At 40.9% G+C, this 106857-nt stretch overlaps 2 protein-coding genes across 5 annotated transcripts; both read right to left on the bottom strand.

Moving 5' to 3' along the window:
* Positions 1 to 9071: 9071 nt before the first annotated feature.
* Positions 9072 to 79176, bottom strand: agmo (alkylglycerol monooxygenase). 4 transcript variants are annotated; one of them, XM_078252168.1, is made up of 13 exons: positions 77142 to 79171; positions 72957 to 73087; positions 71844 to 71995; positions 52522 to 52625; positions 47227 to 47322; positions 44203 to 44269; positions 43785 to 43850; positions 40453 to 40532; positions 39904 to 40038; positions 36063 to 36179; positions 31124 to 31206; positions 27743 to 27848; positions 9072 to 10742 (listed from the first exon to the last, which is right to left on the bottom strand). In XM_078252168.1, exons 1-13 carry the CDS (start codon positions 77259 to 77261, stop codon positions 10662 to 10664), a joined length of 1338 nt encoding a protein of 445 aa, XP_078108294.1. In that variant the 5' UTR covers positions 77262 to 79171; the 3' UTR covers positions 9072 to 10661. The 4 variants fall into 4 exon arrangements, with proteins under 4 accessions (XP_078108294.1, XP_078108297.1, XP_078108296.1 ...); XM_078252171.1 differs by lacking the exon at positions 36063 to 36179 and having other exon boundaries at positions 77142 to 79174; XM_078252170.1 differs by lacking the exon at positions 27743 to 27848 and having other exon boundaries at positions 77142 to 79173.
* Positions 79177 to 81131: 1955 nt separating this feature from the next.
* meox2a (mesenchyme homeobox 2a) lies at positions 81132 to 91409 on the bottom strand. The gene is made up of 3 exons (XM_078252167.1): positions 90370 to 91409; positions 85620 to 85792; positions 81132 to 82791 (listed from the first exon to the last, which is right to left on the bottom strand). The coding sequence occupies exons 1-3, from the start codon at positions 90929 to 90931 to the stop codon at positions 82573 to 82575; spliced, it is 954 nt and encodes a 317-aa protein (XP_078108293.1). The 5' UTR covers positions 90932 to 91409; the 3' UTR covers positions 81132 to 82572.
* Positions 91410 to 106857: the final 15448 nt, after the last annotated feature.

Below are 106857 nucleotides of genomic sequence, written 5' to 3'. Positions count from 1 at the left end.
TATTTATGCTAAGCTAACCATCTCCTGGCTGTAGCTTTATAATTGTACAAACATGTGTGTGATATCAATCATGTCATTTAACTCTTGCTATTTTTGCATGGCCATAGATTCCAAACTTTGTTTTCAGTGAGGGAGAAAAGCCTTTTGTGGAAAAACCATCAGACCAGTATTAAACCAACTGTATCACCATGGATCAATATAAAACTTGTTTGCAAAAATACCTTATTTATTGTGGACATGTCAAAGTAAATATAATATGAAACGCAGATTTTAAAAAAGTGTGCCCCCCCTCCAACTCATCATGACTAATTCACATGAATGCCACGGCTTTTATGTCAAAGACACGTCACATCAAAATCTTGTCAAAGCGCTTGATAGCATGTTCACTAATGAGATGCACAATCATGCATTTACACTATTGTAGCAGGCGCGAGCACATGAAAAGGTGATATTGGCGGTTGTCTGGTTCATTCAGGCGTCCGCAGGTTTTCCTGACCACTGCTGATGTGATTTGTACTCGACCCAGTGAGCAGAACACATTCTTACGCTAGCGCAAGTGCTATGATGATATCAAGCTGGCATGCGAATATCTTCATTCACATCTCGTGGGGAGCAGCAGAGGCTCTGCATTCCTCGGTCTCTCTCAGTGTGAAGGAAAACAGAGGGGACTTTGAATATTTATGTTTTTGTTTCATTTCAATTTCCATCATCTTGACAGTGACACCATTCCATTCCTAATTTGAGTGTTGTGATTTTGTGTGGTGACATTCCACATTTGTTATCGTCAACAAATCTAATGAAAAGACCAAAAGTACTGCCTGTCTATCAAAAGCCTAGTAGTGTATTCCTCCTCTTCCTGTAATTTTCTAAAACATCCAGCGATTATCCAGTAAATAATCGGCTGTTGATCCAGACTAGCTACACGCTGAATAGTTGTCGAGACATTTCACTCAAAATCACAAAGGTGAAACTCAGTGGCGCTAAAGGGAAAGTCAGAAAAATCTAAGTCAGTAAGATATATTCTCTATATGAACGGAAAATATTTAGCTAATACATGTGTGTGATAATCACTAATGAATGTGATATTTCACAGGATATGTAAAGACTTTGACATACGGGCAGACCGACATTGCCACCATAGAGCACTGGCGCCTGCATGGCTATAACGCATTAATGTGCCACACTGTTGCACTGACTGACATCATTACCATGAACACATACACACACTGTAGTTTATTTTGACTCAATCCTACATACAGTACACCGCCATGCTGCCCCAAATACTCACTAGAGCATCAAATGTGTGTTAATCAATCACACACAGCCCCCCTGCAATGATTAGTTGTGTTAAACCCAAACGGCAACCTCCGCTGCTAAAAAAGAAGCCAATGCGGAAGTGCCAAAAACTGCAGGTCCTCGAGTGGCCACTTCAGGCTGGCTCCGAACGGGAGTCAATCCCCATAGACCCCACGTTAACATGCCCAATTTTCCAGCAGAAATAAACATGTTTACAGCCTGGTACAAAAAAAACAAAAACGGTTTTGGTCTTTATAGTAGGCCTGCACAATATATTGTTTTTTTATCGTTATCCCAATATCAACTTGCGCAATAAAACTTTGCGAAAGACTGCGACATATCGCAAAAGACACTTAGAGATTTTTGGAGTCAGATCAATTGAGTACCAATAGAAAACTAAACTTTTCATTCTTTTTTTAGTGGTGCATTTTATGTTAAATTCAATTTGTTCAATGAAATAATGTTGGAAATGATTTTCTTCAGTTTTATTTTTTAATTCAACAAGCAATTTCCCGTGTTTTAGCAGAATACGGAAAGCAGAAGAAAAGCAGAACTGAGTAAATTTTAATATCCGTTTATTTATTGCAAGTAATATCGTTATGGCAACATTCAACTACGTTTGCGCATATTTTCCTCATATTGTGCAGCTCTACTATATAGCTCCCAGCAAATGCAGTATTTACTCTAAAAAATACAGTGAACAGCTGTTTTAGGAAATGTAGCCTTCTAAAAAAAAATTAAAATGAAACTATATATTTGTGACCTGAAAATAATTCCGTCTTTGTTAAGAACCAATGGGCTTGGGTATGAGTGCCACTGACAGGTTAGAGAAGTCGGAAAGTATCGATAGACTAATAGAGAGAATACTGCCGTCCTTATCCTTTAAGTGACACAGTGTTAATTAGAGGAAATGTTTAGATGATTTTTTTTTTTTTTAAATACAATGGCATTTTTTTCAGATGATTCAGAGGTTGTTAAAAAGCTGCCCAGGATGAAATAACTGCTGGTTTGTTTTTGGCTCCCTTTCATATTACAGCGGGATTTAATTCTCATTGATTCTTTCTTGAGCGACATCTCCTCGTTCCATTAAGCGAGACCCTGGGCAGAATTCCCTCACTGCCTATTAGCAGGATTTCATGTAAAAGGTGAAAGCCATATCCTTCCACACTGAGATCAATACAGTATGTCAGCTTGTCAACCTTTCAGTGGATCACTTCAATAACCCAACAGATCATTAAAAAGCAGAAAATATGAGCAGAGCAGCACAGAAAAGTGCTGTTAATCTTTGCCAAAGAAGATTTAGAAAAACAGGTCACAGATAAAATTGTCATGGTATAATAAATGGACTGCAGATAATGAGTTTGAAAATATCAAGGAGTTAATACGGTTAGTCAGCTGAGCATCCAGTGTGAGAAACGGGCTCCACAGAGGGATGACTGTGGATTTTGTACCCCATCACTTACACTGGAAGTGTATTAGGAAAGGATATCTTAATGGTCAGTATGAACAGGAGAAATAATTACAACAACCAAAACATTTTGCAATATGCACATGTGAGAAGTGTATTAAGAGCACACCTTAGGTATTTTTAGACCCATCGTAATTTTTTTAAACAATTTTTGGTATCAAATGTGTAAAATACAATAGTATTATGTTGAAATATACAGTAATTAGTTCTAGAAGTAATTGGGTCCAGCACCTGCCTTCAATGGTATTTGGAAGTGCACGACAACTATGCAGTCTTAGAATTTGAACTACTGGACACAATACTTCACTAAGAATGGACACTGAAGGTTTCCACATCTCACTTGTAAGTTGCATATTGAACACCAAAAGTGCTCATATTATGCTCATTTTCAGGTTCATAATTGTATTTAGAGGTTATATCAAAATATAGGTTTACATGGTTTAATTTTCAAAAAACACCATATTTTTGTTCTGTACTGTACTGCACATTGCTGCAGCTCCTCTTTTCACCCTGTGTGTTGAGCTCTCTGTTTTAGCTACAGAGTGAGGCATCTCACTTCTGTTCCATCTTTGTTGGGAGTCGCACATGCGCAGTACCTAGGTAAGGACTACTAGCCAGTCAGAAGCAGAGTATGAGGGAGTGCCACGGTAGCAGCTAGGCGAGCATTATAACGTGCGTTACAAAGTGACCCACATTCGTCTCTGAAGTAAAGGCTGGACTACAATAGAGCTGTTTGGAGCAGTTTGTGAACAGTGTTTTCTGTTGGAGATGGTAAGTTCCTTTGGGGTGGACTTTGGGCTTTTTCACTTTGTAAACCTATAACGTGCATAAAAAAGATATATAACACAATAAAGGAAAGGGAAAAAGCCAAAAAGCATAAAGCAGTTGATCTCACAAATCCTGCTCATATGTGAACGTGTTCCACATGTGCCTATACCTTAAAACTAAGATTTGTGATGAGCACAAGCTTTTCCCCTTTAACAGATACAGGTGAAAACAGTGTCATCCTACATCTATCTTGCTTTGCCAGACCTTCCTCCAAAGCACTGTGGAGGAGGGTCTGGCTAGTCCACACAACATTCCACAGGGCTTAAAGTGAAAAAAAAAATCATGAGCCTGAAATGTTTTTTGGAACGGGGGGGGGGGGGTTTCAGTATGCACTCATTAAAGTTAATTTGACTGGCAAAACAGTTAAAGTCCTTCCTTCCATTACACAATAATAAAAGTCATAATTTTAAAGAAGTAAAAAGTTTTGAATCAATTTTGACTTCTTCCAACCATATGTTAAATTAACAGTCAATGGAGATTTACACATTGCAACAATATCATAATCCTACAATGAATCATTGTGAAAACAAAACTTTCTAGATGTGTTGTTACTTTGGCCTACTCATGATGGTAACAGGGTTTTCTCATCAAAATAATGTGTGTTTTGATTCACTAAACCTTGTTCAGTGGGAAGCAATAGGAAGACAAATTAGTCTATGTTCTGCTTGTGGACCTTGTGTCGCAGGTGGCATTGACTACATCAACTTCGCCCTTAACCCAATAGCAATAGCTCTTAGAGGGCGAAGCCTATACGAAATAGAACGATAGTTGCGTATTGTAATTCCAGATTCTATGAGTATGAGTATAGGCACAGCCCTCTAAGATTCGGGCCACCTGCTTCACCAACATTGGCTGAAGAAAAATGCTGATGTTGGGAGCAGATCTCTGGTCGCGCCACTGTAATATACAGTATCTGCGGACGTAAGAGAGGCCCGTACGGGGCACAGGGCGCGAAAGAAATCTTCACGACTGCGCATGGGCGAAGGGATAAACCCAATAGCAATAGCTCTTAGAGGGCTGTGCCTATACTCATAGAATCTGGAGTTACAATACGTAACTATCGGTCAGTGAAGGCGCAGTCACAGCGGTAGCCGTCGTTGCTGGTAACGTACTTGTATGACAGAGTGCACGGACCTAAGCTTTGTGACTAGCAAGCACTTTCTTACCGCTGCTGCCGTACAGTGTCTTCCTTGAACATGAGCTGCAGAAGCAAGCACCCGGCTCGTGAAGTGCTATGGCTTCCCGTCTCCACCCTTTCCCTCTTGTCCTCTATTCATGCCCAGCGCCATTTGTTTTAACTCCTTTCTCAACTAAAGCTGTATCTACATGCTCCAATTTTGATAAACTTTGCCTCCATTTTTTTTAGCCGCGTTACCACGGAGACCACACCGCACTCACTTTTCGGCAAAGGCCCGCCCTACCTTGCATCTGATTGGCTAGAACTTGTTTCATTGGTAGGTGGAAGTTCGATGATTGGTTAAACCCAGCGCATCAAAAACAAATCCCATGTGGATTTTTTAATGTATTTATTTTTCTAAAATAGTCATACGCCAGAAATCCGGCACCAGGCCCGAGTACCTTAAGCCCTGCGTTAGTTAGAGCTGCGTTCCTCTCATCATTGGTATGTGAAATCCGCATGCAAGTTGTTTTTTTGTTTTTTTCTCATGGCTGCACGCCGGAGATCCGGCACGGTGCCAGAATACTTTGAGCCCTGATTCCTGGATGGGAGAAAAACGTGCTCTGGTTTATTAGAATTTCTTTAAACCAATCACAATTGTCATGGGCGGCGCTAAGCGCCGGACAAAGCCATGGTGCCACTGCAAAATAGCCTCGGGAAGGAACTTGTTTTGGTGGAACATGTGTACGTTACATGTACAAAAGTTGTTTTGCCGTGCAACAGAAAACTCATAATAATTGGAGACGAACAGCCAATCAGAATTGACCTTTAATTCTCTGATTGGTTAAGTAAACTGCGTGAGAGGGGTTATTAGTATGCAAATAAATTTATTGAGCACGGAATAGGTTTTTGTTTGCTCAAACAAAATTATTTTTTGCGAGTGTTAATTTCTGTTTAAAATGTAACGTGCTTGCAAAATATAGTTCTCGGTGCTCAAAACATACAGTTACCCGCTCAGGAATGAGGCCCATATATAACGCCATAATTGGACAGATGGTCTAGCTAGCTGTCTGGATTTACCCTGCAGAGATCTGAGGAGCAGGTAACCATAAAATCTCATAAATCCACTGGAGTTTAAAATTCCAACACAAAGAAAAGCGCAAGGTAACAGACATGAAAAGAAGGACATCTGGTGGAATTTCCGGCAGCACTGGAGCAATCCCAAAAGTGGAACGTCCTGGATATAGACTAACCTACATCCAATTGTAGAAGCAATAAGCGAAATACTTTTGAGTAGAGGGGGACTTTGTAGTTCAACATGAGTAACAGGTCTCTAAAGACCAAACCTACGTGGGAATGTTTGGCATATGATAAACGTAAGCTTATTTTTGTGACTCTACCCATAACCCTGTTCAGGTTGACGTTTTGAACAGTTGACTATAAACTATTTGCTGCCAAACAGCCCCTGAGCAAGGCCCTAAACTCCATACCTGTATATCATACAAAAACTATTTAGTTACAGGTGATTATACACTAATGAAAACATAATTATGAATATCATAATATTACATTTCTGCCAATAAATCCCCCTAATTCCTACATACTGCTCCTTTAACTTGCTATTCGAAGAACTAATGTCTCCCCAAAGTTCCGGGTCTTTATGCCTTTAAGGGTGAATTCACTCTGAATCGCACTGAGCAGAAAGCTGCTACTGCATTTCTCTTTATGGTCTCTGAAACCATGAGGAGCATCAGACAGATGAGCTGGAAGTATCCCTTTGTGACCTGCAATTAAGTTTTATGTTTTGTTCATCAATTTAGAGTAGTGGTTTAATCATGCTTTTCTAAATTAACTTTTCTATTCAAAAGGCCCAATTTCCCCTACCAAATAATGAGTATGGGAAGGGCAAATCCACACTGAATCGGAGTTTTTCCTCGCCACTGTCGCACTAAATGCTTGCTCTTGGGAGAATTACTGAAATTGTTGGGTCTTTGTAAATTATAGAGTGTGGTCTAGACCTACTCTATCTATAAAGTGTCTCGAGATAACTCTTGTTATTATGATTTGATACTATAAATAACATTTAATTGAATCACAGTGAGCTCTTGCTCTTTATGATACTGAAACCATGAGGAGCATCACACAGATTCTACATTTTACTATCACCAGGCAAACACATAGTCAGCATCTGGTCTGTTTATTAGCATGTATAGCTAATGACATTAGCAAGTGCTGCTAGCTAAACACAAAGGAACAAACTTACCAGAAATGTAATTTCAGTCGTGATACTCACATCGTGATGCTGTTTAATGGTATTCTCTGTTGGTGAAATAGGCTGGGCGGGAGAAAACGCTTCCAACTTTTACTCCATTTTTCTTTGTTTACAGTGGAAGAAGGAAAGACTGACCTGCTATTAGCTGTTAGCGTTAGCTTGGACAGCAGAGACAGCAGAGACTAACCTCTGCTATTTTCTATGGGTTTAACTTGAGAGTTTCTCTAAAAAGCACAGGGTGGGTTACAGAAAATAATTTAAAGTCAAAAGCAGAAACAATAATGTGTCAAGTAAAAAAAAAGAGAAACATCCTCTGTGATCCCCTCATGGGTTCAAACATTTGAGCTCTGAGCATGTTGAATGTCTGTCTACACCCTAATCAGTGATGTCAGAGCAGGTGTTCGGTTAAACAGTTGCTGGATTTTAAAGGGATAATTCAGTTCTTTTAAAGTGGGGTTGTATGAGGTACTTGTGCATACTCAGTGTATTACTTACAGTAGATAACAGTCAGTATGCTTCCAGTTTGGAGAAGCAGGCACGTCCGACACCGAAGCTAAGCAATGTAGCTGCTGTTGACCGGGGCAGCAGCTAAATGGATTTTAGCCACCTAAAAAAAGGACCATTAAAAAAAATCAATATCTGTTTCAGTGTTAGGTATATTTAGAATTTTTTCACGCTTTACCTTGCCGTCAGAGCTGAAGCCTTTGTATACATCTATGCTCTCTTCAAAACCACCAGACTCTTTTGACAAAAAACAGTAATTTTACCTTGCAGAACAAGGGAGTTGCTGGTCAAATTGCCTCGATTAGTTAGTTTGTCTTATTGTGTGCCTTCTGTGTTTTAAAAGGGTTAGGAAATTACAAAACTAACAAACAAACTAACCGATCAAGGCATTTCATGTTCTGAGAGGTAAAATTACTGTTTTTTTGTCTATAGAGTGGTGGCTTTGAAAAGACTGATATAACAGCTTCAGTTCCACGTAGGAAAGGTGCACTCAAACAGATATTGTTGGAACTCCTGCCTGCTTTTCCAAACTGGGGCGCGCCGACCGCCATCTACCGTGGTTAATACACTGACTATGCATAAGTACCTCATACAACCACAGCTCAAAAGGTCTAAACTATCCCTTTAAGTGGCCCACGATGGTCTAATGATGTAACTGCATAGGTGTCTTGATCTATGAGCTTGCATGTTTTCAACACACAGGATCCTATTTTGTGGATGTGATATTTTTGTACTTACTTACACTATTTTTAAAAAAAAATGGTAAACACATACAAAATCTGTCAGGTGAACACATTTGATAAGGTGTCTGGTATTTCTGAAGCCACCATGAGCGTGCTGCACATATGTACAGTAGAGTGATGCCATCTGTTGACCTATTAATAAGTCACATCATGAATATTCATATATATTCTGCATAATTGTTTTCATAATGATTGCTACATGTCACACTGATATACATATTTTTACATTTGCATGTCACAATATAAAATTTAGCAAAGAAGTAAAAACATTTAAGCAGCTTTTCCATATTTCCACAAAATCATCTTATTTATATTTTTACTGTCACATCACCTCGCAGTTTTTTTCAATGTATTTAGGTGCATTTTGTAAGAAGCTGCGATGCTTTGTGTGGAGAGCGATCTCACACTCAATACTTTATAATAAAATATACATAAATTACATAGAATTGTATTTGTTGCTTTATACATACCACTTAAATCTTACCCTGCCATAAATCTGAAATTGTAATCAGTTAATTTGTCAGAACAGATTTTCTTACAGTTGTTTCCTTTGTTTTTGCTCAACCTCAGTACTTCAACATGCGTCCTAATGTCTCTCAAGTACGCTGATGTGTGAGTTTTATTTAACACAGGTGCCGCTTGTAAACAAGATGTTGATTTTAAAAGACTTTTTGGCAGTTGATAATAGCACCATCTGCTGTAGATTGAAGATCTGGAGGAAGAATCCATACGAACAATCTGCCGTTTCGACAGTAAAGACAACATTCAGGGTTTAATTCTGTCTTTATTTTCTGTCCGGCCTGTGTGCATTTTTAGAGAAATCATAAATGGAGACATTTAGAACAAAATTACAAATATTTTATTGCAAGAATGTACGATACAGGGTTGTGCAAGTCAAAAGTAAAATTGAAAGGCATCCGTATAAGCACCATTTGTTTTATAACAGGTATGTTTTTCATATAAATGCAAAGAAAAGAATAATTTACACAGTGGTTTAAGTGATAAACATTTTTAATTCATTAGGACTTTAATTAGCACTGCATCAGCTCTGTTATAGTATCGCATTGCCAGACCTTCCTCCACAGCGCTGTGTAGGAGGGTCTGGCTAGTCCACACAGCATTCCAGAATAGGAGAAAAACGTGCTCTGGTTTATTGGCATTTCTTTAAACCAATCACAATTGTCTTGGGCGGTGCTAAGCGCCGGAGAGAGCAATGGTGCCTCTGCAAAATAGCCTCTGGAATTAACTTGTTTTGGTGGAACATGTGCACGTTCAGAGGTTGTTTTATTCGTGCAACAGAAAACTCAGATTGGACAGATAGTCTAGCTAGCTGTCTGCATTTACCCTGCAGAGATCTGAAGAGCAGTTAACCATAGTCCTCATGAATCGACCGGAGTTTAAAACGCCAACACAAAGAAAGAGGAAGGTAACGGACATCCGGCCGAAAAGGACATCAGGCTAAATTTCCAGCGGCAACGGAACAATCCCGGAAGTGGAAGGTCGTGGATATAGACTCGCTCTGTTATAACAGCGAAGGCAAAAACACATTAAGAAAGAGTAAAATGGATCACTTGATGGAGCACCTGTTAAGCACCTTGCCATGTCCTTTGGCTGATTTACATGATTAAGCTTCGGCCATAAACAGACTTGCATTTCATTTAATTTATTATACAGGAAAGGTTATAAAAGTACAGTTTAAAACGGGCCTGACTCAGTTTGGTTTCCAGCAGGTTCCTGTTCTGCAGAAACATAGAACATAAAACACAGTTGCGGCACATGAAGACAAAAACACATGTACAGGACATTAGCATGGGCTAGACAGATACAGACAACTAAAAACAACAATACAGAGCAACAGTGCAAACAAGACTTGGACAATACATGCACAATCAATGAGTGCAAGTATAACAGTTGAGAAGGAAGAGTTTGTATGCCTTTTTGAAATACAGTATGTGATGGATGGTAGTGTTCTGATGTGATGGGGAATGTATGAAAAAGGGATTTTTGACCATAGTTGTTTGTGTATGGGGGGGGGGACTGGAATGAATGCCTGTGAAACTGACCTAGTGAGGCGTACTGGTCTCATGTTGTGTGTCGGGAGAAGTGCAGCAAGTGTTGGTGAAGTGCTATTTTGAATCTGAAAATAAAATGTAATAGCGTGGCTGTTTATATAATTCTGGTAAGTCAGAGCATTTGAGCGTGTGAGTGCAATGCAATGGTGAGACCACTTTGGAAGATTTATACATAAACAGTAAAAAAGTGAATCAAGCAGAAGCTAAAACAACGGCTTTGTCTTCAATAGAAAACAGCAGACGTTGATGGATGCCACACACAGATGCGTTTGTACACAATGTTTTAGGTGATTCAAATGTGTTACTATGGAATTATGTCAACAATTATGACTGTATGTGATGATTCTTTCTGTGTCTCGACTCAGTCGGCCTTCCTCTTGATGCTGAGCAGCTGAGAGAAGCCCTGCAGAGCCCAGTACAGCAGAGAGAGGGAGACAAAGGCCTGCACAACACCGAGAGAGAGAGAGAGAGAGAGAGAGAGAGAGAGAGAGAGAAGGGGTTAGGATCAGATACAGTATGTCCTTCATAATGATGGATGCGACAACATGTAGAGACTCAGAATAAAAGATATACAAGCTGAGGTGTTAGTGTAGTCACAGTAAGTGACAATAGCAGCTCTGTTCTCTGGGCGAGGCTGAAAATCTGATAAGAAGATGTTGAAAGTGTTAACGAGCAGACAGCTCGAGTACTATGAGTATGTAATAAAATGCTCTGTCAATATATTGAATAACCAATGTTTTGAGAATATATTTAGATTCAAATGCAATACCATTTAATCTGCCAATTAACCGATTAATCATTCTGTCTATAAAATATCAGAAAATAGTAAAAAGCCCATTACAATTTCTCAGAGCACAAGTTAACATATTGAAATTGCTTATTTTGTCCAGGGTAATAGCCCAAACTCAAAGATTTTCACTTTATGATCATATAAACCAGCAAATATTCATATTTGAGAAGCTTGAACCAGTGAAATTTGGGCATTTTTGCTTAAGAAAATAGCAATCAATTATGAAAAATGTTGATTACCTCTCTGACTAATCAACTAATTGTTTCAATTCTAAATATCTTTAAGTTGGACCATTTTTAACATAGATAAGTGACGTATTATACCTACAGAACAGTAGCTTTTTAAACATGAACTTTTTTTTTTCTTGCATTTGTGGAACCATTTGATTATATAGATTGTTTCCCAAAATAAGTATTTGATTAAAGGCCTGATTTATCCCAGAGAGAAGGCTCACCCTGACTTTAGGAGCTTCCTGACATTTCCTAAAATAAAATGAAATGTTTCCTTCACTTAGATTTATTACATTAGATATTCACTTTAATTTGAAAACCTCTAGATCTGATCTCTGTCATGTTCATATTGTATGATATGAATATTTTGGCACTATTGATCAGATACTCGTCCTCCTCAGTATCAGCTGCTTTTAATGTTGGGTCGACTACAGAAGAATGCACTTACTTAGTACGCTGCAAAATGTTACACTGAGCAAAAGTGAGATGGATTATCATAATCTTTAAAAAGAAAGGTGAAATGAATCCCTAATTGAAAGAAAACAGTGAGCGCCTTCAGTCTCAGGGTGATATAGATAGTGGGCTCAGGGGTTAATCAGCAGATCTTCTCCCATGATGCTCTCACGACGGGGTCAAAAGGGTCACTGTCATCGGGGGAGAGAGGGGGGAAAAGGGGGGGGGGGTGCTCTCGCCTCCACCCCTCCCTGTGTTCTGGCCCATAAACTGCATCCTACATTGCAGCCCAAGCCAAAAACAGACCGCTGTCCATCACAGGCAAAACAGCCTGATGGGAAAAAAAGCAACGTTTCCTCCTGGACATGGCAGCTGTTTTCCTCTGAGAGAGACACAAAGAGAGAGAGAGAGAGAGAGAGAGAGAGAGAGAGAGAGAGAGAGAGAGACACAAAGAGAGAGAGAGAGAGAGAGAGAGAGAGAGAGAGAGAGAGCATAGAACTTGCTCTGTATTTCTACCTCACACTACTTGACAACCGCCTCCCCAAAGAGACAAAGAAAACAACTTATCAAGGGTGTTTTTTAGTGGCCCTGATCCTTAAAGTACCTACATTTCTTTTTACTGTTGCCAGACATTGAATAGTATCCAGAGTATTCAGATCAGTAGTGGAATGTAACAAAGTACATTTACTCAAGTACTGCACATAAGTGACATTTTGTGGAACTTGTACTTTACTTGAGTGTTTCCATTTGATACTTTATACTGTACTTCTACTTCACTTTCATTTCAGAGAAAAATATTGCACCATTTACAACACTACTTCTGTGACAGCTTACTTAACAGATTGAGATTTTACATAAAAGAAATATGCGTTTACAGAATGTGTATTCTCTTCCAAACTACCCAACAGCATATAAAGCAGTTAAAACGAGCTCCACTACGCCAGCCGAGCTACAACATTAAAATGCTGCTTACACAATCGTTGATGATAATCCAATATTATAACAATGACATCCTCTTGTATCAAGGGTACTTTTAATACTTTAAATACACTTTACTGGTCAGTTTAATACACTTTAAATGCAGGACTTCTACTTGAAATTGAGAACGTTTCTGTGGTATTGATTACTTAACGAAAGGATCTGAATACTTTTTTCCACCATAGAAAAGATACAAAATAACAATGAACTCCGGTGTCCTTAATACTTTTAAAGAGGAGATTAACTGCTGATCCCATAACCATCCAGTAGTAATTACGTACAGTATTATTACTATATTTATTATTGTAAGTTTTTCCATCCCTCCTGACTCTCATTACTTTTAAATACAGTCAGAATGTTGAGGTACTTTAGTCTCTGTATTCCTTGCTTCTTTTCCACTACATTTTATAAGAAAATATTATACTTTCTATTCTACTATGTTTATCTGACAGCTATAGTTAATAGTTACTTTCCACATATATAAAAATATGATGAGCTTATGAAATATTAAGCAATGTAATAGAATAAACTACACAAATAGTTAGAATTACCTCAACCACAACATTGCAACAACCTAAACATTTTTTTACACATTGTTAATAATTCAATTATATTTCCATTTTTTTGTAATTTGACTTTGATAGATTAACTTTATTTTGCAAATGATACTGTACATACTTTTTATTAGCAGGACCTTTTGTCAATTTAATATTTTTACAGTCTGGTATTGCTACTTAAAGTTAAAGTAAAGCATCTGAATACTTCCTCCAATGCCAGAGAAAACACACACACACACACACACACACAGATAGTAATGTAATAAGGAAATTAAGCATCTTTTCTTAAACAAAACTACACTGGCGAAAGATTAGGACACAAAAGCAACAACAGAGCAACTTTTTTCAATATTCATCATGAATGTGACTTTCACTATCTCATAGTTCATAAAAAAGAGCATTTCAATTGAGATCCATTTTACAACTCCATGTGTTAATATACCTGACAAAGGTTGTTTAGACCAGGGGTCCTCAACTGGTCTCACCCTGTGACCCACATTTTCCCATGGTCTTTAAGTCACGACCCACTTTTATAGAATTCAAACCAAGCAAATTCATTTTTCAAAAAATATCTTTCGAAAACACGTGTACAACATCTTTAAAAAAACAAAACAAAGTGCAAAGTGCATTTCAGAGCACACTGATAAGAAACTGAGGAGGAACGTGACAACTGCATGGACAAAAGTGACTAAAATAAATGAAATATCAAAACTGCACAAAATAAATAAGACCACAAAATTAGACATTCATTTTATCCTCAATGTACAAAAATCCACATTTGAAATACTCCGGGTCATATTTGCGCTTCGCCATCTTGCCTCTGAACATCAACACAAACTTAAAGTGAACGTTGATCAAATGATGGTTACCATGGCTACGGCTCTAGACTGCAGCACATATCTGACGCATGTCCGTCAAAATGTTTATTCAAAATAAAATAAAAGTCCAAAATCAGATGCGTATTAAATATATATATTATATATATATATATATTTTTTTTTTTATTGACCAGTTGTCCGCGACCCACCCAGAAAGGGTCCACGTCCCACTTTTGGGTGCCGACCCACCAGTTGAGAATCTGGCTTAGACTGAAACCAGCAGAAAGTGAGGCGAAATTTCAATTCAATTTTATTCAATGTTTTTACAGTCTGGTAACATTAACCTTTCCAGCAGGTTTACTAGGGTTTGTGGGTAGTATAGTTTTTTAACAAGAAAATCAGGACTAAGACCCAAAGTAAACATCCCACTGACATTTGGCTTCTACTGGAACTTACTGGATAAAGTCGTTTCACAACCTGCTGCTCCTGGTAAATCCACTCAATGCAATTTAAACATGATGGCTAGAAGTCTTAATTCATTGGAGGAAAACCAGATGGAAGATTACTAGTCTATCTTGGAGATGGATTGGGATCGAGAGGCTTGGCAGGAACCTCGCCAATCACAATTCACTCAAACAGACCAAAACATGACAGAAGTTTCTATCAAAGCCGCATGTTGAGGTAAAAGAAGGGCACCTATTTTTCTCTGTTCCCATCTCTCCTCATTCAGTCCCACTGCACTGCATTTTAATGGACTCTGTAGGAAATCCATGTGGGACAGATTACATAGTGGAAGGAAGCGGGTTTGATCGTCTACAAATAAGCACTACGGCCAGACAGCAGCGGCTCCCAAAGTAGAGATCTCAGCAAATCGACTCACACTCACTTTGTTTTGGGTAGTAGGTACTTTGTTAAGAGTAGTAATACAAAAAGCCACGGACATGTGGCTTTTGTAGATTTTCTCTGACTCTTTGTTGAGCTTTATTCATTCAGGGGAGACAGCTCTTACACTTCTTCTAAATAACTTTAACATGGTAGCATGTGCGATTCAAATTAAGCTCAAAGTTTACTAAGGTCATTAAGATTTATGATAACACTATTTGCCACACAAAAACATCAATATAGTCTAATACTAACGTTCTTAATATTCTCACTTTCTACAATACCTGCGGATGGCAACTATTGTGTGGTTACGGTTAGGGGAAGGTCTTAGTTATGGCAAGTAAAAGATGTTTAGGACTCTACACTGGGTCGAAGTTAGGGAGTGATTGTGATTACGGGTAATAGGAAGGCAAATGTTAATTGCAGGTTTGTCAGGGGACGCACACTTTGGTTTCCCTTAAATGAAAGTACTTCACAGCCGTCCACACCCAGACCTCCACTTTCTGCCTCACTCCATAAACGGCACACTACTTTCTGCATGTTGGCATTGGATGGAAATCGTGAGGTTTCAGAATCGTCCAATATGGACATCATTCTTCAGGATACTGTAGACTGTAGGCTGTGCTTTTCGCAACATTTAGGCCAAACTTCTATGTTTTTTCATCCCACTAATGGTAAAGATCCACGTAAGACTGGATGTATCAAATTAATTCCATTAAGTGTAAGTGTAACATTTCTACATCGTAAAAAACTGAATAAAGCTGGCTATATTAGGTGACTGGAGACACAACAGTCCCGTTAACCTTAGACGAGAATAGATGCATTGTTTGCACACAGTTTACAGAACTGTTGTGACTGCGATGGTGAGCTAGCTCTGGCTATCTGCCATCTACGAGAGGGACAGACTCTCGCTTTGTAGTTGTTGATGGGGTATCATATCTTATACAAGACATAAAGCCGCTAGCTAGCTCTCTGACGATGTCAGGCTGATGTCAAGAAACCCAAACAGCAGAAGCAGATGAATTAGTGTGCGGACGTTTTTGTATCTGCTGAAACTGATTATTCAAGTGGATGCCTGTGCTCTACTCAGTTGAAGCATCTGGTACTAACAGTCCATTTTTCAAACATGTGAAACGATGACAGCCCTGCTCAACTGTCTTGTACAAAAAAACCTAAAACCTGATGTTTCAATCATGTTTTAATCTTGCTGCATTATGCAGAAAGAAAAACGATTAAAAAAGTGAATCACTCCAAAGCTTGAGAAAACTTGGGTTTTATTATATTGCCATATTGCCGTGCTCTAGATCTAAGAACAGCAAAGATGTTTCCACTTTACCAAAATGAACATTCAGATTAGACATTTAAAAGGCATTTCGAGCCTAATATACTGTAATATTCAGATATCCTTAATCCCAAATTAAATATGGTTGAATTGCCAATACAATAAATACTAGTTTATCTAAACAAAAATGTGTGTCCTCTTTTTAATGCAGAGTTTTAGGGTCCCAAGGTGGTGTCAACACCATTCTAAATCTTTTGCCTGACGAGTAAAATTCAGGCAAAAACCCCTAGAGTACTTTACGTAAGCGCTGAAAGGCAAGTGAAACTGTGCTAAAGGCACCTTCCATTATGTTTTACAATAGACATTTGTTGTTAACTAAGAAGGCAAAACCTTTTGTTTATGCTGCATTTGGCAGAACTTTCACTTTCATGCACTAAGAGATACAGTATCTCGTACATAGGAGTAGGCCTGCACGATTCAGGGAAAAATATGAATCACGATTTTTTAGCTTAGAATTGATATCACGATTCTCTGCCACGATTTTTTTCTCACGAAGTGGAACGTTTATTGCACACATGAACCATGACAAAACAAAACAAATTGGCAGTACCAAACATAGAGTTTTTTTGGCACCTATAGCAGATTGCGCATAACCACAAGCCTGTAAACACAGAGGCTTCAATGAATGAAGAAAATAAAGTACATACTGGCCATTTAAGTACAGTAGGCTACCAAAATATAGTGACATATAACACATTAAACTAAATATGGCCCTGATACAGGCTCTATCTGAACTCCTTGAACATGTCTTTACATAATTAAAACATGTTAATGTCAATGTCAAATGCTTTCAATAAATTAATTGAAGGAGAAAAAAAAACAAAAAACGAAGGCATTTAAAAGTTAAATCGTGAACAGGGGTGAATCCAGATCGCGATTTTATAACGATTTATCGTGCAGGCCTACATAGGAGAGGCCAACAATGCCTGAAAACACTTTTTTAACCTTGGCTTTCAGGGAATCCACAGTAATTTAAAACATGTTCAAATATAAAAATATTAAATAACGGCCATCTGCATCTCCAACATAAAAATATATGTAATGACCTTTAGAACATAACAGGTCAACTCTACACTGAACTGAGTCATTGTGTGTGCTGTTGATGGATAAAAAGCATCAAGCAGAAACATTCAACACCCAGAGTGCATTGTGGTCCCCCTGGCGACTTCTACAGTATCTTCCAGCCTTCAGTGGGTTAACATGGCAGAGCCTCGCTGCTCTGAAGCTGCAGCTGCACTCGTGATTGAAATGAAAACAAGGCAGAATGGCTGCTGTCAGACGTGTGATATATGACCTGTAATAGGATGTTTCCAGAGCTCCCTCTCCATATGGCTGCCTACAGTCCACCAGACCTGGACTGAACTGTGATGGAAAATAACTTTTTGTTTTAACCTGGCTGCAGAGCCACAGTGGGTTGAGTTCACTGCATCAGGACTAAATTGGTGAAAATAAACCATACAAAATATCTGTTATGCTGTTTGATCCAAAGATACAACGTGGAGCTACTTTAAGTGAGACAGTGACAGAATATTAAACTGCTCACTTACTGTATCTGTACACCAGCACTGTGACAACCCTCTACTGTAAAAGATAAAGGAAACTAGTTTTTTGTACAGTAGTTACCAACAAGTTTGGGGGAAAAAAATCAGTTTAACTTATTTACTCCTTTAAAAAAAAAAAGTTAGCCTCATTTAAATAAATAAAGAAGTACAGGTAAAAGGATACAAGAACACACACACACACACACACACACACACACACACACTCAGCCACAGATAGTTGACACTGTAATGTGCATTAAGCGCACACAGGTGCACCAGCACACACATCATACACACTCACAACACTTGACACACAATCCTACACAAGTACACTTGCACACATGCACAGGAACATATGTATGTTAATACCACACACACACACACACACACACAAAGAGGACTTCCTGTCTGTTCATTATGAGCAGATATTCAGTCTCTGTGCGCGGGTTGTTTGAGCAGACTCAGGAAGGATACGCTGAGCAGGTTAATGTCCCACCAGAGAGTCAGCGTAGTGCCAGCTCTGTAGCACAGCCATGTGAAATATCGACGTCTCACACACACACACACACACACACACACAAAACACATGTGAAACAGCAGTTGCTGCACGGTGAAAGTGTAGCAAAACACAAAGCGGTCTGATGATACGCCAATTTAGAATGATAGTTGTTTAGAGGTTTTCCTTTTGACATCTGGTGTTTGTTCTCTTTTAGCATGTGTCTGCTGGAAGGTCAACAACGACTCTTTCAGACCATTATGCCTCACTGAAAACACAAGACAAATCCCTAACAGTAACCATTTACTTCACTTCAGACCCCAGCAGACGCCCAATTCCCTGGGTGGCCATGGTGGACCGATTGGTGAAGAGCGCACTAATTGGCAGAAACATGGAAGGCAGAGGAGTGGGCACATGTCCAGGAACGGGGGGGATGAAAGAAAAACACAAAATAGGGTGTAGTGGGCAGGAGGATGCAATTGCTTTTGCAATATCAAGCCCCTGTTTGTATTTACATGGAGCAAAGAGAAGATGGGTGAATAAGTTCAATGGAATTCCTTAGAGAAGAAGTACAGAGGAATGAGTCTTAGAAGGCCTGTAAGAGGTGCATCTTTACCCTGACTCCTATCATCCACCTACTGATGATTATATATAACCACCTCTGTTTTGCACACCTACTGTGGAGTCTGGAGCCAACTGTTCTGACAAGTCCAGAGAGGCAGTAATCAACGAGTAATGCAGCACAGGTGGTATGGCTGTAATCAGCTCAGCAATGAGAAAGAAAATTGCCATATTTGCCAGCTTGTTCCAAGGTGTTAGCACAACAACAAACATGCTAAATGTACCAATTTACGTTTATTTGACCACGACAATAAAATGCAAAGTGTGAAACGGGATCAGATGAACCCATTAATGAACAAAATGTTGCTCCAAAGATAATAATTCAACCCACTGGCTGGTTGACAAGTGCAGGGCTGAGGAGGGCGGCCATAAGGCAGCAATCAGATTCTGTGCAGAGATAAAAAATGAGCAATCTTGGTGCTTATAAAAGAAAAGGATGTCTGTTCTGTGAGGCAGGTCAGGAAAGAAGAGGCTTGAGGTGGTTTTGTGAGGGACAATAAGGTCTTGAGCATTCAGGTAGAATATATGGTTTACAGGATATGACCCACAAGAGCAAAGTAGAGAGGACATGAGGCAGTGTGAGTAAGTTTCCTCAGGAGTCCATATTATTGTTATATATTGTGCCCAGGAGCCCAAGACCTCTGAGAGGGAACGAAATATGTATAAAAGAGAGGTTCCTATGACAGATCACTGAGCTTTCAGATGCCTGTGCACCTAAACTCAAAGCCTCTTGAGCAGTCAGGTAGAGCATCTTAAGGACTCAGCATGGTCACCGCGCTAACCCACGTGCCATCTCCTTTGTGGCTGTGTGTTCCTGTCTGTAACAGTTATTCTGTACTTGTCCATGCAGGAGTGCAATTTCTCTCTGACACTTTAGTGGGAGCTTTAGACAAATTAACAGTGAGCACACTTAAAGAACAGCTTCACAGGTTCTTTGTTAAAACTTTTGCAGGGGATGCGTGTCGCCGTTGTGCAGCATGTGTGTTGTTTTCTTGCCACCTGCCTCCTTGTTCATCTGATTGCTGATGTGTTTCTGGGCTGGGGTTAAAGCAGGTGATTGGGTCAAGGGCATTATGGACCAACAAAGCAATCTAGGTTGTAGACTGTGAAGTTTCAAATGTTGAGCCAGCCAAAAATACGTAATTGTAGAGTTTTGAGCGTACTCAAGCAAGTTTGCAGTGACCACCGCGAAAACCATGCACTACAATGGGCCTTAAAATTTACTTTGAGGATATGTTTAAAAGGAGCAGTGTGTAGGATTTAGAGGGATCGATTGGCAGAAATGGAATATAATATTCATTTTAATGTTTTCATTAGTGTATAATCACCTGAAACTATGAATAGCTGTGTCTTAGCTAGCTTAGAATGAGCCCTCCATATCTACATAGGGAGCGGGTCCTCTTCCACATAGTGCGCCATGTTTCTACAGTAGCCCAGAACAGAAAAACACTGGCTCTAGAGAGGACCTTTCATGTTTTGAGTACTTTCTCCCACATGCTTGGAAAGGAAGGGGTAAGCGGAGAAATATTCAGTTGGTTGCAATCTGCAACCGCACCGCTAGGATGCCACTAAATCCTACACTCTGCTCCTTTGAAAGGCAGAGAAGGCCAAACAAAACTGGAGCTCAACATTAAGCTCCACCAAGAAAATAATGTCTGTGTCCGGGAGCAGCTGAAGGTCTCTGAAAGGCTACAAATGCACCGATCGATACACTGGATCAGTATCAGACACTAAGCTTAGTTAGGGTTGGATGATGTGATTGATCCAGTTTAAAGGAACACACCGACTTATTGGGACTTTGTCTTATTCACCGTATCCCCCAGAGTTAGATAAGTCCATACATACCCTTCTCATCTCTGTGTGTGTTGTAACTCTGTCAGAGGCACCCACCACTAGCCTCGCTTAGCACAAATCCTGGAGGTAACCGGCTCCAACTAGCCTAATGCTCCCAATAAGTGACAAAATAACGCCAACATTTTCCTATTTACATGTTGTGATTTGTATAGTCACAGCGTGTATACTGTGTACTATATTCTCAGAAGGCGAAGCACTGCTACTTCTGCTACTTGGGCTGAGTGATTTGCTCGCAGCACCTGAGAAGCGCCGTGGTGAACAAGATAAAGTCCCAATAAGTCGGCGTGTTCCTTTAAACTGGAAGCCACTGGCCCAACCATCGGGAGCAACTGGGTTCAGTGTCTTGCTCAAGGATACCCCGACATGTGGAGAGGAGGTGGACGACCACCAGGCTTGGGGCTCGGACAGAAAAACTCCTTATTGGCCCTACGATTAGGTATTGGAACAGGATCATAAGTCCTCCCAAGAAATATGTGATTTGGACCTTCTCATTAGGACTTGTCAATCGATTCTTTATCAATGTAAAAAAAAAAAAAACCTGTAATGTAATAGTGGCCATATCCAATTTTGTAACCATAGATCTGCAGTCTGTCCAAACCCCCTACTGTTCACAAATCCTGGCAGTTAGAGACATTTTCCAGCTCACTTCAGGCGAGATACTGTAGCTCGAAATATTGTGAAAAAGGGCCACGAGGAATTTCATTTAACTACAATATCAGACGTGTGATTGTTAGCCAGTAAGCCAATGAGCGTGGCGGAGGGAGAGATTAATAAACTGAGTGGAGAGTGATGAAAGCTTGCACTGCAATAAAGATAGCTAAATGAATACGGTGAGCCTTCATTCAGAACTACTCCGATAGATTTTACTGTTACAATCTTTGACTTATTTATATATGAACTTTATGAAAGTCTTTTATCAATCGTTATGTTTTGGATTTTGAAAATTGGCGTTACAGTTCTGTGAAATGAATGTAATGTGCATTTCAGACGAGGGAGAAATAATAGTGTAAGAAAAAAACACCATCGTCAGGTTCAATCAGGTTCACATGTTGGCTCTGAGGCTGCATCATAAACTGGATGACTGTTGTGTTTCACCCATGAATTAAAGCACAAATAGGAAGACAAATTCAAAAGAAAGTCAACGTTGGCCACATAGACTCAGCCCACAAAAGCCAAACTAAACACTGCTAGAGAACCCCCAGAGGGCCAATTGCTGTTAGATTTCCATAGCTTTACCTGGCAAGTGGTTTGACAACATTAACCAAGCAGTTACTCTTTGACGGGCACGATCCCCTGCACATAGAGTGATAATATTTCACACTGTGTACAGTCGACCACCCCGCTGTTTACTCCAACGGAACAGTCCTACCCAGCATTTCTCTTTCAAATCCCTCCATTTTCTCCCTGGGAGGAGATTTCCTTTCCTTTCCATTCCTGCGAGCTCTCAGATGATGTCATGCTCACAGAGTTTCCATTGCTCCAAACAATCCTGTTAACCTCAGCGCGGCTTCTTGCTACCACACATTCCTGCTTCAAATAAAAGGCAGCTGAACTCTCGCACCTGAGATTTGGCGGCTGGAAACGACACTCAGATAATGCAGACCTCTCACCCTTTGCTGTCTTATCTACCGGCTCATGGCTGCAATAGCGGGAAACTGGGTGGATTTGCAATGTTTGCAGACAAATCAGGTTATGTGTTCAAGATAAAGCCACTTTGTGCCTTTGTATGTGAACTTCATAATATTGTTCTGCCCTCTTCTTTTGGGCATGCAGCATTTATCTTTCCATTGAACCTCTGACAGAAAAGGGCTCTTTTCAGATTGAAAAACACTATCAGCACAGGGATGAAAAGATGGAAAATCCAGTGGGGTGTGAAAACAAATGTTTTTTTTATTTATATTTTGGATTCGAGTGGATTACGCAGATTTAGATTTGCTTCTTAAGTGTCAAACTTGCATGAGCCAATGTACCACTTCTTGAACTCATTTATTACAAGGACACATTCCAGTCATATTGTAAACTAAAAGCAAAGTAGACAATGTACTCAGGCTTTTTATTATTCTGTATATATATATAGTTCTTATAACTATAAAAACATAAAACTGACAGAAAGAATTAGAAAAAACAAAAGGATAGCATGTATACTTTTCTTTATGTGGATTTTAACCCAAAAAGTTAAAGCTAAAATGGTTTCTACTCCAGCCAACAGGAAGCTCTCTCTCTCTCTCTCTCTCTCTCTCTGACAGGTGTATTTTTATGAGCTCTCCTCTAAAATTACTGACTTCACCAGCAGTTAGTGGCCGTTTTGAGAGAAGAGCTGCTTAATTACTCTGGGATATACAGTTCTGCTCCGAAGCATGTTTCCCTGTGCCTTCAGGCAAACAGGGGGCCCACACAGTAATTCAACCATGTGTTACATCATTACAGTCCAAACTGCACCAGCGCCCCCCTGATACTCAACACACAGAAATACACACACACACACACACACACACACACACACACACAAAGACAGCGGGTAAACCAACAGACATTATAATTATGCAATCAGGGACAACAGCCCTGCAATAAAAACTGTGTTACGGATGTCAAAGTGTTGTTGACACATTGTCAGAAAGGTGCTGATTTAAGTAACTGCTGAGCTTGTAGTTCCTGTTATGTTGTAAACCCCACATACACACTGGTTAACATCTAGGTGGGCTTAAAGGTGACATAATTCATCTTCTGTCAGCCATATTGAAGAGCCTCATACAAGGTCATCTTTATTCAACCTGATCTCACAGAATTCCGTGAAATGAACACGGCCCCTTAACTCAAAATCTGAGACCAGGCTGCTTTATTACTCGATCAACAGAAAATTAACCAACAACTATTGTAATAATCAATTAATCAATCAAGTAATTTTTTAAAGAAAAAAGTGAAAATCATTTGTAGATATGTGCTACAGTCCTTGGTCTCAGAGAACAGAGGCACTCTGTGTGTGAAATTAAATTGATGTCGAGGTCTAAAACGTTGTTAAATGTAGTGAGTCACAAGCTGGTAACTGTATCACTACGACTATAAATAACCAAGATGTCTTTGTAGTAGGGCTGTAACGATATGCGATCTGAAACCGAAACACTCAGCTCCACGAACCTGTGTCGCGGAGTGAGAAGGCAGAATCGCGACACACCCCTTTCCAACTCCCAGAGTTATCCTTCCCGTCCAGATCCAATGCTAACACATCTTTAAATTACTATTAGTATTAGTCGTTTTGGTGCCTTATCCCCCTTTTGTCGGGTAAATTTAGCTAACTGTAAAGATGGCTAAAAGCGGTAATGCTAACGGAGGTGTAACGTTACGCTGTTCTGACTCGGGTGCCTGGGTCTGTTTCCCGACGGTTCAGTAAACTGCCGTTAGCGTCCTTAGCACCGGAGTTAAGTGCTGACCGGGTTTGGATAGCTGTATTGATGGTGGTTGGCTGCTAGCTGGCTGACTGTGGATGTGTCCCCGGGCCGGGGCTGTTGTCAGCTCTCATCCCGACTGAAGCCTTGCAGCGCCGGGAGAGTGAGGCAGACAGACAGGGGTGTGCTAGCTGGCTAAATTACCATTAGATTAGACGTCTATCTGTACAGTTAACGTTTCTGATGAATTCGTGGGTTAGCCCAGAGTAACCGTGGTCAAAACAATCATACTAAAAATAACTGAGCATGTAATAACTTTAAAAGACCCTCAAAATAAAACCTGAAAATAACCGTTAAAATATATAACAGCTGTTTCGTCAGCTGTAGCCTGCTTTACCCAGTGTTTAGTTTGAGTTAACGTTATTTTAGACTGAATCAAGCAGTCAGCTAGCGGTTAGCCGAATTAGCTGTTAGCTAAACTAACATTAGCTTCCCGGTGGAGGCTAACGGCAGAAGCGTGATCGTGTTTCGTGCAGTGTCGTCAATCCTCGTAAAACATGATTATCATTTTGGGCACGCGCATGACGGATTGTGCAGGCAGCTCCCCCTCCTCACCCTCCTCACCAGCATGAGTTCCACCAATCAGAGGCATCACTGTGGGATTGTTCAGGATTGTGGGTAATGGAGTACTTATCCAAGACATCGCGAATAAAAGACATTTATCTCAAAACAAGGTTGGTGTCCCATGAGCATATACAATCGCTTAGTCATGTCGTAGCTGGTTTTAAGTCTACCATCGACGGTTACAATTGTATGGCTTATACTCCAATTTGTCAATGGAGAAATTGCATTGTATTTTTACTTCCGGAACCTGCTGTGGGCGGGACTGTTGAGCTCTATAGACCAAGCATTAGCATTAGCTGCTTGTCAACCATAGATATATCTATGCTTGTCAACAGCACCTTTACAGTAGGCACCAAAGCACTTTTCCTCTTCGGTCCCCCTACAGGTTGGAAGCGGAATTGTCCATTACTGTTACCATTACCATTATTCTTATGTCTCATTCAAACGAGTTAATGAACCACTGAAACGATTTTGGAAACATTATTTTAAGGTACAAAAGAATCTTTGGTGTTGGATTGATCAATATTGAAATCAATCAATATCAATAAATAAGGTCTCTGTTGTAATACTGTGTTGCAAAGTGGCATTAAGCTAATCAATGACAAAACAATGCCATGTGGCAGAAAAAAAGTTCTATTACGTTTACTGGGTATAACTCATTTTCTAACTTTTAAATATCAATCTCAGTATCTGCACCAAAAAGCCAATATCGGTTGTCTTGTGTGCATTCAATTCTCCATAACGACACAAGCAGAGGTTGGTAGTATCGTTAACACATACAGATGCTCACACACGCACGCACGCACACGCTTTCTTTCACACACGTTTACCGGTCTCGTCTCGTCTGAACCAGCGAGGACTTCATGCGAGCTGCACAGACAGGGGGTTTGGGGGCGGGCGAGTGGGCGGCTGGGAGCGAGAGGCAGCCCTGGTTTACAGGTCAAGCCTGCAGCTTTACAAGGGAAATCTCCAGAGCCACTATAAATACCACTGAGAGCTTTAAGGGTGCAGTATATCACACACCACTGGGTTTGAAGGACCACAAACCGACCTAGTTTCTGTATTTTTTTTTTGTAGTCTCCCCCCCCTCCTCTTATCCCAACTGTACAGTCGCATGAGCCTGAATACAATTAAATGTGAATTTCCCCTCCTCCATTTCCAGTGACTGTTAATTGATTGGCCCAACTTCAAAACACCCCCCCTCCCCCCACCTGCAACAAAGAGCTGGCCGTTCACCTCCCGCGTCAGACCCATATATCATTAAAGTACCTTAAAAGTTTGGGGGTGGTTTCACGTTTTTTTTTTCCCTTTGCTGAAGATCTGAGCAAAGGGCACAAATATGTCAGGAACCAATTCAAGTACATTTGAAGGATTTTCAATGAGCCACACCTGCAAGCGAGACATTTATTTAGCTCAACCTGATGTACTGCGGCTTGAAATGAGGCCTAATGATTCACTTAAAGAAACGGCTGCATTAAACTCAGTGTTGTCAAAATGACACAGCCGCGCAGCACATGCAGCATAAATCAAGACAGTCTTTTGGTCTGAAGCTCACTGGATATGCACCTCACTTTAGACATAGCTTCAAGAAATATATAATTCATTCAGTTTTATTCCAATTCATGGTGGGAAAAAAAGAAAAAGGTGGGAAAGCCTCGAGTTGTCTTTTGAACACCTGAGCAGCACAGATGTGGAGTCCGAGGACAATAAAAGCAGCGATTCAGCGCTCACGTGCAAATCTCATCAGCCTGCTATAGTTAGCGGCAGACGGCACTAATTGGTTCCAGAAGTGTTGCTCTCGTTCACACTGGCTGGGATGGCAAGCGGCGAGGGCGGGCAGAAAAAAAAGGAGGCAGTTGAAGGGAGGGAGGGCAAGTAATGAGAGGTCAGCCGTCATCTACAGTTGGGCTGCCAGAGCCAAAAAGGCACGCCAATTTTATGGTCAATTGGGCGACGCATCTGGACTCATAGATCACAGGGCTGCAGGGCTGGACTTAGCACCCAACTCACACACATTTCACACCAACAAAACAGACCACACAACACACACGATCACAGGCTATATACACACACATACACCGGGGAAACATGAGCTGTCATATAAAGATTTTCATATACACGTTTCCGACACAGTTTTAATGTCGGAATTCCACACTTTTGCCAAACAATGATTACTGGCATCACTGAGTTATCTTATTACCACCATATACATATCATCATCATATGATTGAGTTCTGTTTCCAGAACTTATCTAATTAACCTTCCACAGTTACCAAGATGTGAAATGTTTTTTTCAATGTTTTTACAAAAAGGCATACATTCAGCAATATTCAACGTACATGCTGTATTCAATCTACACTCTTGGGCTACTAGCAGGCTAATTAGTTCCTCGGTTTTTAAACTGTTACCAAATACAAAGGCAGTTTCAATGTTGCACACGTTATATTTTAGACACATATTGGTTGTCTGGTTCACGCTCAACAATATTTTAATGAAGTGTGGAAGGGCAGAGGCCACACTCAGTGTTGACACAAATGAACAAACGATTTCCAAAATTGGTCATTATGTGACACATTACATAAAAAAATTATTTGGAACTGGTTTTAAATGGTCATTTAAGGGTGTTTAGGTTCTTATGTCACTTTCTAATGTTGAACCCCCAATGTTGAACCCAAAGTTACGCCCTCGACTTCAGGGCTATATTTAGAAAGATTATCAGGCTGTCAAATTGACTGTTAGATAGTATATGATAGTTTGAATCTTAAAATTAAGATATATATATATATATATATAGGTCTATTTGTCAATGGATGAACTAGACCGTCAATCACAACACTTTAAACTGCGTTGTAACTCGCTACAGGCCTTCTTACCTCTGTGGGCACGGCCAGGGAAGGAAGCAGGGGCTTCATGAAGCCGTACCTCTGCATTGTCACCGTGACGACGCAACGTAGCATCTCCAAGACAGCTGCCATTGGCCTGAACATGAGGACGACACAACACAGAGGCTTAACAACATCTCAGCTGGATACCTCTACCTTTATCGCCCTCCTGGACTTCTCCTCTAGGGCCCATTTTTGCTGTGATGACGTTACAGGAATAATAATTTAATAGGGGAACGTTCAATTTCCAGAGCTGATTGAGATCAAATAGATTTGAGCCCTGGCATTGATTATGCCAGTGCTACATGGTAAATACATAACAACAGCAAGAGATGTTGAAGCCCCATGCAGACGGGTGAATGTGGTTTTAATATTACATGCCTCTTTTGTTCATTTACCTGTTTTATTACATGCTTCTTCTTTTTATCAAGTGTATATTTTTCAGGTTTGAGTTTCATCAGCTCAGCACACAGGAGGAGTTCTATGTGACAACTGAAGAAAAAGAACATCCAGTCCTATTTGGGAACACATGGAAAATACAGATCCTGCGAGCTTGTCAATGTCCTGTTATAATGTCAGATATTCTGTCTTCCTTCTTGTTAAATACAAAATTTTTTTAACACACAGACATTTCAGTTGACTGTCCAAATCATGACTCTGACCTTACGTTGATCAGTGGTTCCCAACCTTTTCTTCCTTGTGACCCTTTAAAGAAAAGCAATGTCTACTCATGACTTTTCATAGATTTGTGAGCAGTTCAACCAAAGAGTGACTTGCCTTCTTAGATTGCGGCGTAATCTTTAAAGTGGCCATATTATGCTCATTTTCAGGTTCATAATTGTATTTTGAGGTTGTACCATAATAGGTTTACATGGTTTAATTTTCAAAAAACACCATATTTTTGTTGTACTGCACATTGCTGCAGCTCCTCTTTTCACCCTGTGTTCAGGTCTCTGTTTTAGCTACAGAGTGAGACCTCTCACTGCTGTAACATCTTTGTTGGCAGTCGCACATGCGCAGTAGCTAGGTAAGATCACATCATCTAGCTGTTTGTTTCTACAACTTCAGTAGTATAAGGCAGGATTAGCCGGGAGACTTCCTTTAAACGAGGGCACACTTCCAACTTTGTGTGAATACCTGCAGAAAAGGGACATGTAAGTAGTTCTTTAGTAGATTATGGTGAACTAGTGTGTGTTGTAGCAGTGTTTTGCCATTCAGAACGAGCTAGCATGCTAGCACTAGCATGCTACGGTTAGCAACTTCGTTTCGGCTAGTGATGTAAAAAGCCCTGCCGATTTTGAACAGCTCACCCGGAGACTGAAGGCAGGACACAGAAACCCGTATCTCACTCAAAAAAGCATGGATGTTTTTTTTTTCCAAGTTTGTATGCGTGTGGAAGCACCAGAGACACAAAATAACACCCCAAATCCCAGAAAAAGTGATTTTTTTTTCATAATATGGGCACTTTAAAAGCCTAAAGAGATGGATCCATACTGTATCTCTCAAAAATTGTTTATGTGTGTGCAACTAACATTTCTTCTCTCTATATATAATATCTATCAATCATGTAATATATAAAATGTAAGAAAATAGTGAGAAATGTTGTGTAGGCCTTTATAGTTTCAGGCTACAGTTCAGAAACAAAAGCAGGGCTGTCACTTAAAAAGAAAATCTGATTTGAACTAACATGTAATTTGTTAATTCAAACACAACCCATATAGCTGTATCCTAAAGTACACTTTGGCTGCCGTCACATCAGATGTCACTGCCCATTCATTTCTATGAGGAGGGGTGCGAGGAGTATTTGCCAACATTTTGTTTCCTTTGCGCAGATTTAACTCACATCTGATACTTGAAATTGGGTGGCTCTCCAATGTTCAGCCAGTTTCATTTTCAACTTGTAGGGTACTGTTGTGAGCATGCTAGCCACACTACCTCAGGTAGTTTAAGATTACCTCCCTTCCTGCGCTTTTACGTGTTCTGGCTGCTTTTTGTCTCAGCGTGCCAGTAAATCTGGATTCTGAGGGTTCATTTGGTGGAACATGAGCATGTTTGAAAGTTTTTGTTGTTGTGAAACAGAAAACTCAGATTGGACAGATAGTCTAGCTAGCTGTCTGGATTTACCCTGCAGAGATCTGAGGAGCAGTTAACCATAGTCCTCATAAATCCACCGGAGTTTAGGTGAGGGACATCCGGACAAAAATTAGGGACATCTGGCGAAATTTTCTGCAGCCCTGGAACAATCCTGGAAATGAAACGTCGTAGCACAGCTAGATTGACATACCTTGTAACCAATCAAAAAGCCAGAATAAGCAGCTACGCTGTAAAGAACTAAGTGAGTGAGCAAAGCTGGTTGACTGTACTCCGTGTGCTGCTCATATAACCATGTTGTTGTGGTAATAAACTGCTTGTTCTGAGTACAAATGAGCTGCATCTGCATACTTTCGGTGTGCCAGTGCGAGAATGTTGCCACAGATACCAGACCCCACAACTGTGCTGAAAAACACAGAGAGCTTTCCTTGGCGGTGATAGGCTAATTCAGCATTATGTGAATTCGTCCCCCCCCCCCCGGTGACTCCGAAGCTCAACGCCAGGCCAATACAAAACGTCAAATAAACGTATAGTTAACCCTTATGTTGTCCTCCGGGTCCCGGTGACCCGAAGGACAAGACAAGGGTTAAGACCGACGCAGTTGTCAATTTCCCATCCAGCGCCCACGTCGTTTAAATAGCAAATGCACCTGCGCCATCTTTGCGCCCATGGGTGTGCTGGTCTTACAGGGAGGTGTGTTCAGGTGCATTCTTGGCGTATTGCTATCTTGAGGCAACGGGAAGTGATTGTGCCATTGACCAACAAAAACCTGATCTAAAGCCAATAGCGCAGCATTTCATTGTTATTTCAACAGCGCATTAGTAAAATGCGCCTAGGCTCGTGCACAGCGCGCGCACACTATGCTTGTTACACACACACAGGGTTACGCAGCAGCACACACACATGCAAAAGAGAATAATAAAAATACAAATATTAAGCAGCAAATCCGCCATCATAATAGCAATGTGCCAAGGTACAAACACGTCTGGCTTTTAAAGGGAATGGGAGATGACACTCTGATTGGTTTATTGCATGTTATGCCCAAAACACACCTTTGAATTAATTAAGACACTAAGTAGAACCCTTTTAAGCCATGCACCTGGCGCACAGACCCTTTTTTCCGCAGTTAAACTAGCAAAAGTGGGTTCATACACGCCCTAAACGCACCGGCGCCAGGCACTTAAAGACAGTTAAAATAGGGCCCTTAGTCTTAGTCTGTCTAATTACATATCCAAAATATTTGCATAATAACCAATACATGAGCAAATGTCAGTACTGTACCTCTGATCAATGAGGAAGCCCAGGGAGGTAAGAGTGAGCAGAATGTAGCCGGCCATCCCCAAAATGGTTAACTGTGACAGCATCTAGGAATCAAGATACGTACGCATGCCATGAGAAATCTGTTCAGGGAAAAAATACATTAGAATCCAAATCTTAAATTAATATCATGGCTGGTTGAGTTATGATCACAGGAGACCTTACTGGGAGAGCAGTCATAAACCGCATGGCTGTTGGACTGTTTACTTGGCAATGCCAACCAAAACATGTCTGGCCTTCAGAATAAGTGTACTGGCACATTACAGTATCCTGCACCAGATCTAATTTGCCTCTTACTTTACACTGACATGCCTAGTTTACGTAGATGCTCGAATCATCCCAGATGGGTCTTGAAGGCAGACTTGACCACAGTAGAAGAGACTGCAGTTTGAATCCTGATAGCCCCTAAACGGAGCCAAAACAACCAACATCGGAGCAGAAATCTCATGCAGACTCTCACTGACCTTTTCAGAGCTATTTGGGATGCACACAAAAAAAACAGACCCGTACAGAACATTACAGAACGTGATGTACGGTCTAATTCGTGTTCTCTAACCTACGGACTTGGCTGATGGCAGCAACTGGAAGCCCTGTGTCTCCTGAGGATGCTGTGGGCTGTCAGCTTAGGTTTATATTTCTCCGACACTCAATACAGAGCCTAACAGTCAAATCTCACTAACTGCTCCCATACTGTATCGACCCAGAAGGCCATATATAGTAAACATCAAATCAACCCATCAACAGGATGCAATAAAAACGTATGTCTTTATGTTTATCCAAGAGTTGGAATCCATAAGCCCCCCTGCCCTCCCATAAGAACTATATTATCTGAGCCCTCACATGGGAACATAGAGGGATGATACGATTATGTTTTCCGTGAATCAAACAGGGGAGGGGGGAAATTCTGGCCTCTATCCATCTATCAGAGTGAAGGAACAAGACTGTCAGAGTGTATTAAAACTGTATGATCGCTGCATTAGAGTTCAAAGGCTACAGATACAGTTATTTTTAGTCAGAGGTGTAACGAGCGCAGAATTATTTGGGTATCAAAGGTTATGTGAACTTATCTGTGTTCAATAACCCAGGGGCCTCAGCAGACCAGACGCACACGGTCACGGGATCATTATTTTGTTTTGACTATCAGAGACGCTACGCTCCAGAGAAAATCCTCCACAAATCCCTCCGAGTCGTCAGGTGGAGTCACATTTACGGAACGTTGTTTAAAACAAAAGGGGGAAGGGGGAAAGGGGAAATGTTCCGTGCTTCTTTCATCGTGCTATTTTTTAACGTGATCAAGTGTCAAACTGCAGCAATAACAGCGTAGGACAGAAATAAAAGTTAACATCTGGTGGCAGCACACTGATTGTGTTATTCTGTTGTCCCTGGAGACGAAGCAGATTAACTCATTATTGCAGCCGGTATTATGATGAAGTTCATGAGGGCTCATTGGACAGTTACAGTTACTGCTGGGGAAAATACACCAGTGGTGAAATGTTACAGTAAGTTACAAAGATAATACACACCCTATACTATTCATAATTTGTTAAGTAAATCTGTTTCGAAAAACTATACATGTGTATTCATCTGCACAGAAAGTTAGGCATTATTTCAGATTATTTCATAATTCAATCACATATCTGTGCAATTTTTGCTGCGTCTGTCCCCGACTGCTCAGGGTAGTACCAGAACTACTTAAAAGTAGCAATACCACAATGTAAAAATACTGCTCTTACTATCTGTGAAAGTCCTGCATGAGGCGCCTGGGTAGCTCACCTGGTTGAGCATGCGCCTTATGTACAAAGGCTCAGTCCTTATAGCAGAGGCCGCGGGTTCGATTCCGACCTGCAGCCCTTTGCTACGTGTCATTCCCCCTCTCTCCCCCCTTCCCTGTCTTCAGCTGTCCTGTCAAATAAAGGCTTAAAAATTATCTTTAAAAAGACATGCATTAAAGATTGTACTTAAATAAAAGTACACAAGTATTTGCATTAAATACTGAAAGTAAAAATACTTATTATGCTGAATGGCCCATTTCAGAGTGATGTATATTAGATTAGCCTACTAGATTAGGGTCTACATACGGACCAAGCAAAAAATGTGGACTGGTTGCAAGGAGAGGTGCCAGTTCACCTGTCCGTGGGCAGCCCCCCCGCTCTGACATCTCTCCCTTTAATTCATCTGTATAGGTCCTGTTTGCATGTGTGTGTGTTCTGGGCCTGTGTGTGTGTGTGTGTGTGTGTAATCCGTATAATAACAGAGTTAAACATTTTTATTCACCCTCAGGGATTAATAAACTGTCTTCTTCTCTTCTTCTTTTCCTCTTCTTCTCCTTCTTCTAATTATTGATGCAATAATGTGAGCATCAATTTAATGTTGCATTAACGTTTTGTCTCACCTGTAATAATACATCATAATTTGTTTAGTGATTTATATTTTTATTTTATAATTGATCTGAATCTGCAAAGTAACTAATAACTATAGTTTACAAACTGAATGTAGCAGAGATACAAGTACAATATTTTCCTATGAAGTATAGTGGAGTAGAATAAGGAAATGTACTTAGTTACTTATTCCAGCACTATAAATGCTGTTGTCAACACTAATGTAACCCATTAGTGTTGACAACTTAAACAAAGGCCAATAAAAATGCTCTAATTGCACATAATTTAGCTAATCTAAGTTGCTATATTATGTAAGATGTTTGGTCTTTTGTTGCTCTTACATCATAACACGTACTAAAGTCTAAGGGCCCTATTTTAACGATCTGAAACGCAAGTATCAAACGCCAAACGCAAGTAGCTTTGTGGGCGGATCTTGGGCGCCGTTGCTATTATACCGGCGGGATAAATGACTCTTGCGCCCGACGCAAATCTAAAATGGGTTGGTCTGAAGTAGCTACAATACTCATAGGTGTGGTTTGGGCGTAACGTACAATAAACCAATCAGAGCGTTATCACACATTCCCTTAAAAAGCAGGCGCGCTTGTTCCGTGGCGGATTGCTATTATAATGGCGGATTTGCTAGGCGCACGCTCTTAATACATCCATGGGCGCACGCCAGGAGCGGTTCACAGCCGAGGAGACCGACGTTTGCTATTGATTTTTCTTTTTGACAAAATGTAAATAAAGAAATGTCACAAAAACATACTTTCCGATGTTTTGGGCTCACTCTCACTGAATCACGAGGTTATGAATACATGGTGATATCTTTGCGATGTAGTCTAACATTAGACCGAGATTACCTCACTATAGACGATGCAGCTCTTCTGTCTCTCCTCTCCCGTGCTGCTGCTGGGACATTTGGGTTAAGTGGCATCGGCACATGCAGTTCAACATCACATCTCCTTAAGTCTTCTAATATTTCTTCATTTATGTCATCAACACATCCATGATTCATGGAAATGTTGTGTAAAACAAGGTCATATTTTTCCTTGTATTTATGTATGGTTTGCAAAAATGGGAACTGCTGGGTCCGTGAGATGAGAGAAGCAAAGTGTATGCGCTGTGTGCACACTCTACATTACGGCCAAGCATGCGCCCTTAAAATAGCATCTGAATAATGCGCCACTGACTTTAGACTAGGTTTTTCCTGGTCTGTGGCAGAATTGTTTTCTGAAACTGCAAAATAGCACTAGGGAACGTTTGCGCCAGAACACGCCTCCTCTTTTTGCTGAACCGCCCCCGGGAGTGCAAGTTCATTCCCCAATTTACCGACGTGAGTCTGTGGAGGGAAAAGTCAGCTGTGCGTCGGGTGCAAAATAGGAATGATACATGCGTCGGTGTACAAAGTCAATTGCGCTGGGTGCAAGATAGGGCCCTAAATGTTGCAATCATGAACACACTCATGGAAAGTTGTTCTGAGATAAGACTTAAGGACTCTGTCCACTCTCTGCCTCTAATAGTAACCATAACTGCAAACCTATAATAAGACGTACACACGTTGGCCTGCTGATGATGTAATTGAAGAGTAGCTTCACTTTATGTTTTCATGGCTTCGAAATTAACGCAGAGCCCATAAATTGCCCGGCAGTGTATCATCAATTGTCAAGCCAAATAAGCGCCTAGCGAACATGTGGGTATAAATACATAACAGTGACATGATATATTGTTGGGTCAGAGAGCTCACTTTGTTATTTTCCCTCCAAGTCCTGATTGCTGCATCCTGAAGGCTATTTAGGTTGGGAAATGGTTGACTCGACAATTAAGGCGTTTGTGTTCACTGCTGGACCACCAGCTGGTGTTTCATTCGTCGAGAGGGAGAAACCCTCGACCCTGGTGGGGAGGTGTGTGTGTGTGTGTGTGTGTGTGTGTGTGTGTGTGTGAGGGGGGGGGGGACCACAACTGAAGGAGCACCACGGAGGTAGCAATCAGAAAAAGACAGGCCATTTTATTTGGGAGTTTGAAGGGGCTGGGCGTGACAGCACTTTTTTGGCTAACCAAAACTATGCGTGGGGAAAAAAGGCTTCCAAAGATAACTGCTGAGGAGACCTGTTTCTCTTTTTTTCTGACGGAGGAAGGGGGTCTTTTGGCTCGTGGAGTGGAAAATAATAGACAAAGGTTGTTCTAAAGGGGAATGCCGATCAGTCATTCTGTCATGATGTTAGACAGAGCTAGTCTTTTCCTGCTGGCTAAGTAGAGGACTCTGCTCGACCATGGACCAGCCACAACAAACTGCATAATTGGGTGAAATAATGTTGGCAAACAAACACGCAGCACTCAGTCTTAAATTAAGAGCCCTGGACCACCTTGTCGTACATTATATGAGCGATTACGGTAGCCTAAACATAACAGTAGGCAGCGTGTGACCTTCAAAATTGAACAGCTTCAACCCTAAAGGAATGTAAAATGCTCTTCGCTCCTTTACGTAAGTAAAAAATACAGTTTTTACTTACGTAACCCATACATACCATCTTGTTTTGAAACAGATCATGGTAAGTCCCCAGCGCCAACAGGAAATGTATGAACACATAAACTTGTAAAGGCGGCGACCAGCTGGGATCATGAGGCACTTCCTGTCCAGTAACCTGCACGTGGAAAATAAAACATGTTTAATTCCCCGATCCCCATTTTTTTTTGTTGTTGTAAGGAGAGTAAGTTTCTGGACAGATTCTCACACCAGACAGCGTGCCTGCATAACGAGAGTTTAACCTCATGTTTATTATAATAATAGAAGTTTGACAGTATGGTTGATCAGAAGATTGGGTCGTCTGACGACTTTCGAGTGAAGATAATGACCTCTTCTGAAGAGTCCATCATGTTTTTTTTAATCCACCGTGTCCTCCTTGGCAACTGCGCGGAGGAGGGGTGGGGGCGGTGCGCAATCACGGAAGGCTTATATCATGTAGACGTGCCGACAGTTTTGTTGTCATTACTTACTCCGATTCTCCACGGTGCTGCATTGCGGCTGCGCCGCTGTTGTGTTCCGTCATCCGCCACGCTCCATTTCACACCGGGAGCGCCTCAGAAGCGGAGCGTCTTGCTGCCCAACTTGCAGATTTTATTGTCTCTACAAGCATTTTACAAAACAATTGCATGTTTATTTAGCGAGTATCTAGCTTCTACTCCAAGCACTCCTGCTATTAAACTCCATGCCTTCTCTTTTCTGGTGTTGTCTTAAAAAAAAGATCTGTGATGTGGTATTATGTTTTTCCACCTCCAAGCGTTGTCCGCGGTGTTGTAAAGGAGACATACGTATGTCATGTTGGGGGGGGTGTTTTGGTAAACTGACTGGGTAGTCTCGCTGTTTCACTTCCTGCCCAGCTGTCCAAGCTCCCCGTGTCTCGCGTGAAAATAGACCTGGCGCGTATCTTTAGCAGAGCGGAGAGACGCTTCACGCACGCTTCTGGGACGCGCCGTGGCTGGTTCTGGTGGATTATTAAACATTGACTTGAATGACCGTGATTGCTCGCGGGGCACGCGACGTGCCCGGAACGCAGCGCAGACGCGCCTGGTGGAAATTGGGGGTTAGAATTCCTCATGGGGGTGACAGAAACTACGCACTATAGCTTTAATGACCATTAATGCATATAAATACATAGTATAGTATTTCAACTTCTCTGCATATTAACTAGTTTTTTCTACACACTATCAACGCAGCAGATGGCCTTTTGGTTTTACAGCTGACTCAGGTTGGAGTCGTGCCGTTACACTTAATAAACAAAAAATCAGCCTCACACCAATTTGTAATCTCATTCGTTTACTTTCCTCCTAAAACAAAAATATGTCGATATGTGGCGTTTCAATATCCCATTTAGCACATCAACTCTTTTTCGACAAAAGCAAAAACCACCTCAAGCGAGCATGAAAACCTTTTTGCGCTTTTGCAATTAAGGAAGTTTTATGCAATTTTGCCATTTCAATTCAACGTATCTAATGCAATACTTCAAAATTAAATATACATATCAAAATATGTGAATGGAAACATGGCTAATGATTGCTTTTTGCTCGCAGCTTTCTCTATAGAGCTACAGCTTCAGAATAGATATTTGGCAGCTCCGATGTTTACTCGTGTCTGACTCCTCGCTCGGTCAGTCTGCCGTTTCCTCTTTCTCTGTTCCTCCGACAAAGCCATGACGATAGTGTGAAAAACTCCATCGCTACCTTGTTAGCCGGTTCCTGAATGGGCGTATGCGTGCAGTGCCCTGAAGCAATTCGTTACATCGCGAGACCTGATATCACGCAATACTTCCTGATGCAACTTTCGGCCCAAGGGTGGGTTTTCCACTCACAGGCGCAAGGGGGAAGCGAGACGACCACCATTCAACTCGAAAAAAGTCATATAACCATTCCAGTGACTCCGAAGCTGTTCAGTTAAGGTAAGTTAAGCTAGAAAAAACTACTAAGATTTTAGCCCTGGTTGACGGCATGTTCATTTTAATAACGCACGAGCTTTGTTTGAAAGGACACATGTATCGACCGCTGTGGGCAGCAAACACACCTGAAGTGTCCTCTCTGTCAGAAATGCAACAGAAGAAGAGCAACAGGTGTATATGTTTACAACGCAGCCACATAAACTGTGAGCTGAGAGAATTCATCATGTCACGCTGTTTTAATAAAGAGGAATAAAGAAGCAAAAACTACACTTCCTCTTCCAAATCACTTTCAGTATGTGCATGCATGCCACCCTGTGAATCTCCTGTGCTTGGACACACAACTTGTGTGACAATAAAAAACTTCTATACAGAGAGGCAATTACAAAATGCAACTACGCTGAATGCACCTTTTTCACAGCAGACATTTTGACTTGTCATAGTAGGAAAAGCACAGTGTAAACTGATAACCTTAACGATGGCTCAATTCCATCAAGTGTCCCAGTAAGCTATTTCAGTGAGTCAGCATGAACAATACCAGGGCCTCTCCTAAGTGGAATGCAGCCATCATTAATGGGTTTGAATACACCTGTGCTTTTCCTACTATGACATGTCAACATGTCTGCCGTGAAAAAGGTCTATTGCCATTGCTGAACAAAATGTCATAAATAGTATCGAAGAATGGACTTTGATATTATGAAAGATTATATGACAGAACAACAATGTTAGGGGAGAAGTTAGAGAAAGGAAGTAATGGAAATGAAAAAAACATCTGAAAACAAAAGTGAGTCAGTGAGAATGTTTTGGGTCTTTAAAAATTAAAAAAAATGCCATAATTGAACTCATAAAAGTCATGTTCAAACTTCTCTGGTGAACTTTCTTCTCAAATCCTTTCTACTTCTTGTGTGTTAATTTGCTTCGTAACAAAACGGCCTTTTGTTACTTCAGTCGGGAAGTTAGTTTGTTGGGTTCCATCTAAAAAGTCATCCAGTATTTATTGGGTGTAGCATTTTCCCCCAAACACACAGTAATATATGAGTCATTTCGTAAGAAAACCCTGAGTCATTTGACCTGTTTTTGTCTGCTTCTAAACGATAAGGCCTTGTGTTGGAAACTGCATCATTTTTGGGAATGAAGTACAAAAAAACAGGCCAATCGTAGATGCCTGTCTCTCATTTAAGGGGGTTTCCCAGGATCCTGAGGAACCAAACCACCACATGTGGGTTGCCCCCGCATCCCATCCCCAGCCCTGTAGGTATTCCAGCACGCTGCTCTGCTTATTCTCAAAGAGCTGAAACACTTTCAACCTTCTGTCCTCGCTCACTCCCCTCTCTTTCCTTTCTTTCCCTCACCGGCAGATATCAACGAGCAGCCGTCTACACCAGGCCTTTTAAGATATTTCGGTTCAATTCCAGCTCTGTCCGTGTTTAGAATCGCCCTGCTGTGTTTAAGGGGCCAATTTAATTACAAAGGCAAAGGGGAGTTTTTTTTTTTTTTTTTTTAAAGTGTGAAGCATGAGGGAACTAAATATGTGACACCATCAGCGCTATTTCAAAGCTAACCGCCGGGGCCTTCAACTGGAGCCTGTATTTCTTTCTGAGCGCACACACGCACGCACACACGCACACACACACACACACACACACACACACACACACACACAACTGCATGCGGTTTTAATCCCGCAGACTGCGTTTAAAGACGACGGTGAAAATGAACTTATTGTGTTCCCTCTACAAAGGCTTTGCAGATTTTATTTGATGTGGCAGTTCCTTGTAAAACTTGTAGAATATGTGAATCCTTCAATAAGGAATGCTCTGAATCATTTAGGCCTGTGTTTTCCGTGTGTCAAAATGATGGATAATGAAGCCTGAGGGCCTTGCTCTGAAAATATGCCTCCTATAAAATTATGAAAACAACAGATTTTCTTTTTACTAACCTTGGGGTTGTCGACATGGTCACCTAGCCGAGGTTTACCAGGTTTCCAACTCGGACCTTTGAAGAAAGTTGACAATTTGTCGCTGACATCATTGAAAGTGTTGGACTTTCTCCACAAATGCAAATAGTAGTGTAACTTTAAGAGAAAAAAAAAAAGACAGAAAAAAAGTTAAACATCAATACACAATCAAACGCTACAGTACATTTAACTGATCAATGTTAATGAAGCTGCAATAACTAATCCTGAGTATAGAAATGTTTCTGCTTTCATTGGACAGGACGTTGCTCACGCTGTGCTCTGCCAACAGCGGGGTCAGCAAAAATAATCGTAACATCCACCTCCTGGCATTTCACTTCGTTGGCCTCCTTCACCTCAGCTGGGCAGTTTGTTTAGAGTAGAGTAATAATGTTATGGTTACCAAATGGCCACTCAGCCAGCAAAAGGGAAACATGAGCTCACGCCTCATCTACTAAAAAGGTGTTTATACTCCGATGGATGGAGGTGAGACTTATGGCGGTGGCCACACCATCGATGGAAGATGGGACCAACCTGAACGTTGAGGATTTCAAAGGTTTCGATAGGGAACACCAGGCCGTACACCACTTTGTCTGTCTCTGGAGCAAAGGTACCTGAGAAGGAGATGTACAGTTTTTATTTGCAAAACTAAATAATATGAATAAATACCTTAAACTTGGACACTTGGGTCCAGCATTACAAGCTGTAAACACAACATATTTACACATCCAGCCGACACTCTGAAACATTATCATTCACCTGAAGTCTTGTTTGTGTCCACCTGCCAATTATAAGTCAAATATTCACTCTACTTTTAGCTCTGCTTTGGTCTCCAAATATCTGGCTGTAGCTAATCAAAGCATATACATTTACAACAACGTTTGGTGACATAAAACCTCCAAAAAGAATATTCTGAGGAGTAAAACATAAAACCTGCTACAAAAGAACATTGATAAAGTTGGGATCACAGCTTCTGGGATCAACCTCTTAAAACGGTCTGCAGCCACACACAGAGAGAGAGAGAGAGAGAGAGAGGGAGGGAGGGAGAGAGAGAGAGAGAGAGAGAGAGAGAGAGAGAGAGAGAGAGAGAGAGAGAGAGAGAGAGAGAGAGAGAGAGAGAGAGAGAGAGAGAGAGAGAGAGAGAGAGAGAGAGAGAGAGAGAGAGAGAGAGAGAGAGAGAGAGAGAGAGAGAGAGAGAGAGAGAGAGAGAGAGAGAGAGAGAGAGAGAGAGAGAGAGAGAGAGGGAGGGAGAGGGAGAGAGAGAGAGAGAAAACAACCCAAGGGATTTCTGGGTAATGTAAACCTCAAAATTTAATCAGTTACCTCTCGCTGACGTTTGGTGCAAAATCGCTGAGTCGAGTAAAAAGACTAAAGGCAAACCTACAGTTTATAGAGTTACGTTTCCCTTCGTTCTGTTGTTATAATGGGCAATACTGTACCACAACTTTGGGGTTTCCATTCAATATCAAGTAATAAGAGGGCAGGCATCACAGACACCAGTACAGATAAAAACAGCAAAACAGTTAACTAAGATCATCTTTCAATACTTTGATTGTAAACAGGAGACTGTTAAATAAATTTGGAGTGAGACTTGTACCAGTAAAATTAAGGAGCCCTTTGATATCACAGGCTGCTAATATCTCTTTGAGTCATCAATGTTTTGCGCACTGAACACTCTATGCAAAAGTTAATATAAAGGTGATTCAAAACATCAATAATAACAAAAAAATATACATTTTTAAACTGCATAACTTAAAGTGGCTATATGTAACTTTTTGTGTTGATTCTAGCGGCCCCTTTGGACAAAAGCGGTAATGTTTTTTCAACACCTGTCGCTGTAAATGTCTTTCCTTTACTGAGGCCCTGTTTACACGACAACGCTTGCGGGTGAAAACAACAAAATATTTTAGCAAATGTGCCTTTCGTTTAGACGGCAACAGCGTTTTTAGGGCTTAAAAACACAAAAAAGTGAAACCACCCTCCAGAGTGGAAATCTTAAAAACGCTGCACCGTCGCGTTCCCGTCTAAAACGGTAAAACGCAAAAGTCTGTTCCGATCTGCTCAGGGTGGCACCCCATATTTCATTACATAAATCAAAATTTAGAGCGATTACTTGCCCATGGCCACTCTGCTGTTGGGTAGCATATAAACAGCCTGCCTATACTTGATGGCTTTCAGCTTTGATGATATCTGACTTTTACAGATAGCGTCTTTCTCGTGTGGATATGACATCCCTCCAGGTACAGGATACTGCTGAAGAAATTTGGTCCATATGTCTATATATTTTGACTGGCAGGACTCCCAGTCCACGCCCTCTTGTGCCACCTCTGTCCAGACAAAATTGTCAGCTTTTGTTGTTTGCTTGGCCATGTTTTGGTTTCGCGCTACTAGGGAGAGAAGTAGAATGAAGGTTTTACGCAGGCGTGTGGACTTGGTGGTGTTGCGTCGCAGTGCTTCACGCTACCACCTAGCCGCCTGGTGTGCATATATCGAATTTCACACACTTTTGCGTCACCATATGCGTGCAGATTTCCCCCCCAAAACGCTCGTCTAAATGCGGAATAAAAACGCCACTTCTGCGTTTAGATCGTTTCCGTCTAAACATAGCCTGAGTTAGTGCTACCGGGAGGTCATATAGTTGCGATGAATATTTTGCTCAGACAGAAAATCATTAATTTACAATAACAGAATACGTTACAGATACATCGGTCACCTGGATGTATCGTGAGCTAAAGCGGGTAAAGTTATCACTGTCACTGTGTCAGGAGCCGAAGCAATAAGAGTTTGTTGTAGCAACCAACGTAATAATAAATGATTAATATAGCACATTTCAAGAAACCCAAGGACGCTTTGCACAAGTACAGGGGGACAAGGGAAAGACAATAGTAAGCCAACACAAACACGGACTAAAAGGATTAACACGTCCGCGCTAAATGGAAGGGGGACGTAATTTAATGTCGGCTACCGACGTACAGCCACGTTGCGCAATTTAAAAGTTATTTTATGAATGAAATAGACATATTACCTACCTGAGGGCTAATTCAGGGTTGGTTTTGAATCATTTACAATCCCGCAATTGTCTCCATCTGTTGAAAGCCCGACTGAGTGTGACTCGGGTTTTGACCGTCGTCTTTCACTTTCCCTTTTAGCTTTTAGTTGTTCTTCATTAATTTCCTTCTTTCCTGTGATGGTCCTGCCCCAGTATCAGCCATAACTACAACAACAATAACTTCTAAAATAACATTAAAATACAATAGGCCTAAATGAAGAAATCTCCTAATCATCAGAATGTGTGACTGTAGCCCCGTCTATCTGCCGTAAATACTTTTGTGACTTCACGGGAAAAATCGGACCTGGGCAAAGGCATTAATAAAAACTATATAAAAATAGCGTTCTTTTCACTGTTAAGACTCATTTGCTGTTACAGGTCATATATGATCATCAGATGAAAAATTACACAGTTTCAGAAACATTTCAAAGTTACATATAGTCCCTTTTAATACATAACTTTGGCGTTCTGTGTGGCTACATGTGAGCACAGTTCAAAGTGTTTAGTACTTCTACTATGACAGTAGTAAATGGTACTACTAGATTAGTTAATTCAATTAAAGGAGAAGTTCTTTTATGCAAAACAAAGAAGAGGGAGGCAGCGTATGTTTTTACAAAATAGTAATATTCATACAGTAAAGAGTCAGATCAATAGTAGCAGCAGCAGCAGCAGCAGCGATACTATTGGTATTGATCTGGCCAGCGCTAACTCACTGATCTAATGCCATGTAAAGAACATTGTCATACACCAATATAAGCACAGATCTTTAGCTATAGCTAGCAGTGACTAAAAGGAGGCATTGAAACTTTTAGCTTACCGAATAATCGGTCCCATATGATGAGAATTCCTCCGTAATTCTTGTCAATGCAGTAAATATTCCTCCCTGTTGGGATAATATTTTGTGAGATGACCGTAGAAATTATTATTTCTCTTTAAAAAAAAAAAAAGAAAAAAAAAACATCTCTGACCCCGGATGCCCTTTTCATTGCATTATCTCTAACTTATCTGCACATAAATAACCTGAGCAGACAAAATTAAACTTAAATATAATCAGACATGACCGTTTATCACATGTTTGATTTTGCTCTTGCTGGACAGTGTGACAGATTGGAAGACAAACTGTCACAACATGTTGATGTAAAGTTTCATGCATGGCAAAAACAAATATCCGTAAAACTTAATAAAATAAGAACATTAGATTGTCAGTCTTCTTTATACAATAAAGCTTGTTTTACCGTGATGAACTCTGTGATGTTTTGGGGTGTTAAAGACCCACTCCAAAGGTCCAAGGTCTCTGATCAGCTGAAATAGAATAATAAAATGCAATACACTGACATTTATACTTCATATAGAGAATGTGTTCAGTAAATCTTATCACAACCTGATTTATAGATTATGAGATATAATGTGTGCAGAATTGACATTTTGGCCTGGTGGTGGTACAAGATGAAAGGCCATGTGTCCAAAATGGAAAAGATTCATCCTCTGGGAGGTGTAAATGTGTTATTAATTTTTTTTTTTTCTTGGAAAAAATGTTGGAGAAGGGAACATTTCTGACTTGATGGTCGTACCATACAAAAAGTCAGGGGATCTTGGCCAGGCACCATGAATGTCTGCATAAAATCATCATTTATTCATCCAATAGTTGTTGAGATATTTCTAGCTGGAACAAAGTGGTGGAGCGACCGACTGACATGGCTCAAAATTCCTATCACAATTTCTAGACTCCAAGATAATTTCTTCAAATTACTTTATTTGTATGACCAATACCCCAAAGCCCAAATGCAATTAGTTTACTTTAATATACGATTGAAAAAAAGCAGCAAATCCTCACATTAGAGAATCTGGAACCATCAGATGTTTGGGATTTTTGCTTGAAAATCACTTAAGCGATTAATCAATAGTTACAATCCGAAATTAGTTAACAATTTAATGTCTATTGATCGATAGTCTCGCATAGGAAGACCTCCACGCGTTGTTTAAGCGCTGTGCCAGTGCTAGAGAAAGGTCTGGCTGAAAGCATCATAATCCCGCATTCAGGGAACCTTTTTTTTTTGGGGTCGGTTATATTTCTTTCAACCAATCACAATTGTCTTGGGCTGCCCTGAGCCCAGGATGCAGCGATGGTGCCCTTGCAAAATAGTGGAGGAGAATTTCGTCTTGAATAGGCGGCCTACATCCTGTGAGTCATACCAGTTGATCGACTATCATTTCAGATCATATCTTGTTTTGTATCAAAGTTAGACTGACCAACCTTCGGAGACAAAAAAAAGAAGCAAAGATTACCATGGATAACCGTTGAAAGGATGCATTCTGGGACACTAGACACACTAGATTGTGGTTGCACATGGCTCGCCACCAACAGCTACTACTAATATTATTATTAGTCATAGTTCTATTATCTTCACTGCCACTGTTCATCATGTCTTTTCATTTTAACTACTGCTAAAATTATTATGAGTCATATTTCTGTATTTATTGTAGTTAGGTATCTCTCTCTCCCCCCAACCGGTTGCGTCAGATGGCAGCCCAACAAGAGTTTTCTGCCTATTAAAAAGGAGCCTTTTAAGCCTGTTTTTCCTTGTGTTCTGTTGCACCAAATGCATGGTCTTAGGAAAATTGTTGGGTGTTGAATTAAATTGAAAAATTGAATTGTTTCATGGTTTTAGTTATATCACTTTAGTTCATAGGTGTCAAAAAGTGAGCTGTCAAAATCTCCTTCATACATTTCTAAATATTCATATTCTTGTTTGATTCCCTGATTTTAGGGCTGAAACAGGTTCAATTGTTTAACAAAATACAGTATGCATGGACTGGTAGGATGAGGAAAAAGTGCCAAGAGCAGAGATGTTAACAGTTCTGATAATGTTAAACCAATTAACACACACATACAGAAAACATGCACCTCTAGTCTGATATAAACATCGATGCAGTTAAATTCATCATGAGTACATTTTGTGCACAAAACTATCAACTATAAAATTATTTTCTCTTTTAGATATCAAACAGATGCAACAGTGAAGTCATTAAAGATTACAGAGGTCACACGGAGCATATTTCACACAGTTCATGTTTCTCTTTGGGCTTCAACTCTAAGATATTTTGATGTTTGATACGACAGACCTCTCAGTCTGGAGAAATGTGCACGGCTGGACAGAATTTCTCAGTGATTCATTATTTCCACGTAATGGCTGCGTCTGGCAGCCGAGCGTGAGAGTTTTATCTTGAATGAAAAGGGTCTCCACCACTTCACTCCGGCTCTGAGGCTGGAGCGGCGCAGCAAATAGCGTGCCAATAAATTACATGACATCAAAAAAAGCCCATAAAGGAGGCATAAATTACATCCCTTCAGAAAATCGTGACTATTACGATCACTAATAGTGCACTAAAATATGGAAGGCGTTCCAAATCCATTCATTCCCTCTAAAGATTGTGGGGATTGTAAAAGTGATACTCACAGTCTTTTTAAAGGCAGAGCGAGTGGGCATGCTTCTGTTTGGAATATTTCATAAAATCTCATTATTTTTTATTGAATACAGGTTCCACTGCAACACTGAGTCCACAAAGGCTCGACTTAGCAGACAGATTAGTATTGGCACAGAGAGAAAGATAACTTTACAGACTTTCCTTCAGTGAGATTACCCTTTTAACTTTGCACAGCAACAGCGAATGGAAGAGTAGATTCATACACAGCTACATGTTGACTGATTATACAATATATTTACATATTTAAATAGCTCCAAGTGACAAGTATTTTCTTTATTCTTTAGATTTTTTTTTTTTAGATTAGTGTTTAAAGAGATGCATGAAAAATGGCAAACGCATGCAAATGCCCACAAGTTACTCGAGCCATAAACAATTTAATAAAGTCTTAATTTGTCAAAAAAAATGTATTCAAATTTAAAAGGATAAACAAAATTGAGAAAATCAAGAAAATCCACACACTTGAGAAGCTGTAACTGCTAATTTTTTGTACATTATCGTAACCTTTACCTGACACTCCATATGCAGGTAAAAAGCGTTTCACTCAAAAACACAATGCAATGTGTCTGGTGATGAATGATGGTAGTGGTTTATTAGGGGACAGTTTAACTGCATGGGTCCAACAAATCAAATGTTTTTAACACATAAACCATTATCGTCCATACACCCTCCAACATTGACCCTTGTCTCCTCTTTTAAGGATCCAGTTACTGTTTCAGTGTGTTCCACAACAACAAACTGATTGCAGAATCTATAACACGTGGTTAAATATTTACCTCAGTGTGGATCCAGAACTGGTAGAGGAAGTTTAACTGTATGTGAACGGCAAAGATCGAGGGGGGTGCAACCAGAGCCATGGGCAGGTAGAAAATCTGAGGAGGAGAGGAGAGGAGAGGAGAGAAGTACTACCATTGTTAGTGCCATATTTAGCATGACTCGTGTCCTGTTGTTTTTGTTCACCTCCTTTGTTTTCATCCCGTGTAGACTCCTTAACTCCTCGCATTATAACAATGCTAACCACACCATCTCACTGCATATAACTTCCGAGACTTTCTGTTGTTTACCTATTCTGTATAGTGATTCAATCTCCTTCTCTGTCACAAAATACCTTGGTTTACCCTCACTGACCACTCTTCCCGTCATTCCCCTGGCTTCATATGTGGCCCTGAATTTTCTTTACCACGACCATATGCCCATAACGTTACTTCACTCCACTAGTCAGACTAAACGGCCAGTCTTCAAAGCTATGGGTCACATACTCATCCTTCTTCTCCTCTGCTCCTCAGGAGACATAGAGCCTAATCCAGGCCCTACTCCTACCCCCCAGGTGCTTTCATTCACTGATTTCTGCAATTGCAAATGTCTTGGTTTCTTGCACCTTAATATCAGAAGTATGCTTCCTAAACTCGATTCTTTCACATCCCTTGCTCATGCAGCCAACCCTGACATTCTAGCTGAGTCCGAATCATGGCTCAGGAAATCAACCAAAAATTCAGAAATTATAATCCCAAACTACAAAATTTTACGTCAAGATAGAACTGCTAAAGGGGGAGGTGTGGCAATATACTGTAGAGAGAGCTTACAAAGCTCTGTCATCCTATCCAGGTCTGTACCCAAACCCAAAAAACCCAGCTCTCCTGACATAAGGCTATAACTGTCGCTGCTTGTTACAGACCCCCCTCAGTCCCAAGCTGTGCCCTGGATACCATTTGCGAACTAATTGCCCCCCATCTTACCGCAGAATTTTTTATGTTAGGTGACTTAAACCTAGATATGCTTAACACCCCAGCTTCTATACTTGCTAAGCTCGATGCCCTCAACCTCACACAAATTATAACTGAACCTACGAGATACAACCCCAAATCAGTAAGCAAGGCTACCCTCATAGACAATGTACTGACCAACCTGCCCTCTAAATACACCCTAGCTGTTTTTGACCAGGATATCAGTGATTATTGTCAGATTGCATGCACCCGTAACGGGTCCGCGGTCAAACACCCATATCTTATCTCTTTCAAACGTTGTCTAAAACACTTCTGCGAATAAGCCTTTCTGTCCAACCTGAATCTTGTTGACTGGGAGAGCATTAACCTCATCCCGACAGTGGAGGATGCCTGGTCAAAACTGATTTCCTCGCTATCCTAAATAAATATGCCCCATTTAAAAAGTTTAGAATCAAGAACAGATACAGCCCCTGGTTCACACCGGAGCTGACCGCCCTCAACCTACATAAAAACATCTTGTGGCGCATGGCACTAGCCTCAAGCAACCCCCATAACATGCAAGTCTTCAAAGAAGCAAGAAACCGGTACACTCAGGCAGTTCGGGAAGCTAAAGCTTGCTACTTTAAATTGAAATTTGCTTCCTGTAGCTCCAATTCAAAAAAGTTCTGGGACACTGTAAAAACAATGGAGAACAAGAACTCCTCCTCCCAGCTACCCACGGCCCTGAAATTAGGTAACACTATTACCACCGACAAGTTTACGATAATAGAGAACTTCAACAAACATTTTGCTGAAGCCGGTCATGCTTTCCATCTGGTGGCCGGCCCCCAAACAAGCTGCCCCACATCCCCTGCAGCTACACGTCCACACCCCCCACCACGCTTTTCCTTCACCCCAATCATGACAGCCGACGTGCTGAGAGAGCTGCAAAATCTAGACCCATACAAGTCAGCTGGGCTAGACAATCTGGACTCCAACTTCCTAAAATTATCTGTATTAGTGCTTCCCCCATTACCAACCTCTTTAACCTGTCTCTCACAACTTCAGAAATCCCTGGGGATTGGAAATCCGTCGCAGTCATCCCTCTCTTCAAAGGGGGAGACTCCTTTGACCCAAACTGCTATAGACCCATTTCCATCTTACCCTACCTTGCGAAAGTCTTCGAATGCCTGGTCAATAAACAGATTCCCACAACGTCCTCTGCGCTACACAATCTGGCTTCCGTGCAGGTCACGGCTGTACCACAGCCACCCTCAAGGTAATAAACGACATCATAGCAGCCTTCGACAAAAAGCATTACAGTGCAGCCTCGGTTAATCATCGTATTCTTATCAACAGACTCAACTACCTTGGGTTCTCTCATGACTGCCTCGTGTGGTTCAACAACAATTTTTCTGATAGGGTCCAGTGCGTTAAATCTGAAAGCATGCTGTCTGGTCCTATGGATGTCACTATGGGGGTACCACAAGGTTCGATTGTGGGGCAGACTCTCTTCTCCATATACATCAATGATGTGGCTCTTTCTGTCGGGAACTCTCAAACCCACCTATATGCAGACGACACCATCCTATATACATCTGGCCCCTCATTGGAGACTGTGCTGTCAAACCTTCAGGAGAGCTTCAATGCCATCCAGCACTCCTTCCGAAACCTCCAATTACTATTAAACACTGTCAAAACCAAGTTCATGCTTTTCAATCATTCGTTGCCCACCCCTACCTATCCGATTAATATAACCACGCTCGATGGGTTGGAATTAGAAAATGTGGCGGTGTACAAAGACTTAGGTGTCTGGTTAGACAGTTCCCTCTCCTTCCAGCAACAAATAAACCACCTTCAATCTAAAGTTAAGTCTAGGATCAGTTTTCTATTCCGCAACAAGGCCTCCTTCACTCACACTCACGTAGCCAAACTCGCCTTGGTGAAAATGACAATTTTACCAACCCTCTATTTCAGTGATGTCATTTACAGAACTGCCTCAAACTCTCTCTTGCAAAAATTGGATGTTCTCTATCACAGTTCCATACGTTTTGTGAGCAGAGCCCCTTTTGACACCCACCACTGCCACCTCTATGCTTTAATTGGCTGGCCCTCGTTACACACTCAACGCTTAACTCACTGGTACCAACTCATTTACAAGTCCTTACTAGGCAAGGTCCTGGTGTACCTAAGCTCACTGGTCACAATAGCCTCATCCACCCGCAGCCTTCGCTCGAGCAGTTACATCTCCTTGGTCACCCCAAAAGCCAGCACCTCCTTTGGCCGCCACTCCTTCCATTTCTCAGCTGCATATGACTGGAACGTACTACAAAAAAACCTGAAACTTAAAACCCTTATCCCACTAACTGCCTTCAAATCATGTCTGTCTGAGCTCCTGTCTGTTCACTGCACGTGCTGTTATTCCTTTATCCATCTTTCACCCACTGTTTAGCACACCCTTACCCCGTTATCCTTGTCACGCCCAACTGCATATTTGCACTAATGCACATTTTCAACGCTATCATATTCTGCTCTCTCTCTTCTGCCCCGATATGCTCAACTGTTTTTTTTCTGTTTTTTTTCTTTTATTCCCACCTTAGCACCTTAACACAATTTTAGTACACTCTACATCTCTATCTAGTCCACAATTCTGCACTAACTGTATATCGACTCTTTACCACATTTCAGCATTTTATATAGCATGTCATTTCATATTTTTCATTGACTCTTTCTATATTTATTCATGCTTATTGTGTTATTCCTGAACCACATTAGCACCTAGACCACTATTTGCACTAACTGTATATCAACTCTTCACTACATTTAGCATTTTATATAGACTGTATATTCATGTTTACTGTGTTATTACTGACCTACATCTCTAACTAGACCACTATTTACACTAACTGTATATTGACTCTCCCTACATTCAGAATTTTATATAGACTGTATATTCATGTTTACTGTGTTATTACTGACCTAAATCACTAATTAGTGTCAATACTTCTCAGCATTGTTATAGATTGTCTATTCATGTATATTGTGTTGTTATTACCTTATTCACCCTCGACTCACTTACCCCTCCCTTTGCGACGGCTTTCTATTGCCTGCCTAATCTGCACTTTACGTAGCCTATTGTATTCTGTTTTTCTTGTATTGTATTGAACGTGAAACTGTATGTTGTCTTGCAAGCTTATGCTTTATTCTTGGCCAGGTCTCCGTTGCAAATGAGAACTTGTTCTCAACGGCCTACCTGGTTAAATAAAGGTTAAATAAAAAAAATTAAAAAAAATAAACATCTGACAAAGTCCTCTTTTATTAACATATTGAATAAAATATGAACACACCAAGCAATTGTATGTGCAGCAGGTAGGTCGTTTCCAGTCCTAAAAGTCTTAACTTTGATGTACAAACCTAAAACCATCACTAGTACAGTGTGTGCATGCTGATTGAACACATGTTCTATCCTGCCTTCATCAGGCACGTTTGAGATTGATTTTCATATACAATCTCAAGTAAGAAATGTGACTTTGAAATTATCAGAGCACTTGATAGGAACAACATGGGGACTTCAAAACTGCTCATCAAAACATTGCTCTAAATTGCCACTAGTGGTCAAAAACACAAGAGAGTACATTTAAGGCTGGCAATATTTCAAATTTTTTGTTTTGGTCACCAAATCCCATGGAAAGAGCCAAACAAACAATGTATTAGTCAGTCTCTCAATACTTTCCTACCTTGTCTGTAGTACTCAGCCTCATGTAACCCCTGTGCAGCGGTGTGGCTCTTAATAGTGCATTCAATAGTTTTTGGACAACAATTTGGGTTCAGACTACACAGTATTTTTGTCTGTTAAGATGGTCACTATGTTAGATAAGACTAGGACGGTGATAAATTCTTGGCGTGACTCAGCCAAGAGACATGACAGACTACACATTGGTCTCTGAACAATCATAGCTTGACGTCAATGGGAAGGAGTTGCTAGGGAACAACTTCTGGGAACAAGAATGTAAACAAACAATGGCATCTAACCCTATTGGACAAAGTCAGGGGACGTGTTGTGGAATTTGTCATACTAGTTAAGTCGTCAACTATGATGCATGCTCTTAGGGAAATTGTTGGGTCTTGAATTAAATTGAAAAATTGAATTGAATTGTTCGTCCATTTTCGTTTCTGACTCCCTACGTCTGTCGGGTTGGGCTATTATCGGGCTATTGTGTAATCTGAACCCGGCATTAGGCACACAGGAATAAGATGTATCAGTCTTTGGCTACACTGACACAACACTTGGTAGTAGGAGTAATTTACGAATTATTCCCATTAATATTTCAACAGACTTATCATTTAAGAGAATGAATAATATCTTACCCATGATGTGAACTGCTGCGTGACGGACTGTCTGAGGGCGGTGGTGAGGTTGTAGTACTCTGAACTGTGGTGAACCTGGTGAGCAGCCCAAAGGATGGACACCTCTGGAGAAAAATCACACACACACTCACACATAAAAAAAACATAAAAAAACAAACAAACATAAAACAAGAGTCCACAAGTCTAAATCTCATATGACGTTATCACTTCATTCACCTACTCATTAATGTGTTGCAGATCTAACAGCAGCCATGTAACTGTTCATATACAATATATACAGGCCTTGAACCCTCACACACATTCAGCTGCTTTTACATCACCACAAGTGATTTATCTCAAAAATCAACCTCCCCACATGAGTAACTAGATACTTTCATCCCCAGAAGGAGTTATTTGGGTCCCGCTCCTGGCCAGCCGTGATGAAAAGCTGAGGCTTGAATGTAGCTGGCCATTGGACGAGGAGGAGGGGGAGGGGGCTGTTATGACGGAGGGGGTATTCGGCTGCAGCTGGTTAGCGTCCAGCCTGATGTCCCAGTGCTCCAGTTTACATTCCTCTGCTGTGTTGTGATACTTGCTACATTAATATCTGTGTTACACTTCATTTTAACATCCAAAGGGAACATGCTTGTTAAGTTTCACTGGATCTCGGGCTGTTTCCGGACCACCCCGTCTAGTCTGTGCTTTTTGGCACCTCCCGTCCACTTTGGCCTCTGCAGCCGTACAAGAGAGAACAGTAATCTTCGAATATTGCAGGACCACAAAGCTCCATATACACTATGTATAGTGATGTATTTGTTATAATAAAAGCAGCCCAAGTTATTAAATGAGGCTTAAGTTTTATGAAGCAGCCTTGATGCGTGATGGGATTTGTGATTAAGGGGTCAATTATCAAGCAATTAAACTTCTATTATTACACATGGCATGCATGAATGTGTGTGTTAGCTTGATGATGAGGTTTTTACCATTTCAAGTGCCTTTTGCTTCAGACGAGAAGTTTTGGGAAGTTAGCTTATTCGCTTTCTGAAGGAGATCATGTTAGCTACAGCCACCAGTCGGTTAGCTTAGCTTAGCATAAAGACTGAAAACGTTAGGAAACAGTCAGCCTGGCTCTGTCCAAAAGTAACAAAAAACATGTTGCATCTTGTTTGTTCAATAAGTACAAAAACACAAGAGTAAAAATTTGTGGGGGGTTATGTGCCAGATTATTTCTTGGCCCAGTTCTGTTACTTCCTTGACTATCCACTGGTTGATTGGCAACTGCCAATAACCCCCTGTAAGACAGCGAACTGTCGTTTTTACATTTTACGGAAAAAAACAAGGTTTACTATTGATTAATTAGTGAGCTTGAGTGGTGCAAATTAGCTGATTTTGTCACCTTTGGATGGAGCCAGGCTAGCACACACACACACACACACACACACACACACACACACACACACACATTCAAAAGCCCCATCTCAAACTCCTCCTCTCTTGCCATTTAATAAACTTGTGAACTGTATCGAGCCAGGCAGTCGACAAACCCGATGGGCCGATGGTCCACTGCACCTGAACAAACACACTGCTGAGAACTGAAGGTGTGCAGTGTGAGCAGCAGAGGAGCACCACGATCTGTCCGGACACGTTTCCAATCAGTGAAACTGAGGTGGACTTCCTCAAGCGCTCGGGGGGAAACCCCGAGGAACTCCAAGAGCAAACTACTGCTCCAGAGATATACTCCACACCTCGCTTATTTAACAGGGTTATTGCTGGGTTTCAGCGGGTGTGAGAGAGTAAATGTCACAGGGAATGCTTTTGGAAGTGTCACATCCAGTGTCAAATGGTGTATTTTAGATTGAGGGGAAATGGAAGCGACAGGGTCTGCAGACAAGGCATGAGTGTGAGAGGAGAGGAGTAAAAACAAAAGAAGACTGACTGCATCTGCAGCAGTCAGGCACTAAAATTATGACGTTTCTTCCGCTCTGAACCATGGGGGATTCAGAGATGAACTGTCCTGCTAAGAGACATATTGCGGGGATAATCCACCCTTTGTTTAATTCCAACAGCCTGAGTCTTTTGCTTTTTTTCTTCTCACTGGAATCGTGCTTGGCAGGCTCCAGGACTAAGGGCGGCTAAGATTGATGTTTCATGTCATTGATAGGAAGTAGAAACCGCTAGGCTTCACTGCAAGCCCATGTCCTCATCTCTGGACTCGGCGGGACACTGCATAGTTTGGCAGGGCCTATTCAGAAGGGAAGCCCCGTTAATGGTGAGAACCAATGCCACAGAGTCTGCATTCCCAGCAAGAGCAGAGAAACGCTGAGGACGGCACTTCCATCTGGCCTCCAGCGAGCTTCAAATCACTCTTTCTCAGGAATAACAAGCATGAGTGCACGCTAATCAGGTGATAGACAGTTATGACTTCTTATATGAGACTCTTCTCATAATAAAAATGACAGCATTAGTCGATTATTCAAATACCTAAAACATTATATTTATGTTTACATTATAAGGAACTCAAGTGGTTGTGTGAATTATGACTGTTGTCTGTCTGGAACAAAGATGGAAGTAGCAGTAACCTTGTTTTAGCAACACAAAACCTTTTCAGGAGAAGGTCAGGGCGTGCAACTTTGACATCAGAGGATTCTGTTCTAATTTAATTTCCTACCAATTGTTCCTGAACAACCAGATTGTAACCATAGCGCTGGCAGATCGGAAAACAGCCGTGTGAATCACTGACAAACAATTTTGGATAAAACAAACATCCTGGAATTTTCTTTGTCTTGCTCTTTTGTTTCACTTCACTTTCAAGGAGAGGTAATTTGTTTTGTTTCATCCAAACCAATGTCCAGTATCTAGTATCCAGTAACCAAATCAGTAGCAAGTAAGGTGTGTGTCCGGCTGACGTTATTTTCATTTGAAACAGAAGCTGTACTTGCGGTTGTAGCTGAGTTATTATTTATGTTATTTATGTAAATCAACTTACTACAACCTGTACAGCGGCGTCTATTTCCTCCACACTTCCTCGCCATTTCTGTTGCCATTTTTCATGAATGTACGGTAGGTGTGCATGCACATGTATGTTATTCTATGCATACTATTCCTCTAACTGGAGTAAAACAGTCAATGGGTAGAACACCACACCTATGTGAACCACTGAACAAATCGGCAATGTGGGTGGCGATTCAGCAGGGCCCACGACATTAAAAAATTCACAAGCATCAGTATCCAGAGCAACGGGGACATTGTTTCTGGAAAGAGACTTTGACCTTTTTAAAGGCATATTTCACTGCTGGAAAGATGAATATGTATTTAAATTGGGTCATTTATGTAGTAGAAATGTGAAATTATTTTAGAAGTTGGTGCCTTCTAGACCGAGAAAAGCCAGAAAATGTATTTTTGGCTCATGTGGATGAAAGACAACAACTCCCAGAATGCACTTGCTTCTCTTCCTTCCCAGGCCCCTCCCAAGCCATGCCTACTTGTCACAGAGGACAGTCAAGTCAAGTCAAGTCAAGTGGGTTTTATTGTCATTTCAACCATATACACGGCATATAGTGAAACGAAAAAACATTTCACCATGGCTCAAGTGGTGTTACACATTTAAAATATATAAAAACGACATTTCGACATTATATAAAAACGACATAGGAGACAATGTGTGTGCACTAAATTTAGTGCACACACATTATAGACCATACATAAAGTGCAATTACTAGTTAAAGTAGAGCGTTTAAGACAGACATGGGACAGGACAGACAGACAACAAAAGACAGGGCATAAGTAGACTTGTAACAGAGCACTGATTGTTATAAGTTAGGTTCACCGTGAGGTGAAGGTAGAATATAAGAACTTTCTTGAGACTTGAATGGTTAAAATCACCAGCAACAATAAATAGTCCAACCGGATGTGCGCTTTGGAGCTCACTGATAGCTCCGTAAAATTCAGCTAACGCATTGGCACTTGAAGAGTAACTACTGTTTTTTTTAGTGCTCATTTTGCCACTGACAGCCTCAGATTAATTGTCAAGTGTCTGTCAACATTATGGAAAAAATCCCTTCAGAGATAAACCGTTAAGTTAATAACCTCTTTGAGACCTTTCTGTTTAACCAGAAACAGCTCTGTAGTCACTAGCGCAAAACCCACCAGACTCCATTTAAAAAAGCAATACTTTTAGCGTGTATAGAGCCAACATATTTTCATATGTAAATCGGTAAACTATGTGTTTATTTCAACCAAAACTAGAGTTGTGATGGTAAGAAAAGTGGAAAGGCGACCCAAAACAGCTTTTCATAGTTTTATTTTGTTTCTGTCATCTTTGAATGAAGTGTATTTTACGATGCTAAAATTACTGTTTATATACATGGAGTCTGGTGGCTTTAGCCAACGCAATTTCACGGATGTTTTTATGTTTAAAAAAAAGGATCTTACTCTTTAACAGAAAGGTCGACCTCCTTAGAAATCCTTGTTGTCAGACACTTTTTAGAATATTAATCTGAGCCCGTCAGTGGCAAAACGAGCACTTTTGTGAAGGTAAACAAGCTGGACAATTGCCTTATTGACTTACATTGTAGCTTGTTTCGCCGCTGCCGACTGCAGCGATCTTGCTTAATACTGGACCAATTTCAAAGATTGTTGTTCCCATCAGTCACTTAGACACAAAAACAAAGGAAAATAGGGTTGAAAAAAACTGTAGTTAACCTTAAAGTACACATTTGAGGTACTTGTACTTTACTTGAGTCTTTTCTTTTTACTTACTTCTACTCCGCTACATTTCAGAGAGATACATTGTACTTTTTACTCCACTACAATAATCCTAAAAAACTACTTTACAGGTTAAGATTTTTGCACACAAAACACATGTACTTTTAAAAAAAATATGTTTTATTATAAACTACCCAACAAAAGAAATGATTAGACGATTAAATACTTGGTTGATGACAGAACTGTTTGGATTGTTTCCAGTTTCTAAAATGTGAGGATTTTTCTGCATTTAGTACTTTTAATAATTACTTACCAACTACATTTTCCCGATGATACTTACATACTTTTACTTAAGTAACATTTTCAATGCAGGACTTTTACTTGTAACAGAGTATTTTCACAGTGTGATATTTGTACTTCTTCCACCACTGGTCATGTTGTTCCAGTATTCACCACCAGGATTCACCATGCTGCGAGAAGAGGTCTGGCAGCAGACTTCAGGTCAAACTGCTGAATTGTATCATGACACATAATCAAGGCCTATAAGTCACCATCAGTCATGTTACGTGACTGAGTTAGACTTTAACAGAGTCTGTTTACGTCCACTTCAACCCTGTCAGGAGCAGTGCTTACATAACCAGAGTCGTATAAACGCAAGAAAGCAAAGTCCTATTGAGCTCTATAAATTCAGCTCCAGTGGGTCTGCAGTACAGTGAGTGCCGATTATGATCAATCTGTGCCTTGATAATGCTGCCATAAAAAGAAAGTATGACTTGTGAAAAAGAAAAATAATCAGCATATAGAAGAAGGTTCAAATCCACTCTCTTTAGCCACCAAAAGCTAATGAAATGCTTTTACATTTACATCAATCACCTGCCAAATCATCACCCTCAGCGACAAACTCCTGGCACTGACACACAGTGTCCTTCATGTGCAGCCCTCTGAGTGGTGGGACGCCTTGTCAATCACAGCGCTAATGGCCTGTGAACAGCCCTCCAGTGTTTGGATTGGAGGGCTCTTGGATAGGGTGCCAACCCAAACAGCGCGCGCTGGACTCGGTGGGACAGTCGGCCAACTCCCTTCTGCCGCTGCCATACTTCATGCTGTCCACACAGCTCAGTCACACGCACTAAACTAAACACACTAACCCTGGTCAGGCCCACTTACAGCTCTCACAAACAGGGTGTAAAAACTATGTATAGAAAGTGAAGGGTGACGTAAAATGGCCTTTTCTATTATATTTTAATATAAACAACATTCTATCACTAACCCTTATAATAATTCTAACCAACTGAAATCCAAATCACTCATAGATATGAAACGGTTTTATTCTTTGCTCTCTCTTTTACCACTCTCTGTTGCAAGACAAAGGAGCAATCAGGGTCGTTTTTATGTTTGATGCTATAAGAACCCAGAGTTTATGGAAGATTCAAAATGCCTAAATAAAAACAAAAAAAACAAAGAAATAAAGTGAAAAACAACACCCATTGTAACATTTTAAGTATGCATTCACAGTGTCATAATTAAATAAAAAACAGGTCAAAAGGGCAATTATTTAGCTTTTTGTATCCAATAACTGTCTAATAATTGTTTTTCATTGTGACATGAATTGTGAACACAGAAAACAAAGTGGAGAGGAGTACTGCATCCCATTGTTGTCAAGTAGAGGGCAGCTTAAACCTGCCAATACTTCAAGCAAAACACTGTCATTAATTACCTTAAGGAGCTTCAGGTCAGTTTTTCTTTTCTAAAAAGGAGACGCATTACCAATGCCAAAACTTAATTATGGCACAGTAAATGCATATGTAAAACGCAATGAACATATAACAGTGTGTTTTCTATTTCACTTTATTCATTTTTATTTAGGCATTTTAAATCTTCCATAGATTTTAGGTGGTTCTTTCTTGGGTAGATTAAATGACTAATCGAGAAAATATAAAAGCAACAGATTTACTTCATACTCCAGCAGAGGCGACAGCAGTAGTTACATTAGAATATGGAAGAAAAGAACCAGCTAGTCGGCATGGGCAGCAACCTCTGCTGAACAGACAAAACAAACGGCACAAACTACAGAAAGTATTCAAAATTCACAAAAAAGAATATGGAAGGGGAAAGGTGTCTTAGTACACAGTGGTACTGGAGAGTGACGTTTAGAAACACCAAAGAAATGAGTCTAAAGTCTAAAATAAGGAGTCTTTAAGATAGTTACTTCTGTTTCAAAATTCTGCTTAATTTCACACCCAAAACATCCAGTACAATAGTGCAATCGTGTTTTAACAATTACAGTAACAGAAAGTACTGTAGCTCTGCAAAGTCAACAAAAAAAAATAGATAGATACAAAAGATAGTTTGATGGTAATTTTAATTTTTCCAAGAAAGATTTTATTGGCAAAACTGGAGACTGGTTTACAACCTTTGTGATAATTCTTTGACCTATTGAACTTCCTTTCTACCAATGCTACCTTGTCCATAGATCCCACCAGTTAACATTGCTTAACAAAAAGGTTAAATGATGAATGGTGAGAACTAACACACCCAGGTTGTGAAAAAAAAACGGTGTAACTTTTTAAAGTAATCCACATGTGAGGCATTACCACTCATAGTCATCCTTCATATTCACACTTCCTCCAATCAGTGGAGGTTTGTCCGTCTGTCAGCTATTGACAGAGGGAAGTCTGTCCGTGTAGCGAGGGGAGCACACGAGGGCAGCAGACAGCCGGACTGTGGCCTCTGCTGAGCTCAGCGACCCTCTCAACGATCATAACACACTTTTCTTTTCTACACTTTGCTTAAATGCAGTGCATTCAGGCTCTGTGGACGTAGGTGGTCTAGGTTCAAACAGACCAGTCTCTCTCTCTCAGTAGACGTTCTCTCTCTTTCATCGCACACACAGCAGACAGAGAGTGAGAGCACAGTGACCTATAGATCACTGTTGATGTTATCTCTGCCTCCCATGAGGCCTTTCACTTGGTCTCTTCTGCTGCCGTGAGCGAGAACCCCACATCCTGACCCAACCATGCCGACAGAACCAGCAAAAACAGTGGGGGCCCGGATTCTTTTGTCGGCACTGCAACCTGCACCGGGCCAGGAACTTGCCGTCACGGTAAAGATTTATAGAGCCTTGGCCGCCCGGGGGCAAGTTAACCCCCCCCTCACCCCCACCACCTCTGGCCTGCAACACCGCCGGGAGGACCTTTAAACAATAACATCCACATCGGCTGCGTCTCCTCGGGGACGGAGGACAGCGGAGGAGTGCTGAGCACATCTGTTTGTCTTAATAACTGCTGCTGTCTGCAATGCCAAAGGCATGGGAGGGGTGTGGACACATCAGCAAACAGATATAGAGGATGTAGTAAGGTGCTAGATAGCATAAAAAAGGGGGACCTGAGGGAGCTGAGGGTCGTCTCAACAGGGACAAACTGATTTCCAAACTTCTGACGATATATATATATATATACACACCTTATTTTCTGTCAAATTTTTGGAATGATATGTTTTTACAGTTTTTAAACTTTTGAAGGAACTTCCTGTCCGTTTTCATATGCTTTTATATTGCCCAAAACAACTTATTTCACCACAATCACACAATTGTTATTAACTTTAACTCATTCGTATATCATATACAGAGCTAGTATTCTGAAAGAAGGGGAGGCCCTGATGTCACTTATTATTATTATTACTACTTATATGAATATTCCAAACTTAGCTTTATATTCATTTATTTGGCTGCCACCTTCCCGATTTCTATTTTCATTGTTGTGTGTATATATATATATATATATATATATATATATATATATATATATATATATATATATATATATATATATATATAAAAATCAAGGACATCAGGAACATAGGAAACAATCAGGCTTTGCAGGCAAAACAGAAATAATAATCTTAAGAGGAACTGAACTAAAGGGCAGGAGAGGTATGACAAGAAAGAATCAGCAAGACAAAATACACTAAAGGTACAATACATCAGAGACCGACTGGAAAAAAGGAGGGACATGATTTTGTGGCTTCAGACTGTTTTCTTGCAGCACCTGACACATGCAAACAATATGCTGTTAAAGGCCCTTTCGGAATGTGTGATAACAACAATTTCACAAGTTAATTGCATATCACACTGTTTCAGACTGTACGATATAGATTTTGAGGCATGTCATGTCTGTCGTAGCAATACGATGTAAAAAAAACGAACAAAAAAAAAACAGATTCAAACAGAGACATCAACTGGAGTCATCTATCAGCACGGCTTCCGTGTTTTGAAAAGACTAATGAGGAGACTATGAAGCACGTCACTGCGGGAAAAGAGGGAAAATGTTTTTAGAAGTAGCATTATGCCAACTTCCAGAGTATTCTGCATCATTTCATGTTGTATTCTTATTGGTCGGTTTGTAAATGTGTCATAGCAGCAGTCACAGTGTGGGATTTTGGTTTAAAAGTTTGACGAAGCCTGCGTTTGGTCGCTGAAGCTCTAAATTGGCTGATGTGTCTTCGAGTACAAACATAGACCACAGTGTTTGATTGCCGTCCAAAGAATTCTCCATGTTCCTCTCATGACCGTCAACAATCTGCACTGATGGGTAAACCAAAACAAAACGGCATCAAAACATTTTCAACAATCCCAAATTTCTGCCTTTCCAGTCGGATCAAACTGCCTTTCTCTCAATAACTAGCAGCTGATTGGTTGATTGGTTTACACTTAAAATCAACCCATCACTATCCAGTTTCAACACATCACATTAAGGAAATGATGCTACCATTTCACAGGGCCTTTAATAGGATTGGGCATCGAGAACCGGTTCCATCTTAGAATCGTTTCAAAAATTACGATTTCAATGGAATCGTTTATTTATTGGAATCGTTTGGAAAAATTTGGTTTCGAATCCGATCATGGGTTCCAAATTGAACATGCGCAAGGTTTGGTTTCTGTAGCAGCCACCATATTTCCAGGCTTGTTGTGTTGCAGCCATGGAGCACAGTAAGCGGCACTCAAGTGTGGCTTTACTTTACATTGAAAAAGCCCAGTAAAACTGTAAACCACCATTGAATCAAAATAAAAATCTCCTCTTATCTGTGAAATAAGCATGTGACCCATTAACACTCCACCCCTCAAAGAATCAGAATCGATACGAACTGGAATCGAAAGGAAGAATCGGAATTGGAATCAGAATTGTTGAAATCAAAACGATGCCCAACCCTAGCCTTTAAGTGATTCTCTGATGAATCTGAGCTATAAGTGTAACACAGAGCAGCAGCAGTCAGTGTGGGGAGACGACTGCAGCGTAACTGCATTACCTCACATATAATCAGAGTACGGACAGCTGACTGGCTGATTAATGGCCTCAGCCTGGCTGGCATGCCTGGATATAGATGCCGCCCGAGAGCAGAGCTGCTATTAGTGGCGCTTGCGATATGAGGGTAGAATAAACAGAATCAACAGGCCTGTCAACAACATGGCCGCATCTGAACCAAGTCGGCCTCCTGCTCACTCAAAACCATCTGGTTCCAGGCCGGTTCAGAATAGGAAAGTGTTGGACATATATAGTCTGTCTGACAGGGAAGGCAGCAGACAAAATGTGGGCGAAATAGGAATTTATTTTCTATTTTCGTCAGTCACCAGGTTATTGAACCACTGTGTTTAGAAAATGTGGTTAAGTGGTGGTTAAATACGAGCAAGGGTCATATTATTTCAGGGGTTAGAGGAGATACACTTTCTAGCAATCTGTCAGCAAAATGAAAACTTACATTTCTTTTCTTCAAAAACAAGAAAAAAAACGCAGTAACAAAGAATCATTATGAAAGTAGAACTCACTAAAGCTGCAGTTTATTGATTCTGAGACATGCACCAGTGATAAGAGTTTAAGCAATTACTGATATAAAGAGGTTAGATAAACAAGCACTTCATTTGTGTCTGTGTGCACAAAGATCATTCAAATGTTAGAAGTTTGGAGCCTCATTTGCCTCTGGTGTCTGTCTATGCAGACCCTAATGCCAAACAAAGGCCACAAATATGGTGTAGTCACATGCTTTTTGCTAATATTTCTGTCAATGCAGAATCCTGAATTCCATCCAAAAGCCTGCAGACATGGGCAGCCTCCTTTCCTTTCAATCTGTTGTTATCTCTAAGATCACAGCGTCTGGCAAGAGCAAAGCCAAGCGGTAATGTCTCCTCCGTCTAGATGGCATCTGCACAGGCTGACGACCTTTCAAAGCACTTTCCACTTAATTATCTTCGAGCTGTCCTTTCATGTGGAAGTCATGAGAGGGAAACAAAGGGCCATAAAACTGGTCAAACTAAAAATGATATTCTACACTGAGGCTAATAAGGGCTCGTATTTCCCAGCAGAGAATATCACTTTTGCCTCTTTTTGCAGTTTTCTATCGTAATCCTTCCCTTATTATGCAATATTAAGATTTATAATGCATATGTTCTGACACAAAAGGATTATAGACACAGTGTTCATGCTGTTTTGAAGCAAAAACCGGCAAGCTTGTAAAACTCTTCTGAGATATGAGTGCAATAAAATAAGACTTCTAGAGCAGCGTTACATGACAATTTGACACTCATTAAACTGCTGGAAAATACTTTCTACCATCCTACATCTGCCTCATTCCTCAGTGCTTCAGTACAGGCAACATCCAACCCACACACTGGAAGGTTTTGGTTGAACCTTGCTCTAGAAAAAGCCGGAGGTCAAAATCAAGTTGACCGATGTGACCTCGGCTGACCAGAGTGACGAGTAAGGACCGTGCCGAGCCTTTCCTGCGGTCGGGGAGAACCGCTTCAGTTTGGTAACAAGGGGAAAAGCTTATATCCTGAGTGAGCGCTGCGGGCACTCAGCACCAGACAATTATCTGCGAGCCCAAAACGTTCCATAATAACAACGGCAAAAGGCTAGAAGGAGAGGAAATGAAAGTAAGTGGAAAGGTTTTTTTTTGGGGGTTTTTTTTTTTTAGATGTAAAAATGATTCTGCAGTTCAAAAATAAAAGAATTCCGACCAAATAAACCGAGCGGATATGCGATACTGTGAGCGTCATTCCTCTGCATCGTCAGACAATGAGGGCAGGAATGGCAGGAACACACACTTCATTCGGACACACATTACAGCTGGAATTCTAAAAATAAGGTCACACACATGGAAAACCAATGTGTGCTGCCTAGCCTGGTTTCCTAGATTATCAAAACTCTGGAGCTTTGTTTACATGATTAATCAGACTCAAATGAATGAGGGATGACTAACAAAAACGGATCCACCCCAATTTGCTTCAACAGCAGCATGCCAAAAAAAATTTTCCAACTGAGGAATTGGGTTTGGTTTGGTTTGATTTTGTCACAAAACGACCTACACATTACACACTTTGACATATTCACCAAGAAAACTAAAATAAATACATCTAATAACAAAAACACATGCAGATACACAAAACGAACAAAATAAGCAAAAGGAAGTACAGGGATTTTCTTCTAGAAAAATGTTTGTTGCCAGGAAAAAGTTAATCTAGCAACAAGGACTTCAATGTATTGGCATCTTTTTATTTTTTTTTATTTTGATTATGGCTGAAACTATATGTCGAAAAGTCGATTAAGTTCATACTGAGTTTACTATCAGTTTGAGGAAGACTTTGGATTCAATTATTTTGGTTTCAAGGGTGCACAGCTACAAGTATTGATTTGTTAATGCCAATGCACGTTGATACATTCACTGTCCTTGATCTTTATCTTGCACATACATACATATAAGGACATTACCAGGCCAGCACTGAGAGACGCAGGAGGAGCTTCTAACCTCAGGCAACTAGCATCCTAAACAGGGACACTGCCCAAGACTGTCCCCACTACCTTCAGTGCATGTTAGAAGCAGGGAGATTCTATAGAAAGGCGAAGTCCCTCCCCTGATCCTGTTTGAATTGAGCCATGAATTACACATATGATGTCCATCAATTTAAAGTACTCATATTATGCTTTTTGGCTTTTTCCCTTTCCTTTATTGTGTTATATATCTTTCTTGTGCACGTTATAGGTTTACAAAGTGAAAAAGCCCAAAGTCCACCCCAAAGGGACTTACCATCTCCAACAGAAAACACTGTTCACAAACTGCTCCAAACAGCTCTATTGTAGTCCTGCCTTTACTTCCGTGACAAACGTGCGTCACTTTGTAACACGTTATAATGCTCGCCTAGGCTAGTTGCTAGCATGGCACTCCCTCATACTCTGCAACTGACTGGCTAGTAGTCCTTACCTAGCTACTGCACATGTGCGACTCCCAACAAAGATGGAACAGAAGTGAGATGTCTCACTCTGTAGCTAAAACAGAGAGCTCAACACACAGGGTGAAAAGAGGAGCTGCAGCAATGTGCAGTACAACAAAAATATGATGTTTTTTGAAAATTAAACCATGTAAACCTATTTTGATATAACCTATACTAGGGCTGCACAATTAATCAAATTTTAATCACGATCAAGATTTTGGCTTCCCACGATCAAATTCACGTGATCGAGCGATATTTAAAATGCTTCATTCCGTTCATAGAACGCTCTGTATCAAAGTTTTTTTTTTCCAAAGCTCCGTAAACCACTCTCTGATCACGTGCCTCCATGAGCCAATCAGAGTTGTTCCCTGCATCGCGCAGCTTAGTTTAGATGTAGACAGTCACAGAGGACAGAGTAACGTGAGGAAAATTCCACAACAGATAGCAGTTTACCAGTAAACGCAACATGTTGTCCCGTCTGTGTTGTTTTTCAGACAACAGCAGTGACCAGTGCTAGTTTGAGTCTTTTAGCTCATAGCTTTAGCAGCAGACTGTTGTACGTCCCGTTGTTGGAATCCTCTAACAGTGAAATACAGTCACACTACACCGTTTAACTGTCAGCATTTTAGCCGTGTTTAATCCAGTTACTACTGTAGATAATGGTAGGTTAATGTTAGCTGCTGTGTAACGTGTTAACTAGCGTGACATGCAGCATCAAAGCGCAATGCAGACATTTAAGTGGCACCGTAATCCGCGTTGCTATTTTGTCCGGTAGATACCGGGCACCGCTGCCATACTGGCACCGGATTTTAACATGCGCCGTTAACGTGAACAGAAAATTGCGTTGCTTGTATCTTTTCACGGCAAACACGCATGTTTGGAAAGCAGTTGCACAACAGCTGAAATGGCATACTCCTTCATAGTATCCTTCAACAAAGGAGGAATGTAGCACAATATGGATGTGAAAGCAGTTATGATTAGCCTATGTGACAATAAAATTTGTTTTGGTTAAAATCAACAAATAATCGTGATAATTAATCGTGATCAATATATTGATTAAAATAATCGTGATTATCATTTTGGCCATAATCGTGCAGCCCTAACCTATACATACTGCCATGTTCAGCTCCTGCTTTTATTTTGTTTTGTTTATTTGGTTGCACTTCCTGTTTTATTTTGATATAATCATCTACTCTCATTTCAGGTCTCTTGCCCTTCCTCCCTTTGTCTGCTTTCCCGCCTGCATGATTACCGTCCCCGCCCCTAATGTGTTTCACCTGTTTGTTTTCAGCTTCCCCAAGCCCCATGCTTAAATACTCACCAGTCCCACTTACCTCTGATAGATTGTAGTTGTAAGTAAATCACTCTCTCCAGCGTTATTCCTCGTGTTTGTATTCCCAGTGTTTTTCCGACTATTGATTTGTTTTTTTGACTATGATTTTGTCACTTTCTGTACCTTCGCCTGCATAAATAAAAGACTTACCTGCGATTCCCTGTCTCAGTCGTGCATTTGAGTCCGCCATTGTACCGTGACAGTACAATCTGGCCAGTATGGACGCAGCCGACTCTGATCCGATCATCGCATCTTACTGGGAGAGCCGAGTCATGGGCAGCAGCTGAGTGGAGCCAGAAGTCTGCGGTATGTAACTCCTATTCATGTTTTACTAAGACTTTCACACGGATTTTCCAACATGTTACTCCAGGAAGGGAGGCTGCTCGTGCTTTGGTGGGGTTACGGCAAGCTAGACGAAGAGTTTCTGACTACGCCATTGAGTTTCGTACCCTGGCTGCCAAGAGCGGTTGGAACTCTTTTACTCTGACGCTTTCCTGTGTGGATTGTCGGCTAAAGTGAAGGATCACTTGGCACCATTGGACTTACCGGCAGATCTGGATGCATTGATAGCACTTGCCATCAAGATAAACGACTGCTGGAGAGGGAAAGAGTCTCATGGTAGCATTACTTCAATGCCAGCAGAGGGAGCCTTTGTCATCCAGAACTGCTCATCACACTCAGACTGCTTCGGAGTTTCACCGTCCGATGACGTCCTCTTCCAGAGTCCTTCAGTTCTCGTCCTCTACTGCGCCAGAACTACACCGACCGATGACGTCATATTCTGGGACGATGGCAGCCGAGGAGCCGATGCAGTTGGGTAGAGCTCGCCTTTCTCCAGAGGAGCGACAACATCGTATGAGAGAGGGATACTGTTTCTACTGTGCCCAGCTGGGTCATCGCATCGCCACCTGTCCAGTAAAAGGATGGGCTCATCAGTAATCCAGAGGACGCTGGTGAGCCGTACAAGTATTCCTAGTTGTCCCTCTCGTCCCAAGGTTGAAGTCGCTTTGCTGACTGGTTCTGTTTCTCTGATGCAGGCGGTGTTAATGGATTCTGGCACTGACACCAGCCTTATGTACGCCAACTTTGCCAGGAGACTTCTATTGGACTCTGTTCTGCTTTCCAAACCGTTGGAGGCATCGGCTTTGGACGGTCAGTTACTCTGGAGAATTAGTCACTGTACCTCTCCAGTGACTATGACCTTTTTGGAGGGTCACACTGAGACTATGACTTTTCATCTGTTTGACTCTCCTGCACCTGGTGGTTCTCGGGTTTCCGTGGTTCACCTCTCACAATCCCCACATTGACTGGCTCTCGGGCAAGATTGTGGAATGGGGAGAGAACTGCAAACAGACTTGTTTCGCCACTCGCATTGAGGTGGGTGGTAGTGAGACAGTTTCCGCCAATGGCTGTCTGGAGGAACCAACATCGAATTTTCCTGATCTCTCCAACGTTCCTGAATAATCATCTACTCTCAATTCAGGTCTCTTGCCCTTCCTCCCTTTGTCTGCTTTCCCGCCTGCATGATTACCGTCCCCGCCCCTAATGTGTTTCACCTGTTTGTTTTCAGCTTCCCCAAGCCCCATGCTTAAATACTCACCAGTCCCACTTACCTCTGCCAGATTGTAGTTGTACGTAAGTCACTCAGTTTTCCCGACTATTGATTTGTTTTTTGACTACGATTTTCACTTTTTGTACCTTCGCCTGCATTGTTCTTCGAACAATAAAAGACTTACCTGTGATTCCCTGTCTGAGTCATGCATTTGAGTCCGCCATTGTACCGTGACATACAATGATGAACCTGAGCATAATATGAGCACTTTAAAAGAAAATTTTGCAAGTGAAGAAAGTCAGGTTTGTCACAGTACAACTTGGTTTTGTGTGAAACCGCTCAGTGAACTATACTGTATCGTCTCGCACAATTTACGTCACCCTGCTTGATGCTCGGCTTGTTAGCTAGCTAGCTTAGCTATCTTCCACAAGACATGTAACATTATCTTACTTAATGTCTTTTATCCAGCGTCTCTTTCTTTTTAAGAATCTTTTTTGGCCTTTATTTGATGGGACAGAGGGGACATAGAGGGAGAGAGAGGGGGATTACATGCAGCAGAGGACCGCGGGTTGGAATCAAACCCAGGCCGCTGCAGTAAGGACTGAGCCTTAGGGCGCTTTCAGACCTGCCTCTTTTAGTTCGGTTGAATCGACCTAGAGTTCATTTGCCCCGCTGGTGTTGTTCGTTTGGGGAGGTGAGAACGCGGCAATCAAACTCTGGTGCGCACCAAAAGCGGACCAAACAGGCGTACCGAGACCTGCTTGAAGAGGTGGTCTCGGTATGCTTTCAATCGAACTCTGGGGCGGGTCGTTTGTGGTGAGAATGTGATCCGTACTTGAACCGCACCAATTATACATACTCCGCAAGTCTGAGCTAATGTCTTCTGTAGTCAGGTGTGTTTAGAAATCTGCAATGCAGAAGAGCAGCAAACTGTAGCAGCTTGCAGTGTTTCTATTACAGAAATAGACTGCAGTCAAGCTCGCCGTCCGTCACTCGCATCTCTGTGGTCAAACTAGCTACCGCTAAAATTGGAGACAGACACCGGCAGAGCGAAGTCTCGGTGACCAGAGCATACGTAGTAACGTCTCTCGCGAAACAATGTCTGATCATTTCAATGAAATGAGCTGGTTGATGGAGATGCAAGAAAGAGTCACTAGTCCAGAACACAGGACCTTCTTCCTGTATTTACTTTCTTGCTCCCGCCCCCAGACACATCCGACCAATAACAGGAGTGGACGTTCTTGCGTGATTTGTAATGACTATTGTAATGAATGGTAGGCTTGAAACCAAACCAATCCGAACGGAAAATCGCTCCAAGTTTACAAACTCACCAACTGATTCGGACCAAAGCAAACAAACTACAGGTGTGAAAACGCCCTTAGTACATGGGGTTCACGCTCAACAAGGTGAGCTTCCAAACTTCCAAGTTCCTTTTCAAGAACGAGCAAGATCTGCCGTTACATCCCGGTACAAAACACATCGTAGCTTGTGGGAGACGTCACCCATGGGACTTTGAAATGTGTTGTCTTTTTAATTACTTATTACCACAGTCTCAACAGTTTTAAGACAGTGACTTTCTTCACTTGCATAATTATCTTTTAAATTGACAAACATCATATGTGTAATCCATGGCTCTATTCAAACTGGATCAATATAATTATTTGTCTCTCCCTATTCCCTACCATACATATTTTTGTGAAATAAAGTCCCATGGTGGTCCACCGGACGGGGAGGGACTTCGGCTCTCTATAGAGGCTCCAACTCACGGAGCATCCTGAGGCAATGCTCATTGTCACCTCAAAATCATGTCGGGCAGTTCTTGGCGAGACCTTTTAAACACACAGCTTCTGTTTAGCCAGATTCTGGACTTTCAGCCAAAACTACGTGGACTAGATGGCGGGCGGCTTGATGTGACACAAATAAACATCAGTGCAGGCCCCAAATAAATAATTCTCTTCCAGTGTGCTGTGTGGCAGTCGAGCATCTGGCATCTGGAAGAGTGGTTTTTAAAAGATGTCGAGCTACTACTGTCAAAATACTGTATCCGGTAGATATTTTTTATTTCTGCTTTTATAGTGATGCTGCAGGACGTCGCTGCTTTAGAGTCGTGACTATATTGTATACAGCTTGTTGCTGTGAGAGATCAGAGTTAAGACCATAGCCCTCTGGAGACCACGGCCTCTCACATCTGCACAGCTCGAAACCAGCTGCATGTAACTCTAAATAATTGCTTCCTCCGCCATTTCTAGGACAGCATGATGTGTGAGCTATCTTGTGTGCTCCTCCCTGCAGGGGTGGCAACTAAATCAAGATTTTGCAACCATTTATCATCAGCTGGCTTTGTAGTTTTTTGTTAGTATTAGTGCCGTGCCCGCACAAAACATGCCTGTTCACAACGGGCCGATTGCTTGGCCCATGTTATTGCTGCTTGCAGCTTTTCTCATCATAACACCTTCACACTTGACACTGGGCTTCCTTTGGTCCTGAGCAATACACCTGCCTTGACATAGTTGCGTCCCCTAGCAATGCCAGAGTATACAAATCGTTTGCTAAGAGCTAGCTATTTGGGACCAGGCTATTTCCAGGAACAAAAGCATTACAAAAGTTACATTGCTGATGCTTGAAATGTTTGAGTTTGCTACTAAAGCTCAGGAGGTGCATACCTGTTTTCATATAAAGCCCAGTTTAGACCGATGATTCGCGAAAAGACGAGTAAAACTTGCAACTACTTGCAATGTGCCAGTCTGCAACGTTCTGAAACCTGCCGGTGTGCACCAATGCGACGAAACAAGTGTATCGTCTCCATAGCATCGACACTCTGTACTTTCTGTTCTGACTTCCGACTTTTCAGGCTTTTTTGTAGCTAGATATAATTTGTAGCGTCCTAAAATATGAATGAGGATAGTGATAGTGAGATACTTGCTACAGTTGCGTTTCTAGTAGTGATGAAACGGTGAAAACGTTTGTTTTCTCGGTTTCACTGCTTTGTTCTAATGTCGCTCCCTCTCTTTAATCCCACTCTAGCTCACTTAACCACATACCCTGCTCAAGGGCGCTCATTGAGCCTCCGTCTAAAACTCTGCCATTTCGACCAGTTGACGGTTTGTAACATAGAAATACAATGGATTATGGATCATTTTATTTCTATGGTTAGTAGTTGACTTTACCAGCTGACTTTGCTATTGGCTGTTGAAACAGGTGACGTCCCTTACATTCTAAAACCAGCCTCTGGCCACTCGACAAGCTGAGTAGCAAGCGACGGCATCAGCTGGCTTGAGTTGAGCTGAGAAGGGCCGGTTCAGACCGCTGCAACTTTTCCCTGCATCGTTTTTAATACGGTTTTGTCTCATCGTGAGTCTTTGGTCTGAACTGGGCTTAATTCGCAGTGCAGAAACCGCACAGCGATTGATACTTGGCAACATAACTACTGCTGTGAATACCTATATCCTGCTTTGTGGGTTGTGTACTTCAGTGTGAGTGTCTTGTGCTGGTACCGTGGGCAAAGCGGTGAACCCAGTAGTAGCAGAAGTCTGTGCCCAGGAGGGTGAACCACCAGGTCCAGGCAGAGTCCCACGGCAGCTCCACCAGGCGGTAATGGTTCCACAAGTACATGTAAGCAGTCAGCTCACAGCCTCTCATTAACAAACTGAGGGGGGAGGGAGAGTCAGAGCTCTATGTCAGTCCACAGTGTGTTAGTACAATATGCTGTTCATGTTACAGTTGTACTGTTCAGTTCTATTGTGCATCTTGTCAGACAGTCCTGGTGCTCTTGCTTCACCTATGAGTGTCGTGTCCGTTTGAGCAAGGGCTTAGGTTTGACTGTAGCACTAGGGCTGCAACTAACGTCAAATTTTCATAGTCGATTATTCTGTTGATTATTTTCTCGATTAATCAATTATTTGTTTGATCTATAAAATGTCAGAAAATGGTGAAAAATGTTGATCAGTGTTTTCCAAAGCCCGAGATGACGTCCTCAAATGTCTTCCAACTCAGAGTTTCAACTCAAAGATATTCAGTTTATTGACAAAGAGGAGAGAAGATAGTGGAACATATTCCCATTTAACAAGCTGGAATCAGAGAATGTTACAAAATGTTTGTAAAAAAAAAAAAAGGACTCAACTGATTAATCGATTATCAAAATGGCGATTGATTTAACAGTTGACAACTTATCAATTAATCGATTATTCTTTGCAGCTCTAGCACACAGTTAAGTATAGCTATTTCCTGCATAGGTACTGTATACTGTATACATCTAAATCATACCAGCAAATAACAAATTATGATAAAAATTGGTTATGGTGCTTTCCACAATAATGCTACTATAACTGAATAACACAATGTACCACCTGATGCACCGATTTCCTGTTGCCCACATCACCTCACCTCACTATGGACGAGGTTATGGTCCTTTTAACAGCAATTACAACAATCAAAAAAAGTGTTTTCTGATCTACACGAATCACGCGGATGCCATTTACTTTTTATTGGAAACAGGAAAGGCAGCTATGATATAGATACAAATGTGTGATTAAAAAAAAGATCAAATCAAGTAGCACATTTCTTTTTTTTTACAGTATGACCCGACTATGAGCTGCCTAAACACTCACAGTGGGAGTCTGGAGATCATTCCAGCAGATATTGAGGTGACTCCATCACTGATGGTGACCACTGGGGCTCCTGTCTTCAGCACGCCCACCACCAGCTCCAGCACCATCAGCCCTATAAAGAAAGGAGTAGCCTACACACACACACACACACACACACACACACACATATGATTCAGCACTATTCCATACTGTGAAAACAAGACAGTTTCAAGTCCACTGTTGTTTTTAGCAGTTGTGTTGAGCTTGGATATTTGTCTTGGCAGATGAGCTAAAAGCTTGCAGGACTTTCATGTTTTGTGATCCGTGCTGTTTGTTTCACTGTACCAGACTGGAGCAACTGGTCAAGCCACAGCGTATTGGCAATCACAAACATTTTTCTGAGCAGAACTGCACTGGTGGAAGAAATGATCTCATTGGTTGCTTTAAACATCAGTGCTAACAAACCACACCATGAAAGTTAGTTGTCTTGATGTTCACTGATAAAGTACAGCAAAACAAAGTAATAGAGATAGCGTTAAGCTAGTTAGCCTGTTAGCTAAAGTAGCCAAAATGACATTTTGCTAGCAGGTAAAGCTTGCTAGCTGACCTTTTAAGAATAATTAAATCTAAGAAGGAAAAAAAAGACAGTTATCTCAATTTATTTTTTTACTTAGAGGTCCTTCTCTGCTGTGCAAGTTTGCCAATTACCATTTTTTTGTTCCAGAAGGCTGGGGCTGTTACGCTTGGCACACCCAAAACTAAACTGATTTAAATTGTTGAATGTATTTTCAGGTTTCTAAAGTTTAATCCTCAGCTTAAAGTTGTTGTTAGCAGCAACACTATTATGAGCTTGGTGATTGGAAATGCATGTTGGGAATAGTAGCTAACTTCTCTTCTTACATTTTTCTGTAAACCTTTGCCTTTTAATCAAAGAACCAGACATGTTTTAACACAGTTGTTCATCTGTTGTACTAGTGGTTCAAACAGACAGAGTTAATGCCCATTAAACTGCACAGACAACTTTGGATGACGACACATGTCGGGCATCTAAAGTTGACACCCAGTTTGAAATACTGCAAATGCAAGGGCTTTCATCAGTGGGCCATATCGCCATTGTGTTACTTAGTTCGGCGATAGGCTAGATAGTGACTTAACAGACATTTATATAAATAAATAAAAATCTTTAAAAGATCATTACTTTAATTTAAGTGACTAAAGTTAAATTAAGAAGTTCCTCTTTGTCAACAATAACAGTTTTTTCTGTATTTCCAACTTTATATAAATGCTGGGCAATATGGCTGACCAATGTGTGCTCCATCAAGAAAAATATGCATAGGATGTTTTTCATTTTAATTGATGAAAAATTAGCAAAAAAGAAAAAGATGCCACATGATCTTTTTTTTATGGCGAAAACAAAAGTTCAAATGACAAAATTCTACTTTCCAAAACTTGTAAAGAATGGATTACATAGTAACTAGTTATGACAAAACAAATGGTAAGCACTAAGCAAACAGTCAGTGACAGACCTCTCTTTCCAACTGTGCTGGAAGCATGTAATAACCTCTTAATGGGTCTGTCAAACATGGAACAAATTAGTGAGGGACGGGGTTAGCAAACAGGTCACGACTGCGACTTCAGCGGCGTGTCGGACCTGCTGGTTAGCTTTAGCTTGAAGGTGCTCATTGACCAAGTGACTGCAGTCGTAACTGGGACACATGGCCCCGCCATGAGCGCGGAATGAAGGGCGTGACGAGACCGCACATCTGCAGGTGGGGAGGGAGGAAATGTGTGTGTGTGTGTGTGTGTGTGTGTGTGTGTGTGTGTGTGTGTGTGTGAATAGAATTGAGAGTACATGTGTATAACCATGTGTGTGCATATCCACATGTGAATGCTTCCACTTTAACATGCAGGTGTGTGATGTGAGTGTGTGTGCACAAGCAGAGGCGAGAGCACCACCAGGGACCTGCGATCACACGCAACGTTCCCAACATCTGGCAGCAGACTGCAGAGCTGCAGCCAACAAATGGGATCGCAGCGCAGGCAGACCTCCTCCAAACCCGCTGAGAGAGAGATTATCATTCTGGACACCAGTCTAAAACCTTGCCTTCGTTTTTCCTCTCCTGTCTAGCAGATAGTTTTACCTCTGCAGCCCCACGTTTTTTTGACAGGGCGGGACAAAATGAATTGGCAAGGCAAGTTGTTTCTCATGCTGTGCAAAAAAGGAAGGCAAGGGACAAAGGCTTGTCTTTGCTTTCTACATTTTATTTGCTCATGTCTCTTCATTTAGTTTATGTAATTTGTCATCCATCTTTGTTTTTCCTTTGTTTCAGTGAAATATTTTCCCCTAAATAGTCGCTTTTTGATCTTGCTTGCACTGCAAATGTGCATGCAAGAAAATTGTGTGTTTATCTTTTTACAAATAAACCTAAAATCACCCTAAATAAAGCCTATTTTATTATTCAGCATACAGTACTTACATCCTGTGTAGACCGTTTGTTGTGGCATCTAATTATTTGATTTTCTTTTTGAATGCTGGCCTTACATGGAAGATGACATTTGTAAACCAGATGTCTGCATTTTCCCCAAACAGCCTTTTTATAAGGTCACGGATGACTGATGTTGGCTGACAACATGCAGGCTGACAATACACTTTTCTCACTGCTGTCTGACAAAAACTGTTTGCAATCAAATTACTGAATAGCTGAGAGACCTGGCAACAACAAACAAACCCATAATTCCGAACAACCCTAAAATTAGAAGATTGTGTCTTGTTTTTTCTAATTAATTTGGGCTGTTGGGATCAGAGAACAAAATAATTAATGACACATCACAAACTGTAAACAGGGCTAAATCACACGCACCCATGCAAACTTTTATCACCATCAAGCCCTTCAGAAATTACAAATTTGTTTAGTCACATTTGGTAGTGGATTATACGGACTCCTGCTGTGGGGGTAATTGTTCTCCTGCCCTGATGTGCCTCATAAAACCTCATAACAAACATGTGCTGCTAAACCTAAGTAATTGGCAACTGAGACACTGTAAACTGACAGAAAGGAGAAGAATAAACCCCAAACTTGTTTTTAAATTGTGCATTACGTAGAAGTGGGAAATCATTCAGGAGCATTTAGATGTCTATCTGAAGTCAGAGTGTTATCTAAAACATAGTAAAAATCCCCAGATTATATCCACAAGATACGGGATTGATATCTGTGACTGTTTTAATGAGTGTGTATGTGTCAGAGTCTATATGTGATTTGTTTAGATTTAAAGATATCTTAATCTCAATAAGACTATAAAGCTTAACCTACCAAAGTTAGCAAATAAATATAAACCAGCTATTCTGGGGGTAATAATCTTGTTTCTCCAAAATTTTAACTTTTTAATTTCTTTGGCTTGATTACATAATGACATTTAGACACTACTCTTGTAGTTGTGGAAAGGGAAAGAGTTGTATAGTTTTCTTATTCTGTCGAGAAGCATGTACACTTTCAACTGATATGAAAGTACAAAAATCCCTAAAATAAGGCTGTAGATTAGTTCACTGCCATATTATTAATATGCAAATATTTTGATAATCGTTTTGGGCATTTTCCAGTAAAAAATCTCTGGTTCCAGCTGATTCAATGGGACAATCTGCTGCTTTTCTCTTTTTTATATCATTGTATTGTGAACTGAATTTGGTTTGGACAGTTGGTCAGACAAAACAAGAAATTGGAGACCCCTTTTTCACTTTTTGTTATCACATGTCATATAAAAATGGGTAAAAAAAAATATTCAGCAGATTAATCAATATTGTAAATAATCATTACAGCTCTGTTTGGAGATGCAAGGTTTTTCACCTTGTCGCTTAAAATCCTTGTATCTCCAATTATGGGGTGTGTGTGTGTGGGGGGGGGGGGTAATAATTAGTAGACTAACTGTTGATACTATGGTTACAACTAACGATTAGGCTATTTTCATTTTTATCGATTTTGTCTAAAAATAATCAAAAAATGAAGCGACGATTTCAGAGACGTATAGTCTACAAATTCGGTAATCTTTGAAGCTTTAATTAATAGCCTACTTTTTGAATGCAGCATTTAGGCTATGTCTCTTATGTGGTTTTACTAAGGCTTTCAGTTATTCTTCCACTTCTAAATGACAATAAAGGTAAACAAATTATCACATATTGATGGAAGTGAGTGTGACCGAGGCTGTACCCACCTGCTGCACATACGGGGGAACATCTTCCACTTTCTGAAAGGATGATTCGTTCGGTGTGAGCATGAGAAACATGGCCCGGACCCCCGTGGACACCGAGCCGGGCACCACAGCTCCAGCCATTGGCAGACAGCAGCGTGTTTACCACGTCTCCGGTCGGTGTTGTGTACCTGTGCAGGTATTTAGCTCTCACAGGAGAGGGGCGTTCCTTTGAATTTCTCTATTCGCCGTTTAGGAACTTTGTTTTTCTCTGTTGTAAGTTAAGTAGGTCAGTCAGTTGCGAAATTGAGAGTGTGCCAGCTGAGGAGGAAACTTCATACAGTAAACCGAGTCCGTGACAGATTAAAGCTACAGGATACAGTTACTGTGATCATTTACCTACAGATCCTGCTTCGTTTTGCAGGAGGCTAGTTTATCTCGGGCTGGTACTTATAGGTAGGTGTCCCACTTCGTATCGTTTTTATCTCGCGAGACTCTGTGGTGACAGCTGTTTTGCAGAGTGCACTGCCAAGTTATCCAGGGTCACACACTCTTACTGTTTTGTGTGGTGTTCATAAATGATTCAAATATAAGATGTGCTTGAGTATGAAAAGAATAAAATGTAGGCTACTCAACAGGGAATGCTCCCTGACCCTCCCCACTGGATGTCTCATTTTAACCCACCAAAATAAAGGTATTTTTAAGCCTACTGGAAATTGTATTTGATGACTATAGGTCATGTTATTGAGCTAAATCAAGGCTGTTTTCCAAAGTTACTGTAAAGTTGTGCAAACATTTTCAGATGCCAGATGTTGACCAACAACAGTTATGTACAGTATTTGTTAGCTGATGTTAGCTGTTGATGTTACAGATAGAGGTTTATGCTTTGTAGCTGAGGAGGCTAGTTTGGTTTGTGGTTGGTTAGGCTGCATGCTGACAGTGTTTGCAATATTATGGCTAGCATAGCATTACTGTAGTTAACTTAGATAGGCTGGTTAGCTTGGTTCAATATTAGTTGATTGCTTATCCACGTCAAAGCAATGTTTTTGACATGTTTGTGGGCGTGTGAAGTCTGTTCACTTGCTTTGATGACTGGCAAGTAGAAGCCTTGCGCTAGCAGTAGCATGTCTTGGTGTTTGGTGCTTTTAGCCCCCATTGTCGCCTTCCAGGCAGCGCGGCAATGGTTATGTTTAGGGTTAAGGTGAGGGTTAGCTGCCTGGAAGGCGACAATGGAGGTTTAAAACACCATCGAGCGCATGTCTTAGCCAAACAGTGTTAGCAAAGCCGGTCTACGGCGTATTAGAAATTCTTTGGTGTTAGCTTGCTTCAGAGGGCTGTGTAGAGTGTGTGGGTGCAGGTCATGGATAGGGTGACCAGATGTCCCCGGTTTTGGCTGTGACTGACGAAATTGGAATGAAAGAAAGAAAACATTGACCAAACATATAGTCGCGCTGACTCAAGCCAGAGCAAGCGCTGCTCAGAGCTCAGATATGTTCTAGAATGTCCATATTTTACGATGCTAAAATTACTGTTTATTTACATGAAGTCTGGTGGGTTTAGCGAACGCAATTTTGCGGACTTTTTATCTTTAAAAAAAGCAACCTCCTCAGAAATCCTTTCCATAATGTTGTTAGACACTTAGAATATTAGTCTGAGCCTGTCAGCGGCAAAACGAGCACTTTTATGAACGTAAATACAAGCTGGACAATTGACGTCCATTAACTTACATTGTAGCTTGTTTCGCCGTTGCCGACTGCAATCTCGTTTAATACTGGACCAATGTAAAAGGAAAATATTTCCTCAATAGTTTTAATTGTATCCGATACTCAATGAGCTGTTGCAGAAACAAGCCCAGCGTGAAGCAATAAAGCAAAAGCTGTCAGATAAATGTAGTGCAGTAAACATTACAACATTTCCCTCTGAGGTGTAGTGGAGTACAAGTATGAAGTAGCAGCAGGGGCGATTCTAGGATCAGACCTTTAGGGGGGCTCAGCCCCTAATGAGAATGTGACACGGATACAGTGCATGCAAAAGTGTTAATCTGCGCCATGAAATTACCAACTTCTTCACAACCGCACACCTGCTCTCCCTCTGACTCAGCCAAAGGCGTGAGTCTGGCACAACCACCTCAACCAGATTCTAAGCTTTCCAATGATATTAGTGCCAGGTTTGCGAGAAAATTAACATTGAACTTACATGAAATGTTATCATATGCATTCTGCATAAATCTCTGCACACCATTACTCTCTGTGAAATATTTCACAAACTCTTCACTCAACACATGCATCGGTACAACAAGCGGTTCCCGGGTAATCTGGTTTTGAAATTGCAACTAAATTTCTACATGATCTCCAGCTTTGGGACAAAATTATAATGTATTCTTATGTAAACTATTTATGTCAGCACAGACATTTTTGTAAATTGCTTAGCCAGTGTATCCCACCACAATGGTTATTATATTGCCAGATTCCAGACAATCTGACTTACAAATATGAATATATATTTATACTGGTATGCTTCCTAGTGACATTAATGCAAAAATATGAAGAAAAAACTATTCAACCTGTGTGTGCATGGTTAAAATTCTGAAGTGCAAAATAGTTCAGGCTACAGCACAAATACAGTATTTCCATCCATAGATAAGAATAATCAAGTCTTACCTCTGAATGTCTCTTCAAAGTGCACCAGATTGATGCATTTAAACGTTAAAATAGACTAAATGTTCTTACAGGGGAGCATGCCCATGGACCCCCCTAGGGGGGCTTGTGCCCCAGTGCAGCTCTAGGTCTTTTGATGCCCCTGGGGCAGTGTCCCCGTTTTAAGTTTTACAAAGATAAAAACATTACCTTTTTTGGAGGGATTTACGCTTCTGAGCTGAAAATGTCCCCGGATTTTGTCTCAGAAATCTGGTCACCTTAGTCATGGATGTATAATATGAACTGGATACCGGACCCAAAGATGGCGCCGATTCAGTCCAATGAGAGTTGCTCACCTGTTGCATACGCCAAAAAAAGTTTTTAACTTCTGGGTTTACTTCCAGGGTATGCGGCCGACTGCATGTTGGCCTAGTGCAGTAATTTTACTCTTGTGAAACATGTTGTGACTTTGTTCTGTTAAAAGTGCTATATTAAATAAACATATTACAAAGTATTATTCTAGTGTTTCTCCAGCTGGCCCCGCCTGCGAGTTCTCGCTCGGCCCGTAGACTTTACATTGTGATGACGTCACTTTTCTCAGCTAGATGAACGTTTTACAAATATAAAACCTCCATGGATCAAATATTCCTAATAGAAAGAGTCATAACCGACCTTGTTTGCAGTTCGAGGTGTCCTGTCGACAGTTTTACAGATGTCTCTTTTACAATGGTGGTCAATGGAGAAAATGCTTTTTGGGCTGCAGAATGATTATTCATTGCAGGAGTAGCCACTGGGCAAAATTGTCTGCAAGGCTGAGTGGCGGTGTCGTATCCAGCTCATCATACATCTATGGTGCAGGTAAAGAAAGAGCTGGTCCCGGGAAACTCACACCAGTTATTGAGAGAGTGCCCTGATAATGTGACCCTGTAGACATGCCTGCACTCACACACAGAATTTCACATTGAAAATGTTTTTGTTCTTTGTTAGTACAGGTCAAGGAATTCAGGTGAATCTGCCCATACAGTCAGTTAGGCCTCTGCACAGTAGATGAGCCTAAGCAGATACTACAATAAAGCAATGAGGCCTGGCTATGGGTTCTTTGTTTGGGTGAGGGTCCGATTCAAGGACAGTTTAAAGGTACAATAGGTCAGAGGTAGAAAGTGTGTCACCTGTTATTATAAATTTATGATGGCACAGCCTGATACACACTGCAGGGCTTAATTATGTCCAAACATCATGAAGTATTAGTGCTGTGCATCCACAGAAATGCTCACCCATTTTTTGGCACATGTGGATTGTTAATTGTCAACTTACTTTTAGGAGAAAATGCTAACATTAATGGCTTTGATGATCATGGAGTTCATAAAGACAGAGAACATAGCCCAGTTTTTTTTTTATTGCATACTGTTATAATACATTAGGCCCTCTGACACTGGCCTGTAGTAGGTCAATAGTTAAAGCAGGACAGCTGTTTCTCTCTTCACACATTACATCAAATGCACATATTGAAGGTTTTTAGGCTAAATGTGCCTACTTTTCTGTTGTTTTTTACAGTCAAGAATCAGGAGTCAGACAGCAGTTGATCACTGCAGGTGAAGTGGGAAGACTGTATTTGGAGGTGAGTGTGCTGTAAATAATTGTGAATACGTTGCACTTATTTCAGTTGCAATGTAAAAAAAATAAAAATAAAAGGATCACATTCATCTTGCGGTTTGCTTTGTAGAGGGGAAAGAAAAATAAAATTAAAAACCTCACACGGCACGTGAAGTGCCTCCTCAAAAAAATTAGAATGCACAATCACAATGTGGTGAAAGATGAGATCACGTCAAGAAATTATTTTCAACTGGGTTTTGTAAGAGAATCTGATCCTTTGTGGGTTCTCTCTCCGAGTCTTGGCAGGAGTCCCGACCCTGCCCCGAGGCTAAGGTGAATTTAGCATGCAACCCCATCACCAGCTTTCTTCACTCTCTGCAATGTTTAATTCATTTCAGCTTCCTCATGCAACACACGTATGGATGGATGGCAAAAAAGAAGTTATTGAATCATATTAAAATCAATTTACCACTGGTGAAATTAGATTAAATCTGCAACTTTTTTCAGGTTTTTAGATTTGTTTACAAAATGTCATCTCCAGGCAGAAAAGTGTTGACTAAAGAACTGTCAGTGTTTATTACTGCGTGAGCTGAATAGTGTGGGTATAAAATTATTGTTAAGGTAAGACAATACAGATAATTATTTACAGATCATTTATATTAGCTAGGCAAATTTGATTTCCTGGCACTTGATTTGATCAAAAACTCAATTACATCGTAATTTACATTTTATACAGTAGAAACTGACTGAGGTGCAGACTGTATGTTCAACAATGCAAATCAAATCCTGCTTCTCTCAAGGCACACAACATGGAATGTTTACAACGGTTTGACTAAGTATGATTTCCAAAATGTTATGCAATATTCATTGAATTTGTGTAGCCAAAACATCACATTTCAACATTTATATTAACGCTTAAGTTTAGTTTTTAACCAATGGTGCTTTAAAAAATAGGTCAACATCCTCCTAAATGTGCTCAGTTGTTGAAATTTACATTTTGCCTGCATTATGGCTCCATTATCTACCACGCGTCATTCCTCTGTATATTTGTACACTTATTTAGCATCGTTGTATGACGATGGCGAATCAGCAAACAGCAGTCCTTCTAAGGACGGTCCTGATGCAGAGCAGGGCCTATCCTCTGAGGGTGGGGGTGGGGTGTGGGGTGGGGGGTGGGAGGGGGGGTGGGGTGCGGGTGGGTGTATGTGTTTGTGTGTGTGTGTGCATCATAAGTGAGCGTGCTCGGAGCTCTGGTCGCTGTCGTGACTGTCCTCATTGGCTAAGGAGTCTGTCGACTGGTGGAGCGCTGCGATGCCAGAGAACTCTGACGGCAGCAACGTCCCCTTTTTAACATTCACCAGTTCTTTCTCTCGAGCTGCTGCCCCCTGCTGGCCGCCCTTCACTCGTTTCCACTTCATCCTCCTGTTCTGGAACCACACCTTCACCTACGGGGGGGGGGGAGGTGACAGAAAATGTCAAATTCATTGCTCTTACGGTGAGAACAAAAAGTTAAACAAACAATCAAGAAGCAATTACGGAAGCCTTCCTGCTTAACAGCAGCTTTCTCTAAACGTATGGCAGCTATTCCTACAGCAGCAATAATGTGTGGCTGTACTGTTCCATCTGCCACTTGGCGTCTACCTGTTTTTCCCTGACTCAACAGCCTCTACCGTATTTACGTCTCTCAGATTGATGATTAAGCTGTTGCTTAAAACGGTTTACACGTCAAGTAGCAGCAGAGGCCCCCTGAGTGTCGACACATGCGCCTGAAGGGAGGGAGAGGAGGAGGAGGAGGGGGGGAGGCCCGCCGCTGTCACGCAGGGCAGGGTGGGTTTATTTTTGGGGAGTGTCATTCCGAGAGGACCGAGCGGTCACATGGTCAGGACGTAGTTGACAGCATAAACGTTTGTCTTAAACGTCAGGGGCGTACGCCGTGCTGAGTATCACTTCAGATTCTTTACAAGCCTCAGGGCCTTTTCTGAGAGCCGGAGAGAGGGGCGAGAGTCCAGCAAAGGCTCATTTATATACGCCAGGCTCTGATGTCAAAACCAAACATGTGATCCTCAAGGCTTAAGTGCACACACACACACACACACACACACACACACACACACTTATTCAGACTCACTCACAAGCACTGTACCTGCACTGCTTGACATTACACCGATAGTGACACTCATCACAACACATTGCACCAAGGAGTCCTGACCTCAGCGTCCAGTTATATCCATTTGACAGGTTCAAGGAACTGCCAATCCACTGATTCAAAACGGCTCGTTTAGGCATTTACGGAGCACTAATGGGCCGCTCATCTCCTTCGCATTTAGAGCTTGAAACATAACACACTACTGATAATGAAATATGAACTATATATGTGATGTGTAATATATATGAAATGAAATACATTCTTAAAATAATACAACAAGCACTGAATTGGTGTGATTTCATTTCTAGTCAAAAGATGTCGAGACATTTTGGTTAAAACTTGGCTATGTTTTTACACATCTTAAAATGTATGCTTACCGATCTGTTCATCGCCCCCCCCCAAAAAAAATAGCTTCCTTTCCTATGCTTTTGTAAACTCCAAACATTTAAAAAGTTTCGGCCCTGTAGCTCCACCTCTGCCATCTTTGAACATATTCCAGGTGTCAAGGCCCACAAAGACATAAAACATCCATCACATTTCTCCAAACAGCTCATGCAACATAAATCAAGTGCTGTGGCCAAGTGTTTGTATTGCCAGTATTTGCCTCAGTATCTCTTGCTGTATATTTTCCCTGACAAAACTGAGGTCACACTAATGCTGCATGAGCCGAAGAAATTTCATGCACATTTTATGCCGCTTCGAGGCACAAAAAGATTAATTGCAACAGTCTGTGAGAAGGCTGAAGTGGAATTATGATGGCAAATTCTGTGTTTGGTGGTTCTGTGGAGTTAAATGGGCTTTTGCCTGACATGGGGGAATTTAGAACGAGCCCTTCAATGTTTTTTTTTCTTCTATTTTTTATTTTTTTTTTCTTCTTTTTTTTTTTTTTTTTTACACCTTTTGCAAAAGCAGAGGATTACTTACACAATTTCTAACACATTTATCACTTTACATGTCACAAGTTTCCAGTTGCTCTCAGATTGAGTAAGAACCTAAATGTGACTGTGCGGGTTTACAACTCGCATTACTTTGAGAGGCCCTCAAAAGACACTTGCAGACATTTTTATTTACTGGGAAGAATTTCTTAGGTGGACACTTTTATCTGAAACCGTACGTTAGACAGTACTAAACAATTTTAGCATGGGTAGCCGAGTGGGAACTGAACCAAGTCCTGACAACATTACTGACATTCTTAGCTTGAGCAGAATGGTTTCAGTTTCTGGGATACCACAGATTTTATTTTGAGACATTTAAGGCCTGTTGGTGTAGCTAATAACATAAATGGTGGCTCTGTTCCATTTAGGTGTCCCAGTAAGAACCAGCATGCACAATGAAAAACAGGGCCCTGGTACTAAATGGGATGGAACCTGTTCTTTTTTCTTTTTAAATCAAAAATGTCCACAGTGAGATAGGTCATCACCACATTTTGTAGTTTAGCATATATTGTACTCATGCAATCTGTATAGTTTTTTGTTTAGCGTGACATAAGATACATAGATCTACATAAACATGATATTTAAGGCTCACACATGTATATCTTTGGGATCTTAAGTTGTGATTTACATCTGTGGCACCACCTGAAGCTCTCTACGCGTTTCTCACTCCCGTCTGTTCTTTACATTTAATCCACACTGTATCACACTGCAAATATCACTGGCAAGGTGTCAGCTAAGTGTGACTTACAGCTTCCAAACGGGTGTCAGAGAACAACAGGCTGTAAACCGTTTCCTTCCCCCAACCATTTGTCTCTTGTTATTTATTTCATGTGCCTGCATTTTACAGCAACCGGCCCACGCTCAGAGACCAATTCATGCACGCAGTGGTAGTGGGAGAGAGGAAGTGCCTTGCTAGACAGCACTTCCTCAAACCCTTCTCCCTGCCTTGGCTGTGGCCTGCTTGAAAGAATAGACAGGCACATCTGGAATATGATAGTCCCGTCACACAGCCACATCTGGAGCACAATAGGCCTCGCACCGAAATTACAAAAACACAGTAGCGAGCTGAAAAGCCTCCTTGTCATCCCGAGGCCGCCTCTGTTTTCACAACATGGCATTAATGTGCTAATGGGGGGGGGGTCATATTATCTGAACCCAGGGGGAAACAAAGCTGCGGTGGGTAGGAACATACTTGTCTTTCAGTGAGGTCGAGGTTGACAGCGATCTCGTAGCGCCTTAGTCTGGTTAGGTAGTTGTGGTGGGCAAACTCGGCCTCCAGCTCTCGGATCTGCTCCTTGGTGAACGCCGTTCTATCCTTCCTGGGTTTGCTGCTCACGTCGGACTTGTAATTCCCGTCCTGGGACTCTGAAACCAAACACCACACAGGTTTCTGTTTCCACTCAGATTTATATGCAAAGAAAAATAAAAAAAAATTAAAGTGGCAGGTGCAAGTCAGCAGGGGAAGAAAAGAGGCGAGGTAAGAGAAACAATGGGAGCTGTCAATCACACTTTATTGTTCAGTCATTGTTTATGAACACTTTAAGTGGCTGGAAGGACTCACGGGCGGCTACACACATGTGTGTCTGACTTTGTGGCAGCTGTGCTGTTACAATAGGCTGGCCCTTATACTGCCAGCATGGGTTTAATTTGTCTTGAAGGAATCTGCTGCTACAACCAAGCAAATGGAACAAAAGCAGCTTTGCAGGATGCATGATATATATCCTAGTTTCTTTTTACTTTAGAACTCACAGGCTGCTCCTCATTTGGTGGCAAAAGTAACCACTATTTTTTCTTTCCTTTTTCAGCTTTGTGTCTTCTGATTCACATTTTCGCTGCAGATGTTGGAACGCCAGTAAAATAATAAATTATGTACAGTCATTTTTTAAATGGGGAAATTACAGGCAAAGAAAAATCTATGCCTACATAACATTAAATGTCATAATAGGGTCATAGATAGAATGCTGGGGAAAATCTTATGATATATTACCATTTAAAAAAAAAACGTGTGAGCACCAAATGCAAGGCTGGTACTTTTATATATATTTTGCATTTCCTTCACAGAAATGTGGTAAATGCATATGGAAAAAAAGTAAATAAAAATCCCCAGCATGTGTCGTCTCCACTCCTGCTCATCACCCCAGAACAATACTTTTAGTTTTGTTATTTCCACAAACTTTCCAAAGTAAACACGCACGGTTAATTTGCCCTCCCAAATGTTCCTATTGTGAGCAGCCTTTGTGGTTTCTCTGTTGGACGCGCCTCAGTTGCACATTGCATTCAAAGGCAGCAGCGATTGCATGTTAATTCATCTGTGGTCCTGTTTCCTTAGTGTGTGTTAATCCAGCAGGCCTGCGTCAAGCCAAACTGTAAATAGTCCTGCAGCCCAGAGCCAGACTCACAAATGGTGCGAAGCCTGAAGCCACGTCAGAGAAACAACTATCTCTTCACCTAAGATTTCCACCCGGGGGGGCGGTGACCCCTGTCGGTTCTGTTTTTCTATCAGAAAGAGGATCTTCCTTCTAATTAAGTGTGTGTTTTTTTCTGAACAAAATGGCTCCCTTGAGAGGCTGATGAGAAGATGAGGGGTAAACTGAAACTTTTGCTCTACAAAAGTTATATTTGTGTGGCACTTGCACCGTTTTAGAGCCAAAGACAAACGGGTGTATAAACTGCAAGAATTCCCACATGAATTTTATGAAATGAAACAGATCATTGCTTGACCCACAGCCTGTGTCCGGCTCCCCCTTGACCTTGCCTTTCCCTCCCTCCCTGTAATTTCAAACCGAGTGCTCCAAACAGAGTGTGGCTGATTGAAGCGGGCCTTAAGACGTATTTATCCTCTCTCTCTCTCTCTCTCTGGTAAACACAGACATTGTGTAGAGAGAAATAAAAGAATAACACAGCCAGCTGGTTCAGAGCAGCAGGCCTGAAGTTAAAACGAGCGGCAGGCTTTTATGACACAGCCACTACACCACAGCAATTAGGTCCCCGCTGTAACTTTCATCTCTCCACAAAAAAGGAGGAATAATATGAGAAAAATACACGCAGCCAGACAGGGCACGTCATTTAGGGTTGCCCAAATGAACTGAGCTCTGTGCAAAAGGGACCCTGTCAAAAATGATGTCTTCTTCTTAAGAAAGTAAGAATGGACGGAAAGAAATGTGACTTTTTTTTTCTTTTCTTCTTCCCCTCATGGTGGAAAATTGCGTGTTAGTTGTTTTCCCTCAGTGAAAGTTGTGATTCTTTTATTTTCCTTTGGTAAAATAATATCACAGCGGCACACACAAGAATGAAGTCAAATCCACCGACACATCCGCAATGTTTCTCTAAAGCTTCTTTTAGGAAAAAAAGTGTCTGCCAGCGAGAGGCCTTCAGCACCTCACTCCTCCTTTTTTACAACACCGCCTCAACAAAATAAGACTTCAAGCACCTTTTATTGTTCCACACAGAAAACCTAGTAACTTTTTAAAAGGACAACCACTCCCTTGACAGCATTAGTCTATGCAAATATAACCCATGAACTCAACCAAAGTGCACCAACCCGACACTCAATAGGACTAAAACTCTCCGGCTTGACCACAAAAAATGAGCCGGTTCCGCAGAAACCAGACACCCAAAATACCAAGGAGCTGGCTCATCTCATTAGCCCACCCTGCGGCCTTCCTTGAGGAAACAATCACAACCGAGTATTAGACACAGAAAGTTGAGATGCTTCATATTTGAGCTAAACCTAGCATGGAAATGAGCTCTCAGGTTTTGTTATTATTTCTGTATCTGAATGCAGGTTTCGCTCAACTTTCTGGTCCAGATGGTTGAAACCTGATCAGGGCTCTATCACATGCAACTGGCAGCGGTGTGATATTTAGACAGCTGATTGAGTCAGCAACATAGTTAGCCCCAATAATCAGCATGATTGGTGTTAGCGTGGAGGGAATGCACGGCACATATGTAATGAGTATGCAGTAAAGTATTGTTACAGGGGAAATGGGATTTGGAGGCAGGGGCTCGGTTTCCAAATGATTTGACAAAGGAGGAAAGGAAATAGGAGGTGGTGCATTGAATTTGTGACTTAAATATACTATTGCAACATTTTGCATGAGGATAATATTAGCCATATTAGTCATTTAGCGCAGACAGAACTATAAAATGAACAAACATAGAGCTCTTGAAAGGCTCAATGTGTTACACCATTTTGGAATATTCGGTGTTGCATGAATCTTTAATTTAACCATGACATCTGGAGTTCCTGCTAAACCAGTGAGTAATGTCCATTTTAACTGTGCTTTCCATTATTTGGTATCATAACCTGAATTATTACATATACATGTTTCTAGTGCAGTTACACTGTCTATTAATTACAGACAGTCCTTGAATATTTTGCACCCTGTGGCTGTAAACTGCAGCAACAGCCGGCCTGTCAGAGGAGATAGACGCTCTCTGAGGCGACCACCAGCATCCTGAGCGAAAACTAATCACATGCAGGAATATCAGTCAGTGGTCAAGTGCAGGTGCTACGCTGTGCATACAAAGAGGCCTTTAAAAGGGAAGACGGGAGCGTCGCTGAGGGCCCGCAATCCTCAAATGGACAGAGAGAACGGCGAGCACACTTTCCCTGGAAAACTTAGAACTCTCACTAATATCACGTTCCTTGCGAGAACTCCCACCACCCGACCCCGGCAGTTTGTCACGGCGTGATTGATTATTGTGGTGACTGCAGGTTGGAAATGTCCCGCAGGTCATCAGGAAGGTGTTACCTATTTGAGTACGGTCAGAAAAAAAGGGATTTGTTCATAAATGTGCAAAGAAAAAAAAAAAAAAACGTTTTCTCTGTTGGTTTGAATGTGTGTCGGCTACATTATTAATTTACAGGTTATATAATTCAAGGGCAGTGTAAAGCCTTAAATAGAGCTTCATACTTTACACAATGGTCAGTGACTTTTAAGAGGTTACGATCTGAACACCAGCGCCCGCCTAAAAGTGCAGAGTCACAAATTTTACAAAGTCACAAATTTCCTAAAAACAAAGAAAGTGGTCTTGAAGCTCACAGCTCTGGTGCACTTCACTGTACAGAACATACAGTACAACTGTTGACTGTTTATGCAAATATATATCCATTTTATAAATCTGTATTTCAGAGCAACAAGTAAACATGGCATAATTACGGTTTACTTGTGGTAATAAAATAATTTATAATAAAAAAAATATGCATTTATTCTCTAGATAAAATAAATCAAAAAAATCAATATCACATCCTATTAGTACACAGATACTTCAAATGGACCTTTGCAATCATTTGGTTTTATTTCAGGAAACCTGACTGATTTATTTTACCTACCAGATTTAGACTAAGGAAAAAGGCTGAAAAGCCTGCGTCTGTCGGGTGTTTAGTGTGGCGTGAGGCGCCGGTGTAGTCTTTTACAATCCATGACATTAATTCTTTACTGTGTGCCTCATTTTCTGCCCTCTGAAGAGCGTCGCAACAAACCAGATGTGATTTTTAAACAAAACATGGCAGTAGTCAGATGTGCCCACGCAGTTACGATGTGGCCTTTGCACCACGCTTCATTTCACCCGCTGCAACAGCCTCCCTGCGTGTCAGCCGACACCTACAAACTGCTTCTCAGACACTTTTTTGTTTTCCTATCGGAGCTGCACAAATCTCAACACTTATGAGCTGTTGAAAGATTCAGAATGACACGTTCAGATGTTTGTGTAATTCTAGAGCTCTTGCATGGAATTCCTTCAAACGCTGATATTTATCTTACAAAAAAGACTGAACAAAGAGACATTGGAAAGGTTTTTTAGTTGTGTAATTTCTCACAAACAGCTTATTTATTCATAATATGTGTAAAAGGAATATCTGAGGGATAAAATCTCTGCCATTTAGAGAGTAGTGGCTCTAAAAACTGAAGTAAAAAATCTCTGATCTCAGCGCCTCTTACCTGAACTGTCACTTTTCCTTTTGCCGTTCCTCTTCTCAGCCTCAGCAGGTGACAGAGTCTGTCTGCCAAAGTCGGCAGGCACACAGGAGGCCCCTGTAGGGGTGCTGCCGATGCCCAGACTGGGGGTGCTGGCGCACACACTTGGCCCACCAGGGTGGCCCAGATCTGGGGGTGTTGTCCCGCTGTCGTGGGTTGATGAGTGGGAGTGCGGGTGGCATAGGTTGTGGCGTGTGCTACCGCCAGGTGACGGCATCTGTGGGATATGCCAAGATGCATGGTGCTGAGGCGGGTGGTGATGCTGCTGGGAGGGCAGGTGGCCGCGGTGAGGGTGGTGGTGGTGGTGGTGCTGCCCGGGAAACAGGCCGTCGTCGACCGGGTAGCTGGAGATGATGCAGGGAGAAGGGGAGGAGGTGGAGGAGGAGGAGGATGAAGAGGCCAGGTCAGGGTAGGAGACGTGGTCGGAGCGTCCGTGCAGAGTCAGGGGGGACTGGGTGAAGGCGGGATGCAGGGCCTGCGCTGGGGCGTGGGGGCTCCGCAGGCAGCCGAACAGTGTGTGATCCATCGCGTCCAAACACACACACGGCCCTCCAGGAAAGGTGAGAAGGGCAAGTAAAAGAGGGTAAAGTTACTAAATCAACCAAAAAAAAAAAGAAAAAAAAAAAAGAAAAAACTAAAAAGATCACAAGCACATATCCAAGATGCTTTCTCTTTTTCCTGTGACTATCCCAAAACTTTTGCCTCCAGTTAAAACAATTCAAATAGCCTACTCTCGGTTAGTCAGAGCAGAAAGCAAAGTGTGTTTTGAAATGGGTGTCCTGTGGTAATCCGGAGCGTGCGGCCAGTTGCCAGGCTGTACAGGATAAACAGTTAGCCCAGGATAAGCTGCAGCAGAGCCTCTCAGATGTCAGGAGGAGCAGGGGACTGGAGCTCGAGGCTGGGAGCAGGAGGTGGTTCCTAGGAACTGCAGAACGAGGGGAGCCGGCAGAGGGGATGTTATAAATAGGGTGTAACGTGAGAGGGAGGCTGGGTCACAGACTGCATACGCGCTACTGACCACATACATATGATCACCCTCCAAAAAGCACAGCACAATAAATCTGTACTATTAAAATGGCTGAGCCTCAGGAAAGAGGGCAATTTATTTTGGACTTGGAGCTGACCTCCGGTGGCCATCTTTTTTCCCCCTGCAAGAAAACAGCCCTAATGGTTCATGGGTGGGGCTGGGGGCGGGGGGGGGATATTAGGGGTGGTGTTAGAGTGGGGAGAGATACGTGGGCGAGGTGTCAGGGGTTAACTCAGCGTGTCACCCTGTCTTTGCCAGTTCTGACCCTTTAAAATACTGTTATTGTTAAATACTGTCTTGTGAAAGAATGCTTTTAATGGTTTCCTTTGCACGTTGTTTTTGTCTGCGTCAGCTTTACTTCGTCGTCTTTGACTCGCCGCCACTTTTGAAGGACAAGTTTTATTACGAAATAATCATCAGAAACTTAAAAACCACTCATTGCAATGCAAAAAAGATTCAAGTCTGTACATGTTATCCTCCAAGAAAAGTTACCTACTACTCTTAAAAAAACAACCACACTTTAATTTATTTGAACCAATAATTTTTTAGGAGTGGGGATTCTTTTTGTGCATGTGATTTTATCTCATTTTGAAATGAAACACCTCACATCGTCAAATCCAAATACGCCAACACGAGTTTGACCCTTAATATGAGGTCATGAAGTTGAAGTAACTAACTCATTTTGTTTCAGAACAGCGTCCCCTTTAAAATGAACGTGAATTACTGTAGCAATGCATTAAAAACACATAATACTTTAAGGGAACCGAACCTTTGGCTAATCTTTATCATTATTGAAAATAAGAAAACAAGACAGAAAACAATATATTGTAGGTAGCCTCGAGAGGAAATGGAATGTGAGTTTGTATAATATGAAATATTTCAACCTTCTTCAACCTCCACATACATCAAACACTAATCACACATTGTCAGCCCTCACATCACTGTCTCACTAAATCATTTTGGCCATAAAAGTGTCATTTTCCAGAAGTGAAGTAGGAATTAAAAAAAAAAAGCTGTAAACAGCCGGGAGTGAAAGAAGAGAGTCGGCTTTGCTTCGGCTTCTATTATTGTTACTGTTATTATTATTAATATTGTTATTATTTGTATTGTTGTTGTTATTAATATTATTATTATTATTATTGTTATTATTATGAGCTCAAATGAAGCTAAAAGATGTATTTGCCTTTAAACTCATTTATATAACTTCTGATCTTCTCATAAAATATGAGAAATGATCGTGGTCTGTAAGTGATTTAATGGGAAAATTAGGAGGACATTTTTTTTTTTGTCTTTGCAACTAAAATATCTCTTTTTTTTATTTATACAGATAACATAATTAAGGTATTGTAAATACATATTTCCTTTCAAATTTAAAAGATAAATATGCATTCACATGCACATTTTCTTCCTTTAAATCTAAAATCAAAACAATGTGACTAATACTGTACAGTGTGTATGGCACGGATTTAAAAGTGCACACAGTTCAGATTTAAAATCAAACAATATATTAGCAAATTCTAAATGTGTAGCCGTTGCAGCGTTTTCGTGGCTCAAGGCAGGTTTTTACAGATGGACAGTCACAATAACTCCACACTCTGGGGATCCGGGGGGGGGACGACAGGCTGTGCCACAGGCGCTGTGGGCCGCCTGAGAAAGGAAATTAATTCCTCTTTGAGGGAAAATGACTTTAACAGATATCATGGTGGAGGCAGGCTGTAACTTTGCGCCCCCCCACCACCCCCACCCCCAGTCCCTCCAAAGCCTCCGAAGGCAGCAGAGGCAGCGCAGCAGAGGAAAGCCACCTTAGGTGAGTGAGTGTCAAACTCTTCTACTGTTTACCTTACAAATTAAGGCTATTAGCAGGTTAGCCGAGGCTATATATTTCTCAGGGCCTTGAGCAGGTATTAATACACACGTGTTTCCAATTCTGTCGCTGGTCTCGCAGCAGTGATGGCCTGTGGGGTGGGTGTTTTCAGTCAATCCTAGTCTTCGCCCCTCGTGGGCTATATGAGGCAAAATATCCCACTGTGTGTATACGTGTGTGTGCATGTGTTTGTGTGGCTTACACTACATATATGGGGCCGAAACTGGACTTTTATTGTGAAAAAACACGGTGTCACCCAGTCATTTTGAAGTTGCACATAACATCCATCAATTACATTTTATTTTCTTTACACATTTTATTCATTTAATTTGAGATTTTTATTTGTCATGTTAGTGTATCCTTGTATGTCTTTCCTACCACTGAATACAAGTGGTTCCTTTAAGAGCTGCTAACCCCAAAATAAACGTCATTAGTTCAGATTCAGTGAAGCGTTTCAGGGTCCCTCGATGGTGTAAATGCTGTTTCAGAAGGTTTTCCCAGTCTGGATTGAATAGAATCCATTCGGAAACGTTTTATTTGGACATTAAAATGGTTTAATTTAAAGATTTTGTGATTATCTCTGCACTAACCATCAATGACATAATTCTACGTGTACAGTATTGGCCTAAAAAGAACATCTTTGTTGTCTTTCCGTCGACCATGCACTTGTTTGTCTGTTTAAAAAAGTATAAATTATCACCCAATTCTGTGTAACATCTCCTAAGCCAACTTCATTCCAACTTTGTACCACTGGTTTTACACTTATTTTTGGAATTCATGGTAACCAAACCTCATTTATATGAAATCATACCTAATTCTGAAAAAAAATAAAATAAATAGTAGTTAAGATAAGAGGTAACGTATGTTGATGGATTATCACAGACAAGTTTTGTCAGGATACTGAAACCATTTGATTTATCGTTGTTATTTTTGGGCAATATTGTTGTCCCATATTTCTGAAATTTGAAAACAGGTCAAACTTGACCCGAGGACAACTTGAGGGTTAAAAGTTTTATTTAAATGGCATGTCAAATGAAGAGGAGAGGTTATAACGGCGAGTAGGTGTAACTCATGAAAGAGGAGTCAGTGGAGAGGCCGCCGGTGTCTATGTGTTTCTGATGGCGAGGACGGGCCGGCGTGTTTTTCACCGCAGTAGACAGAAACCGAAGGTAGACCTGCTGCTCAACCTGTGGCTGTCAGTCACACAGGCAGGAAGGGTTACAGCAAACACAGCTCAGTGCTACTGTCACCAAAACAAACATGCAACTACCACTTTAGTCTGTTTCTCACATGTAGGTCATGTTTACACTGTCATTTACTGCACGCTTTGGCTTTCTTTGGAAAATAAGCAACATGCACTCCTGGATTTAGTTTTTTTTGCAGAGATGTAATACTCTTACAACAGCGATAGAGCTTAATAAAAAGATAATACCACAGAAAAAGTAGTGCGGCCTTGGCTTTAATGTGTCGCAGGAGTATTGAAAAGCTCCTAAAACATGAAACAGCAACACTTTACTTAAAGTCCCTTCATTTTGCGTGAATAAGCAGACTATGAACATTTAATAAATGGTTTATAACGCACTAGAACATATGTGAGCAGATAAAAGTGTTTATTAACCCTCTGCAAAAGGGCATTTGCACATATCTTCTTAAATTGACCTTTTTAAGGTATTTGCATAAAACTGATCCCCATGTATTTCATAGCAAAATGTTCAGAACAAACTCAGCTTTCCATATAGTGAGGCCCACATTTTTTTCTAGAGTAATAATTTAGATAATGTGCCACCAAAGCTGAAACGTTGATGTTGGCTTTTTGAAATTTTCTCAAATCTCATTTGAAAACAAACTTTAATTTACAGTATGATGTGTTGTACGAATTGTTTCAGTGCTTGAAATGAGTTTAACAGTTAAATGAAGCTACACTTTTTTAATGATGCAATTTGCACTGTTACTCAGCACTTTATCCACATTAGAATATTTATTATTTAGTTATTTAGTATTTATATCTACTTAGTGTGAGAGTGGGCACGTTGTGTTTTTATGTTGTGGTTAGGATGTGCTTGCAGGAAAGATGAGAGAGTGTTTGCTATGAATGATGGGTGAGATGCATTCAGTACGTCTGTGTAGGTGTGTGTGTGTGTGTGTGTGTGTGTGTGTGTGTGTGTGTGTGTGTGTGTGTGTGTGTGTGTGTGTGTGTGTGTGTGTGTATACAAGCCTGTAAGAACTCTAATGCAGCAATAGATTTTTGTTGCTCGACCTGTGACGTGCTGCTCATTTTTATTTAATGTTTAAACGTGGATACAATCAAAAAAAAGTGTGTGTGTGTTTGTAATGAATGTGTTGTGAGATGAGTTTTATATATGTGTTACAATGATGATGCACCTTACTAGAGTGGCTCTACAATTTCATTGTATCTAAATGCAATGACAATAAAGGCATTCAACTCAAAGCCTTAGGTTATATATGATTCAAATAGTAAATAAATGTCTGAAATGAAATTTTGTAATATCGCTTTTTGAGTAGGAGTTTTGTCAAACATTGTTTGGACGCGCCGGTGCGTCTTTCGTCCTCAGAGGGTTAAACAGCTATAACTCCTGAGGGCACCAGTAAGTCAAGGCTGGTGCTTAAACAGTTAATACAATAGTAAAACAGTTGTGATAATCTCAATTATGCCTTTATGGGAGAAGTTATAATTGTCAACAAATACTGTATATTAATAAACACTTAAAATATACTAATATTCCAACTACATTATAGCGTGTTATAAACGATATATTAACTGTTTATATACTGTTTACAAGAGGTTAAAGTAAAGTGTTACCCAAAGAGACCGTAGATATTACATTTAAAAAACAGCATCTGATAAGTAAAGTAGAAGCATTAATGACCATAATAAGTAACACAATAAAAAAAAAAAATCACACCAGCATAATAGCACAATATGTTCAGTCTTGGACAAACTGTATGATGACATTTCATTGCCAATCTCAGTGCACTCACTTCCCTAAATTTAACAGCCCCCGATGTGTTTTATGCTTTACAGCAGAAAGCTTTGATGTAGCTCTGGGCCTCTGACTATAATATGAACTTTTAAAAAGGCCCAGTGTGTTTTTAAAAAAAATTGAAATTCTCTCTTTGCTAATATGGAAACATTTCAGAGCATATAACACTCAGCGAGCCTCTCTCATGATATATAAAGTATGTAGCCAAGTACAGTAAGATTAGAATTAGAAACCCAGTATTTCCTAAATTAGATTACCGGCGTAATAGCAAACGTCATCCTGGTAAATAAACAGAAACCTGCACACAAAACCTTTAACAGCAGAGATTTGATTTCAATAAAGTGGAAATTCTCTTTAGATATAACATTTCCACCTTTTGAAAAACCCAAATGTCTGCTCTAATAAAACAATTGCTGGCGAGAAAGTTAGAATTAAATTATAGAGGCTATCATCTAAAGAGCATTGCCTACAAGTAATGCGTTTGAGGACAAACGTTTATCTGTAATCTGCTTTTTACTGGAATAGTCACATTTTACAGGAAATATACAAACAGGAAATATTTGGACTGTTGGACAGCAGCAAAAGGGAATTTCAACATTTGACTGATTAATAAAAACAAACCCTTTTTAATTGGGATTCTTTATAATGTGACTATTCTAGAATATGTGAGCGTGCACATCAGCTTCAGAGATAAATGACATGTTGCAGTGTTGAGGTTGAACATCTGCAGGCAGCGAGGAAACTGTCGTCACTGCTTGTTTCCTTTTCAGAATTCAGCCACAGATTTACAGCAGTTGTCAGGAAAATTGTCCGTATGAACGATAGTGGGATGTCAGTGATATATGACGAAGTGAGACGATAAATGTTTCTGATTGCATCTCGATTACATGAGTAGAACAGGGAGTGTCAGCATGAAAGCATAAAGGGAAATGTTGACAGCTTTGAATGCATTTGTTATTTTTAAACTCACTTCATGCAGCGTGAGATGGACAAAACCATGTGTGAGTTTACTCTCCTGGGATTTGAACGACTCAACTATTTGCTGTTTGCGTAAGAGTAAAAAAATTAAGTTGTTAAAATTGTGAGAAAAGTTTGTCTTCAACATTGAGAATAAGATTATTTTTTAATGGCACTTTGCTTATTTTAGTTGTGTACAAGCTGCCATTTTTAACTTATTAAAAACCTTGCAGTACAATATTTGTAATTTGTTGTGTAAATTAAAGGATTATCCGGCTGGATAGAGAAAAGTAGAAATATTCATCTACAGCAAGCCAAAAACAAGCTGTGTTTTACTCTAAAAAGTTGATATTTCAGAGCTATGACAGCTCTCCTCTCATCTCATCTGACACTGATGATATCTTCGTAAAAATCAGTGTCTTAACAGCCTCATGTCCCACTCAAATGGAGTCATTTAACACATTGAGCCGGCAGTACAGCTCTTAGGTGGCCATTTTCTGTGTCTGTAATGGCTACGGACAGCCGGGTGAGATCATCATCTATAATGGGGGGTGTGATGGTTCCCCTCTGCCTCCAGCTTGAAGACATTGGAGGCTGAGTAGACGAGTGTTGATGCTTTGCAGGGCCTCGCACCGAGTCAGACCACACCTCAAACAGCCCGGGGTCGCCACACTAAAACCTCCATTTAGATCTGGACCTGGTACAACCGCCAAAAAAACCAAAAGCGGCACTGGCTCCAGCCAGCCACAGTGCTAAGCCCGTTTCCTTTCCAGATTAAATTCGTGAACGCCCTCCTTCACTTCGCCCCCTTCACACCCCTCGCCATCTTCAAGAGAGAGGGACTGGGTGCCAGGCGGGGGAACAACTCCAGACTTCTCAATTCGTGAACGGCACCATTAGTGATTTTTATTTGTTCGATTGGATTGCCCGCCCACCGACCATCCAACCAGACCCACCGTGCACGCTGAACTTCCTGCTCCACAACACTTAACTTTGCCGGCTCCGTCCAATAGCTTTGGAGGAGCTCTAGCCATATTGCATCACTCTGATGGCCCAGCTTCAACATGCTGTTCCAATAAGGCGAATCATTCAGAAGAGTGAAGTCAACCTTTTATGATTTTACGGTTTCCTTCTCTCTTTAGGTCCCTGGGAGTTTTCTGGATGATTCCCAGAGCATTTATTCCATTGGGTTACTGTGCAGGGGACCGGTCTGCTTTCTGACTAATGTTAAGTCAATGTGTTGGGGCTGGTGAATCTCATTAACACTTAATTCAGACTCAGCGCCATCAGTTTGATTTCTGCTTAGCGTCGTCATGCAGTTATACCACGGTGGGTCAGTGATAGCGTTTGAATTCACAGACCAGTCTCCTAGAAATTATGTTCACATGTAGCAAATATGTTTTGAAGTAATGTCGCCCAGTTTACGTTTTCTATAAACATACTGTAACTGGAAAATGCATTTCCTGCAGAAAATGCTTGTGAATGCTGGAAAGCTAAATTGCTAAAGCTTAACATCACCCACTCTAAGTCATGCAATATACACTCCATTATAAGCACAGAAAAGGCCTGAATGAAACAGTAAACTTAAACAGTGATAACACAAAAACTGTAAAAGACATCATGAAGCTAAACCATTTTCTAATAGCTAAAGGTTTTGTGACCAGTTTAAAGTTTGAATGCCGTCTGTAGGTAAAAGTATGTGGGAGTAGTAGCATTTCAAAGAGGAAGGAGCCTGAAGAGTATTTGGACATTGCTCCATTGAGTTAAATGTAAAATAAAAATTGAAAACATTTACTAAATGTAGATACCGAACATACCAGTAAAGTGTTACCTGAAAACACTTGTTGACAACAAGTGTTACCAACATTTCATTTATTTTTTGGCCAAAACATCCAATCTTACAAAACAATATCTGCTCGTAATGGCCATGGCATTATTAAACTTTTGCATGCTTATGTATAGGCACTGGCAGCACTCGATTGTGGTCTGGTTTAATACAGAAGAAATCTGCAGAGACTTGAGACACAACTTGTTTATCTTACCGAAAACACAAGCTTTTGCTAACCAAAAAAACTTAACCACACGTGGGACTCGGCATGCAAAACCCCAGACTCTTACGTCAGAGTTCCCGCACATATTGTACTGTAAATATAGCGTTTCATTCACTCAAAGAAAACATTGGCTCTAAACACAATCCAGCAATTACTTCTCATAACAACAAAATTGGGAAAACTGTTTAGTAATATATAACCGTACTATCTAATATCTGGTTGTAATTTGTGACGTCTGTGCTTTGGTTCAAGCTTTATCCAAGTAAACCTGAACATTAAATCATAATTCCCAAAAAGTAAAGGAGTTGTGGTGTGATAACCATGGCGACTGTTGGTGAACTTTGTCGCTACCCGATGTGAGTCGAGTGCATATGTGAGTTGCGCATGCTCAGATTTAAACGGTTTACGGCCTAAGAACAAGGGATCCGGATCCGGCTGCATTGTGAAATCCATAAAATAAGAAACTGTTCCCATTACAAACAATAACAGAAGATAGAAATCATTTCAAAAACGTTTTAGCTATCTATGATTGTTTGATTGCTAACATTAGCTTAAAAATGCCATTCAAGTGACAGCCTTGCGTTTGATTGCTAACTTGTAGCCAGCAGTGAACGAACTTCGTTATGTAGGTCCATTTTTACTGTATTGACATTACAGAAGTCTCTCGTTAGCAGGTTCTTGTAGGCTACTTCAGCCTCTAATCTAGAACTGACATCAGGGATCATGTGATGCCTTACGCTAAATAATAAATTACTGCTATGTAATGTACCTATCTCATTATTCTTTTGCTAACAGCAAAACAGATCTGCGTCTGTCGCAAAGTGACGCATGCGCAACTCACATCTGCACTCGACTCACATCGGGTAGTGACACCTTTCTTGTTATCAATGCAGAAGTCTTCAGTAGACCACTTGTATTGTTTGTCGTCTGTTATTTACGGCCCTGCACAGCCACAGTTCACCTCCACAGGTGTTTCCACTCATTGTACCTGATTGAAATCTCTTTTAAAGACTGTGTGGGCGGGCCGGTGCTTGATTGACACCTCCCTCACTTTCCTGTTGGCTTTGTGGCGCCTGTTAGGGTGGGACAAATCACACCTTTATCATTCTTATTAGCACACGGCCCTCACATGATCTCAGCCTGAGCAGATGTCCAATCAGAGAGTAACTGGAAACACCTGTGTGGGTGTGAGGTGCATTCCATTTCATTTCATTAAATGTTCGTCCGTAACCACAGTATTATTAGTACTTTTTAATCCAATATATATTAATTATTGTTTTGTATCTGTTTTGTTTGTGAGTCGACCTTTACTACTTGATAGACCCACCTGAATTTTTTTTTTTTTTTTTTTGTCTTCTTAAGATTTTTTTATGTTTCTTCTGTATTATTACCACAAATGCTCTACACTTACCACTAATAATAATTACAAAGCTAAAGTTACCTCACAGAATATCAGCTGACACAAATCTGAAAGTATTACAAGGATTTTTATTAGAAATAATGTGGTTAGGATGTAAGAATATCTCTGGTACCTTGATCTACAGTATTTAGCCTGTCTGCAGGATTTAATTTTAAATTAAACCTTTCTGAAGTCAGATTAGGACACTAAAAGATTGTATTTTTCTCTCCAAGACAGAACTCATGGCATGATTCTTGAGGTGAGGCTGCAGCGGACTAATAGATTATTATTATTATTATTATTATTATTATTATTATTATTATTAATCAAGATTAGATGATTTGATTTTTGTTGTATTCTGGATCGGATCATTTTTTGGTTTGGCAGATTGTGATAAGCTTGTTCTCTGTGATGGTTGAAAATATGCCGCTCTGCTGAAAAATTTCTTTTTTTCACTACGACAAACTCAATCTCAGAAAATATTTGATGTAAATTATAAAATTTGAAAACCACTTGATTTATTGGCATGATCCATCAATGACTTTGGTAGAAATGTTGACACATGCCTTTCCCAACCCAATGAAATGCTCAATTAGCATTTTCTCAAACTCAAAAAATACTGAAATTCAATTCATTCTATGTGCTATAATTGAATTTCACTGTTAACATGACTGTGTTAAAGCTTCATTGTCTGTCGCTTTGGATTTAGCCGTAGCATGTTGTTCCTCTGCCCACTCTGGTCTTGTTCTATCACTGTGTTCATTGTATGACCAGCTGTATAATGTTGTGGTGTTTTCTGAAGTTGTGGCAGTGATCTGTTATCTCTGCTGCTGAAGCTCGCCACACTGTGACCTGAGCACCTAAAGGTGCTGCTACCACCCTTTCTGAGGTCACAGGAAGTGCAGTGTGCAGCAGGAGAACAGTGACCTCCACTGGTTGGCGATGAGAGGGATGTGTGATTGTGTGTGTGTGTGTGTGTGTGTGTGTGTGTGTGTGTGTGTGTGTGCGTGCGTGCGTGTGTGTGTGTGCATGTGTGTGTGTATACAAGCCTGTAAGAACAGCTAATGCAGCAATAGATTTTTGATGCTCGACCTTTGACGTGCTGCTCATTTTTATTTAATGTTTAAACGTGGATACAATAAAAAAAAAAATACTGGTTCATCGTCAACTTCACATTTATCTCCAGATACAAAATCAGCTCATTGCTTAAGTTTAAAATCATTATGAATATCATGACACAAGGTCCTCAGTAAAGATTTCACCAAACACGTGACAGAAGCCAGCAGTAACCGAAGGATGCAGTATTAATATTTCCCAGGTGAACAATTTTTATCTCACAAATATCAACTTTTCAGGAACTTTTCGTGCTTCAGTTTTGGCATTATCCGAAAGGTTTGGAGATAATCTTGCAAGGTTGTATTTATATGACTGAAGTACAATATTAAAATCTGGCTTTAAGTCTTTATTTTCCTTTATCTTGACACTTGAATGCGTAATCTTCGTAATCGTTTGCAGGATATACATGTCGAGGTTGGATTAAATCCTCATCTGAGATCATGTATTTATTTATTTATCCACCTATTATTTATCGATCTGTTTATTCAACAGGGACGGCGCACTTTACATTTATTGCACCAGATAAGTGAGCACAAAAGTATAAACAAATAAAATGTATTTAAAGTTAAAGTATCTGGACAGTGTGGTCCCTTTCAGAGAGTTATATTCTTCGATAAATTATATTATTGGAATATTTATACTGATTCTTTAACATGTAAGCAGTATTTTAATGTTACAGCTGGTGAAAGTGGAGCATATTTTAACTACTTTCATATACTGTTGGATAGTTTTATCTATAGCACAGTATCATTGTTTAATAAATTGATCATAGATTTGATTTGTTAAATCTTAATCTGTAAAGTAACTGGTAACTCCAGATGTCAGGTAAATGTAGTGGAGTTTAGAAAAGTAAACTAACTCCCAAATTGGAGGATACAGTGATGATCTTTTAGTTATTTTAATAAATATGTCCAGCTACAGATGGCTGAAGAGCTACAAAAAGTACCTCCACAACTTCTTTTATTGTTTGTTTTTACTTGCTGCTCTGATTGAGCTGAAATTCTTCTCTCCCTCAGTTTACATCCCAGATTGTTTTCTACTGAAGGCATGTTTGAAATCCCGAACCGTTTGCTTGACATTTTTCTGCCTGCAAATAAATAGCGTGTCTCCCCAGCAGCTCTGGGGTCAAGGGTTATTGCTGCTCGGTGTCAGTCATATTTAGCTCTTGCCCAATAGGAATCCGGTGACCTCCGCATATTTTGCACTCAGCGGGGTCATTGGCTATGCCTCCAGGGAACCGTTCTGCTCTCCGTCTCCTCTCACGCTGGGAAGTGGAGTTCCCAAGCATTTCCCCCGACTGTGGTTTAGAACAATCCCAAGTCATTGCCCAATCAGGAGATGGAACATCATGACGCATGGCTGGGACAATAGGAGGATACAGGCGCATGCTGTATGGGTGCAAATACCCCCCTTTGTCATGCCGACAGGGTTAGATAAGTTGTTATACAGTGTAGTGTCGATATCCTGAATTTTATGTTGTGACACCTTTGGCCAGCTACTATAAAGGATGACCCAAATCTGGAGCTCTAACCCTGATAATATATAAAATGTGTTGCCTGTGGATCAGATCCACGCAGAGTCACGCTATAAACTGAGCACAGCCGAGCGTCTCTGCTGCCTGTGTGTCGTGACATCTGTTGAAATCATAGCCCTGTTTTTTAGCAGGACCCTGTCCCACCCTGTTTGCCATTGCCGTGGCGACGGGTCCGTGTGCAGGAGGCAGAGAAGGGTTTGGTCCAAGCTCGCTGGGACTGAAGAGGAGGCGGCGGTTTGGATGGGATGGACCGCATTCAGTTCCAGGGCTTTCCAGAACCTCCCAGGGGCTTCATTAAAACAAAAGGAGGAGGAGGAGGAGGAGGTGGGACTTCCTGTTGGAACGTTACAGACCAATCGTGACCCCATAGGAACTGCAACTTTTATTGTGGACAGAAGGCCTACAGTCACACTACAGCAATATCATGCATATCTATTACAGAGGTTCTCCATCATGCAGCAGTGCTGTAACAGCCTGTCTCATCTATTCTGAGCAATTTACTGCAATTTGAACCTGCTGTCAGAGGGTTGCCAGATTATTCTCTCCTCAAGTAACCTGTGACCATTACCAACCTCTATTGGTGACCGATTGGAACTGCAACAACATCCCATTAGCCAGGTTTCCATCAAGCGGCAACCTCTGGTGCTGAAAAATTAAGCAAACGCGGAAATAGTCTCGCATTGCCAGACCTATCCCCACAGTGCTGTGGAGTAAGCTCTGGCTACACCACACATACATTTCAGGACAGGAGAAAAAAACGCTCTGGGTTGTTTGCATTTCTTTAAACCAATCACAATCATCTTGGGCGGCGCTAAGCTCTGGATGCAGCGACGGTGGCTCTGCAAATTTCCAGCGGCACCTGAACAATCCTGGAAGTGGAACGTCGTCGATATAGACTAGGCACTACCAAGATGGCGACGGCGATGGCTTTTGGCTCTTTAGAAATTTCTGGGTGACGTCACAAAGACAGTTCTTTTAGTTCTGTCTTGGCCTCCACCAACACCAGAACAATATCTGTCTCTTTAGCTGCTAAATGCTTCATTAAATTTACCAGTTGTAGTCTGTCTGCTGCTGCTGAGCAGGTAGTGTAGAGGTTTATAAGAGCTGTTAGCTGAAACTGCTGCTGGAAACAACAGAGATAAGAGCGAAAAACCAAAACAATTAACTGAAAGGGGCTAAAATGCTCCATATTACTGTGAATTTGATGTGTCATGTTTATTTTAGATGGTTAAACTGGTGCACTTTTATGTTTCTGGTGCTCGTGGAAAGCCAAAGATACTTTTTACCGCAGGCGTTCATGTATTTATGTCAGAGTGACATCGTAGTTGCTATGTGAACATTTGTTCTACAATCTACGGTTGCAACAGTGATTGCTTATTTGTAGCACCGTTGAGCATGACAACTGGATAATGAGTATGTTGTGAGGGTGTTGGATAGCATCTTGATGCTGCTGGCCAGAAAGGGAGAGCCAAAAACATCAACAAGGAAAAGTAATCCATGAGTCATTGGTGATGATAGACAATCGCATCAACTCCCTTCTCTTGCAGTTATTTTGTTAGATAAAAATGAAATTCAGGAGTGATCACATAACATGGCTCGGTATTACAAAGAGCGAAGAGGAGAACAACACCTGGGATCTCACAGTTGCATTAGTGCAGTTCATCATCCAGCAGGAAACAATAGGGATGTTGTCAGTCTGAAGCAACAGACTCACTCAGGAACCGGTGTGGGACGACGGCCACTTGGACCAGAGACAGTTTTCCATAAAACTGATTTATATTTACATTTTCCTGTACAAAGAAAAAAACAGATAATGTTCCTGTGAACAGAGAATAATCCCAGGAAAAATATATGTAAATGACAGGAAAAGAAGTGAAATAAGAGATATAGAAAGGGAACACTTTCACTGACATCCAGAGATCATTGTACGACTTATACGTTTATATTCATCATGATATTGATTTTTCGCTACAAAACTGTCAGATCACACCACATATGGAGTCATTCTCTGATGTCCAAATGTAACTGTTCTAATTACTTATTGATAAGTAAGGGAACTGAATTGAATAAGAAATCAGCTGTAAAATCATAAGAAAATAATGCACCTTTGGACAAAGAGTACGATCATGTTTAACAAAAATGTGGGTTATTGCGATCTTGGCTTCGTCATCAATGTTCTGTGAACTGAATAAATAAACTCTGAATAAATAAACTCCCTGGCTTAAATTCAGTTGGTTGTTTTTGCAGTGTATTTCACAGCTATTTGCCAAGTGTTCAAAACAACAGCTGCAGCTGCTTATTTTGATTGTTCATCAATTCAAGAATATTCCAGGCCATTTGTCCAAAACTACACTGTACAAATACTATAAATACAGAGAGCAGTTATATGTTGGTACACTTTGCCTCAGATATAATAGTGTCTTAGTAGAAGAGTTTTCTTTATGACACAGTGATTACAGTATTCTCGCATTGCCAGACCTTCCTCCACAGCGCCGGGGAAAAGGGTCTGGTGAGTCCACACAGCATTCTGGGATGGGAGAAAAACGTGCTCTGGTTTATTGGCATTTCTTTAAACCAATCACAATCGTCTTGGGCGGTGCACTGCTCCAGACGGATCAACGGTGCCGCTGCAAAATAGCCTTGGGAAGGAACTTGTTTTGGTGGAACGTATACGTTCAAAAGTTGTTTTAGTCGTGCAACAGAAAACTCAGATTGGACAGATAGTCTAGCTAGGTGTCTGGATTTAACTATCTGAATTATCCCGTTAATGAAATGTCGTTGATACAGACTACACGTTGGTGATTAACTGTCTTTAAAAAGAAAAGAAAGTGATACATGTGATATTTTACAATCCAATGTGTCAATATTTAATAAATTGTGGATATCTTCATATAATTACAACAGCCCTATCTCCTAAAAATCATGTTCCCATACATTTAAACGCAACCAAATTCTCAATTATGTTTCGAGGAAACGTAGTTTGTCCTGGATTGTTTTTGACGAATCACAAATTTGTTTCTAATCATAATCCGGGTTTAAAGTTTGCATACGGATGAGTCCGGGGTGGATGGATGGGTCAAACAAAAAGTGGACTTTCAACCAGGGGACAGCTGTTCGTGTCCTGTGTAAAACCCAGAGATGGCAAAAAGTACTCACTTCCCGGCCGTACTCAACTAGAAGTACAGATACTTGTGTTAAAAAATACTCTTTAAAAACTTCTTTACTCAAGTAAAAGTAACAAAAGTACAGGCTTGGAAATGTACTTAAAGTATAAAAGTAAAAGTAGCCTTGCGAATGACAACCATTTTTTTATGCAAAGCTACCTGGATCGCACAAATGTTACTAGAGTGCAAGCTGAGAAACTTCAGTGGACATGGAAAAAAGGCTCTTTATATGCCATTGCCTACATTTCAAATGGATGTCTGCCAATAGGCCTAAAACATCACATATATGATTATCGTGACAGAGACTCCAGGTTAATAAGATTCTGACTGAGTAGCAA

The sequence above is a fragment of the Sander vitreus genome, chromosome 6 (assembly GCF_031162955.1).
Source record: "Sander vitreus isolate 19-12246 chromosome 6, sanVit1, whole genome shotgun sequence".
In the NCBI taxonomy this organism is placed as follows: Eukaryota; Metazoa; Chordata; class Actinopteri; order Perciformes; family Percidae; genus Sander; species Sander vitreus.
This window is presented reverse-complemented; position numbering and strand designations above follow the sequence as displayed.

Bases quoted from the DNA above. Each gene is read 5' to 3' on its own strand.
- agmo (XM_078252168.1), bottom strand. From the start codon at position 77,261: ATGGCTGGAGCTGTGGTGCCCGGCTCGGTGTCCACGGGGGTCCGGGCC. The intron at 47,323-52,521 runs GTAAGATATTAT...TCTCCTCCTCAG, and splicing joins CGCAGCAGTTCACATCATGG to ATTTTCTACCTGCCCATGGC. The intron at 43,851-44,202 runs GTAAAACAAGCT...TTATCCCAACAG, and splicing joins ACATCACAGAGTTCATCACG to GGAGGAATATTTACTGCATT.
- meox2a (XM_078252167.1), bottom strand. From the start codon at position 90,931: ATGGATCACACACTGTTCGGCTGCCTGCGGAGCCCCCACGCCCCAGCG. The intron at 85,793-90,369 runs GTAAGAGGCGCT...GTTTGGTTTCAG, and splicing joins AAGGAAAAGTGACAGTTCAG to AGTCCCAGGACGGGAATTAC. The intron at 82,792-85,619 runs GTATGTTCCTAC...CCCCCCCCGTAG, and splicing joins TCGACCTCACTGAAAGACAA to GTGAAGGTGTGGTTCCAGAA.